Source organism: Nelumbo lutea, chromosome 3 (assembly GCF_056320005.1).
Source record: "Nelumbo lutea isolate HS-2025 chromosome 3, American lotus-T2T, whole genome shotgun sequence".
Lineage (NCBI taxonomy): Eukaryota > Viridiplantae > Streptophyta > Magnoliopsida > Proteales > Nelumbonaceae > Nelumbo > Nelumbo lutea.
Window position 1 is genome coordinate 20,690,980 of NC_142686.1, and position 121,896 is coordinate 20,812,875.

Sequence of the window (121,896 nt, forward strand, 5' to 3'; positions counted from 1 at the left end):
TCTGATGGATAAGGCATCCAATGCTGCCCAATCCGCCAAGGAGTCATGCCAAGAGGTTTACATCGGCTAACTGATAACTGAGTTAAAGGGGGGAAATTTTTGTTAGATACACATTCTTACTGGACCTACCCAGATGATGATCACTCGGCCCATAACCCAAAAACCGCACAGTGATTTTAACCCAAAGGGCTGGTTGAACATAGGGGTGTCAATGGTGTCAATGGATCTATTTTTGGGTTGGATCCATCCAAATCAAAATCAATTTAGACGGATTGGATGAACCAATAAAACATATTGAATCGGACCAATCAAGACTTAATGGTCCAAAATATTTATTGGATTGGATTGGCCTAGCCCGCCCATAATCAATTAGATTTATATTGGATTGGGTTGGATTGAATCAATATCCAGTCCATTAATAGAAGATAAGAATAGAAGTGTCAATTGACCAGGTTTGGATTGGACCCGATTTAAATTTAAACCAATTTGAACAGATTGAATGGTCCAGATATTGAATTGAACTGGTTCAAAATGGTCCAGAGTATTCATTAGATTGGTTTGGACCTGATTCATCTGTAATGAATTCATATTGGACTGGACCAGATTGGACCAAATCCGATCCAATTAACACCCCTACTTGAAGAGTCGAGATTGATGGATGAGATCAGGTGCATCATAAGTGACTCCGGAGTCCGGACCACATCACCAACATCCCAAAAGAAATTAGGATATGCTACTCATAAGACACTCAACCGTGCATCAAGAACATTGCCTTTGATGGGAGATGTTCCATGCACAGGCATAGTTGTCTTGTGGTACATGTGGGTAGCAGATCCAAGTTCATCATAATCTGGGTTGTCTGGAAAATGAAGTTTAAATAAAAATAAAATAAAGGAAAAAAACTTGTAAAAATGTTATTTTAGAGGCTTTCTACAGCATTGCATCATAATCTGGGTTGTCTGGAAAAACCTTGTAAGTGACAATTCCTGAGGTATTTCACATTGCACTTTGTGCTCTTTTTGGTTATATACTAATATGACAGTGTGTAAGGTGCAATTCCAAACAGCACACTGTAGTTTACAATGATTTTTTATTTGATCTGAGAATTAGCGTTTTAAAACATGTAGGTTGGTGAGCAATTGAAGGCCAAGGCACAGGGAGCTGTAGATGCTGTTAAAGATGCAACTGGTATGAACAAATGAAGGTAGCAATTTTTTGACCACCAATATTCCATATGGTGGTGGGGTTTGCTTTTATTCGCTTTTATCCAATTTTAATTTCCGTCGATGCTCTTCTTGGAGAGCTAGTTATGATTTTGTAAGCCTTCTAAAGCAAAGAAGAATGTTTTCTCATGGATATAAACTTGTAGTTACACTTATATCAAAGTTCTTTACACCGTTTGGATAAGCTTTTACTTTTTGAGCTTCGGGCCATGGGAAACAAAACTTGAGTTTAAGTGTTTTTTTGAGTGTTTGCTAATACTATGTTTGGTTTGAAGGAAAACGTAGGAAAATCCCATGCAAGATTTTTATCATTGATTTTACCTTTCAGCAGTATTTTCAAAACCGGATGATCCGACCAGAAAAACCAGGAATTAGTCACCATTTCACCCTAAAATCATTTTTTTGACAAATAACTGTTGATTTAATTAGTGAACCATTGACTCAAGCAATGGAATCATCAACTCACACAACAGTTTTTGGCTATTATTTTTATTATTTTTATTTTTTTATCAAAACAGTCCATTCATTCAGTCCAAACAGTCAAACCATTTGACCTAAGAATCAGACCCCAAAATGGTTCCTTGTTGGGTCCATATTTAAAAACCTTGTTTTCAATAGTCAACAAAATCTCACATCTACATTCCCTTGCTTGAGTTGTTTCCAGTGGCCATATATGAGGCCTACATAATCATGATTGACAAAGCATTATTTTTGGTATTACATGATACATTTTACAAGGGAATCAGAGGAATTCACATCTGCCACCCACAGAACGCCCTCAAAAGCGTCCATACATCCCAACTGTGTACTAGGAACATCTCTCAATATGCTGAGATGTACACGTGGGACTTTTTCGGAACACGCTCTATGGCACACAAATGTGAACTCAAATCAAAAGTGGGGATGAAACGGGGTGCACGTGAAACCTACGCCTAAAGGATATCGATTAACCATGTCAACTACTACGCACATGTCTTTAGTCTATATTTACAGGAATTCACATCTCCACCGTCGTCTAATTACATCCTCGTAGTGTATTAAAAACATCTCTCAATAATAATATCAGAATTGATGCTGTCATCATTGAGAAATATTCCCACTACACAGCCCAAATGTACTCTAAATGGGTGATGGATTATCAAAAATCTACTAAAGATGGTAATCGTCTAATAGAGAGTACAGGGTTGAGCAACCTATCATACAGACTAAACCCCAATACACCCGAAGCTCTTACACAAATTTTTTCGATCCAAAAGCAAATACAATGAGATGCATATAAGAGAAAACCTAACAACCTAACATATATATATGGGTCAAACTCATAAACAGTAAAAGAGGTTGGTTCAGCCTCAGCATCACTCATACCCCTAGCACAAACCTCAGCGAAATTTCCCTGTCGGGTTCTTTTCCACAAAAGTCGGGCCGGGTCATGGAGCGAGGCATAAACAAGACTTAAACTTCAAAGGCACAATTCAACAATATTTTCCATAATTGCATTTCCATTGCATCCTATCAAAATACATGTGATCAGTTACTTAACAACCATTTCATCCAATTAATTGGAATACCTCTAAAATGTGAACTCAGAGGAAGAAACCCACATCTTATTTCCTCTCTCTAAACCACTCTATCATCATGTAAAAGGCAAACCAAAGTACCAAACAGCTTTTATAAGTATATGGATCAATTGAGATATCCAAGCTTTCAGTTCTTTAAATAATATAATTCCACTAATTCTCCAGGCTTCCCTCCTTTCAAAGCATGCAACACACTCGTAAATTTTCTTTTGTAAGATGTTAGAATTTAGGCTGTGTTTGATTGCATTGCAATTTTATTTGCATTAGTACAAATGCAAGGAAGTGCAAATGTAAAACATGCAAATTCTTATTTAATTTTGTTTTGGATTTTACTTTATTCTATTTGATGTCTTAATTTGCTTCATTTGTATTGCAATCAAACAAAATAAAATAAAATTTGAAACAAAAATAGGTCAGAATTTATACTCAGATCATTTGCACTGCCATGGTTTTGCATGAGTGCAAATTTATTTGCATTGCAACCAAACATAGCCTAAATGATTAACAATATGTATAGTGTAAATACATACAGAATAAGGTTTTTCACTCTACATATTTGTATTTGCACTCCTTCCAAACAGAGCCTTAGGTTTGGTTTGGAAATAGTATAAATAGAAATATGTACACTGCAAGTACATAAAAAAATAATACAAAATACAGGGTTTTGCTCCTACATATTTGTATTTTTACTACTTCCAAACTGAGCCTTAACTTAAACACGTTCATAACAAAACTGACATATTGTAAAGTTTCTGGTATGTCAGTTATTTGGACAAAGCACTCTACACGAAGAATGTATTTTTACTGTATTCAAGTTCTTAAGAAGTGATCAAATTAAGAATAATTTATCAATAAACTTTTAATTGTACTTTCATTCTCGTTTGTTTAGGCTCAGTTTGGAAAGAGTATAAAGGCAAATATGTATAGTACATATATATATAAAATAATACAAAATACAAGAGTTTGCACTCTACTTATTTGTATTTGTACTCCTTCCAAACAGAGCCTTAAAAAAATATGGTCACTTGATTATCCCTAGTATGCCCTTGATGACATGAATCCTATTTCACCATTGTATTCTGTTTAGTGGTATAGCCATTGTTAAATTATGAGCACATAAATCATTTCTTACAATTTCCACCCAAGTCCTTTTCAGTCTGCCCCTAGATCTTTTATCCCCTTCAACTTGTAACATATCACTTTTCTAAAGTGTTGTATATTGTGTTTTTGGCATGAGATCAAACCATCTTAGTCTACTTTTTCTTGTTTTATCATCTATTAGAGTTTCTCCCAAGTTCATTCATAGGACTTTATTCCACATTGTCATTTCTAGTTTTACCACTCATCCATTTGAGAATTCAAAATTCTGCCATATGCAATTTTTGGATATTGGATATGTTACTTCTTTAACTACCCAACTCTGCTTCATATAGGATGGTTGGCCTTAAAATGTACTGTCATTGAAGAAATATAGAACCCCTTTCAATTGGAATCAGCACATGGTACATCATGTCACACCACATAACATGGTTTTGAAAACCAGACCAGACCAGTTGCTTGGGAACCGTCTAGGCAATCAGTTTTGTTTCACCCTAAAATCATTATTGGGCAAAAAACTATTGACTTGGTTAGGGACTCACTGATCTGAGCAGTCAAACCGTCAACCTGGACAACAGTGGCCAACCCTGTCCGTTCAAACTGGGTGATCGGACCATTTGACCCAGGAACTGATGGCCAAAATGGTTCCATGTCTAGTCTGGTTTTTAAAACCTTCCTTCACATAGAATCTCGGTCTTTACATTTAACAAACAGTTCAGAGAAACTTGGTTGGTTCTTAGACAATAAAAAAAAAAAAGATATAAACAAAGTGAATCTAACTAATATGAAAGATCTTAACTGAAGTATCAAAGGGGAAGCAACACTAACTTCATTAAGAGACTCTTGTACCCATATGACATTGTGAAGATATGAGACTCCTCCCATATGAGCATCAACTTCATACTCACTTAGACACAGCTAATTGGCCTTTCTGGGATTGATGCACATATTCCATGCATTGACATACCACCGAGGAAGGAACTTGCTTTACACAGAATCTTGTGGATTTTGAGAATCCCGTTGCCATTTGTGCTGACAAGTGCAATGAAAAGAAGGCTCTAATTGAGTCCAATTAGGATAAAATCTAGCCACATTGAATTCCAATCCAATTATTAACCCTAATCCAAAATTGATAAGATCTAGGGGATCATAAATAGAGGTGCAAGTCAATACCTGATTTGATAGATGAGACTTGAACTTCTGATTTTCTAAATCAATACAAGTCTATTTCATCATCTTTGAAATAAATAATAAAATTAAGGGTAAATCTCTTAAACTATCTATATTGTTCACGAAATTGACAAACTGTACCCTTATTGTTTACTTATTGTCTTAAGCTATCCTTAAGTTTTCTGGCAATTGACACGCCGGTAAACACTAACGGGAAAAATGAAATATTGAATTTGCCCTTCACTATTCATCAAATTTTCAAAATAAAACCCAATTGATGAAAAAATAAACCCAAAATCATATCATGGTGGCAGCGATATTTTCCGACCAAAAGTGGACTCCCTCTACTATGGACTTCATCTCCAGTTCACAGCATCATCAGCACTGAAGTCATGGTTGTCGGATACCATAACCTAGCCTACTCTGTTGTGGACTTCATCTCCAATTCCTGTCTCAATAGACATCTATGGTTGTGGTGGACAATGATGGTAAATTGTCTCAGACGTCGGACACCCGATTGGAGGATGAAACCGATGTTGAGACGACTACACAACCACAAGAACGCAGAGCTAGAAGTGAAAGTGAGACAAGTGATGATCGAGAATTAGATCTGGTTCATTTTCACCAAGATAAAGTGAAAACATGTGCACTCTGAACTAGTTGGCAATAGACCTTCGTACGACCTTCGTCTATTCAAGAATAACAGGCATGGCCATTAAGTCTAGACAAATGATCGAATACGGAGGATGGTTTGGTTCATAGAAGTAGAATATCTGAATCCAAGGTGGTTTCAAGGTTTGGTTCACGAATTCGATTTTGAAGTCTCACTTCACGACGAGGATACCACGTCATGTATAACAGCAATCTATGGTTGTTAGAGTTCCCAGTATTTATGTGACTCTTGCATGAGTTATCTCTTGTAATCTAGTTAGATCAGGATTATCCTCATGGAGTTAATGTATATATCAAACTCTATCTCAAATAAAGTTATCCTTTGATCTCTATCCTAACCGATAGAGTTATCATGTAACTTGTATTTAAACCCCTAATGATCAGTGATAAATCAATCAACCATTCTATTGAATCCATTAGTTTTCACTTGGTATCAGATCCATGGCCGACAACCCATCTTCTTTCTCCCCCCCTTTTCCTTCACCCTTCGACAATCTTGCCAATCTCATTTCCATCAAATTAGACAAACACAATTATTTATTGTGGAAAGCTCAATATTAATCCATGCTTGAAGGTCTCTACTTGTTCGGCTATCTCTATGGCTCAAACAAATGTCTTTCACAGTACACCAATGATACAACAGATATCTTCAGTATCAAAACTGTGAATCTCGCATTCACCTCTTGGCAGATCCAGGAAAAGTTGCTGCTCAACTGGTTGCTTCCGACTTTAACAGAAGGTGCGTTGGCTCAAGTCGTCGGTTGTCGTACTTCACACAAGGCTTGGACAACTCTGACTCGAGTATATAATTCTCCCTCTCAAGCCAAGATCATGCAACTAAAGAATGACCTTCATCACCTCCACAAAGGTTCGAACTCAGGCTCTTCTCAGATGACATAATTCTCTATACCACGGGAGGTTTGGGGCCAGATTACGACCCGTTGGTCACAGCCATTACCACCAAACATGACCCCTTATCTCTCAAGGAACTTCACAGCCTTCTACTTTAGTTCAAACTCAGGCTCAACTGCCAACATTCTGCTATCTCTAACATGCAGCTCTCTACCAATGTAGCAGTCTACAAACTTGACGTTCGATCACCCAACTCCTATCATGGCAGTCGTAGCAACAACCCACCTTCGCGTGGCCGAGGTAAGGGTTGTAACAATGGTACCACCCAGTCTCAACCAAAGGTGACTTGCCAGGTCTGTGGCAAGTTCAGCTACTCTGCTCTTTCCTACTTTCACCATTTTGATCTCAGTTTTCAAGCCTATGGTAATACCTCTTAGTCTAATGATCTTGTTGTTGCTAACACATCTAGTTCCTCTAATGGCAACTGGTACCCAAACATCAGTGCCACAAATCACCTTACAACAAATCTCAGCAGTCTCTCTATTCAGTATGATTACAGTGGCACTAACAAATTAGATGTGGGTAACGAGACTGGTTTGGACATCAAACATATTAGTCATACTTCACTTCACACCCCTTCTCGTATATTGCATTTAAATAATGTTCTTCATGTGCCTGTTATCACAAAAAACCTATTATCCGTTCATCAGGTTTTCCGCGATAATGATATTATTTTTGAGTTTGATGATTATGGTTTTATTGTGAAGGACAAAATTTGGGGGACTCCTCTCCTTTCAGGACTGACTAAGGATGGCCCCTATCAGCTCTCTGTTTCTCCATCTAGTTGCTTGAATAAGGAACTTGTGGCCTTATTGGGGGTACGTACTACTGTTGATGGCTGGCACAGGCATCTTTTGCATCCTCATAAACACGTTGTACAACAAATTCTCCAGTAGCACAACTTACCGATCAACTCCAAGTCCACTTCAATTTTCTACTCTTCTTGTACATGTGGAAAGTCTCATCGCCTACCTCACCCTCCTTCATCAACTAGTGTATCTTCTCCTCTAGATGTTATTTGGATCTGGTCTACATACCATGAGTAGGAGCCAAAGCCGAAGCTGGAGAGGCAACTGAACCTGATGGTGTAGTGGGAGCAGCAGTGTTGGATTGTGTAAAAGAGATGTCTAGGGAATCCGCAGGAGAGTGGGCTGATAGAGAAGGAGAATGGGCCTAATCTTATCTCCTAGTCCTCCAAGAAGCACTCCACCATCTCCAGATCAAGTAGGGAAGCGGAATATAGGTCCCTTGCCATCCTTGCAGCTGAGGTCATTTGGATGCAAATGCTCATTCGTGAAATGGGCCTCTCACCTACATCCTCTTCAGTCATGTGGTGTGACAACATCGTTGCTACTTACCTAGCCTCCAATCCCATTCATCACTCCTGCAGCAAACATGTTGAGCTAGGCTTTCATTTTATTCGGGATAAGGTTCAACGTCACAGATCCGTTTTCTCAACACAATTGATCAGATAGTTGATATCTTCACCAAACCCCTTCATGTTCGGCGCTTCACTACCTTACATGACAAGTTCTCCCTTTCTAATATTTATGTGACTCTTGCATGAGTTATCACTTGTAATCCAGTTAGATCAGGATTATCCTCATAGAGTTGTTGTATATCTCAAACTTTATGTTAGATAGAGCTATCCTTTGATCTCTATCCTAACCGATAGAGTTATCCTGTAACTTTTATTTAAACCCCTGATGATCAGTGATAAATCAATCAACCATTCTATTGAATTCATTAGTTTTCAATACGGCCAACAACGAAGTAGCTATTGGAATCATGGAAGAATACAAACATTTGTAGAGACCCATGAGCCACTTTCTTGTTCAGGTGCTTTGTTTGATTGCTACCACTGGGTTCTACACCATGCCATTTCGTGTGGTGTTGGCCTTGTGGGGTTGTGTGCTTTGATGCCACCCAGGTTCAGGAGTAAGCTGCCCTCTCTAGCACCCTATCCTTCCCCGACCCTCCTTCAGAACCCAAAATGGTGTGTGATTTAATTTCTTATCACAGTACCCTGTATTTTTTTCAAATGGAATCTTTTGCCATTTCACGGTGATACAAAAGAACAACAGCACTCCTTGCATCTCTAAATTACGTTGCTCTGTTTTGTTGTGCAATAGAATCTATTCGATGCTTGATCTCAGGGTGGAGATGATGGCTTCGTTTTTCCTGGTGAGATTGAACCAGATTCGCAGGATAAAGCCAAAACATGTACTTTCTGAACTGGTTGGCAGAAGCCAAATCTTGTAAAGACATTCTTGCTCTGTACTAACTTTGTATTGTAAAGGCATTCTTGCTTTGGTTCCTGCCCTCGCTCCTCGCTAGTCATGGCCGACCTTCAAACTCGAAGGACAAAGGTCCTTGAATCCGTCCGTATAAACGAAAATCAAAGGAGAAAAAAAAGATAAGCACGGAAGATTTTAATTTTCCCAAGGCGTTGGAAATCCAAACCGGTGTTCAGATCTGTTGCAGTGAATGGGTGGGTATTGATCAGTGTTGTGTGATCGTCAAACTTTTGTCGTTCGAAAGTTGTAATGGCGCTGTAGCTTGCAACAACAATACCAATATCACCGCCACCATTGCAACTTCCAACAGCAGTGAACAATGAGGATATTTTAGAAATTTTAAAATAATTATCACTCACGTGATATCACATATGAATGGAATGCGACGGAAAGTTAACAGTAATAAGAGTTTTAGACAATTGTCAAAAAATTAAAGGTACTTTAAGACAATATATAAACAATAAGGGTATAGTTCGTCAATTTTGTGAACAATAGGAATAGTTTAAAAGATCTACCCTAAAATTAATAACTCTCATCTTATACATAGTATGTGTATGTATATGTATACATGCATTCATACAATTTAATTAGACTTTTTTTATTGCGTCGACAGCCCCATGACAATTGACAAACTTCCTGATTCGATCTGGGGGTCCAAGTATAAGAAACCGGAAAAATATACTGCACCACACTGCATAATTCTTAATTCTACTATAACCTTATACAATTCACAAATGACAAACACCCCTACCCTAAAACATCAATATCGCATCAATTTTGAGCTGTAACCTACCCAACTGTACTATAAAACTAAAAATTCTTAGGGTGTACTGAACGGTCATTCTCCCAACCTTTAACATTTTATCTCGTTTGTGGAAGATACAAACAAACAAAGAGAAACTTGTCAAATTCCCCTTGAAATTTGGAACAACAATTGAACGCTGCATTGTAAGAGTTTTTATAACAAAGGGCCACTTGTCAAAAAAAGGCTGAAACTTCTGCTAGATGTTTAAGACAGTGCCACTTGTCATGGTTTGATAGCTATTCATGACACGTGTCCATCAAAGGGCCTGGAAGTACAACCTATAAAGCCTCCTGCCATTTGCTTGGTTTTGCATCGTCGAAGGAAATAGCTAACTTGGTGTCTACCGTTGCCCAGGAATTAAGCCAAAAGGAAGGAGAAAACATAGATGTCTGACGCATCTCAAAACCTCAGCTACCAAGCTGGTGAGGCCACGGGCCAAGCTCAGGTAAGCGTTTGCCTTTTCCTGAAGGATGCATGATGGATGATAATCTTCTCATTTTCTTTAGGATCACATCTGCTATATAGTTGATTAATGATGATAGTGATGGGTTTGATTTTGATGACCCTGTCCCTGCCAAACAGGTCAAGAAGGATGGGTTGATGGACAAAGCAGCCAATGCTGCCCAATCTGCCAAGGAATCATGCCAAGAGGTTATTCTCATAAACTGAATTTGATGGGGGAAAATCCCTAGCTAGACACCTTTCTTAGTTACATATCCCAGTGCATAAGGTGCAACACCAAACAGCACTGCACAAATATGTAGAGTACTGAGGATGTTCGTCTGTATCATTCATGCTTTTTCTCTGGTTTGATGTTGCTAATATCTATCCCTTTTAAATATGTAGGCTGGTGAGCAATTGAACGCCAAGGCACAGGGAGCTGCTGATGCTGTCAAAGATGCAACCGGGATGAACAAATGAAAGCAACACTTATGTGACCATCATTCATTCATGATGTTGGTTTTTGCTGCTTCATTGATCACTTCTCTCTCATTTTAATTTTCCTGGATTCTTTTCTTAGAGAACCAGTCATGACTCTGCTTGCCTTCTTCCAAGAAGAGTTTTCCTTCATGGATGGAGTTAATCTCAAAATTCACAAGCTAAGGCTCGAGTTCAAAAAGATTTTACGCTCTTTGATTTGTTTCCATGATGATAATTTTTTGTCACTTGTAATTGGGTTTCAACTTTCAAACTCAACATCATCAGTTTTTGCAGCCCCTGTAAATGAACCGAACTTGTCATATTAATATAACCTGGACAGAAACATCACCATCCATTTATAATCAGATGGTGAAGCTCTTAAAAAGGGAGAATTCATACTCTGGATCGATCTAGGACGTTATGCATCATAGACCCTTTGACCCCTTCACCCTTCAAAAGCAAATTTCTGTTTTCATAGTTCATGGAGAACCATTTTTTTCTCAGTATTCATTTAATCTTATTAGAATTTAGAATATTATATTAACCTAACAGAATTCAAGGCACGACTCAACAATAGTTTATATGCCTTTTCCATGTTTCCGTAGTCTCCATTTGAAAAGAGTGCAAATACAAATATCTTCAGTGCAAAATGTTGTATGCAATTCACATGTATTATTCTAAACCTTGTATTTGTATTTGCATTTTCCCAAACAGAGCCATAATTCCATTTCTAATGCATCCTATCAAAATCCATGTATGTGAATTACTTGCCAACCATTTCATCCAATCAACCGCAATGACTCTAAAATTTATTTTTTTCATGCTTTCAAGCTATATATATAATAATGCTAGATGAGATATGTGAACTCAGATGAAGAAACCCACCAAACCCACTATAATTTTCTCTCTCCAAACTTCTCTATCCTGAGGTAAAAGCAAACAAAACGAATTTTATAAGCGCATATGGATCAAGTTGAGATATCCGAGCTTTTAGCGCCCATTTGGTTCACGGGAATAGGGGTCTGGAATCTGAATAGGAAGGGGCATTCCGATTCCAGCTGTTTGGTTGGGTGGAATCAGAATCCTATTCTTATTCCTGCTGAAATGGCATTCTCCAATTTGAGGTCCTCCCCTCCTTGGTAATGAAATCCCATTTCAGCTTATTTCAATTCCGATCCTATTTTCTGTCTAAACCGAACAGATTATAAGAATAGATCATTCCAATTCGATTGCAAAGGATTTTGGTTCTGATTCTGACTATAAACCAAACGGTCCCTTAATATCTTTTAAAAAAAATGTTCTCTAAATAATATAAATCCATTGTTTCCTCAGGCTGCTCTCATTTCAAACAAAAGTTAAAACAATTAAGGGGGTATTTGGTATAACGGCATTGCATTGTTGTTGCCTTTTGGGTTAATCATACAAATTTGTGAGAAATATGTATTGCCACATCATATATAAGTGTCATTTCAACTAAAAAATATGTATGAGAAATATCAAATTTAACAGTTTCAAAAGCATTTTAAGTAGAAAATTTTCTTTACAATTGTATTGATCAACTCAAAACACAATGGAAACATGACACCATTATACCAAATACCTCCTTTAAGTGATTAACGACTCATTTGATTCTTAACTGAAATATGTACGTAACAAAATATACGTATTGTGAAGTTTCTAATATGCCAGTTATTTGGACAAGCACTCTATATAAAACTGAAGCATGTATTTTTTTAGTGCACTCAATTTCTTAAGAAATGAAGAATAATTTATCAACTCTGAAGTGTACTTTCATTGTCCTTTGTTTTTAATAAAATTTCTTGTCACTTTATTATCCCAATCATATGTGGTCGCTACATGGATCCTGTTTCGCCAATGTATTCTAGTAAGGTTGCTTTTGGTTGCAATACAAATTTATTTGCACTGGTGCAAAATCATGATAGTATAAATAATTTTAGTGTAAATTATGATTTATTTTTATTTCAAAGTTTACTTTATCTTGTTTGATTGCAACACAAATGAAGTAAATTAAGACCTGAAGCAGAATAAAATACAACCCAAAACAAAATTAAATCAGAACTTGCATTTTTCTTTTTTATTTGCACTCTCATGCATTTATATTAATGCAAATAAAATTACACTGCAACCAAACACAGATTCAGTGTCATAACTATTGTTAAGTTTTGAACATGTAAATCATTTCTTGCGATTTCCATTCAAGTACTTTTCAGTCTGTGCCTGGCCCTTCAAACACTTCGACTTATAATAGATCACTTCTCTAAACAGGTATTGTATATTGTTTTAATGTATAAGACCAAACCATCTCAATCTACTTTTTCTTCTCATTTTATCACTCATTCATTTGAGCATTCAAAATTCTGCCACATACATTTTTTTTTGGATATATTACTTCTTACCCAACTCTACTTCATACAGCATGGCTAGACTTAAAATGTACTGTCATTGAGGAGAAGGAATAGAACCCCTTTCACTTGAAATCAACACATGGTTCATCATGTCAAACCATATAAACCCTCAGTCCTTACATTTAACAGATCAGAGCAAGCAACTTGCTTGGTTCTTTGATAACAGTTAAGCCTCTTCTGAGAAGTATGGACAGAAATAGAACAAACATAAAAATAAACGAAATGAATCTAACTAATACCAAACATCTCAGATTCAGCATGAAAGGGAGTTGCCATTATGTAGCTGGAATTTGAGCACTAACCTCATTATGACGAGAGTCCTGTATGTCACTATGAGAGTATGGTTATGAGACTCCTCACCTGTGAGCATCAACTTCATCTACAGTGTCCGGTCTTCCCCGCTTAGATAAAGCTAATTGGCCATTATGGAATTGATATTCATCATCATCCATGTCTTATCCCAATCAATTACGAATCCCTTCAATCTATTTTATTTAAAGCTATATCCACTGTTGAATTATTGATGCTTAAATCATCTATTCTTCGACTGATGCGCATAAATTAAGTTGCTAGCTCAATAAAAACTACAATTTTCATGATCAAAAGAAGCAGGTAGCATATATAGTGGTTAAATTCAATACTTAATTAATGGGACAAGAAGAAAAGTGCATAATCTTCTTGTTTTTTAGAATCCCGTTGTCATTTATGCTGACAAGTGCAATGAGAAAGGGTTCTAATTGAGTCCCATTAGGATAAAACCTAGTAACCTCGAAACCTAATCTGAATTTGATCAGAATTCGATCACAACCAGGGGGTCATGAATAGGGGTGCAAGTCAATATCCGATCCGAAGAATTTACGTTCAAATTTTAGCAAATGCACAATCCTTACCAAGGATTTAAATTTTTATAAGTATCGGACCGTGTTATCCAATATGTATATGGTCCGATACGTATCATATTGGAAGCCTCCCCATATGCCCTTACAGGGGATCTTTCGGGGTTTAACCCAGTTGATGGGGTAGAAGTAGGGGTGAGCAAAAAAAAAAACTGAAAAATCGAACCAACCAAAACTGAATCAAAAAAATCGGTTAATCGAACCAGTTAGTTCGGTTTCAGTTCAGTGTTCTTAAAAAACTGGGTTTTTTAATCGAAGCTACTAATTTGGTTTCAGTTAACCAATATAAAAAAACTTGCAGTTAACCGAACCGACCAGTATACATATATATATATATATATATATATATTATTTTTTATATTATAAATTAATAAATATGCATTATATATAAATATATATTTATGATATACAATAAATTATTTATTATTTAAAATAAATATATTTATTTATTTATTTATTTATTTATTTATAATTTTTATTATATATTTATATATATTGTAAAAACTTAAAAACCAATTAACCAACTGGATTCAGTTCACTTTCGGTTACCAGTTTTCTAAAAACCAATAATACTGATTTGATTCAAAAAAGAAAAAAAGAAAACCCACGACAACAGCACCCCTAGGTAGAAGGGCCTTACACCGATCCCTCTTAACCAGGTTCATTAAAAAAAAGGGGGAGTGAGGGCTGATAAAGCTTGATACACCCCTACCAAGTACCCTAATCATGAATATGACTTGAACTTCTGATTTTCTGATTCAATCCAAATCTGTCCCATCATTTTTATAAAACATATATAAAAAATTAATCACTTTTGTCATATAGATTAAAAAAAAAAAAACATGCATGCATACGTATACACACATACGCACACACTTACATTTTGATCCCGTTAAATAAGGTTTAATTAAACCTGGATCTTGAATTAAATAAGTTAAATCTCCATCTAATCTGATTATTAATAATTAGATGTAATTTTTAAATTCCAACCCAATCTCCTTATAAAAACACATCATCCAAATCCAAAATAATCGAACCAGAGTCTCGAACCTCTTTTACTCAGTCGAAAGCATCATTAGAATTGACAAACTACCTGATTCAACAGGTTGTTTGGGGCCCAAGCGCAACGAAAATGTCAAATTTCCCTTGAAACTTGGAACTGCATTTGAAGGTTGAATTGTAAGAATTTTTTCTAACAAATCCTTGTCAAAGGACTGAAATTTCTGCTAGATGTTTAAGGCAGTGCCACTTGTCATGGTTTGATTACATATCCATGACGTGTCCATTAAAGGGCCTGGAGATACAACCTATAAAGCCTTCTGCCATTGCTTGGTTTTGCATCGATCGTCGAATGAGATAGCTAATTTGGTGTCTATTGTTGCCCAGGAAGCCAAAAGGAAGGAGAAAACAAAGATGTCTGACGCATCTCAAAACCTTAGCTACCAAGCTGGTGAGGCCAAGGGCCAAGCTCAGGTCAGCAAGCCCCACCTTGCCTATTTCCTGAATGATGCATGATAGATGATGTTGTCATCTTTTTAGGGTGATTTCTTCTATTTCTATATAATCGATTGATGATGTTAGTGATTGGTTTGATGATCCTTGCCAAACAGGTCCAGAAGGATGGATTGATGGACAAAGCAGCCAATGCTGCCCAATCTGCCAAGGAATCATGCCAAGAGGTTATTCTCATTATTGAATTTACTGGGGGAAATCCCTGGACACCCTTCTTATTGGACCACTCAATTGATGACCACCCATAAGGCCATAAAGCCCATAACCCAGAAACAGCATTGCTTGGGTGAACAGTCTAGATTGATGGGATGGGAGGAGGCTGAGGTGCTTCTAACTGGCAACCGAAAAATCCTGAGCTCTACGATGTTGCACCTTGTGCTCTTCTTCGTTACAAAATATTGCACAAGGTGCAATACCAAACAGTACTGCACAAATATGTAGAGTGCAGCTTACAGGTTACAGCCTAACACTAGGTGTATTGCTGTATTACTGTACTGTGTACAATCAACAGCAAGGATGTATCATTCAAGTTTTTTTTTTTCTTTAGTTTGATTTTGCTAAGAATTAGCGTTTTTAAACATGTAGGCTGGTGAGCAATTGAAGGCCAAGGCACAGGGAGCTGTGGATGCTGTTAAAGATGCAACTGGGATGAACAAATGAAAGTTAACACTTTCGTAACCCCGTCCATGAAATTTTTTTGCTGCTTCATTCACTTTTTCCTCATTTTAATTTTCCCGGATTCTCTTAGAGAATCAGTCATTGACATTGTAAGCCTTCTTCCAGGAAGAGCTTTCTCTCATTGATGTAGTTGTCTCAAAATTCACAAATATCAAGTTCAAATAAATTTTACGCTCTGACTTGTTTCCACTTTCCATGATTAATTTGTTGCCAGTTGCCAATTGCCATTGAGTTTCTTAAACTCAACGTCGTCAGCTTTTACAGCCCCTGTAAATGAACAGAACCTGTCGTGTAACCTGGACAGGTAAACATCACCATTCATTTATGAACAGATGGTGAAGCTCTTAAATTTACAGGTACAATCTAGCAGAAAGAAAGAATTCATACCCTGAATCTAGCATGTTATGCATCGAACACACAATCAAATTAATGAATTATATTGGACTCTTTTGACCTCTTCAACCTTTGAAAGCAATTTTCTGTTATCGAAGTTCATGGAAAACCAATTTTTATTTCAGTACTCAATTGAAATTAATAAAAATGTAGAAGATTAACAGATTTGATTCATTTCTTCTCGACACACACAACTTGAACTAAAGCACAATATACATGTGGTTAGCTGAAATTGAAACGTAACTTAGCATACGTCTTGTCTTTAAATGTTCAAGTCAGCTGCAAACTCCTGAAGATCTTCCAACTTGGCATTGCATAGACCTACAAAACCAAAATAAAATTTTCTTAACACGGGAACACATGCTTATTGATTTTGTCCCCTAGCAAATATCCTCAAAAACCAGAAAAGGTTTTTACTGAAGTATATATTACCGTTGATATGATCCATCAAAGACTCATCTCTCTCTGGATTGTATATCCTCCCTGTTCTGTAGCGTCCAATCTCCTCCATTCTTTTGATCTTCAACTTCTCCATTTTCACATGGAGTTCAGATGCAGTTCTTGCCATTTCTGCAGGACATAATGGTCTATATTAAGATTGATTTCTAGAAATTTCTGAACATTGAATTCTGTTGCATAAAGCCAAAAACTTTCAGTTAGATGCCAACATTTCATCATATGGAAGAACCATCATATTTAGTTTTAAACTTAGAATTGAAATAGTAAACAAAATGCAATTCCATTGACTTGGTGGAATGAAAGGTCAAAAGCAGGGCCAAAAGTGGAAGATGCTGAAGAAAGACCGACACCTCAGACTAGAGTACAAAACTAAGGGTATCTTAGCAAACAGTTGAATCTGCATAAAATTCAGTCAATCTCAATTTGGGTTGGGACCGGGGGATTAAACAATGAAACAATTGAACAACCTACTTGCTTCATCCATTACAAACTCCATCTGAATGAATTGCCAAGAGCACCAAGTAATACCAGTTCCATAAAGCAGATTAGCTCTGTGTCTTGCATAAAGGGTTCAATAAACTCTCAGCTTTTGGCAAAAGATTTAACCATGTAACTCAGGAGATGTGAACAATCAACTCATCCAACTGGCAAACATAACCTCCTAAGAAAGTAAAGGATTACAAGGATTAATGAAAAATGTACCTCATCTTAGACATCCATAGAATGTTTTGTTGATTTATGCAACCTCCAGAGCAATCGAATTTTCAAAACCATAACAGATGAGTATAAAGTTCATAATGGAACTAGTAAAGCTTATGCAGTTGCTCATTCCAAGTCTCTGTCTTAGAAGAAGCATAGACTTTTCTGCTATTTGATTGTAATGCGTGCATAAGGAACTCATTACTATGAGCTATTACCAAGAGAAGCTCATGTCATAGCCAGACTCATTACTATGAGTTGTTACCAAGAGAAGTCCATGTCCTAGCCAGTACCATCATAAAATTGCAAGGAAGATTACCACAAGAAAAGGTAATTTCACAAAATGAATAATGTAAACTACCAAGTTCCATATACTTAATCTGGAGTATTTTATAAGTCATAAGCCACATGAGAAGAAGATCCATTTATAATGGCACTCTTCAAGTTAAAGTTTACAAGTCTTACTTCATTCTAGGTTTTTTTAATTTTTATTGAAATATTGTCAATATTTCAATCTTCTTAAAAAAAATAGGGGAAAACAAATAGGAAATATTTTATTTGACATTCTATTTTTGTTCTCCCTATTTTGCCTATTTTATCTCTACTTTCTTATGTTTCCTATTTTTTCACTTCTCTCTCTCTTATTTTGTCCCATTTGTTTACCAAGGTTTGACTATGATACTGGAAACACATCATATCGGAAAAAACTTATAGCCAATCAACCGGTGTAATAAAAGAGGTGACCAATCAGGTGGTATTCATCAAACTCACGGGGGTGCTTTGATTGGTCATCTCTTCCAGTACCATGCCTTCCCGGTATCATAGATTTTCCCTTGTTACCAAAATACATGGATTTTTTTTAAAAAAGGAAAAGTATTCAGTAAAATGAGAACAAGGGGAGAGTCATAAAACTAAGCTTCTCCCAAACACTATACATTGAGTGACTGCACATCCAAAAAAAGATCTGTCAAACAAATAAACAAAAATACAGGCTCCTCCCTTATCCAAGTGAAGTATTAACCAAAAGAAAATTCTGAAAAGCAATATTCCTGGACAGAACTGCCACTGGCAACCATAAGACATAGGTAAGCGTTTTCTTAACATTTCATCTTCCTGGTAAGCATCATTCTCAAGTAAATTTGAATTGCATTCTGTCCAAATTGCCCAAAAAATTGCAACTGGAACTCCCCGTGTTTTCTTGCCTTCTCTATTCAAATCCTCTAGACACCAGCTCTCTAGACATTCCTCGCCATACTGGGGGAAAACAGCTTAAATTTAGTGCCCTGAAGAAATAATCCTAAACCCCATGAAATTTTCTTATATGTTTGTGACCCTCAGAACTGGAATGAAATCCAAATTTTTCAACAATTCTGTTAAAATTTTACAGTTTTACACTGCTTCAAGGCCTACTATAAGTGGAAAAGATATTACAGGATCTCAGAATATTTCCTATGGACAAGTTATTTTGTCCATCATTTTCCTAAAACCTAATCTTGTTGCTTAGCAGAGAAATATTTTCTCAATAATTTAACTAAAAAGCAGGCCTCATATAGCAGTTTAAGTTCAGCATAAATACTGTATACCTTTAACTGTATCATTCACAGAATTTTGTTCAAATAGCTGTGATGCCTCCTTAAGGGACATAACACAGCTTTTGCTTAGAACAGACTGCGTTTCAAGTTCCTGAAGCTCTCTGTACAGCTCAGCACCTTCATTTCCCACCTGAACAGCCACTTGTCATTGAAAGAAAAATTGCAGATGATAAAAGAAAAGGAAAAACCATAAAGTAATGCCAATTACTAAGATTATATGGTGTTCATTACCACAAAAAGCTTTTCTCTTAAGGATTGTAATTGAGAATCAAGATCTCCATCACATTGAGAATCTTGGCCCATGGTACTTTCCCCAGCAGACTCTTGCTAAAAAATGACATTTAGAGAAACAACCTTTAGCTATAAAATATACACAGAAAACATACATAAAGGGAAGTTCCTTAGTATATTGCAACAGGGGCCACTACTTGGTGTAATGGTAAAAGCTTGGGCTGACAAGCGTGAGAACATAGGTTTGAGTCTGAGGGTGTCCACTTTATGCAAAAAAAGAAAATGCCAAAGTCAGGTGACCGACATTGATTAATGGCCTTTTGGGTGTTAGTTGGTGCAAATAACTAAAATATTGAATATCGTCTACAATCTTCTCAAGCTGTCATATACCTCATGAAATCATCTATATCCATTATAGGCAATCCAAAATTAACCAAGCACCATATAAAATGTTATTAACTTCATTCTATAGACTGTTTATCCTTGATAACTATTTAGAGAAGTGTTAAGTTAGGTTTATCTCTTTATATCTTGGACTGGAAGCTAGTCAAACATGTCTCTGCTTCACTTGAAGGGCATATACTGCCATATATCCCTGTGGAAGAGAAAATATAGTGCATATCCTTTCATGAATAGGGAAGGGAATCTATTCCTCCTAACAACTTGTTTTCAAAAACTCTGAAAATTATCGGGGATGTTGATGTCTTCCAGAGAGTAACAGCCAGAGATGAATACAAGGTAACCTTAATTTTTCAACTTACCAAAGTTCACAACATACATCTGATGACCATTGCTTCAGATATTTTGGTAAGTTGTGCAAGATAGAAAATTTGTGAAGTTTGGTAAATTGTTCAAGAGAGAAATATAAAACTCTTAAATCCCCTTGATTTTCAAAATAAATTCAGTTACTGACAAAAAATCACGAGTTTTATTGGAAAAAAAGTAGAATATGTCCAATACATCAAATGTTGAAATACAGAAAGCATCACTTACATTTTTCCTTTTATCTTTTTCCTCGATTTCTTTCCCATGCATTTTTAATATCGGAAAATGTTCAAAATATCCGTAAATAGTAACCAAGTGGCCAAACAGACAACCTTTAAAAGGATCACTTCTAATTGTTTTTATGTGTAATCAGTTTCCCCTTTATGTGAAGGAACTAGTAGTAAACTGGATGAAAGAGTTCGGATCTTGTGACAAGTATGACAAATATATATGGCATGAATGAATGCAAATTTTGGGGAGAGTATGACCAAATGTCTGACTTATTGCAATTCCTCTTTTCTATATGTATTACAGGTTTGAGTAAAGGTTGCACAACTTAAAGATGCTAGTAGTACTTGCAGCAGAACATCACTTCCCACAAATAGTTTTAGCAAGTAGGAAACCATTTCAGACTTTTGCTGTTAGGTAGCTGCAGAAAGCTGAGATCAACCCCTCCAAACCAAAACCAATATTATAGATCCAGCAACATTTGTATCCAAAGTCTATCTCATCATGGTGATATAGAGTATGAAAAATGCCACAAAGTGAGGCAGTGTTTTAAGATATGGACTGTATTCAAAGAACTATCAGAAAACTTCCAACAGAAATTTTACTTCAAAAAGTTTTTAAAGGTGATTTTTCTTTCATGGCACCATAAGCTATCACAAATATTTTCTTGGTACTTGCCTCAAATGAGGAAAGATGATCTTATGAGTAAATTATAAGCCTAAAAGAATACAACTAGACATGGCCATGGTAGCCTTTCAAGAAATGTGAACATACAAGTTTTGGTAGTGAGAATCCCTCAGGAACAACAAAACAGTGTCGGAGGCAGTATTTTTCCCACATATCCAGTCGCTTGTCCAGCCCTGATTGAATAATATTCTGGATATAGGAAATACCCTACACAGAAAAATCATGTGTCAAAAGAAAGCAAATAGAATACATCTTATAAAAACTTTAAAACAAGGCAGATATTAGCTTAGAAAAAGTTTAAAATTCTCAGGGATCAGTGCTTGAAGAAGAAAAGCATATAAATGTTGTTTTGGAAATGGGTCCCTGGTAGATCTATAGAGAAATATTTGCACTTGTTTTTCTTTTCCTAAAAAATTGGGCATGCAAATATCTAAGTTATGAGCTTAACTCTCTATCTTAGGTGCTGCCAAAAGTAGTAGAAAAAATTTCTGAATTTTTTATAGAATAATAGCTCCAGAAGTAGAACATGGCTTTGTTCTCTTATTGACTAAATGGCTAATTCCTCAACTAAATTAATAGCTCCAATTTTCACCTAATTACCTCTAATTTTACATAAACCTAGGAATAGAAGAGAGAAAGACATATAGGCTGAAGTTATCAGACTGAAGTTTGCAGTCTCCCATTTGAGAAGGACGCATATGCACCAATCATGTCTGAGGCTTAAAAACCTAGACTAACATAAATTCAGTAGAAGCTTCATCTAAATTTGACAACTTGAAATCTAATCAGATCTATCCAAGTTGATTGACTAGTTCTGGAGACTACATCCAAATGGAGTATTTTCTTTTTAAGCTAGCTTGCTCCTTATATTGTGGGATATTTTTCATTGAACTAGATAGTACAGTAACCAGGAAGTTACTTCTATGCCAGTGAGAGAACCGTTACGAATTTCCAATTCCATTAAACTATACAAAATTCTAGAATATGTCTATTGGCAGCATATATTTAGAGATCAGTGTAAGTACCTGGTCATGACTTTGCCCAAGGTAACCGATACAAGTGTGACACTATGACTCCTTGGTACAGATGTGAATTAGCGTCAGTTATAATATATATCCCATCAAGATGAAAGAGCAACACAAACTCATCCAACAACCTAAATGGGAGCGAAGCTGCTCCACGCCGTCTGAAATTTTAACTATTTATCTTTAATCGAAAACCTCTTCCTCATGACTAATGTAACTCGTTTCTTTTGCAAGCATGTTAGATAACCTGCTATTTCACATTATTTATGCACAGGTGTTCAAAGTAATTACTACAAAACCTGAACAAAAATATCGCGATTATTCTCAGAAACACGTTTCCAATTTAACACCTAAAAAGTGGCGCATTCAAATTTACAAGTTAAAGCAACAAAAATGGAACAGTTTTTTAATTGAATAGCATAAAGCCACAGAAGCTACCTTCTTCAACTCGACCGACTTATCCTCACCCGCATTGCCCAAAAATGTTAATGCCTGCCTGTAGAAACGCGAAGTCGAATGACAGAGAATTTCAACTCCGGCAGTCCAGAAATAAATCGAGAAACAGAAAGAATTCAATTTAAAAAAAAAAAAAAAAGTTAACAGCTTGAAATGAAGAAGGAAAAGAAGATGAACTGTTCGTAGAATTCAAAAGCCCCATCAACCATGTCATCAACCGTATTCAAAACTTCATTGATGAAGAGCTGGGGGTTCAGATTCAAGGAGTCGAAGATCGCCTCGCTCTTACTTCCTTCCATTAACGATTCTTGTTGATGAAGAAGAGCTGGTTCGTGTTCTCTCTTTTGCAAATCCTTCTGAATCAAGAAGCAAGTAAAGATGAAATTCACTTCAGCGACTGGAAAACGAATTAACCAACGAAAAAGGAAAAAGATCTTCAGGGAAGAACAAAAGTACAAAGGCCTTCGATTCGATTTGATTCGATTCAGGACTGGTTTCGAGTCTTTCGACTTTGGATGGTGAGCTTTCTTATTTCCCGCCGAGGGTCCTGTTTGTTTGTTGCCTCGCTCGACTCCCGAATTTGAAAAGCCTATCATTATCATTTATAAAACATCAACCACTCCACATCATATGGTTCCCCTATAAAAGAAAGGGTAAATTACATATAACCACCCTCTACTTAGGTAAATTACATGAAATATTCTCACGTGAGTGTCATGTGCAGGTTTATACATCTGTAAAACTCCAAACTACTATTTTAAGACCATTTTGCCCTTTTGATTTTGAAATCCCCCCTAAGGCCTTAACGTATCTGTCTATGAAATACTAGACTGACTGAACATGTTAAAAAAAAAAATGAATATTGCCCTTTGGAAACTCATCATATGCACGCTGAAAGAATATCGCGATCAATACTTCGAAGTTCGAACCATGCCTGAAACCCTAGCTCTCAATGCTTCCTCTCAAGGAGGGACACAAGTTATTCATCTTCTATGCTTTAAAAGAAATGGTTCATATACAACTTCATTGTTAACCCCATTAGCTAATTAGGAGTGAGTAAAGTGCTAGAGAGTCTCTATTCATCAACGTCGTCATTCAAGCATTATATCTCAACTACATGTGGTGGATTGAATTATGTTTCGTCATTCTATTTTGTTTAATGTTAAATCAATTGTACAAGTTATGAGTGTTAAAATCATTTTGTAATAATTTGACTTTTATTATTTTTTGCTTACCGTTGGTCTTTTATATCTAGGGATGCAAATGGATGGGATCATATTCGAAATAGGATATATCCGAATCCGATCCAACACTATTAAGGAGATATTCGATTCAAAAGCATGGATTTGAATTCGAATCTGGTAAGAGTGTCATATATTCGGATTTGATTCGATTAGTTCTGATTTTTTAAATAAATAAATTGTTAAAATAAAATAAAATATAACAATTTAAATAAAAAATACAAATATATATCTTTCAAGCTATTTTGATCATATATATACATGTTTTTATAAAAAAAATAATATAATAAAAAATACAATATAAATACTGTATTTATAAATATCTTCGATTAGATAGGATGATCCAAATCCAATCCGATTTTTTTTTCAGATCTTATTATTCGATCTGATCCAATCTGACCCAATGATCTGAACTGGGAGATCTAAATTCAACAAAATGTGATCGGATTTCGGATTGGATCATACCCAATCCATTTGCACTCCTATTTAGCCCCTTCAACTTGCAAATTGCAATATGGCTTTTTTTTATACATGCCACCAATAGTCTCCTATACATGTAACGAAACTAACTTAGTATCTTTTCTGACTTTATCACATATAGGAACTCCTCATAGGTTGCTTCCAATGACTCTTAGTCATTGTTTTAAACATGGTTTTCAAAATTGGATCGGACCGGAAAAAGCGGGAACCGATCACCTGATCAGTTCTATTTTTTTCTAAAATCGTTGATTTTGGTCAATAAATTGTTGAACCGGCCGATTAATCATTCGAACGGTTTTGACCATTTTTCATTTTTTTTATCTTTTATTTTTTTTGTCGGGATCATTCAGATCAAACAATCGAAATGTTCGAATCAATAACCGAACCCCTAACCGGTTCAGTTTTAAAAACCATGGTTTTAAATCCCAGCCCAACGTTCAACCAATGCAGATTGAACCATCAAACAAATAAATAAATGATTCAAACAAAAAAAATCTCTAACAACAAGCAAAATATTTATACTGCATAAACCATATGCTTGTATTGGGTTTCATGCGGGTTATAAAAAGTAAATCCAAATACCAGATATCACGTATGAATAATACTTATTTGCAAGTGCTCTTTAGAAATGCAATTTGGACGCCTCGGGTTTGGGAAATCATAGACAATATGCATATATAATATAAACTTGTTCAGGCTTGCAAGCCTGCCTCATAAGCGAAGCTTGCTAAATTAGCAAACTATCCTACATATTAGACTTGAGATTGATTCAAAGCTTCGTTTAAAACTTTAAATTGAGCCATATCGAGCTTTCAACAAGTAATCCGTGTCCATTCCTAATTATAATAATAGTGATGGTAAGTGATCTGGTCACTCATACTAGAAGTGGCTCTATTCCTAACTGGCGACGGACGAGAGGCATCTGAGAGGAAGAAGATGAAGGATCCCGGGGGGGTTCACCCGGCGGGAATACTCCGACGATCAAGTTAGTAAATTGGGAGAGCAAAAAAGAGAATGCAGAGAAATGAAAGAGGTAAGAGTGATGATCATGTAATACCTTCACCCCTAGGGGTCGGGGTCTTTATATACTAGGATTCTGACCTGTCAGGTGTAACTGCATCCAAATCTCGGTCGCGGCAATCTGTTGTCAAATAACGGCTTAGAGTGGTTGGTCGTTGTTTGTCAGAGCTGAGCTGTCGGGCAAAGGTGGCTGCTGCAGAGTATGATCCTAACAGCCTCCAGGGTTGGCAGGCACGACGCCGCCATACGAGAGATGTGGGTGCAATCTCCAAGTTTGGCAAGTACGGTTGTCAGACAGAAAATCTTCCATGATACGCCGAACTGCCCCGCAGCAAGCTACCTTACGCTGAACTGCTTTGCAGCAAGCAACCTTACACCGAGCTGTTGGTGATGCGCTGAGGTGCTTCTCCGAGGCGGGTCCCTAAGGCAGCCTTAGGCAGGAGTGAGCTTATGTTAGGGAGCTGACGGGCTTAACCCGAAGTGTCCTCAGTTCGGGATTCTCCCTAGTGGGAATCTTAGCTCGGGGTGCTTCCTACTTGGGGGAGTCGTAGCTTGGGACAACGGAGTATCATCTTTAGCGAGTTGCCACTTTAGGTGGGCTGTCAAACTAGGTCGACAACTTCGTTACACTGAGTTGTACCGAACTCGTTATGCTGATTTGTCACTTATATCGAGTCATGTCCACGTGTCCTCTTATTATGAGGTCGGGCCAAATCACCCTCCATCAAATAGCTAATTAATTATATATGTCATTTATAATCATGTTAGTTTTGATTAAGTTAATAAATAATTGGTTAATTAGTTATGTTTTAAATCTATTATATAGAACTGATTAATAACTAAAAAAAAATACTACCCACCAATTCCTATGTCAAACAGTCCAACCATTTGGTCCAGATCTCAATTAGACGGTTTTGGGTCCAAAAACCAGACCCAAATCCATGATCTGGTCTTAAGTCAACCGGTCCAATCCAACCATATAATCCGGTCTGGTTTTCAAAATCATGTCAGTAAAATCTATCGTTGTTCAGTGGAATCCAAAGCATGCTTGTGAGTTGGGAAGGCCTTAATGCAATGGCTTTTTCGCATTGTACGGCAGACTGTAGGCCCATGTCATAAATCTATGTTGTGAAAAAAAATTTCACAACATTTGGGATGGTTAACATTGATTGATTTCTTGGCTCACGTAGGCCTATTTTTGGCTTTCCTTACTTTTTACCAAACACGGTTTCACAGTTCCACGGATTTATGTGTGGGGCCTATCTCGCAATGCTAGAAAATATGTTTGATCAAAAGCTTAGAAAGCACAAATACCATTTTATAGAGCCAATAAAGTGACATTCCGATTAAGCTATTTTTAGAAATTTCTTCAGCTTAATCAAAGCTAAAGCCCTCCCAAGCATACTCTTTTGTTTGAAAGGGCTTTCACACAATGGTATATGGCGTTATGTGAGTGGAGAAACCCAGAAAATTGTTAGGTGATGTTTGGCATTGATGTCGTTTTCTAAGAAAACGGTGTCACATCGGAAAAGCGATGCTTCAAGCAATGTCTTCTTGTTTGGTACCGTTTTTTCATAAAAAAAGCATTGTTCTAGACCACGCCTTGGAAATCAGTAAAGTATGGTCTAGAACAACACCAAATTCAATGTTTTTTGAGAAAATGATGCATTGATGCCAACAGTGCAATGATGTGGCATCAATGTGGCACCATTTTGGACTTTAGATAATATAGACCATATTGAAAACGTTGCTACCAACACTAGTACCAAACAAAACCAGTGTTGTTTTCTCATAAAACAACTTATGTGGTAGCACCGGTTTCAAACAAAAAATAAGCATTATTCTATAACTCCACATGTTCAGAATCGTTTTATAACTCCACCGGTTTCAAACACCTACTTAAGCAATTTTTGGTAAAAACCCAAAAAGCCCAAAATAGACATGCATAATCCACAAAATGGATATTTCAATGAAACTACGAGCCCGTTTGGCAGGGTTTCTGAGTTTAAGGTGCATCGTGTTAATTGAGTTACACCATTGTCTTGGAGAAGCTATTCATAATAACTTCGTATTTGAACAGTGGTTTGGGTGTTCATAAAAGCCCATGCTAACTTTTTAGAAATTCACCAAGGCCATTCATGTATGGGCCTAACTCAAAACACCAAGAGCCACACCCCATAAGTCCTCGGAAACTAAGGCTGCAAGTCGGGCTAGGTTAGGTCAGGTCATTGAGGCCAACCCTAAGTTCTAAACACCCAACCCAACCTTCAATTCGACCTACTTAACTCTAACTAAATTCCTTCAACCCTAACCCAACCTTCTTCCCATCCCTTAAAATCTCATAGAATTTCTCAATCTCAGATCTTAATTCAACTTTTACTGCATATATTAATCCTATGTTTTATTAGTATTTGTTTGTTAATGTTTTTTATTATTTCTCTTAGTACAAAATTCAGAAAAAAAAATGTGTTTGAAATTATTAGTTTATTACTAGCAATGATCCATGTTGTACACAGGCTTTGTTAAAATAAATTGAGGCAAAAGGAGCTATGGGTGAAAGTTGAGTGGGCCCAGTCCAAGGCCCAAGCCCAAACATACTCAACCAAAACTTTTGCATAGGTTAGGTTTGAGTTTTTGAACTTCACGCTAAAAAGCTTAGGCCTAATTAAACTCGGAATAGGCTTAGGTTGAGGCCTTGGGTACTGATGCAATCTAAGCCTGCCAAACATTTTATGTTATACATATCTATATATTATCAATCTATTTTACATGGAAATTGAGCTACAAAGATCAATATGCCCAAGTCCAAGCCTAGCCCAAGTAGGGATGGCAATGGAGTGGACTCAAGAAGGGTTTTATAAATTCTAAACTCTACCTACCTCCCTAAACCTCCCAACCCGTACCCACAACAAAACCCATAGTGGGTTGGATCTTGAGAATCCAAACCCTCCTTGCAAATGAAAATGTAAAACCCTTCTCAACTCCACATTCAAGGATGGGTGATAGGGTTTGGAACCCACATCTAATTTCCTATTATTTGTTGACATATATAACTAATAAATAAGTAAAGTAACATAAATAAACAACAAAGTTTATAAATATTTGATTAAGATATAAAAAAACACATAAACTATTAATTATTCTTCACATCAAAATCAAAATATCATTAAATTCAACACCTAGTATAAAAAAGTTTATATATTTGCCAATAATATGTCAGTTGGGATTGGAGGGTTGGGTTTAGCCTAGAACTATACCCTACTCGTAACGTACGGGTTGTAGAATCCCAAAACTTGACTTGCCCCAAAACCCATCCTTCAAGCAAAAAGCCTCCCCATTGGGGTGGGTACCCATCGGGTAGGATAGAAATTGCGCCTAGGTTGGTAAAGTCAAACTTAACCTTGAGTTTGAGACTTAAGATTGGGTCGATCCTTAATCCGACCAAATCCACCCAAGTTGCACCCAAAAAAGAGGATTGTGACATTCCTAATTGTATTAGTTTTTTATTTTTATTACATTGTTTTTAACTTTTACTAAATTTTTATTTAGTATTTTTTTATTATTTTAAATTAATAATAATTGAATGTAAAACTAACAATTTTATTACTTTTAATTTTATAAAAAAATTGTACCATCATTATCAAATTATAAGATTTAATTTTGAAACTAAAATTAAACATTTATTAATTTGTTTTTTAAATAAAAAATCTTGTATTAATAAAAATTATTCAATTATTTTTATTAATTTGTATCATTTTTATATATAATTTTATATGGAAGAAACTTAATTAATAATTTGCCGCTTTAACCAAAAAAAGTAAAACTACTAAATAACTCAGGTTATGCGTACACAAAGTTAACTAACTACTAATTAAGTAGTTTTAACTAATTGACCTAATTTAATTAAACTCATGAAGTAAATTAGTTAAGGTACTCAAGTTAATTTAATTTAACTAACCGTTTTTTTCTCCTAGCATGACCTACCTAAAAAACAGAAGATCATGAAAAAAAAAAAAACTGCTCTTCTAATGGCACTAAGAAAAATTAACCCCAATACTCCCAAATCTTTTGTAAAATTGTGACACAAAACCTTTTAAAAAAGAATAAAATGAAACATATCCTATCTTGTGCTTTGTGCTTCAAAGAACAAAAGAATAAATGACAGAATGCAACAAATAAAATGCAGATGTAGCATCAGCTATGCCGCGTCCTCCCTCCATTGGATTTATTCGATCACATTCTGTCAATCAACCGCTAAACGAGAGCAGGAAAGATAAAGAGAAGGAAAGAGTACAGCAGAGTGAAAAGACGTTATGGGAACGGAACTGAGAGTATCGGAACTGGAGATTAGATAGAGCTGTAACTCAATAGAGAGAAATAGACTGTAGAGTTTCAAATGTGGAAAGATTTTCTACCATATTCAGATATAGGAGAGAGTTTGAAAGGTGGGAAGATTTCCTACTATATAGGGATTGGTTTCCTATTATATTGGGTTGGATTCCTAAAATCATGATATATATTATACATCTAATTACTTGGGTCCAAAGATAAGATTGTTAATTAACTAAATTATTAAATAAATACTATTAATTAATTAATTACTATTTATTAAATAAATACCAAAACGAATAAATATGGTATTTATTTTAAATTTTCAGTAATTATTCTATAATGATTTTAAAATAACTATTTTAAATTTCATTAATTATCTTAAAATAATTATTTTCAGTATTTATTTTAAAATAATTTCAAAATAAAATTTAAGTAATTATTTTAATTTTTAGTGATTTTCAGAATTTTTGTAATGTTCCATAATTTTTAGCAATTTTCAGAAAAATGTATTCAGCATTATATATTAATAAATATGGTATTTATTTTAAAATTTATTAAAAGTTTAAAGCTACTGGAAATATTAGTGAATGGAAAACATAATTACTTTCAACATAGTAAACTTTTTAATTAAATAAATTAATATTTTTAATTAAATAGTTTACTGTAATTATGGTAAACAAACCTAGGTTAAGAAGTTTGCTTGGGACTAAAGTAATTGAACAAAAAATATTTAAAAATTTTATTGAAGAACACAGTAACAAAAATAACACAGTAACATTGTAAATAACCGAAAATGGGTCGGATATGAGACGAACAAAGCAAAGATCCGACCCAGTTGAATAATCTCTATTACCCACTATACATCTACAGTGATCGCTCGAATGGCAATCACGGCAAATGCGTCCCAACTAACACATGTATGTTGAATGTAATAGCAGACCTCTGTAGTAGCTGATGAGGGCAGATTTGGCCCTCTAGTGAAATTGTGACACGTGGCACCTCGTGCCAATTAAGTATGGCCTCCAGGCAGCTCGCCATAGGCAGTTCGCCACAAGTAGCTCACCATAGGCAGCTCGCCACAGGCAGTTCGCCACAGGCAGCTCACCACAGGCAGCTTGCCACAGGCATAGGCAGCAGCTCACCATAGGCAGATTGCCACATGCAGCTTGCCATAGGCAACTCTCCACAGGCAACTGCTAGGGCTTGCCACAGGCAGCTCGCCACAAGCAGCTCACCATAAGCAGCTCGCCACAGGCAGCTCGCCCTAGGCAGCTCGTCACTTGTAGAGAAGCTCAGTACAAGAGTAGTTTGGCGTATCGCAGGAAGATCTCCTGCTTGACGACCTGGCCCAGACATTGACCACCCGACTGACACGGGCGCCGACCTGACAACCTGGCCCAGACACCGACCCGCCGACTGATGCAGGCGCCGCCCTGACAACCTGGCCCAGGCGCCGACCTGGCCGCCTGACGCAAGCGCCAGCCTGACGAACTTGAGGAGATCACCACCGTACCCCGGTTCTAACAGGATGTGACGAGTCTTACCGTTTGGAAGCTTTTCACCCACCTAACCCACAAGGACTCCGGTATATAAAGACCTCACCCCCCAAAGGGGAGGAGAGGGGAAAAAAGGTGGAGGTAATCCCTACTCTCTAGCTCTCTCGTTTCTCCAATATTATCTTCAAAGCTCTCTACAATCAGAGTGATAACTTAAGCGTCGGAGAGCCCACACCGGGAAAATACCCCTGGGTCCTCTGATTCAGTTCTCGTAGGTCCCTCAGCTTCCGCCACCTACAAAGAGGAGGAAATGATGGAGTTCCTGCGGGTCCCTCAGCTCTCGCCGCCTACAAAGAGGAGGAAAGGATGGAGTTCCCGCGGGTCCCTCAGCTCCCGCCGCCTACAAAGAGGAGGAAAAGATGGAGTTCTCATAGGTCCCTCAGCTTTCACTACCTGCAAAGGAAAGAAGACCACCTCATGCAGAGGGCAGTCGGGTTGCGCTTCACCAGGGAGCTCCACCATTCTCTAAGTCACAGGTCGCCTACAAGGGAGTTCGCCACCAGGTAGCTCCCCGCCAGGCAGTTCACCACCAGTCAGTTCACCACCAGGCAGCTCGCCACCAGGCAGTTCGCCACCAAGTAGCTCATCACTAAGGCACGTCACCACCAGGTCAAATAATGAGGTACTTAGCCAAAAAAATTTTACATCACAAAACATTGGTACGTGCTCGAAAACGATTACATCAATTGGCATCGTCTATGGGTAACGCTACAAAAAGCTAAGTTCTCATCTTACAAAAGCTAAGTCCTCTTCTCCTAGAAAGCTAAATCCTCACTTTTTAGAAATCGAAGCTATCGCTTTATAGTTTACATCTTTTATGAACTCAAAGACTATGCAGGGAGCTAACAAACTAAGTTAGTTTACATCTTTTACTTTCAATTTAGATAATGCCTCATCAGTTCTCTCTACAAGGTCCCCCCTACAAAGATGAGCTCTTCGTTGCTTCCGCGGGAGTTGGCGGCCAACTGACTACATAGGCGTCCTTACCGGTCGAGCCTTCCAAGGCTCCCGTGTGAGTTGGCGACCTAAAGTTGATAGTGCCCCCCCGAAGGTCAAGCTCCTAGTAGCTTCTTGTAGGAGTGGGTGACCGGCATTACGAAGCTGATGCAACACAATCATAGCTTGACAACTCACAGACAAAGCCTACGGGCCACATTACTACTTAAGACCCGGTCGCCTCTCCGGCACGGGCAAAGTAAAAAAAGAGTAGACTACGAGTCACTCCCAAAGCCTACGGGCCACATTACTACTTAAGACCTGGTCGCCTCTCCGGCATGGGCAAAGTCAAAAAGAGTAGACTACGAGTCACTCCCAAAGCCTATGGGCCACATTACTGCTTAAGAACCGATCGCCTTTTCGACACGGGCAAAAGTCAAAGAAGAGTAGACTATGAGTCACTCCCAAAGCCTACGGGCCGCACTAGGAATTGGATCAACACTTACTAGCTCGTCGACTTACGGGCCAAGAGAAATCTACTCCCTTCGCCGAGTTACTCTCAGCTCGGGAGTGGGGGCAATTGATGAGGGCAGATTTGGCCCTCCAGTGAAATTGTGACACGTGGCACCTCGTGCCAACTAAGTATGGCCTCCAGGCAGCTCGCCATAGGCAACTCGCATAGGCAGCAGCTCGCCATAGGCAGCTTGCCACAGGCATAGGCAGCAGCTCGCCACAGCCAGCTCGCCACAGGTAGCTCGCCATAAGCAGCTCGCCATAAGCAGCTCGCCACAGGCAGCTCGCCATAGGCAGCTCGCCACAGGCAGCTCGCCCTAGGTAGCTCGTCACTTGTAAAGAAGCTCGGTACAGGAGTAGTTTGGCATATTGCAGGAAGATCTCCTGCCTGATGACCTGACCTAGACACTGACCCGCCGGTTGACGCGGGCGCCAACCTGACAACCTGGCCCAGACACCAACCCACCGACTGACGCAAGCGTCGCCCTGACAACCAGACCCAGGTGCCGACCTGGCCGCCTGACATAAGCGCTAGCCTGACGACCTCGAGGAGTTCACCACCGTACCCCAGTTCTGACAGGATGTGACGAGTCTTACTGTTTGGAAGTTTTTCACCCACCTAACCCACGAGGACTCTGGTATATAAAGACCTCACCCTCCAAAGGGGAGGAGAGGAGAAAAAAGGTGGAGGTAATCCCTACTCTCTAGTTCTCTCATTTCTCCAATATTATCTTCAAAGCTCTCTACAATCAGAGTGCTAACTTAAGCGTCGGAGAGCCCCCGCCGGGAAAATACCCCCGGGTCCTCTGATTCAGTTCTCGTAGGTCCCTCAGCTTTCGCCACCTACAAAGAGGAGGAAAGGATGGAGTTCCTGCGGGTCCCTCAGCTCCCACCGCCTACATAGAGGAGGAAATGATGGAGTTCCCGCGGGTCCCTCAGCTCCCGTCGCCTACAAAGAGGAGGAAAAGATGGAGTTCTCGAGGTCCCTCAGCTTTCACTGCCTACAAAGGAAAGAAGACCACCTCATGCAGAGGGCAGTCGGATTGCGCTTCACTAGGGAGCTCCACCATTCTCTAAGTCATAGGCCGCCTACAAGGGAGTTCGCCACAAGGTAGCTCCCCGCTAGGCAGTTTGCCACCAAGCAATTCGCCACCAGGCAGTTCGCCACTAGGGAGCTCACCACCGGACAGTTCACCACCAGGCAGTTCATCACCAGGCAGTTCGCCCCTAGGCAGTTCTCCACTAGGCAGTTTGCCACCAAGTAGCTCATCACTAAGGCACGTCACCACCGGGTCAAATAACGAGGTACTTAGCCAAAAAAATTTTACATCACAAAACATTGGTACGTGGCCAAAAGCGGTTACATCAGTAGCAAAATGCCAAAACTGGTGCAATGAACACAACCCTTCTTCCACTTCTACTATGAGTCTGTGATCACCTAAATCAATTGAATGTAACAATAACAATGGAGGTATGTTGGAGAAGAACTAAATGATTTAAAGTAGCGGTGAAATGTAATAATAACTGAATGATTAACAAAGTGACTCACCTGTGGGGGAGGTTTTAACTGGTAGAAGTATGTTGGCAGTGATTTCCAACTGAACTTCATGAGAACCAAAGGACGATTGAACTACAATGGGAGAAGATGATAGTTTAGAAACACGATGGGGCAGAGCCACTTTTTTGCTACTTAGAAGAAGAAAGACGATTCCCCTGTTTTGGCAATAAGTTTTTCTTACCTATAGAGCACAATGGGATGGACTTTGTAGTGCCACTGGTATAGCTTTTAATCCAATTATGGTTGAACCGCAGTAGGAGAAGACTATAGGTTGGAAACACAATAGGGCGGACCCCCTGTTTCGTGGCTTAGAAGGAGAAAAATGAAGAAACAATTCTTACCTTACCTGCACAATGGGTTCTCTTGATTGAATTGTTGTCTGAGCTTGAGAAAAGGGAAGATGTCGGTGTTTCACTTGGAAGAGAGAGACTGTGAGATGCGGTAGGAGTTCGATTTTGGGTTGAATGAAAATCATGATTTAGAATCTTGATTGATTCTAACTCTATTAAATCACGAACCTTAATTGATATTTTCCATTACTGATTTGCCACATGGCCTAATGAAGATTTATGAGTGGATTAATTAGAAGAGTAGAAAACTAAGAGGCGTATTGGCCCTGTTTTCATACCCTATCGCGTCTCCTCTCACGATTTGCAGTTGGGGAATGTGAGGTAGTGGGTTAGGCATGATGATGTGGCTTCGTGAGAGAGGGAGAAGACATTGATGACATGGTTTCATGACTCATGAGGAAGAAAGAAAGGTTAAAATGAGAGGAAAAACTTTGGCTGTTGGGGTATAATAGCCTTTCCCGTTGAGAGAATTTCTGGGTTGGGCACGTGTGGGCAAATTAGTAATTGCCTTCTGATTTATTTTGAATAAAAACAAAGGCATGCCCTGAATCGGTGAACATGCCCTACCCAGAAACTTTGGCCCCTAACAGCCAATTTTTTGTTGGGGCTCAGGCCACCTACGTGGCACCTTCTACTTTAGTATATATATAGATGAATTATGTTTTATGATAGATCTTTTATGGGCTGCAAGCTTACAAACTATGGGCTTCAAATAGTAGAAAGGAAATGAAGAATAAAATTTTCAAAAGACATAAAATATGTTATTAAGGTTTTAATCATTCTGGTTGGGATTAAGTGAAGTGATTATTAAAAGATATATGATAATATACGATGGGGGCTATACAACTTTCAGGCATCTAAATAAAACAATGTATGCTATATAACAAATATTTATATATACTATGTATTATAGAGTCGGGTTTGGATTGGGTCAAATTGCCCCAAGGGTAACCCTAACCAAACCCAAAATGAAGTTAGGTTCATGAATTTCAATCCTAACCATAACCCGAGCATCAACCTGAATCCCAATCCTTGAGTTGGGTTAGGGTTGGATTCGGACCAATCCGGCCCAAGTTGCAGCCTTATCTGAAACGGGCACCATAGCTTCTCTAAAGCGGCTCAATCAACGCAGAAGCCCTCCAAAACGGATCCTAGAGTTTTGTTTGCTTATTCGAAGCGGCTCATAAGTCACAACGAAGCTCAATGGACGCTGAAGCCAGCCCTCGCAATGGACACTGGAGACAAGGCTCAGCTTTATAAAGCTCCTACGTGCGCGGTGCGCCTGATAGCTGCAGAAGAATCAATGGTGCTCTTCAGCTGAACCATAACGACGATCTATTTGTTGCAAGACGTGCGTGCGTCAGCGTCACATCCATGGTTCAGTTTATCAGAGTAGCTTATGATTAAGGAGATCCGCAAAAAACCCATTAACATGATCAAGTGAAATGATGAACTTGACTTGACAGTCTACCTGATCAACGACTGACATCACTTCGTCTCGGGGAACCGTAAGCAAAGATCCTATGGCCTCCCGTCTGTAAACGTTCCCAAACGCATAATCCTTTACAAATTTTGTTCGAAACTTTCCTATGGGCCAGAAACAAGTTTCCTTGCTTATTTACTCTGATTGTCGTTTTCATCGAGCAATCCAGGAAATCGCTTTGAAGTGAGCAGGAGTTATCAGCATCTCTCGACTCTCGAGTGGGTAAGTTGAGTTGCAAGCACATAATAGGTACGTTAGCATGACGAAAAACTCTTCTGTTCAGGCTATCTATGACTTGTGTAAAAAGACGTTTACGTCTTCGGGAATTCCGGCTTCTCCTCAATCAATCCAAAAGCTTTCATCTCTTTTGGGTATATACAGACATCTTTTCTCTTTTTTTTTTCCCCTCATCCTTTTATAAATTATAAGTGTGATTTAGCACTGTTTGAGTTTTATTGATAATTTGTAATTGAATCCTGGTTTGGCCTTACATTTGCTTCTTTATGTTAAGAATCGGCATCTTCTTTCTTTTTCTTCTTATCTCCCCTAATCTACATTTAAGAATATTCTTTTCTTTTCTTTCTCTATTCTGTTCGTGTGATTCAATTCTGTTTATGGGTTTATTGATATTATGTAACTGAATCCTGTGTCGGCCTCATATTTATTCTTTATGTTAATATTGGGAATCTTCTATCTAATTTCTTTTTGTGTGTGGGTGTGTCATATACCATAGATTTTGAGAGCTTTATGTTTAAAATTCTCTTTTGATTTCCCCCTCTATGTGGCTGTGTCTCTGTAGTGTTCTTTTTGCCAAAATAAACATACACGGTTTTATTGATAAAAAAATACACACGGTTCCCTTTTTTATTTTCTATCTATTTTATTGATATTGTTTCGTTAATTTTATTTGCTCGTAACTTAACAATGGATGTGGTGGCACTGAACAGAACGGAATGGTGAAACAAGATTCATGTAGCCGACCCTATATAGTTGGGACAAGGCTTTGACGTTGATGATAATTCCTTAATGTTAGAATCTAAGTACGAAAACATTGTAAATATTTTGAGAAAGTGATCAAGCTTAATGTTAGAGCAAAATCATGAATGGATTAGGTTTGCATTTGTTAGACAGATTTCATGTTATTATCTTCTCTCATACTGTTAGCATGGAAATTGTGGTTGAAACAAATTAGAGTCATGAAACCAGCTTAGATTCAGATGATATGCAATTTCCAAGCAATTAGCTTGAGGTTAAGTTGAGATGTCGAAGTTCCATAGCATTTTGGTGGTGATATCATTTGTTGTGATTTGTGAAGAATGGTGTTACAACTTGCATGTTTATCAAGAAGGGGGTTTGTGCCAGGGGGAGGGAGATTCTAGGTTGTGGGTAGTGGGCTTGCAAGAAGAGAACCCACTAAAGATTGGGGCCATGAATAGTAAGGATATGGATATGGTTGGGCTTGTGGCCCAAATATTTAACTTCTACTCAATATACTCATTATGTATAAATTCTCTTTTGGTTAGGGAAAACTTTATCTTGAGTTTGAAATGACGAGTGGGCATATATCATCACTATTGCATCCTAGTTCTTCCTTTATTCTATTTCCAATATCATGACACTTGGTGACATTGAGATGGCTTCAATGTGTAGAGTTGGTCCTACTCGGTTGCTTGGAGGAAGATACCTGCAGGCTACAGCCACGATTAATGATAATCACTCAGAAGAGCTTAGGTGCATGTCCAAATGATCATAACCTGATAAAATGATACAAGACAAAATACCTTGCTCAGCTTGGGGGAACAATTAAAGTGCCCAAGTCCTCATTTAATCTTGTTTCTAGGATCACTGATCATTGGATGCTAGACAAGGCAACATTCTCATTGTAGCATGGACAATCTGCCATGTCCCATACTTGAAATTTTGTCCAATGAGAGAATACTTAACATTGTGCAAAACTATTGGCATCCATTTGAATGGGCTGTTCAATTTAGTAGCCAAAGCTCTTATTCCATCATAGAATGAGAACATAGACCAAGCCCTTTTTCCTAGAGTTGTCTACTCAAAGACAGAAAAGGAAGCTCCCCCAACCCTCTTCTTCACTTCTAGGAAACGACAAAAATTGGTCCCTGGAGAAAGTGATATTCTCTTATACAGGAACATCCTCTTTGTGATTCACAGAATACAAAAACTGTAGCACCAAAACTATCCAAAAGGGGCTGCTCAGTGCACGAGGCTCCCGCCAATGAAGGGTCTGGGGAGTGACAGATGTACACAGCCTTACCCCTGCAGATACATAGAAAAGCTGTTTCCAAGATTTAAACCATGGCCACCCAGGTCGCAATCTAGCAACAGAAACACAACCATTGCCAAGGCCCACCCTCTAGCACCAAAGCTATCTCTGAATTCTTTTCTAATATTGGAAGGTCCTGATCTGCAACCTACAAGAAGTCTCGTAAAATGCTCTATCAATGGAAAAACCTCTTTAGTTATCTAATGAGTTTCCTCATATGGCAGAAATCTGACCAATTTCCACAATTGAGTGATGCTTCTAAGTGCACCTGATTTTCATATGATAAATTTCTACATAATTTTAATGGCCTCTTGAGGTGTTCTCTCAACACTGCTTTCTCTTTACACTCAGTTTCTTTGCAGTGCAAGCTTTGTTTGCACTTGCATAAATACATGGATATGCAAATAGGCTGAGTGTAAATTCTTATTTACTTTTGCTTCAGATTTGACTTTGTCTTGTTTGTTTGCAAGAACTAAGATAGGAAGTAAAATAATGTGATCCCCTCATATGAAATAGAATGGAGGTAGGAAGATGGTTATTTGTTTGGGAGTGAGATAAGAAGCAAGATGATGTGGTCCCAAAAACATGCTCAACATATTTTAACTAGTCAACCAATTCTGTTAAGATAAACATGGTACACTAAATAATTATTAACAACTCAGAACTCTCATATTTTCTACATCTATTTCTGTTTTATACTTGCTTTTTTTTATTCTCTTTTTGGGATTTTTAATTTTTGTCTAAAATCCAAATTAAGATCACGTAAACAGACTATGTTAATATTTAAGTGAAGAAAAACTATGTCAAAACTAATCCTTCTCAGGGGCTGTTCAGTGCGGGTGTACTTATAATATTCATTAATTATTTATAGTATGTTAATGTTTTAAATTTATTGAATTATTATTATCATTTAAAATATTCATTAATTTTTTTAATGTGGTGACTTAAGAAGTGGTCAGCCATATTGAATGGACCCTCAGTGGACTAAGGTCTTACCTCAGTTTGCTGCCATAGGGGTTGAAGACTTTAAGGATGGATGGTGCTCCATTATTTTTTGACCGATAGATATGCATTTTTTGTAAATGCTATACTGAATTTCTGATACATCTGAGCTGTATAGCTTTTTGTACAGTTTTGGGGGGCTCCTGGTCCCCCTTCATATCTATATTAATATAATACTTTTTTACCACTTATCAAAACAAAAAATATCTATCTTCCTGTGAATACAATGATTTTCTATGTTTTGATATGAAATCTATATAGTTATTTGATGATTGTTGGCTTACTATGCAAAATAAGAAATCAACTTAAGATTTAGTTTTTGTTTTGTTTTTTTTACTTGCAAAATTCATCACCTGGCACCTACACATGTAGGCATTCCCTGGTTACCTAGCTTTGCCTTGGTTCCTTGGAAACTATGGTGGAGAGGTGATGTTGCCAGTCCATAGGGAAGCCTCTAGACTGGCCATATGTTTACTTCCCCAGTCCAAACGAACTGTAGACTTAACCATTCTTTAACCTTTTCCCCAAATAATGCTAGCCATTGAGGACTTAATTTTTTTTTTTCAAATTACACAAAACAGGGCTTATTTTTGCCATGTGGCACTCATGTGTGCATGTGTGTGCATCAAACACAATATTACTACTTAAAAGATAACTGGTGTGGATAGTATTTGCAAGATGTCAAACACACTTAAAAGATAAATGTGTGTGTGCATCAAACACACTTTTAAAAAGCGTTTCAGACAAATTTGTTTCAAGGTGGGTAAAGGCAATAGAGTTTGCTTTGGGAATACAAATGATGTGGTAGGAATCTTGCACACATGTACTTTCCAAAACTTTATAGGCTGGCTATTAAAAGGTATGCTGATTAGTGACCACTGCATGTTCTTCTATTCAAATGGTGATGGCGTGATTTGGTACCTTCACCTTGGAATGATTAGGAAGCATATGGGCTGTTTATATAATATAACATATCAAGATTCTTCACTATCAAAAAATATATCCAGATTTGGCATATCTCCCTGTAAAGAGAATAAATGAATCTGGACTCCAAATTGTTTGGCTTTTTTTTCCCATCAAATCCTTCATTATAACTATGGCAAAGTGTGAAGGGTTTGAGCTTTTATGGAGATTTAGTTTTTTCTTTTTTTCCTGCGAAACTAAGCCTTCAGACAAGAGGGCTTCTCCTTCAAACAAGTGGCATCCTATTTTCTTGGAAAAGAGTCTCAAAGAGAGCAGTTCTTTCCACTCTCAAAGAGAAGTATTCTTTCTGAGACACGTGTCTACCCACTCTCCAAAAAGAATATGAACTTCAAATGGTTGTTACCTCCACTTTTAAAAAGATCAGTGGTAGTTACCTCCATTCAAAAAAAAAAAGTGAAAGAAAAAACCTTATTTCAAATTGTGTAGAACCCATAAACTGGCTTATTGTTTACATATAAAACTGGATTTAATCTCTGAAGTTAGATACTACATGTTTATACCAAAAAATAAATTAAAATAAAAAAGCAAACCTAAATTTACAGTAAAAATATTGGGTCAAATAGAATTCGTCAGAAGAATGGCTACAGGGTGGTCATTATCTAGTTTATAATTTAAATAAGTGGAGAGAGATATTTGGGTTTTTTCATCTTCCTTTGAAAGCTTCTATTTTATTGTAGACTATTTTCCTTAATAAAATCTTGATTTTTTTTTTTTTTGGAATAAGGTAAGGTAATTTATTCAATACAGAAAATGAGAAATAATACAACAAAACCCAGGTCAATAAGACTGCCTGGGTACAAGTCAGATTACAAACTCATCCAGGACTGAGAACAAAACAAATGAGTCAGATTCTGATGTTTGAACTCCTCAGTAACCGACACCCAAGAGATTAACTTGCCCACAGCTCTCTGCACCAATTCATCCAGACTTTTAATTTTACTACAGAAAGTTCTGTTGTTTCTTTTAGCCCAAATGGACCACAACAGAGCTGCAGGAATGGTTTTCCATACTAGATTTCCCTTCTTGTTGAGGCCTTCTACTCTCCAACAGCACAACAGCTCCTTCACTGATCTTGGCATAACCCAACTAATATTCAGAGCTTTCAGGAAGTGCCCCCATACCATGGAGGAAATTGGGCAGTGAATGCACGGGTGCTCTGTAGTTTCTGAGAGAGATCCACACAAACCACAAGAAGCATCCAGAATCTGGATGCCATGCCTCTCCAGATTAGCTTTAGTCAAACATTTATTAAGAGCCATTGTCCAAACCAGAAAGTTAACCTTGGAGGGACTAATTGGATTCCAAATCTGGTTGGCAGGGAAATCCAACTGACCTGAACTATTCAGCTTAAGGACCAGGGACTTAACAGAGAAGCAACCATCTGAATTCCAATTCCACCTCCATTCATCCTCCAGATTCATATCTATCTTATGATTTTGAAGTAGCCCCAACAGCTCCACATACTCATCCAGTTCCCAGTCAAACAAATTTCTCCTACAAAGAGGGGTCCAAACATTGGAACCTCCAGAAAGATTATATTTCTCAGCCACTAATGATTCTTGATTAGCAGAAATTTGGAAAAGGAGAGGGAAAGCATCTGCCATAGAGCCCTCCAAACACCAGGGGTCCTTCCAAAACTTAATTCTATCCCCTTTACCCACCTTAAGTCTGATCCCTTCCAAGAGGATAGGAAGGTTCTTCAATATGCATGCCCAAAGAGATCTGCCCCAGCTTGGATGAGGGTCCCTAGATCTCCAATCACCCCACTCCACCCCATGCTTCGCAGCAACAAGATTTCTCCACCATGCATTCCTTTCAGAAGCAAATCTCCATAACCACTTACTGAGAAGGGTTGAGTTAAAATTTGCAGGTTTCTTATTCCCAGCCCCCCAACTTCCTTAGGGAGACACACTTGCTCCCACTTTACAAGGTGAATTTACTTTTCATCTTCCCATCCCCTCCACAAAAAATTCCTCTGAATTTTCTCTAACCTATTTGCTATTTTGTTTGGGATGGGGAAAAAGAGAGAGAAAGTAAGTGGGGAGGTTGAAGGGTGAGTTAAAAGCCAGATTGACAGCCCAAATTGAGGATTTAGATTTAAAGGAACATCAAAGGACCATGGGTGCACAAGAAAGAGAATTGAGATGGAAGTTGAAGGAGGATTTGGAAGAGGTCCTATTGAGGGAAGAGATATCTTGGAGGCAAAAATCTAGGCATCAATGGATCAAAGAAGGGGATGGGAATACCAAGTTCTTTCATGCAATGGCCAATGGGAGAATGAGAAAAAATTTTGTGACCAAGATTGAGGTTGAAGGGGTAGAAATTGAGTCACTGGAGGAGATAGCCAATTGCTTTGTAACTCACTTCAGATCCATTTTGAGTAGGCCGCTGGAGAGAAGGGTGAGAGTGGAAGATCTAGATTGGCTAGGTCTATCAGTCGGTGAGGCAGCTTGGTTGGAAAGAAACTTTGAAGAGGAAGAGATATGACAACCTATCTTCTCTATGGACAGGTCAAAGGCTCCTGGACCAGATGGTTTTACCATTGGCTTTCTATCAAGAGTGTTGGGACATTATTAAAGAAGATTTGTTTGAGGTGTTTAAGGAGTTTGAAAACAACCATGTGATTGGTTGCAGAGTTAATGCCACGTTCTTAGCTCTCATCCCAAAGAGATCAGATGCCAAACACCCTAAAGATTTCAGGCCGATTAGTTTGGTGACCAACATTTATAAGATTGTGGCAAAAGTGCTTTCTTTAAGGATTAAAAAGGTCCTTCCGTCTCTCATTACTCAAACCCAGGGTGCTTTTGTCCAAGATAGGCAAATTATAGATCGAATTCTTATAGCAAATGAATGTGTGGTGGAAATGAGGAGATCCGACAATCAAGGTTTTATTTGTAAGCTAGACATTGAGAAGGCCTATGACTCAGTGGATTGGGATTTTCTATTAGAAGTGCTAAGGAAATGTGGATTTGGGGATATGTGGTATAGGTGGATGAGCGGATACATAACATCTTGCCAATTTTCAGTTCTAGTTAATGGAGGGGTCAAGGACTTCTTCCTAGCATGTAGAGGGCTCAGGCAAGGAGATCCTCTTTCCTCCTTTTTGTTCACACTTGTGGCAGATGTGCTCAGTAGAATGATTTTTAAAGCAAATAGGGACGGGCTAATAAGAGGTTGGAGGATAGGCAGGAATAATGTCACAGTGACTCATTTTTAGTTTGCTGATGATATCACCATCTTTTGTGAAGGGGGAGATTTAGGGAGAGTGAGGAACCTAAAAGATCTTATTAAATTCTTTGAGTCTGCTTCAAACCTATCGATTAATTTTGACAAAAGTTGTGTGGTGGGAATCAATTTGGAAGATCGGGAGGTAGAGGCTACAACAGGTTCTCTACAGTGTTCCATATCTGATTGGCCTTTAACCTACTTGGGCCTTCCGTTAGGAGCTAACCCAAAAGAAAGTCGGTTCTAGTATCCAATTGTGGAAAAGTTTGAAAAAAGACCTTTTTTGGGAAGACATAGAATTCTACCCCATTTTCTCAATCTGGTCAGATATGATGTTAATTCTGGACACAATGTTCTTTTTTGAGAAGACATTTGGGTGGGCAACCAACCTCTTAAAGACCTTTTTCCCTCTCTTTACTCTCTTTCCCTTTATAAGGAAGAGCCGGTTTCCAGTTTTATTTCCTACTCAGATTCTTCTGTGGCCTTAAACTGGGATTTTGGTTCTTGTAGAGGGTTACGTGATGATGAAAGTGCTTGTGTTTCAGATTTATTGTCTTCACTTGAGTCTATTTGTTTAGATCCCCTCAAACCTGATACAAGAATTTGGACCCCTAACCCGAAAGGTTTGTTCGCTTTCTCTTCTTTCTTCAAGTTCCTTTGTTCCACTTCTACACCTCAGAATTTCCCAGTTAAAAAATTTTGGACTAGGCCCATTCCCCCAAAGATTGTTGTTTTTTGTTGGGAAGTTTATTATGGTAAGATTAACACCTTTGAAAACCTACAAAAGAGAATACCAAATTGGTGCCTATCTCCTAATTGGTGTGTTCTTTGTAAATCTCAGAATGAAAACTGTCACCACTTACTGATCTCTTGCTCCTTTGCTATAGCTTTATGGAATTGGATTCTTACGTTGTTTGAGTGTAGGTGGAACCTGCCATCTGATACTAGTTTGTTGTTTAGCCCGTCTATTTTTTAATGGCACACAAAGAGAGGGAGAATTATGTGGAAGTGCATAAGAGCAACTTTGTTGTGGACAGTTTGGGAAGAAAGGAACACCAGAATCTTTTGTGAAAAAGAAAGGAGCTTCTTAGAAGTTAGAGAATGTATTTTGACAAGGGCAATTCAGTGGCTAAATCTCTAAAGATCTTTGATGCATACTCTTTTGATGACCTATGGAGAAACTGGTTAGCAGTGGCTAATACTTCTACCAGAAAGGACAGACATGGGGTTGAATGGATGCCACCAGGGGAGGAGTTTATCAAGCTGAACTTTGATGGAAGTAGCCGAGGAAATCCTGGACCTCCAGGCATAGGAGGAGCGCTGAGAAACAAAGATAGTAATGCGATATCTTTGTACTCAGGTCCAGTGGGTGTGGGAGACTCTATAAGGGCCGAATTACTGGCTGTTGTACAAGCAATCCAGCTTGCAAATCAGCTAGGCATAGAGCATCTGATTATTGAAGGGGATTCCCAGGTGATAGTGGGTTGGCCGAAGGATCCAGACACTATGATTTGGGGTTTTAGAGATCTTCTCAAAAAGGTTAAATGGTTAACAAGGAATATGACAATCAGAGTTCAGTGGGTAGGCAGATCGGCCAACTCATTTGTTGATTCACTTGCAAAACAAGGGGTTTCCCGGGATACTTTATTTTGGGCTTCAGTGTAATTTCTTTTGTACTTATAATTCTGTAATTAGCTTTAAAGGAAATGTCTCATCTTGTGCCTTTCCACGGGTTGCATGTAACTCTTATTTGTTGGTTTAATAAAATTTCACTCATTTATCAAGAAAAAAAGCAAGTGGGGAAGTTAGAAAGAGAAAGTAATTGGTGTGGGTCTCTTCCTTTCTTCTCTCGGGTGACTTCTCTGATAGACTAAGTAGCCTGACTCAAGAGAGGGGGAGGGGATTGGGTTCTACAAGTTTTTCTTTCCCAAATGCCTTTTTAAAACTTATTGTACTAAACAAAGATAAATAGAGAGAAATATAGTATGGAGTGCTTGTGTGATAAACAAAAGTGGTATGAAGTAAGTATCCACAAAAACAAGCATTAACTATAAACAATAAAAGCACACACAAGGATTTATAGAGGTTTGGTTTGTGCCTACATCCTTTCTCCAAGCACACCACCTGAGAGTTTCCACTCAAAGCATCTAGACTTCACAATGCTAGCAAAACCTTTACAACTAGTTTGACTTTCGGGTGCCAACAAGACCTTCACAACAGTTGGGCTTACGGGTGCGAACCAGACCTTTAATGGTGTTCAATCCCTGAACACTCAGGTACAACATGGTAATAACAATGTAAGCACATGCAATGTAATGCCTCTCAATAGGTTGATAAAAACAATTACAAACAAACTGTTCAGATGCAAGAAAATGCTAAACAACAATGTGCTACTGCATTGAAGAGGTTCATAAACTCTTGGAGATGATCAATGAATCACAAAATAAAAAACTTATAGCAAGAAGCATGCTTAGAAAGCATATAATAGTTATAGATCCATCGGGAAAAGATTAATTCTTTCTAGGAAATGTTTAGAACTTATTTCCAACAAGATTGAAAACCTACTAGAAGAGGAAAGAGCCGTTGAGCCTTCAAACGATAAAAAACTTCTTTCTTTTTCGTGAAATAGTTGATTGGCTCGAACTGGTAGTCGACCGCTTCAACCTTGTCAGGAGTTGGCGGTCGATTGATATCTTTTGGTAGTCAACTACTACTTGCAAGGGAGAATCTTTCTCTCTGGTAGTCGACTTCTATATCTTGTTAGTCAACTAATTAGGTTCTTGGTTGTCAAGGATAGTAGCACATCCCATCTCATTAGTCAACTACTGGCCAAGGTCTATGTGACACCGGGCTCGATTGTTACAGGTAGTCACTATTGCTTAATGGGTAGTCAACTAAGTGACACCAGTTCTGCTGTCATGTAGTTGACTACTGCCTTGTAGGCAGTCAACTATAGGATATGACAAAAAAACTTTAGTTGGTGACACCTAGAGTTAAGAAAGTGACTCCTTAGGCTTCCTTAGAAATTTCACATTTGAGCTTAGATAAAGTCTAGGGAGAGCCTAGCCACCTAAAACTAATTTAACCATTGGTCTTTTTGTCTTGGTAATGCTAAGGTTAGTCACAGTTAAGTCCAACGTTGTGCATATTGCAAATGAATGCATCAAGTCCTAGAAAGAATGAAACACGTAATAACCACTAGAGCTTGATGTCACCTCCTTCTTTCTCATGTTGTCATGGAGCATCATTTTTTTTTTTTTTTTTACTTTTCTTGGCTTGGGGAGAATTCAGTCCATCATTTGAGTTAGCTGTTCCTTTGTGCCTTAGATCATCATTTACTTCATCAAATCTCTTGAGTTCAACTTAGGAATTGTTTGCTGCAGCTGCACACTTTTCTTGCTTTTCTTGGCTTGGGGAGAATTCTGTCCATCATTTGAATCAATTGCTCCTTTGTGCCTCAAATCATCATTGGCTTCATCTAGTCTCTTGAGTTCAACCAGGAATCATTTGCTATAGCTGTATACTTATCCTTTCACATTGTTAGTACTCTCAATGAGTTTATTATCATCAAAATACTTAGGGTCAACATTCTGGTCACCTTTCTTGTAATTTCTCTTTTTATTTTAATGAAAATCTTTTACCTTCAAAAAGTATATTGTACATGGCAGTGGTGTAGGACTTTGACCAGCCCAGACAGTTGGATCGTGAAAACTAGGAAGGAGTGACCTTTTCAAGTCTTGGTTAGATGATGGTTTTCACAGGTTGAACAGGCTAACCATCCAGTTAACCGATAAAACTGTGACCCAATGAGCATTCCCGTTTTTAGTCCGATCTGAGTCTTACAACATTGGTACATGAGTCTCATCTTGTAAATGTTGTGTAGATGTGTGGCCCTTCATTTCCTTCTCAACAAATAATACAATCTTTCCTTAACTCAACAATAATTGGAAAGATGATAAATGATTATGTTTTCTATGTTTTCCTTTTACTCTTCAAGAAAAAAATACTATTTTTGTCTTAAATGCTAAATCATGTTTTGCAGATAAAATAGGTCCTTCTGATGTTGGTCTCAAAGAGGATAACACAGAGGATGACCGAGGGCATGGTGTCTTTGGACTCAATCATTATGACAGAGCAGTTCGATGGACTCAACCAATAACCTACTTAGACATATATCAAAGTGATAGTTTTACGGTTAGTTCATTAGCTTATTGATAATCTTCACAGTTGTAACTCTTGATGATCTTTCAAACTTTTTTGAACCTCTCTAGAGTTTAGACAGCCTGCTATAATAGGAATATGTTGGTGTAATTAATATTTGGATTTGTAACTTGTGCAGTTGCACACCTTTACGTGTGTGAGCATGTGCATGTGCAACTAAGCAAACATTCTTTTTATAAGAAACTGAGATTCATGAAATTGTAGATTCTGCTATTGCTATTAAGCATAATCTCATATTAACTGCAAAATCACTTTTTCTGTTACTTAGGCTGTGTTTGCTTTTATAAAAAATAAGATAGACAGAAAATTTAGGGGAAGTTCTTAAGAAATTTCACAAAAAATTATTAAAAGCCTTCCCTCAGATTTTTGTTTCTCTCTTATTTTCTATCAAATCAAACATGGCCGAAGTAACAGAAAAAGAGATTATTCAGTTAATATGGGATTATGAATAATAGCAATAGCAGAACTGCGGTGACTCAACATTATTTTACATTGACACTTCAAAATGCTTGTCTTACTCCTGTCAGACACATACTGATGCTAAATTTAGGCCCTGTTCGCATTTCGGTAAGTTATTTACCTGGGTAAATTTACTTACCCAGGTAATTGTTTCCCAGGAAAGATTTACCCGGATAAGTGCATTTACCCATGTTCTTTTGTTTTCCATGTAAATAAGGCAATGGCCATTTTATCTATAAAAATCCATTATTACAAGGGGCATTTTTGTCCCTTTCTAGTGTTGGCAACTTTCCCTCAAGGTGGGAAAGTTATTTACCCACCTAGGAGATGGGTATCACTTACCTGGGTAAGTGATACCCAGGAAAATAAACTTTCCCTGGTCCCCACATAAATCTGAAAAAAGAACATGGGATTTTTGGCCAATGGGATTCAAAATCCCATTGACCAACTTTCCCCCCTCTCAAAATCCAGAAAAAGAACGCCCCCTTAATACTTGATGAAACTCTTCTCTTTGCTCAATATGTGACTAAAGAATCTTATTAAATTATTAAGATGAAATTTGGGTATGGATGTGTAATACTTGAAAATTAGTGCAATCAACTATAAATTATTCTAATTTTGCAGTGGTATGTATGCTTCTATATTTAATTTGTTTTATTATTATATTTGTTGTAAAAATGCCAAAGGTTACACCCTTATCCAGATAGCGGGGACCAACAAAACATATAGTACATATTGTTAATTCCAACAATTGTACCAGTGTCCATGTAACATATGCCACTGCATGTTATACTTGTACACTTAGAAAATGGTAATTTGACTTTCAAAGGACCCACCCTCTCTCTCTCCCTCTCATTAATATAGTAAATTAGTTTCCTAGGCATTTGTAGTAGTTGCTCCAGGAAGGTGATTAGAAACCCCAATAGTTTGGAAATCTCTCTCTCTCTCTCTCTCGTTCTTTATATTGCATTTGGACTAATGAAAAATGCATGGAGAGATTCTAACAACATTGTAAAGTACAACTGATAAAAAATAAAACATTGTAAAGTACAGTTTTGGAAGGGAGCTCATCCTGATATCGTCACCACTACCACCACCACAACCACCACCACCATCATCATCCATGCCTTATCCCAACTATATGGGGTCGGATACATGAATCCTGCTATGCCAATCCATTCTATTTAAAGCCATATCTACTGTTAAATTATGAGTGTTTAAATCATTTCTTACTACTTCTACTCATGTCCTTTTTGGTCCATCCTGATATATCATAAGAAAACAAAGTTCCCATAAAAAGCGTTAAATAATAATGATGGATCACATTTATAAAAAAAAAATAATAATAATGATGGATCACAGGGTCCTATGCCATGCATTAAACAAAAGCCATATGGAAAGATTTCCAAACTTATCAATTAACTAAATCTTTTATATTTTCAGATGTGTATATTTTGCTTGCCAACTTCATCAGTCATTCCGCTCCATGACCATCCCGGCATGACTGTGTTGAGCAAAGTACTTTATGGTTCCATGCATGTGAAAGCCTATGACTGGGTTGAACCTGCCTATGTGCTGAAAAGCAGGGGACCAGGTTATCCCCCAGGTAGGATTCTAAAACTTGGTGACTCAAGTTTCTAGAGCTTCATATAATTTCAGACTATTTTTTCTGGCTAGACTACAATTCTTAGCTCGATATTTTTAGGATTTATCTGAAAATGAGATATGTATTGTATCAATAATAACAGGATAATAGTACCAGAGATCTCTACATGAAGCTGTGTTTGGTAAGAGTGCAAATGAAAATATGTTCAGTTCATGAAAATACAAACTTGATTTGCATTGATACACTTTGTGTCATGTTTGGTTGTGATGCGTACAAACACAAATTTGAAGACTGGAACCTACCTTTTTTACATTGACCAACTTCGAGTGCAAAGTTTGGAAGCAATCTTTTCTCCCATTTTGAATGCAAAAAAGATGCCAGAAAAAAAAAAACAAATTTACATTCAATTTTCAGTACAAAAACGTATTCTTACCAAAGCCTGTAAAACCAAAGTCCAAATTTCTTTGGTTCAGCATTTGCACTCTTACCAAAAGCAGCCTATGGTTCACACTACAAATGAGACCTTTCGTATTCTAGGTACAATATGGCAAACTCTGTCATACCTCCTCTCACCATGCTATGATAAAGAATGATGGCTTAAGGAACAAAAACAATGATGGGCAGCATGGACTTGCTTCTCTGGGAACTGGTATCTCTAGGCGCATGGGCCATATTCCAAACATATCATGAAGTTCAGGATCCTTAAGGTCAACTGATCAGTCTAGTTCACCTGTGCAAAATGTTCTAGTATTGCTGCCTAAAGGAGGGGATTGTGGTGGAGCATTTAATATTTAACCAGTAATCGTCATAATCAACATGATTTTACATATGGACCAGAAAAAGCCTTGTTCTACACTGATGCCATAATGCCGTTGGTGACCATGTTCCAGTAGGGAGATGAACGCTTCAGTGTTCAAAAGAGACAAAATGCAGATACTGAAATCTGTTCTCAGTTGCACTAAGTTTTCATACCATTCTTGCTGATTTTCACAGATAAATGTTCTTGGGAACTTTGACAGAGCTTCCCTCTTCTTTGGCAGTTAGATTGGCAAAGTTGACCATTGACAAAGTTATAGCAGCACCATGTGGGATTTCAATCTTGTACCCTAAAAGTGGGGGTAATCTGCATTGCTTCACAGGAGTTACCCCATGTGCTGTGTTTGACATTCTCACTCCTCCTTACCGAGAAGCTGCTGGCAGGAAATGTACTTACTATCATGATTATCCTTTCTCGTGCTTCTGTAAGTTTTATTTAAGCGGAATAAAAAACTTTCAAATTCCAATGTCTACTAAATAGCGGTAAGATGATTTTGAACTTTGGAATTAATCGAATCAAATATACTATTGCAGCAATGGAAAATGGATTCAGGATAAGCGATGGAAAAGAAGAAGAATATGCATGGCTCGAGGAGATAGACACACCAAATGATCTATATATGCGCCAGGGAGAATACAAGGGCCCCACTCTTCAGCCGTAGTGTTCATAGTTTTGGTTCAATGATGGGATTTTTTTTTTTTTTGGAAGATTGACGGTTCAGCCCAGGGTCAGAATTTGTAGGCTCAAAAGTATATTTGGGGTATGGGTGGATAGAGTGTGGGTTTTTGACCTTTAAAATGTTTATAGCTCTGTATTGGAAATTAGATATCTGCATTAGGCCTGTCTGTACTTCTCTTTTTTATTATATTTTTTATGACATTTGGACTTAATTTTGTATATATGGTTCATTTTGTTTTGTTTTTCCTTTCTTTTTATTTATAACTTGATGGTGCGCGATTCGTGTACTCCTAACAGGAAGATTGTTCGAACACCAGTTGCGTGGCGAACTGGATTAAGTTGCAAGATAATAGATCAGAGAATCCGGGTGCTCTGATGCTTAAGTCAGTACTATATTATGGATGCGAGTTGAATACTTGAATGCTCGAATGTTAGTGAGTAATTAATCACGCGTACCTTTGCCTTGGGGTTTGATGTTCTTATATAGTGGAGTAGTTGTGGATCTTACGAAAAAGTTCTGGGATCTCCGGGCTGCGTAGATAAGACATGTTCTGTTTTTGAAGGAGAGCAATGCGTTAGTTGATGATGTTTATCATTTTCCTCCGATTCAGGTGGAGTGAGGATGAGTCTCGTCGTGATTCCGAAAAATTCAGGGTTTATTGGGGAGGCTTCCGGAGTCGATTATGTGGTGGATCAGCTCTTTAGCTCTGAACTGATACTTCGGTTCTTTAGCCCTGAACTGGATTAGGTGTCGAGGTGCCTTTACGCTGAGGTGGTTTTGGGCCAAGGTGACTGAACACCCGAGCTTTAATTGTTGCGGAATGGGTTCCTTTGTCTGAGTTGCCACTCATCGAGCAGATCGTGTCCACGTGACCTCTTCTTACTAGGTCGTGCCAAATCACCCATTATCAATTGCCCCCACTCCTCGTGCTAGGGGTCTTGACTCAGTTTGGGGAGTTCATGACGAGTCCAAGTGGATTTGGCACAGCCTAGGTGACTTGGAGGGCGGACCGTTGGTCGGACCTGTTCAATCATATGGCTCAACCAGGAAATGACCCAAATCGCGTCTCGGTTATGCACGGACATCACACTATTTATAAATTCCACGGACGTCAAAGGGCACACTCAACTGATGGCATCATCGAGTAGTGTGCAACCGGTTTTCATGGGAGTCGTCGAATCACATATATCTCAACCATTGATTTCCGAATGTGGTGGATTATAAATAGGGGCCGAAGGGCCCATTATCCTCGCCATAAATCGTATAATTGAGCTTTCTTGAGATCGCATTGAAGTCCTTCAGCTCGCCGTTCTCTCTCCTTGTGTTCGAGGTCGTTATCGCCTTCTTTGGTGAGTTCGTCTTCTTTCACTAGTTGTTCCCTTTTCCTTTTCCTGTCCAATATGTCTAGTGCTAGCATAGATAAGTTACTTAGTGATTCTAGTGAGCTCGGGGGTGCCGAGGTGCGATCCTCAGCTCCCGTCAATGAGGCTAGCTCTTCGCTAGAGAGCTCCTCTTTGAACCTTTTAGGAAAAATGCCTTTACCTGACGTCGGGCCATCTCAGTTTGAGGGAGCTGAACCTCAGGTAGAGCGGCTGACCTTTAGAGAGGGGGTCTCGTCTTTTACTCGAGGTTGGGATCCCGACAACTTCGGCCCTTCCACGATGACCTCGGACAGGTTGCTGTCCTTAATAGCTCGTTACCGTCTCCCCAGTACTCTCGTTTTTAGTATTCCTTTTGGTTAGTACCCTTGGGTCTACGACCATTATGAACTCACGGTTTTTCAGGTGCAGCTTGTAGCTGCGCTGCGCTTCCCGCTCCACCCTTTCCACGTAGAAATTATTAAGTTTTTTAACATCACTATCGATCAGCTACACCCGAACTCCATCCGTACTATTATTGGTACGACATCACTCTTCCACGAGTATAACCGACCTCTCACTCTAGACATCTTTAACTCAATTTGTTCCATTAAGAAAAATTCTTCTTGCCTGTTCGGTGACACTCGACAGAGCTACTATATCTCACATCGCCTTGGGTTCAAGGTCCTATTCGGTAACCCGAACAAGGTATCAGCTTGGAAGAGAATGTACTTTTTTGTTCGGAACCCCGAATGATGGCCATTCCCGACTCACTGGTGAGTGGCAATTAAGGACCCCGGGGTGAGGCTGGATGCTGAGATCAGGGCAGCCATCAATTCTTGGAGGGACCTTGGCATTGAGATGGAAGATTTTTTGGCCGAGGAGAAGCTTGTGCAAGCTGGGTTGAGTCCCCCTGGTAGACCTCTACCTCAACACACACATTACTTCTCCATTTTTTCTTTTTACACTTACTTCAATTCGTAGCTGACTGGAAAAAAATCTCTTTTTCTTCTCTTTTGCAGGAGCTATGATGGGTGTTGACGTCGCTAACCTCTTAAAGAGTGTTTAGAAGGGAAGAAGATAAAGGCCTCGAAAAGGTCCCGTTGAGAGGAGGCTACCTCTTCGGTTCCTGTCGAGCTTGAGGTCGTAGCACCAGAGCCAACCTCTGCCAAGCTCCCAGGGGAGGAAGTTCGTCCCCAACCTCCGGTTGTTGAACTGGAAGAAGATCAGGATGAGGAAACCCCACCTTGCGAGCCCAAAGGTACTTCAGTGCATGAGCCACAACCCCCCCCCCCCCCCCACAGCAAAGGAAAGCATAATGATTTCGAAGCTCGGGATCCTTAAGAGCAAAGATGCAGTGTTTCCTGCGGAAGTCGCGGAGTGGGCTGACATGCCAACAAGCTAGCTCGGAGGAAGTGCAGCTACCTACTGTATGGTGGTAAGTAACCTGCCTCTTCATTTATTTTCTTATCCATTTGTCAATGATACTTACGCTTGCTTTCTTTTTTAGGTGAACTCTGCTATCCATTCGCTAGTCTATCAATCTGAGATCCGTTTGAAGCAAACTCGGGAGGCTGAAGAGAACACTCAGAATCTTTACTACGAGATGGACTTATCTCGGGGTGAAATTCTTAGGGCAAAAAAGGGAGCTTGGAGCCAGGAGGAGCTAATTCTATTGCTAATGGAGGAAAAGAAGAAGGTCAAGGGGGAGAAGGAATCTCTCTACCAGGAGAATGAAAACCTTGAGGCAATGATCAAGGAGTGCACCGAAATCTTCGACACCGCAATTCAGGATAGAGATTATGCTATCATAAAGTCCCCCGAGTTTCACGACCCCCAGGTCGAGTACGGTTCTGGCTCGACCTCGGATCCATCTCCATGTCTTCCGTTACTCCAAAGATGGTGAAGGAGGCTGACGGGGAACCTGACTCCTCCGAGGGAGAAAGTGATGACAAACTTCTCGAATCAAGACCATCAGAGGAGGCAAGTCGAGATGACGTGGAGGATAACATGGAGACCGACCTACTTACTGGAGGAGATTCTAGAAAATTTGATGTTTGAACATGCCTCTTTTCCTGGACCCCCCCTATATAGAGTGTATGTCCTGGGCCTCCGAGCTTGGTTATAGTAATTGTTGCCATGTACTCGAAACTTTTTGTTAATGAAGCATAATGATTCAAAAAGTCTTATGTGTGCAAAAAATCTTGTGCAAAAATCTTTCTAAGTAAAAATTTTTCTAAGTGTCAGTTATCCTGAAGTGCCAAGCTGGCGAGCTGGACTCTATATAGGAATAACCTTGTATTGTTGTACGCCGAGGTGGATAGACATTGTAAGGTATATACCCGACTTGTCTATTTACAGACTAGTTACTTGCCCAAGCCGAAGAGGCGATTGGGAGTCGTTGCGCCTATGCCGAGGAGGCGACTAAGACTTATATGCAGATACCGAGGAGGCGAATAGGACTTATTGTAGTGCCGGGATCTTTTGTCAGCTCGGCACCATAGCCCTTAGGTTTTTGGGAGTGACTAATAGTCCTCTCTCCAGTTCGTCGCCTTTTTTGACCAATTCGGTGGTCCCATGGACTTAGAGGAATTTTACCTTGGAGTCATGTGCTCATAAGTAGTACCTTCTTAGGTTATCGATGTTCCATGCTCGAGGTACCTACTTTCCTTTCAAAGTATCAAGCTCATATGTGCCTTTCCCGAACATCCGCTTTACACGATACAAACCTTCCCAGTTCGGTCCTAGCTTACCTACGCCAGGATTAGGTACCATAACTTTCCAGAGAACCAGGTTGCCGACAAGGAACTATCGTTTCCTGACCCAAGCGTTATAGTACCGAGCTACTCTCTGCTAGTAGGCCGCGGTCCAAATATAGGAAGGTCTCACACCTCCTCTACCAGGTCCAAGTTGATACGTAGCTCGTCATCGTTTGTTTCCTCATCATAGGCCTCAAATTGCAATGTGGGTACCTTGATCTCTGCCAAGATCACCACCTATGTTCCATACGTGAGGTTGAAGGGGGGTCTCACCCATCTCAGCCTTGATAGTACTTTGGTAGGCCCAAAGGACACTGGGTAGTTCATTCACCCACAATCCCTTTGCTTGAGCTAAGCGAGCTTTCAATCCGTGAAGTATCGCCCTGTTAGTTACTTTTGCTTGACCGCTCGCTTGGGGGTGTGCCACCGAAGTGATGTTTTGCTAAATCCCCATCTTGACACACTAGTTTTGAAACATAACATCTTCGAACTACCTCTCATTGTTGGATATCAGTACCCGGGGTAGTCCGAAGCTGCATACTATGCTTTTCTAGAAGAAATTCTATAAGTTACGGGTTTTGATTGTTACCAGGGGTTCGGCTTCCACCCGCTTCGTAAAATAATCTACTACTACAACCAAGAACCTCCTCTGCCTTGTTGCTGGCGGGAAATGACCAAGGATATCGATTCCCCACTACGCGAAGGGCCACGGGCTGGTGAGGTATTTTAAATCAACAGCAGGTTGGTGGTGGATATTGGCATTCATCTGACATTTGCCACACTTTTTGACGAGCTCGAGTGCATCTGCCTTCGTTGTAGGCCAATAATAGCTTGGCCTTAACACTTTATGTGCAAGGGCTATGCCCCCCAAGAGTCCACTGCACAAACCTTCATGGGTGTCCCGAAGTAAGTGCTTAGCTTCTGAGGGTCGCAGGCAGCGCAAGTAAGGGAGTGTGAAGGAAATTCTGTACAGATGTCCATCTATGAGGACGTACTTGGCCGACTGATGCTCTACCCTTCGAGCCACATTGCGTTCTGCAAGTAGGGTCCCGTGGAGCAGATAACCAGTGAGCGGGTCGATCCAGCTTGGCTCCTCTTGCGACACGGGAGCGACTTCTTCTGCCCCCCTGAGAATGCTGGGCCGAGGTAAGTCCTTTATGTACATAGTTCGCATAGTGTTGTCGCTCGTGCTCGCTAGATGTGACAAGGCAACGACCTCATCGTTCTCAGACCTCAGAATTTCCTTGATAAAGCAGGAGATGAAGCTATGTAGGATCTCTTTAACTCTGGCCAGGTAAGCTTCCATAGTTGGGTCGCGGGCTTTGTACTCGCCAGTGACTTGGTTGACCACTAGTTGTGAATTGCTGCATACGATGAGATGTTTTGCTTTCATTTCCCTTGCTAAGGTCTGCCCGACGATTAGCGTTTCATACTCTGCCTCGTTGTTTGATGCCTCAAATCTGAACAAGAGAGCATACTCCAGCTTCACCTCGCTTGGGCTGTACAGTATCAGTCCTGCACTGCTTCCCCGCTGGTTGGATGATCCATAATGTGGAGGATCCAGGGCTCCACGTTCCAAGTCGATACCACTCTGACTGGGCCTGGTGCCACACTGATTGACGCTCCCATCGTGTGAGCGAGTTCGGTCAATTCGGGGGTCGCTGCGCCGGACGTGCACTCTGCTACGAAGTCTGCCAAGACCTGGGCTTTGAATGATGGTCGTGGCTCATACCGGATATCGTATTCGCTCAACTCGATGGACCACTTCGTTAATCTTCTAGACACCTCGGGCTTAAGCAGAATCTGCCTCAGGGCTTTATTGGTGAGAACAACGATAGTGTGGGCCTGGAAGTATGGGCGGAGTTTCTGGGCTGCTATGACCAACATGTACGCTAGTTTCTCGATCTTTGGATACCTAGTCTCTGCATCCTGCAAAACTTTACTAACATAGTAGAAGGGTCGTTAAACCCGTTCTACTTCTTTGATCAGTACCAAACTAACTACTTTGTCGCTTACGGGGAGGTACAACTTTAACATGTCCCCTTCTTCAACTCGTCAAATGCGAGCTGGCACTCTTTGATCCATTCAAAGTTTTTGCTCTTTTTTATAGCTTTATAAAGGGTAGGCATCGGTCAACCAATTTAGACATGAAGCGGCTCAAGGCAGTTATCCAGCCAATCAGCCTCTGGACTTCTTCTATTTTTTGGAGTGGTCTCATATCTAGGATCGCCTTTACTTTTTCTAGGTTGGCCTCGATGCCACGTCGGTTGACTATATAGCCTAAGAATTTACCCGAAGTGACTCCAAAGACGCATTTATTCGGATTTAATTTCATGTTATATCTTCTTAAATTTTGAAAAACATCATTTAAATCATTCAACAAAGAGTTTGAAAACTGGGTCTTCACAACCATGTCATCAACATAATATTCCACTTTATTGCCAATCTACGACTCAAAAACTTTGTTTACAAGGCACTAGAATGTTGCCCCAGCATTTTTCAATCCAAAGGGCATGACCTTGTAACAATATAGCCCAAGCTTAGTTATGAAAGCGGTCTTGTCTTCGTCAGCAGGATCCATCCTAATTTGGTTGTAACTGGAATAGGCATCCAGGAAACTCATCAGCTCGTGCCCTGAGGTCGTGTCTACTAGCAGTCAATCTTGGGCAACGGGAAGCAGTTTTTCGGGCAGGCTCTGTTCAAGTCGGTGTAGTCAACGCACATGCACCACTTGCCATGGCCTTCTTCACCAGAACTAGGTTGGCCACCCAGCTCGGGTAATGGACTTCCCTGATGAAGTCTGCTGCAAGGAGCTTTCTGACCTATCGACTATCCTCAAACGTTCCAGGGCGATGTTGCGTTTCTTTTATCTTACTAGCCTGACTAAAGGGACGACATTAAGCTTGTGAGTTATAATTTTTGGATCAACCTCGAGCATCTCTGTCGTAGACCAAGCAAAAATATCTAAATTTTCAAGTAAGAAACTTACTAGCTGGATTCGAAGTGGTTCGTTGATCGAGGCACCGATTTGAAGAGTTTTGGCTAGTTCGGCAGCAGAGACTGGTATGTGGACCATTTCTTCTTTCAGGGCAGCTCGTTTGTCGGTATACTCTATCGGTTGCTCGAGTTCAACGGCCTCTGCTAGCTTTGATTTTTCTTTCAAAGCGGACACGTAGCACTTGCGGGATTCAAGCTGGTCACCTTGAACGACTCCCACACCATTGTCAATCGGGAACTTCATCGCTAAGTAGTAAGTGGACACTATTGCACACAAAACGTGCGTGATAGGCCGACCTACTATCACATTGTAGGGGGAGGGAGTCGTGACTACCAAGAACGTGTGCTCAAATCGTACAATGTTTGGCCACATGCCGACTTCCATGGGTACTGTGATTCAACCAAGAGGCCTGACCTCCTTGCCGCTGAACCCTATCAAAGGTGTATCTGTCGGTTTCAGGTTGCTCTGCTATAACTGTAATTTGTCGAAAGTCTCCTTGAAGAGTATGTCTGCTGAACTTTCTAAGTCTACTAAGATGTGTTTCACCTCGAAGTTGTTGATCCTTAGCTTCACTACTAAAGCTTCATCGTGCGGGTACTGGATCCCGGGCACATCGTCTTTTGTGAAGTAGATCGGTTCTTTAAGCCGAGGTCGCTTTGGCGGGTTTTAGCCTTTGTTCTCTAATTCACGGACCGAGGAACACCCAACTGTTGATGTACATCAGACAATGATGGACCCGTCGGTGATCATATTGATCACTCCACAGACTGGCCTTTCCTCTAGCATCTATCGATGTGGCTGCTCATTCTTCCTGCTGGTCTCAAGGCCATTCCTCCTTTGGTCCCCCTGTTGGTTTGCTTGCCCCCTCTCTTCTCATAGTATGTAATTCTTTAGGTACCCACGACAGATAAGTTCCTCGATCTCATCGTGAAGATTCCTACAATTCTTCGTACTGTGTCCATGATCTTGGTGGAAATGGTAGTAAACATTCGGTTTTCTTGTTGTTGGGTCTCCCCTTAACCTAGGATGCCATTTAACGAAGGAGGAATCTTTAATAGACATTAAGATCTCTCCTCGCTTAGCATTCAAAGGTGTATAATTTGTTCTTTCCACAGGTGGGGTCCTGGAACGCCGACCTAGCTTGTGCCCGCGCGAAGGGGATCGACTTCTTGACTTGCTTCTTCCCCTGCTTGGGGACTTGCTCTTCTTTCTTTTCTACCCACCATTGCTCGTCCCATCATTCTCTCTCTTCCTCTTTTCCGCCGGTGGATTGTCAATCTTTTGGTTGATCTCTTCCTTGGTACCGATGAACTGATCTGCCAACTTAAGGAACTCGATGATATCTTTTGGTTTGTTGGCTACCATGTGCCACTTGAACTCTTTATGGGTGATTCCTTTATTTGTCGCAGTGTCATACCGCTGGGTCGAGGTCCAGTATCTACAAGCAGGTATCGTTGAAGCGCTTTATGTAGCTTTTGATTGATTCTCCTTCCCTCTGAACCACGTTCAGAAGGCTTTCTTACGACTTCGGGCATTTCTTGCTGGTAATGAAATGCACAGTAAACAAATCAAAAAATTGTGACCAACTTTTGATGGAGCCTGATGCGAAGTTCTGATACTAGGTTTGGACTACCCCCATGAACATAGTAGAGAAGGCCACACACATGCAAGATTCATCAGCCCCAGATAGGTGCATCTAAGACTGGAAAGAATCCACATGATCGTTGGGGGTTAAACGACCCGTTATACTTATCTAACGGGGGTACCTTGAAGTCTTTCAGCATCGGGGTTGCTAGAGGCTCGGGAGACAAAGGAGATGATCGGCAAAGCAAGTGAGGCGCAGTCTTTGTTACCACCGAGCTCACTTCTTCCTTTTCTTTAGCTTGCTCTGCTTATTGGCTTGGCTTTGCTAGCAGACTATTTCTGGCCGAGGAGTGACGTATCTTGTGGCGTCGCCGTTGCAAATTCTTCAACGGCTCAACATTGGTGCTGCTAACTTCGGTCTGATCTGGTATCTTGGCATCATTACGGACATTGTCGCGAGGTGGATCCTAGTTCCTTCTTGCCGTGTTCTCCAAGTTGTAGAGTTCGCACTGGCTATCACGAGGCACCGAGGGGTCCTGCCTCGAGTTTGCACCTCAAACTTCGGGCTAGTTGTTATATCCTCACAATTCGTTGTTTTCCTGTTGGGAGTGCCACGCTGGATTGGCCCGTTGAGATGACTATCCTCGGGCCTGTTTCTAAAAGTTCCTTGTGAGATTGGAGGAATGTGCTAACCGTCTCTCCTCCCATGGGGTGAAACCTGACCCCTGGGAGGAACCAGCACCTGCGAGGTCCCCTCACCCCAATGGGGGGATCGGTGGACATTCTAGCTAGTTTCAAGCCGGTTCTGGTTCTGGCCCTGGCACAACCCTAGGTGCCGGGGTGGAATTGATTGTTGGTTCGGCTGCAGTGGTGGGAACTGCTACTGATACTACTCGTATAGGTAGTACTGCTGAAACTATTGGAACTGTTGGACCTGCTTCATTTGGATCTGTATTGTCTGGATGCACTAAACGAGGTCATGGAATTGGGAGTGCTCAATTCCAGGGGGACAATAGATGGCTCAGAGAAAGTTATGCCCACTGGGGGAAGCGGGACGCTCACTTGCGTAGTGCCCTACGGTACGGACAGTGACGGGACCCTGAAGCTGTAAGGAGAATAGTAAACTGGCTAATGCATACCGTGGGACCTTGGGGGAAGGTTGATTGCTGATCTTGCCCCCCAGTGACGTTCATCTCGATGCTTTTCCTGGTGTTGATATAAGAATCCATTGAGATAAATTGGAAGCTAGAATTGCAAATGAAATTGGGATGACCTTTTGATCGGTTCCCACAGACAGTGCCAATTGACGGTGCGTGGTCTGGGTATTCCTAGCTGGAAGATGATTTGAACACCAGTTGTGTGGCGAGCTGGACCAAGCTGCAAGATAATAGATCAGAGAACTCAAAGTGGCTAACCTGGTGAGGTCGCTCTGATGCTTAAGTCAGTATTATATTACGGATGTGAGCTGAATACTTGAATGCTTGAGTGCTATTGAGTAAATAACCGCGCGTACCTTTGCCTTGGGGTTTGATGTCCTTATATAGTGTAGTAGTCGTGGATCTTACGAAAAAGATTCGGGATCTTTAGGCTGCATAGATAAGATCTGTTCCATTTTTGAAGGAGAGCAATGTGTCAGTTGATAAGGTTTATTGTTTTCCTCCGATTCGGGTAGAGTGAGGATGAGTCCCGTTGTGATCCCGAGAAATTCAGGGCCTGTTGGGGAGGCTTCTGGAGTTGATTATGTGGCGTTTCGGCTCTTTAGCTCCGAACTGGTACTTCAGTTCTTTAGCCCCAAACTAAATTGGGTGTCATGGTACCTTTACGCCAAGGTGGTTTTGGGCTGAGGTGACTGAATATCCAAGCTCTAATTGTTGCGGATTGGGTTCCTTTGGCTAAGTTATCGCCCCTCTAGAAAATTGCGTCCACGTGACCTCTTCTTACTAAGTTGTGCCAAATCACCCTTCATCATAACTCAAGTTCGATAGAAAGCCAAGAGAGACATACCAAGATACAGAGAGAGAGAGAGAGAGAGCAGTTCAATCACATGGATCAACGACGGTTGTTCATCCAAAAACAAATCAGTAATAGGTTGCCACTTGCCACGATAGGTATAAACTGATCCCAAAACGTTGATTTTAATTAGGGAAAATCTATGATGCGGAAGAGATATGGTATGGGAAGAGTTTTGACCAATCAAAACTCACCCATCAATTTTGATAAATAATACCTGATTGACTACCACATTTATGATTCGAACTGACTGGTCATAAGTTTTTCAGATATCATATATATTTTCATATCATAGTCGAACACTTTTAATTATTTATTGTCATCATTTTGGAAACAATGAGTGTTTGGCATTGGCTGAATTTCTAGTTTTTAGTGTTAATACTTAATTTGGAGATTGAGCTGTTTTGGCAAACGATACATATTGTTTTGAATATATAGAAGCCACTGGATTCCAATAGGCACCACATAAGACACTCAAAGTAGAAACACCCTTGTTGGGAAAACTACTTTTTGAATCTTCCTCCAACACCTCTGAGCACATAATTCTATGTAAATGATAGAGCAAACACTTAAAAATTGATATTGCCCAACAAAACGGATCTTTGGAAGGCAAAGCCAAAATGCCTATGTATTGCCTAACTAGACTTCAAGTACAAATACAACCCAGCCAAACACCATCTAGGCTACGTTCGGTTGTGTTTATTGGAAAAAAATTGTCACATCTTGCAAGGTTCAAAGTATCGATACGTATCAGTCTGTACATATCATGCCGATGGCTTACCGATACGTCCCTCCAGTTCAGAGGGTAGCCAGGCCTTAAACCGATCCCTCTGAACCGGTTTCGAAAAAAATAAATAAAACTAAAAAAAATGTACCAACTCAAGCCAATACGCCGGTAAACATTGTTTGGTTTATTGTGCATGAAACTATTGTTTGGTTTCAACATTTGTCAAATGAACATTAAAAAACAGAAACACATGGATTTTATGTGTATGAGGTGTTGGGGGAAACTTTAAATTCTGGTTTCTCCCAATGCCTCAATTTATATTGAAATGAAATGTTTACCTGGAGCATTATAAGCTGAGGTGGAAGATAGCTTTATATGATATTATATCAAATGCCTAACAACCAAGCAATAAAACTAATAAGACTCTGTTTGGAAAGAATACAAATATAAATATGTACAGTGCAAATACATAGAAAATAATACAAAATATAAGGTTTTGCACTCTACAATCTACACATTTGCATTTGTACTCCTTCCAAACTAAGCCTAAATGTTTAAAGTAACGCTTTTCAATTAAATTTTTATCTAAGAAACGCTCACAAAACCAAACGCATACCTAGTTGTATTTGATAGCATTGCTGTTTTTACCTGAAACTTTTTGCGTATATGGAATACAAATCAGTGAGACATATGTGTTGTTACAAATCTCTCAGCCCAGTCCAACTTTCAGGTATTGCGTATATGGAATACAAATCAGTGAGACATATGTGTTGTTACAAATCTCTCAGCCCAGTCCAACTTTCAGGTAGAATGATTAGATTTCACCCCTGGAAGCAAGAAATTATGTTTTTTTTTTTTTGATAGAATAACAAAGGTGCTACATAAGTCTGGGGTAGCACGTTCCCAAAAATCACAAAAACAAATAAACTCCAAGTCCCAAGAAAGAGACATACATTCAAGAAAAACACAATCTGAATTCGAAGAGATAGCCAAATTTGCAACCCTATTAGCTGCCTCGTTGGCTTCCCTATAAACATGTCTGTATCTTAATCCACTACTAAGCTTATCCTTGCACAACAGACAATCAGCCACAATGTTTCTCCGGTTACAAGGAGGAGAAGTAGTCCCTTTGAGGCAGACAATCAACCACAAATTATGTTCCGTTTCAACTATAAACATCATCAAATAACAGTTGTATGCCAATTTGTGCTGATCAACAAAAAAAAATAATCATGTAGAAACATCAATAATACCAAACACGCCGAGTCCAACTTGTATGGGTTGTGGATTGGGCCGACCAACACTGCAACCCACTAGACTACCACTAGTAGCTCATTTGCAGCCCAAGAGGGGATGGACAATGACTGCACTAGAATAAGGATCGAGAGTTGCTTTTGAAGAAACAATTAGGGCCCGTTTGGTTTACAGGAACAGGGATCTGGAATCAGAATTAGAATGCCAATTCTTTGGTTGGGCGGAATCGGATTTCCTCTCTCTCTCTTGAGAATGAAATCTCATTCCATCTGATTCATATTTTCATTCTGATTCCTGTTTGAATCAAACAGACTATGAAAAAGGATCATTCCATTTCCAATCTCAAAGGATTTTAATTTCAATTTCAATTCCAATTACGAACCAAACGGACCCTTTGTGTTGCCGACTTCCTACCTACCTTGATCGGCCTTTGTCTTCTAAAATCTCAAATTCGAATGAAATCCTACAACGAATCGAAGACAGCTTCTCTCTCAGAATGGTCCATAATACGTCAATGATATAAGGCATTTTATGTCTAGTTCCAACAAATCACGTGGTGAAGTGATTAGTCGTTGAATTTAAGTAGCAAGTAGCAACGAATCCATAAAATGAATCTTTCTTAGAACAGACAATGACAACTGACATAACTAGTTTACCGGAAAGATCTAAGCCGGAGCCTGGGTGAGCAGCCCGTGTTAACGTTCTGTCTTCGACAACATAAAACGAGGGTCTATTATATTACTACAGAGCTTTAAGGAAATAGTGAAATATTTCTCTTTTGATTTTCCATTTTTTAGGTTCATGAGGTTAAGCAACGGGGCTAGCCCATCCCCATACCTATAAGTCTATATAATTCTATAACTAGGGGTGACCATTTTTACCAGCCCAAAAAAATGGACTTTGGCTTAGATTGTAAAAGGATTGAATAAAGTCGGATATGGGTAAATTTCAATTTGATTTGTTTATTTTTTGGTTAGAATTAAATCTCACCTTTGGAATTATACTGGAATCAATTCTAGTCGGACTGCAATCAAATATTGAATATTATGGAACAAAATGAAACTTGCTTGAACTTGAATATATGACTCTGTTCAAAAAGTGTAGCATTCTAACCATTTTTACTAATAAGTAGAATATAAATCTTATGTATACATAAGCATACATATTTAAATTGAATTTTGAATCAGATAAGGATTGATCCACATTTGATTCAATTATAATTAGATCAAATTGGAATTTAACTTAGAACAAAGTGACACTATTTGCAGGCCTAGTTTCATTATCTTATTTTAGGTATCAACTATCAAGGATGATACCGTATAATCTAATTGAGCAATATTATTTAGAGCTTCATCATCTAAGCCTTATCCCAACCATATGGAGTTGGATACATGAATCCCATTTCACTATTTCGTTCTACCTAATGCCACATGCATTATTAAATCAAAATTGCAGAGAATTTGATTCATAAATTACCAATAATTTTTAGAACAAAAGTACTATTTCCCTTGGGCTCTATTTGTTTGCAGTGTGCAAATTTCATTTGCACCGACATAAATTCATGAGAGTGTAAATTCTGGTTTATTTTTGTTTTATTTTTGGCTTTGTCTTGTTTTCTTGTTAGAAGTAACATAGTAAGTCAAATGTTGTGATCCCTACCCTCTATGATAAATAATTGAAGTAGGAGGAAGGTGATACTCACCAATTTTTGTGATGCAAAATTTCCATTGTCAATGACTGCATACAACTATACAAGGATAACGCAAAGTAAAGGTAGGACACAAGTAAATAGATGCAAAACTGAACCTATTACAAAATTTTTTTTATCACATTACAAACAAATAGAGACTTATGATTTAAATTCTTTTGAAGTTACCTGATTTGCTTCCCCGTGGATTTTCAAAAAGAAATTCCTTATCGGCATGGAGCAATGAGCTTCATCATTACCGCATGCTTTGGATTCTTAAAGCATCGCCAACTATAGGGAGAGCGTCATATCATGGTCCTTTATCTAATAAATTATCAATATCTGTTTCTGTTCTACCGTAAATTAAAAAATATATAAAAAAGTGGATACTTTTTGTTACATTTAAAAAATGGTTTGATAAGGCAAGATGGGAGTGATTTGATTAGAATATCAACAAATTTTTAAATTTTTAAAATTAAATATAAAAGTATAACAAAAATATGTACAATAAATAGGAATTTCTAATTTAATTCTAAGAATTTTAATACTAAAATGTTAGAAAGAATGATCATTGAGCTTAAGGTTAGAATTTATAAGCTCCAAGTACAATTGGGGTAGGTGACAACTTGGAATTGATGTCAATTTAGGAACGGGTATAGATGCATAAAATCTGTACTTTTTCTAGAATGATACTTTATATAGGTATGTACACGTATGTATACTGGATTGGGTCAAGCAAAATCCGAATTCAATCAAATCGTGGATTCATTGCTAAACATATATCCAAATCTAAGTTAAATAAATGAAACTTGAATAAGAATTTGCTCCATTTAAGAGCCATGATACACAGACTCTCCGTGGTGTGCTCCATTTAAGAGCCATGCTCTGCCCCACGCCTTATTCCTCTATATCAGAAGTTAGAAATTCAATAGATTAAGTGGAAAGTGCTCACCATCAAGGTGTACAGTTCAACTTTGGTGCATAAATAAAAAAGGGTAAGTGGGTAGTAGCACAAACCACAATATTATCTCTATTGGCAAAACATTTGATGGCGTAATTATAAATGTCAAATATAAATCCATTGACAACCATGGACTACAATTGAGACCCACCTTGTGACGAAAGTGATAGTAGACCAGAATGTTCGGATTGAAGGAGACTCTAAAAATAATATTGATTGCGTAAAGTACAAAATTACCCTTCCGTGAAATATAATCAACACAAGTCGGCACTTGTATACAAGAGTCTGACTGATGATGATAGTTGTTGAGATGGTCATTTGACATTTTTTTTTTCGAGTTCAAATTAGCCTCCATAAGAGTGCGCCCCTCGACGTTTCACACCACATTCCTGCTGTGTATTAGAAACATCTCTAGTTTTTTGCTGTAAATCATTTTTAGTATTATCATCCCGAGATGTTGCAAATACAATAGGAGGTGCTGTGGGGTGCAGTCTTGTCAGGGCTGATTTGATCTTTTTTTTTTTTTTTTTCTCTCAAACTTTTAAATAGGGCGTTGAACTATTAATCTGTTCAATCAGAATAATAAATTTTAATTAATTATTATTATTTTTAATTTACATTAAATCATCCATTTAGATCAGACAATTAAACGGGAGAATGATGGTTCAGTTTAAATTCAAAATTTTTAGGCCCAAAATACAATTAGAGTAGATATTAAATCAGAATTAATGTCAATTCACGAACGGCCATTGATGTATACAATGGAGGGTTTTCACATTTTGAATACTTATAGATCCGTTGTAGAATTAGAAATCTGCATTGCACATGTTCATACTTATCCGACAATCAAACCATGTTTAGTGTCATAATAGAGAAATAAAAAGTTAGAGAGAAAATTGCAGGGAGAATTTTGGCAACTCTCACTTTAAACCTCAAATTAACTTGCCACGTAAGAATTCTTGCTTTTTTTTGGGGGGGGGGGGGTAGAGGTAAGAATTCTTGCTTTTTTTTTGGGTAGAGGTAAGAATTCTTGCTTTTAGGAAGCTGAACAAACAACCCCACCCCACCCCGGCACCCCCAAAGAAAAAATAAATAAATCCTCGTAGGACTGGACGAGGCTATTTTTGTCTTTTCAAAATATGTTGGGCTGCCCACGAAGAATATGACCAACCCAGGAAATAATACCCATTGAGATTAGGTCGCGTGCATGCTCGTCATGCGCGAGCGCGTGAGGCCCATACATGATGGACCAGGAAACGTGTTCATATATAGATTGATTCCAAATGCATGCGAAGTGACTGACATACCCCTGTCTTTGGGAAAGATTGACATGCCTTGCCGTTTTTCTCTTCTTCTTCCATTTCCATGAAAACATTGAAAAGAAGGACATGACAAAGAATCAGTGAATCACTAATTCACTGCAACACGTTAGTAGTTTCCATCACTACGTGTCACATGTAAACATCACCTTACCTTTTGCTGAGCGCATGATGTACGACTGTGGTCCCACGATCAAAGGCTCCCCCCCTCACCCTGAATGATCTGGACCATCCAAAAGAAAAGAGAAGGGCATGATCCAAGTATAATGACGCATTAAAGAAGGGGGTGGCCCACCAACAATACAAAGGATTAAAAATCTAGGTGTCAGTGCACCTAGGCAGCCCATGATCTGAAGGAAAATGACCTTAGATCTTCCGTGATGCAAATGGAGATGTGGACAAATTAACGTGGTTATATCAATGGTCAGCGGGTGGCTTGGTGAGGGGCGTCACTGACATTGATAGAACTTGGGAGAGGATTAATAAAACAAGGGGGCAAGGGGAAGGAAGCATGGGTATGGGAGAATTTATGTCAAAGTTGCTCGATGAAATGCCAGACCGTGGGATTGTGTTGTTTGATTTTACTTGAGAAGAGATGAAATAAATAGGTGGTGGTGGTGGGTGGTAGCAAAAATAGGTGCAGAGGCCGGTCACCGGTGGAGAAAAGAATCTAGGGTTGTCTCATAAAATACGCAATTGCATCCGACCCGGATTGAACAGTTGGACGTTTATCTGGAGACCCTTTTCCCCTTAGCTTTCTTGTTTTGATGGAGATGAAAGGTTTGTTGCCTTGTTGGTCCCATCTGGGACGTCAGTTTGAGAACAAAATGCCCAATTTGGGTACAGCCCAGGACCTAATTTACTTCAATTCTAACCCTAAGGTTTCAATCCTGACCCAGTCCAGCCATGAGATTAGGATAATTAGATTGGGTCCTAAATCCCTAATTGGAATCAGGGCTACCAAATTCGCAAACTCATGCATGATATAAATATAGTTATATACATTATGATGTTCAAGTAATCATATATATTCATGATGCATAAACATTTTATCTACATAATTGACTCGTATTCCCCATGGCATAAACCCTAATTCACTCTGATTTTATATGGGTAGCATTTTTCAACCGAAACCCAATCTTCAAACTCAACTGACCCAACCCGCCAAGTTTGCACTATCTCCCGACTCCCATAGTCCCATGCGAGAGGTCTCGTATTTCCATACCTGTTCGGGTTTGGGAATTGGGCAGAGCCCCGACTTAAGCGTTGGGACTGTATCAATCAATTTGACAGCGTATATTACTTTCAGTCGTCAGTGTCTTTCATCACTCCACAATCTTCAGAAGTTACGAACTCTCTCACTCTTTCGTAAATGAAAACGTAAAGTAGACGCCTCTCAGTCTCTCTCTCTCTCTCTCTCTCTCTCTCTCTCTCTCTCTATACTAAAGTTCTTTAGTAACCTCTCAGCTTCAAAAATCAACAGTTATTTCTTCTTTGGTTGTCTTGGGCTCTTGGCTTCAAAGTTGTTTGCAAATTCCCGCTCCCCAAAAGTGAGGAAGAATTAAGAAGCGAAGCCATGAAAGGAAGAGGTAGAGCTGCGGAAACCTCTTCCGGTACCTGGTTGCCAGACTACTACTCTTCGTCAGATGCTCCGTGCAGGAAACACCCATCTTCCTCTTCAGTCGGAATCTGTGCTTACTGCCTGAAAGACAGATTGGTTAAGCTCGTATGCTCTGACTGTGGAGAGCAACGCCTCTCGTCCTGCTCCTGCTCCGAAGTCTCCTCCTACCCCAATTCATATTCTGTCGAGGTGGGCAGCGTGGGTAGAATCTCATTCCTCATTGAAAATGAGAAGGCTGAATTCCCACGTTCATATTCAAAGCCTAGTAGTGACGATAAATCAGAAGCTATTGTGCTTCTTAACAGGAGCCGAAGCATCAACTGTGTTGATGTCAAGAGAAACGGGTTTTGGAGGTTTGGAAGGTGTTTCAGGAAGAAGAGAGAAAAGGGTTGTTGCTCTTCAAGGAGAAACATTCGTGGGTTTGATGAGAAAGGTGAGATGTGGGTTTTCGATTATAAGATGGGTGTTTCTAGGTCCGAGACTGTTAGCGGTTTAAGGGCTGGTTTTGATGAATGTGTAGACGGTGCTAGCTTAAGCTCTACTTTCTCAGGCAGAGGAGTCTCTGATGTCAGTGAGAGTAAAGCAGTTTTGGTGTCTGAGAGCAGAAGTGGTGTTAAGGACGTAAAGTCTATAAAAGATAGTTTTAATGGTGATGTGAAGAAAGGTAGCTCATTAGTGTTGTCAGAAGCGGATTTCGATGGTCTTGATGACTCGGGTTTCATTGATTTAAATCTCGGTTGCTCTTCAGAATCAAGGCTTAAGTTCTCTGATCTGAATATGAGTGATGGTAATTTACAGTCAGAGTCCGGGTTCAGCGATTTAAGAGGTTGTGAATTCTTGAAGCACGGATGCAGTTCTTCTAGAGGAGAAGAAACTTCAAGTAACGGGAGCTCTTGCAGGATCACAGTAAATGATAAAGGAACCGAGAATGGTAAGAAAAGATTGAAGGCGTGGAGATGGGTTTTCAGGCATTAATTCAAAGGAGAACGGTTCATGACTTCAAGGTAGAAAGTAAAGAACACAGTCTCACTGCAGATATACGACAAGGTAAAATGGGTTTTCTCTATTGGTGGAAGGAATCTCTGGTTAATCATTAATGTTGCTTAGTTGCAGTGTTCATTGCTTTCTCTTTGATTTTCTTTTATGAAGATGATGAAGCATTATGGCTTGTATAATATAATGGTCTGGACAAGTAATGTAGTTTCATCGTCATCGTTCCATGAACTTCAGAGCTGTAGCCTGTAGGAATCCAAATTGATCCAGCCGATCCATCTCCTCTCGATCTCTGATCTGTTGTGAATGCGTCTCCCCCTTTACTCTCTATTTCTGATTTTACACTGTTAGGCCTTCTGGGGGCTTTTCTTTGTAGCTTCGATGGAACTTTGCTCGATCATTGCAAATGAATATAATAATAAAAAAAATACATGGTTGTGATGATGAGCTCGATTTGCAGGCCTAGTTAATTTTTTTTAGGTTCTTGAGCGAAAAATAAAACACTTTTACGTTGTAGTGTACCCATTAAAGGAGAAAGAATGATGAATCCAGCCTTCTTTTTGTCTGTTTTTAGCAAAGCAGAATCGAAATGTCTGAATGCTCAACTCGATAAAAGATTGAAAATTTTTTGGAGCATGCGATTGCGATGGAGCTGCACATTTATGTACAATTTCAAAACTGATATAACGTTGCAACAACCTTATATGTAATAATAAGGGCTTAAGCAGGTGCATTTTTGCATGCAAAAATACTTTCTTGCTTTGCCTCTCTGCAAAACAAAGCTCGATGGTATTCTGGAAGTAGATTTATCTGTAATCAAGAGCAAGCTGGGTTCACTGAGTGGGGAACAAATAACATTTAAAGACAATGTCTTTCAGACGTTTGTCTCATCTATTTGTGTTATATATTGCTGTACCAACTGAGACGATCATTTCTTTAGATGGATGATTCTGGTTTGTCTAAATCCCTCCCCCAAGATCCTGTACTCTATTGCCTTCTTCTTTAAAGGGAGCTCTTGCTGCTAGCTACTTTGCTATGAGAAACATCTGTGTGGTCCATTCCTCCTCCAAAACTTGCTCAGAGATAGCTGTTTGAAAAGCACAACCCCAAGACAGTTTTGAAGCTTTGTGGGCTATAAAATGAGAGGTTATATTGTCATTCCTGCCTTAGCGTTTAAGCTCTTGGTTCAGTTAGTGGTTTGGGCTTGATTAGGTCCCACAATGGGATGGTTCTCATCTAAAAGTGCCTGCATAGAACACCCTATGGGATGGTTCAGTTGGTGGCTTGGTTTGTGGTCCATATCCATGGTGGGTATTGATCCTCCCGAGAACATGTCATGATGCATGATCCAAGCCTTACACTGTTCTAAGGGTTCTGCTGCTTCTGTATCCCCAGAGACAAGCTTTTGATGTGGATGATCAATGGATGAACAGGAGTTGGGCTTGGGCAAGTGGGTATGTGCAGTGTACTATAGTACAGGACCAACAGTTCTATGGGTTCCATTTCAAGTTTTCAACCAACAACTATTCTTTGTAGTTAAAAGCTAGATTGATCATCACAATGATCTCTGGAAATGGAATAGAATGGACTTATCCTTGAATCTAACCTAGCTACTGCCAGGTTCTGTTTACAGCAAAGTCTGGGTTAAGTACCCAGCTGCCGAATACCAGGTTCCACCTAAAGGATCTCCTGTGCTAAAAATGATTGCCACTTTGGAGTGAGGGATCTGGACCCTTCTCTCTTTGATACATCTCTAGTTCTGATGAATGGATTATCAAACAACTTTTTCAACTAAAAGAAAAGATGCAGATAGGATTAGTTACCACCACATTTGATGCAGTATGTACGATTTCTGCAGCTTAAGAAAAACAATCAAAATGATTTCGTCGCAAAGAATTGATGATGACAAAAGAAAGCCTGCCAAAAGTATTAGATAAAAAAAAGTTATAGGGATCTACTCTGAGTTCTTGTGATCAGATCCTCCTCCACACAACTTCGACGTTGCATACTAGTCCTCTTCCACTAGTTTGAGGAAATAGACTGTTAGGGCTTAGACTTAGTAGATCAACCAGTTGTACTGAATATGGAGGAAATATTTGACAAGTCCAAAACACAGAAAGCAATGGGCAACCATGGAGAGCAGCAAATAACAATGAAAGAAGATGAAGTCAACTAGTTGTTAAGTTCAATTAGCCTCATTGGGAGTGGCTTCTGAAGTTGGCCCCGATTACAGGGCACCAAGAACCAGATTCAACTTCAAATGGGCCCAATAAAAACAGAGTTTCGGCCCATTCCCATAAAATTGGGATTTGGGAGTAAGATTCGTTTTAGATTATTTTTCCTACCACGGCTGAAGTGAATGATTTATTACTTTGTCTTTTATAAATTTTTAGGGAGATTCTGAGCTTCTTAATGGCTGAGTGGTGAAGCGGGGTTGATTACCATACACTTAGTTGGGATTTGGTCAGTGCAAAACCCGTTCGAACAGTCTTTACAGCCTTGCATTGGGAATATCTCTGTACTTATGTGCTTTATTTTATGGGAAGATATTCCCAATGCAAGGTTGCAAGAGGCTATTCCAACGGTGTGAGCATGAATTTGCACTGACCAAAGCCAAACTCCATACACTTGCATATTTTATTATTTAATTGTTTATCCACCAACATAGAAAAACAATAAGTCATCACGTTCAGAGACTTCAGCCATTATAAAATGGCAAGAAATATAATGGCTGAAGAAAGTCCAAACCAAATGTAATGGCATTGCATTGTTGTTGCATTTTAGATTGATCAAATACAATTTTGTGAGAAATATGTATTATCACGTCAGTGTCATTTGATCATTTCAATTAGAAAAATGCATGTGTGAGAAACATCAAATAAGACGTTTAAGTAGAAACATTAATTTGTGTCATTCAACTCAAAATGTTTTCAAAACATATCTATATATCACGTAAAAACAATGTACCACACAAATTTATTTTAATCAATCCAAAGCAAAAATGCAATACAACACCCCTTAGTTGTGACAACGTAGTTGGACTCTCTAGATGTTGCAACTGGGAACTGCCAAATCTTACTTGTATTAAGAATGAAACAAGCTTAAGCACAGCTAACCTGATCAACGCCAGGGGTAGCTCAGCTATTAGACAACCCTTCATCCTACCGTATCTAGTACGGCTGTACTGAAATCTGATTCATTATTATTTGTATTCATATAAAATTTTATTTTTAAATTAGGGGGACGTTTGGCAAGTCTTTCAACAGAAGATCTTCTAATAGCTAAAGAACCATAAGACCACAAGAACTTTCATAGGTAGATATAGGAAGCCCGAAAATCGTTTGGTTGCAGTAATTGTAATAGATATTATAGAAAGCTAGGAAGACATGAAGATCGTTTGAAGTCCTTAACAGTGATGAATAAACGTGTGCTTAAGACAAGTGAAATATCAAGTGTGAAACCCAATAACACATACAAATATGCAAATAGTACTCATGGGTCCCATTTATATAATTATTTAGACAAAATATTAAAATGGACCCATTAATGCATTCACCATAACAAAAAAAAAAAAATCAATGTAGGCCCCACTCTCATCTTTGGCTTACACATACATCACCTTCTTAACCCCACTCATGTGTTTACCTATACAAAATATTGAAGTGGGACCAACCCATGCATTCACCTATACAAATAAAACAATGTGGGCCCAACTCTCATTTTGAGCTATCACATATATTATCTATTGGCCTCGTGGCTGTTATAGTGTTCAATATCCTTGATGAATGAAGATTTGGCCCGACCTCACAGTTATACGACACGTGGCAGAAACAACAGCTCGGCAAAAGGGCCGAGCCTAAGGCGTGAACAAGGGGACACCAGCGGACTGAACTCCCTACGGGGGGCCCAAACTCACCCTTGGCCCAAAACCAGAGTAATCCGAACTGGCCAACCTTGTAACAGCTCGGGATATACCTCGCCGAACTGGCCGACCTTGTAACAGCTCGGGATAAACCTCGTCGAACTGGCCAACCTTGTAACAGCTCGGGATAAACCTCGCCGAACTGGCCGACCTTGTAACAGATCGGGATATACCTCACCGAACTAGCCAACCTTGTAACAGCTCGGGATATACCTCGTCGAACTGGCCAACCTTGTAACAGCTCGGGATATACGTCGCCGAACTGGCCAACCTTGTAACAGTTCGGGATACACATCGCCAAACTGACCAACCCTATAGATACCTCCGAACTCAAGACTTCGCCTCGCTCACCACTCTGCATCATCTTCTGGGCACCAAAAAACCAAACAAGTCGTACAATGCCTGACACTGAGGAAGTCCGTGCCCGAGGGCGACGCACCTGACTGACTTGGGATCTGACGCTTGGCGGCCACACTCTAAACGGCCACCTGCCACCGCCACTGACACCGCCATCTCCAGTTAGAGAGATAGTTAGGCAGTGACGGTTCTGTCCCTGCAGAAAGTACGATGGCCAAATTGACAAGCGCAAGGGTAATCATACCCGACCTGACAAGGGCCTCTGAGCGAGTGCGGGAAGTGATTATAAGAGCCCCCTGCCCCCCAACAAAGAAGGTATGCAAACTTTGCGCTATCTAGTATTATCTTGTTTTTGAAGGATTCTAACTTGAGCTTCGGAGCCGCTATACCGGGTTCCCCCCCGGAGCTTCCTCATCTCCTCCGTTTCAGGTTCCCTGCTACCCCGTTCAGAAGCAAGGTCGTTGACAGCTAAGACCGGCCGGATCGCGCTCCATCAATTGGCGCCGTCTGTGGCAACGCTTCAAAAAGCCTCCCTCCAAACTTCCATAACCCCTTTTCTTCAGAAAACCCAACACTCATGGCCTCCTCCAGTAACGCCGGACGTGGCATGGAGACAAACACCACCGGGGAACAACTTCAAGTCCCCATGGTGTGCGTTGGACAGTTCACCATCCCTCTTTCGGTGGATGGGATCCCCAGCTTGAACGCACCACAAGCAATGGCGCCCGTAAACCTTCCTACCACAAGCATCCCCTTTCCTCTCCCCATTGAGACAACCTTTACTGGATCGACTGCCGCCCCCCTGGCAGCCAGCCAAAACCGGTTGGACGACCTGATGCAGTGCATGCGTGCAATGCAAGCCCAAAAGTAACAGTTCCAGTAGCACCAGCTTCATCAGCACCAAGTATTGCACAACATCTCCCAGTATCACTATCAACAGCAGTTCCCCCAACTGCCACTGAACCAACCACTACTTCCACCTCGCCACCCCGCTCTGAGGCCGGTCAAGGCCTCCCCGCAGGATGGACGCCCCCACCAGGAGAAGGCCTCCCGGCCCCAGAACTCCCCTAACAGCCAGGCCTCGTCCCCAGGCCGAAGAGAGAAAAATACCATCCCCGCCTCGCAACTCGCAAGCGGGTCGGGAACCTCGCCAGCGAGGTCGGCACCCCGGCACTCCAAGCCCGAGTTCCCGCTCACGGAAAATCGATTCGGTGCCCTGGCGGCAGACTACCAGCATTCCGGGCCCATCGAGCTCGGTAACATGGAGGCCAGCAGCGCCAGTACAAGGCCCACTCAACAACGAAGGCGCCAGCGAAGTCGCCGAACCGCCACCCGTCTCTTGTCAGAACTCAGAGGCAAAGAGACGAGCTCGAACGAGGTAGGAGCTGCTCCGATTCTCTCGGTTCCTTCCCCCCTCGCATCAAAACTCCTGGCGGTCCCCTTACCTAGAAATTTCAAGCTCCCACCTCTGGACAAGTACGACGGGTCCTTCGACCCCAACGACCACGTTGAAGCCTTTCAGTCCCAAATGCACCTCGCCAGGGCCAGCGAATCGTGCATGTGCGTGGCCTTTACCACCACTCTCAGGGGGGTAGCCCGCACTTGGTACAGGAACCTGCCCCCCGGGTCGATAAAGTGTTGGGCCTAGTTCGTGCAGGTCTTCACTGCACACTTTGTCACCATCCAACGGTGCCCCAGAACAGAGGAAAGCATCTTCGGAGTAGTCCAGAGAGAAGGAGAATCCATCCGGGGCTACATCGAGCGATTCAACGAAGCATGCTTGCAGATACCGCGGTTGGACCTCGTAGTGCAGCTCGCGACGGCCAAAAGAGGGGTGACGCACAAAAAATTCAAATGGCACATGGTGGCTAACCAGCCCGCAACCGTGGCCGAATTCCTCAAGCTCGCGGATAAGTTCATGAGGACAAAGGAAGAAATCAACCAACGAACCGAAAGCGGGAACAAGAAAAGAAAGAGGGAAGGCGAGCTCTCCAACCCGGTCGACAGAAAAAACCCGGCCCGAGAGCTGAAGTCGAACCAGTCATTCCGAGCTCCCCTAGCAGTTCGAACGGACTACACGCCGTTAAACACAAGGCGGACCGAGATCCTAATGACGATCAAAGACGTCCCGTACGTGAAGTGGCCACCTCGCCTAAAGGGAAATCCGAATGAGAGAAATAAGAATTTGTATTGTAGTTTCCATAGAGACCATGGTCATAGTACCGAGCAGTGTAATAACCTCCGGGACGAGATAGAGGGGCTCATCCGTCACGGATACTTGAGAAACTTTGTACAGCACAACAATAATAACAATAAGGCAGGTCGACAAGGGGAGCACAAAAAGGATGCCCCCGAGTCTAGCAGCAGACCTGCCGAACCGTTGCAGCGACAGCCTCCAGAAGAGAGGCCAGTTCGGGGAACCATCCATGTAATTGTGGGAGATTCGGTGGTAGCGGGGTGTACCTTGGCAGCGGCCCGAACTTCTGTTCGCGAAGCGGCCCTCGAAGAACGGAACCCCCCAAAGAGACCAAAGACCGAAGAACCAATCTTCTTCATGGAGGACGACGCGCGAGGGGTCTACTACCCCCATGATGACGCGCTTGTCATTAAACTAAGGATCAGCGACTTCGAGGTCAGACGCGTACTCGTAGATTCGGGCAGCTCAGCGAACATCTTCTTTAAATCAGCATTTGACCAGCTACAGTTACAGAGGAGCGAGCTGAAGCCCGCGAACACTCCCCTGGTGGGTTTCAGCGAAGAGGAAGTCAGGCCCCTCGGAAAAATAACAGTACCTGTGGAAGTCGGCACATGGTCTTGTGCGGTCAGACTCAACCATGATTTCCTGGTGGTCGCGACCCCCTCCCCATACAATGCCCTAATAGGGCGGCCAATCACGCATATCCTACGGGCGGTGGTCTCCACCTACTATTTGGCAATGAAGTTCCCTACGGACTTCGGTGTGGGGGTAGCGCGGGGCGACCATCTCGAGTCCCGCAAGTGTTATGTTGCCGCCCTAAAGGTAAAAACCAAGGCGGCCGACGACCTCGAACAAGAGCGGCCTGTGGAGCAAGGTGAGGAACGAGCTTCGCCCACGGAGGAAACGGTCGCAATCCCGACTTTGGCTACGGACCCAGCTCGCACACTTCAGATCGGAGATTCCGTCGAGGAACCCCTACGAACCGAACTGGTGAGTTTTTTACTTCAAAATTTAGATATTTTCGCCTGGTCCGCGGCTGACATGCCCGACATTAGCCCCGGCCTGATAACTCACAAACTTAATATTGACCTTGTAGTCAGACCCGTTAGACAGAAGAAACGCAACTTAGCCCCAGAACGCTGGAGGGCGGTCGACGAGGAGGTCGAGAAGCTCCTCGCAGCAAAATTCATAAGGGAAGTCCATTACCCGAGCTGGGTGGCGAACCCGGTGTTGGTAAAAAAGGCAAATGGCAAGTGGCGCATGTGCATCGACTACACTGACCTGAACTGAGCTTGCCCGAAAGATTGCTTCCCCCTCCCCAGAATTGACTGCCTAGTGGAAGCGACCTCGGGAAATGAGTTGCTAAGCTTCCCGGATGCCTACTCAGGCTACAACCGAATCCGGATGGACCCATCCGATGAGGAAAAAACCAGCTTCATAACCGAGTTCGGCCTATATTGCTACAAGGTCATGCCCTTTGGACTAAAAAATGCCGGGGCGACTTTCCAAAGACTTGTAAATAGGCTGTTTCGGCCCCTGATTGGCACGAAGATAGAGTGCTATGTAGACGACATGGTCGTCAAGACTCAGCTTTCACAGGAATTAATACAAGACTTGGATTCTGTCTTCCAAATCCTGCATCAATTTAGCATGAAATTGAACCCCAACAAATGTGTCTTCGGCGTCACCTCGGGCAAATTCCTAGGGTACATTGTCAATCGGCGCGGTATTGAGGCCAACCCAGACAAGATAAAATCCATTCTAGATATGAGACCTCCTCGGAAAGTAAAAGAGGTTCAAAGGCTAAACGGCCGCATAGCCGCTCTAAGCCGCTTCATGTCCAAATCGGCAGACCGCTGCCTACCTTTCTTCAAAGCAATCAAAGGCAAAGGGTTCGAGTGGATCCAGGATTGCCAGCTCGCGTTCGACGAGCTAAAAGGTTACCTCGCTAGTGTGCCAACCTTAGCCTGGCCCGAGGAGGGCGAGGTCTTAGAACTGTACCTCTCGGCAAGCGACGAGGTGGTCAATTCGGTACTAATAAAAGAAACAGACTAGGTCCAGCAACCCATCTATTATGTTAATAAAATTTTGCAGGGAGCAGAGACAAGGTACCCGCAGATAGAAAAGCTAGCATACGCCCTAGTGACAGCAGCTCGGAAACTCCGCCCATACTTCCAGGCTCACACCGTCATCGTCCTGACTGACAAACCTCTGAGACAAGTTTACTCAAACCCGAGGTTTCCGGTCGACTGATGAAATGGGCCATCGAACTCAGCGAGTACGACCTCCAGTACAAACCAAAGACCGCTATTAAGGCCCAAGCTTTGGCAGATTTTATCGCCGAGTGCACTTTCAGCCACGAAGCCCCACAGGTCGTGTTCCCAAGGAAAACTACCCGAAGGAATAAAATATGTATACCCCCCAGGAAGGTTGTAAGACATAAGTATGGATTGAAGCCCCTCAGGCATCATGGTCGAGGGACCAAACCTGTCTAGCACCCGACCTTGGCGAGAGGTAGACGCCAAACTGCCCGAGGCGGCTCGGCCTACTGGTTCATAATCCTCGAGTTCCACCTCAGGATCACTGAGGCAGTCGGGGGACACGGCTCGGTTAGTAGCACCTACGTCGGCCCTACTTGAAGAGTCGTTTGATCTATCAAAGCTAGACATTGAGGAAAAGGTGGATTCAGAAAGGTACTCACCGGAAGAAAGTTTTGAAGGCTCTGGAAATGGGAACAAGCCAAAGAACCTTGAAGGCTATGTAACCAGCCTTGATGTGAGCTGGAAAAAACTTGGACGCGAGCTGAAAAGTTGGATGCGAGCTCAGTAGACAAACCGCAGAAGTGACAAATCGACTAGGGTCCCCCACTATTTATAGCTACAGTAACCAAGAATCGACCGTGCAGATCAAAGACGATCCAACAGCCCACGTTTTTGCTGACCGCACATCCCATAAGGTCGAGACGTGATTGGTGCGCGTCTTTCCTAAAAGAGCGAAACGTCAGCGCATGCCTTCTTGAAACCGACGTCGCGCGGACACGCGTCTTTCCGAAACTGACCGCGCCGCACGTCTCCCTGACAGCCGCCCGCGCACGTACAGCAGTGGCGTGCCTTTTTGAATGACCCGCTATCACGTCCCAGCAGCGTGAATTTTTGAAATTTAAAACGCGCGCTGTTGCAAACATCAGCATTTATGAGTAGGCACGTTTCCAGCCTTCACGGAAACCGAAGAACCCTGGCAAAAGCAACTCGCGCAGTCAAGATCCGAAGGACGGGGCAAATCCACCTACTACCTTGCGAAACTCCCCGCACCAGGGCAAGACCCTTGGCGCGAGGAGTGGGGGGCAATTGATGAAGGAAGATTTGGCCCGACCTCACAGTTATGCGATACGTGGCAGAAACAACAGCTCGGCAAAAGGGCCAAGCCTAAGGCGTGAACAAGGGGACACCAGCAGACCGAACTCCCTACGGGGGGCCCGAACTCACCCTTGATCCCAAAACTAGAGTAATCCGAACTGGCCAACCATGTAACAGCTTGGGATATACCTTGCCGAACTGGCTAACCTTGTAACAGCTCGGGATATACCTCGCCGAACTGGCCAACCTTGTAACAGCTCGGGATATACCTCGCTGAACTGGCTGACCTTGTAACAGCTCAGGATATACCTCATCGAACTAGCCAACCTTCTAACAGCTCGGGATATACCTCACCGAACTGGCCAACCTTGTAACAGCTCGGGATATACCTCGTCGAACTGGCCAACCTTGTAACAGCTCGGGATATACGTCGCCGAACTGGCCAACCTTGTAACAGTTCGGGATACACCTCGCCGAACTGACCAACCCTATAGATACCTCCGAACTTAAGACTTCACCTCGCTCACCACTCTACATCACCTTCTGGGCACCAAAAAACCAAACAAGTCGTACCATGCCTGACACTGAGGAAGTTCATGCCCGAGGGCGCCGCACCTGACTGACTTGGGATCTGACGCTTGGCGGCCGCACTCTAAACGGCCACTTGCCACCGCCACTGACACTGCCATCTCCAGTTAGAGAGACAGTTAGGCAATGACGGTTCTTTCCCAGCAGAAAGGACAACGGCCGAATTGACAAACGCAAGGGTAATCATACCCGACCTGACAAGGGCCTCGGAGCGAGTGCGCGAAGTGATTATAAGAGCCCCCTGCCCCCCAACAAAGAAGGTATGCAAACTTTGCGCTATCTGGTATTATCTTGCTTTTGAAGGATTCTAACTTGAGCTTCGAAGCCGCTACACCGGGTTCCCCCCGGAGCTTCCTCATCTCCTCCGTTTCAGGTTCCCTGCTACCCCGTTCAGAAGCAAGATCGTTGACAACTAAGACCAGCTGGATCGCGCTCCATCAATCCTGTTTAGTATAAAATTGTTAATGGATTTCTTTCAACCATGGCTGTTACAGTGTTCAATATCCTCTTTAGTATGAAATAATTCAAAGAAGAACCATCAGATGTTCCAAGATAATTTGTTATAGCAATTCTAGCAGATAAGAAGAAAATTAGAGAATTAATAGTTGTGTGTAACAGAAATAATTTTCCAATAAATAGCTAATCTTCATCAACAAGAAAGAGAACTAAGCATTATAATTTGGCAATTGGGAAAAGTCATAAATGAATTAATAATCCATTGTAGCAGAAATAACTCTTCAATAAATAGTAATATAGGATTTGAGGCAATTTTGTGATATGCCCCCAAGGAGGTTCTTGCTTAGCTCTAGAACAGCTAGAACTAGTAAATCAGTGAAAAAATCTACACTGCATTGAGTTTCTGAAAAAAAACCATCGTCCCACCTTCACAGTAATAGTAATTAATATGATATTATAAGTATTTTTAATAATTTCCCTCTCCCTCTATCCCCATTGTTGGTTCACGTTAGCAAACAACCCTTTAAATTGATCTTGGGAGGGAGTTTGACCATAAAAGGGAAAATTCAATTCCAAGACATTGCAGCAATTTAATGAACATGGGAAAGTAAACAATAGAAACTTCAATTAAAACAAAGAAAGCATATGGGTTTTAATAAATTAAATGGAAATTCTTCAAATTTAAGCGCTCTAATTCTAAGCACTCGGGCTGGTCGTCTCTGATCTCTCAACTCATCCTCGAAAAACACACTGCAATTTTGATCAAACAAGCCTCCCCGCAGTTGAATTCCTATTGGTATCAGCAGATCATCCAAAGACAAGAAAACCTAGAAGGCAAACCACAAGAAATAGCCTAGATTGGAAGGCCAAAGAACCTAGCATGAAGGGAACAGGAAGTAGAAGCGAATGTAAGCAAATTGGATATGACATAAAGAGGCGAAGAGATACCTAGAAGGAAACCAAGATAGAAAAAGAAGAATTTAAAACCAATGAAATTAGGAAAAAAAATTAAAACCCAGATCATATAAATAGCGAAAGAATCAAAAGGTGAAAGCCAGATGGCAGATGAATAAAGAAAAGGATCCCCCCCAAAAAAAAAATTAAACAAATAAATAAAGCAGACCCAAGTGGAAAAGCAAGTAAAGAAAAAGAAGGCGTACAAGGTAATCCATGTTGAGGTGAAAAATGAAAAATATTTGCAGATTTGAAAAATAAAATGCCTTCACCGGGAGAGGTGTTGTAGTTTTTGTCCACATTGATTTATCACCATCACCTACGTTGATTCATTAATTACTATTTATGTCCCTTCGAAATCTTTAGACGCGGTTTGGGGAGACCCAGAATTTTTAATAATCAATTGTAGCAGAAATAACTCTTCAATAAACAGTAATATAGGATTTGAGGCAATTTTGTGATATACCAGCAAGGAGGTTTTTGCTTAGCTCTAGACTAGCTAGAACTAGCAAATCAGTGAAAGAATCTACACTGCATTGAGTTTCTAAAAAGAAAAACCATCGTCCCTCATTTACAGTAATGGTAATTAATAATTCCTCTCTCCCTCTGTCCCCATTGATGGTTCACGTTAGAGCAGGAAAATACCTTCTACAATGGAGGGTTTTACATGCACATTGAAGAATGGGTGGTTTTGTTCGAAGAACCCCAACTATTTTCTCAATCGTGCGCTTCTTGGCACACGCATGATAAAGCTTAGAAGGCCCGGAATTTGTATAAGCTCAGGTTGGAGCTTCTCAATTTTGGGCATTGAGAAGCTTAGAAGACACCATTAAAAGACTTGCCAAACGCAGCCTAGATTAAAGAGGATGAAAACATTATATATTATTAATGAAATGAATTAAGAATCATTTTAATATTATACATTCATGGACAAATTGAATTGAAAATAACTTTATGAGACTTTTCTTTGATGCTTAAACTTTACAAGATTTGAATCTCTAACTTTTTAAGTAAGTAGGCAAGGATCAAATCTTATTTGCGGCCCTATCACCTGCGGCAAGAGCAGAAAAAACAGATAGGGATACTGACAGTGCAGCCAACCTTAAAATTCTTAATCCCACTGTACGAATGGAATGAATCCTGACAGTAAATTGACACTAAATTCATGGGCAAAATGCGATTTATAGAGGTGCGCTGCAGTATACTTCTCCGAAACAGGAAACAAATAATCATGAGTGTTGATTGATTGTTCTTTTATGTCTAATCATCATAACTTGGCAATTGTATACTTTGACTAATCTATATTATTTCAAAATATTTTCTAACTAAATGATACATCATCATGCCCTCTAGAAGTAAGGATTTTTTTCTAAATAGATATTGTAGGAATTAAGATAGGTCATAGGAGGTTAGAGGTGTGATAGATAAAATGTATATTGTTACTCTCTCTTGACTTAAAAAAGGGGATTCGAGCTCTCTTTCCTTATGGACCTTACCTCCCCAAAACCAATGGACCCAATTCATGATAATTAATCTAGGATCCATTGTAGAGACTTGTTTTTCTTGGATTGTCTAACGGCTCGGAGATTGAAGGTTTGCCATTTTCACTAAACAAGATCATGGGCACGGAGCACTAGAGTACCATAGAACTAGGATATGTTACTCACAGCCATATCCTACTATATACAAAACATCTCCCATGAATAATAATATACAAGTATCAGAGATGTTTCTAATGCATGACTAGAACATGTTGTTGTTAGATTATTATGCCCTTAGCTCCAATGAGATTGATATACTTGTTGACATTTATTGTAAATAAATAAAGTGCATAATTGATTCATGTTATTTTGGTGTGTTTCTGTATAATACCCTTAAACTGGACACTTATAATACTTGTGTTAGTTTAGAATCTTCACAGCCATTGAATAGATGTGCGAAGATTTATCCTGCCAAAGCTGACACTGATGTATCGCCAAGTGGATTGGAGTGGCTTGTCTCAGCTACCAGGGTGAGACCTAAGGTACATGCAGTGTGGATTTTCTTGAAACCCTGAACTGGACCAAATTCCAGTATTGTCTTGGACCTTGGAGACAAATGGGCAAAACTGGAATGTTACACCTGACCCCTAGACTCAACTATGGTACTGCACTAGGTGTCAGATTGGACTGTCTTTGATATGCCAATCAGTGAAATCCTTAGAAGGGGTCAAAACCTGGGTATGTTGGGACAGTTTGAGAATTCACTTGAGTGGGTGATCATAGTGACAGAATCAGCCCCTTTGTCAAACAATGTGAATGATCGGGGAATGCACTCTCTCTAATGGAAACCTAAACTGGTGGTCGTTGATTTCAAGTTGTTAAGATTTGTTTCGCAAAATATATTTATATAGAGATATACATATATATTACGGTTTCACAAATTTTTTTCAAAAGGTTTTAATTCCCCGGGTCCATGTGAGTAGAGAGTGCAACACTGTATCTTGCAACCGAGGGAGAAGTCCTCTCTTGTTGGGCAGTGTTTGATAATTATGGGCTGAGAGGTTAAGTGTAAGACCATTGAGGATAATACCTGATGGGTTAATCTTATATCTGCCCATAGCCCTTGGGCCTTCATAAGGTGGCTGGACCCAATGACCGTTTAATGTAAATGTTGGGCCCATTAAGAGCCCAAACTAATGGGCTCAGGGGTTCATTATGTTCTGCAATGAATTCGGCCAGGCCTTGTAACAAAAGTTGGATTGAACCCATGTGGCTAATGTGTAAATCAATGCTACGGTCCCACACCATACAAAAAGAACCAAGCTAGCCAGCATTTAAAGGGAAAGTGAGCTATGTGACTAAATGGGCCTAAAGCCCATTTCGAACTGGGCTTAAGTGAGTTAATTAAAAGGGGACAATTTCTGATTTATAATCTGATCAGGATTAGCTAAAGGATAAGATAAGTCTTATCCATTTAAGAGTCTAGATCCAAATATCAAATTTAAATAAAGAAACTCTTCCTAATTGGATTAAGAAGCTGATCCAAAGAATGCTATAAATAGGGGGCGAATTCACCAGTTTTACACACTCAGCAATCTGTAAAATTCTTCCCCAATTCTTGTCGCCCCTACCCAATTCGATCTCCACTCTTGGATCTGATCAATAATAGTTCTTGATATTGTTTCTTGCTAGAAGAAAACAATCTAAAGTCATGCTCTCTAGCCACTTGCATGATTCTTGCTGAAGAATTAGGGTTCTTGCTGAAGAACCACTTTGTTGATCCTGCCTCATCATACGCTATGTCTTCAGTGAAGGCGGGTTTTGGTCACCTCTTTGGGCGTAAACACCTACGTTGGGAGTTACTATTATTCTGTATCAGGTACATCCCTCCTTGCTTCCTTTTGGTTTCAGACTTGGTCCAACTTGTTTTAAGAACAAACATTGAAAATGCGGTTTTCTAAATTAGGGAATAGGATTCCCGGATGGGAGAAAAAAAATTTTGAAGTTTCGCCCAGCCACCCTACATGGTTCAGCCATCCATATGAGGGATCTCCCATCCCTTCAGTTGTGAAGCTAATGTGAGGAGAAGATTTGGACTCAATACCATGGTGCAGTAGATGAAGCAACAAATTGGGGCTGGCTTAAATGCAGACCCATTAGATCAGATTGTGCTAGATACCGAACCATTCTACAATTCGATTGTCTAGTTCGAACAAATGACCCATTCTGATTTTAAAATAATTAAAATAAAAAACGGTAAAGTAACATTGTCCATGTCAACATGTCAATGGTTCGAGTGCCTGAGTCAATGAATCGTTGATCTAATCAACGATGTTTTACCCAAGAGCAGTTTTAAGGTGAAACAGAACTAGTTACTTGGCCGATTCCCGGGTCAACCTCTCCAACTATCTGATCCAGTCCAATTTTCAAAACCATGACCCTGAGCATTCTTTTATATTAGGAAATTGGAATTGGAGTCATGGATAACTTAAGTCAGTTGAGAATTGGGATCTCCAACCAATAAAACACTTCTAACACTGGATGTTCGAATCATCGAATGTATTTTTTTGTGTCGGGGAGATACCAGACTCGGCTTAAGTGCATTGGAAATTTGATGCAAGTTACATATGCAGGATTAGAAGTGTAATGGGTCATTCCCATTTTTTCGGGCCGCTCACACTGTAGTGTGCCGTGTCATGCCAGCACTTAGCTTTGACAGACCGTGCCTACTAAGCACAAATCCCTTAAGAGCTGAGCCTAGCACTGCCTGAGGCCCAAGCCCCATTGGCCATGGGTTGGCACAATTCTTTTAATAAAATTTGAAAGAAAAATAGTGAAATTTCAAAATAAATTAACAAAATAAATAAATAATTGAAATAAAAATCTTAAAATTTTATTTTGTATAAATTTTGATATATACAATTGTTTATATATGATATAATAAAATAAAATTAGAATATTATTATATACAGACATAGCCTTGGGCAGCACAGCCCATTTTACATCTCTATATAAGGACTAGACCAATGAACACTCATTCCCAATTAACGGTAAGTTGGGCTTGGGCTTCATCCTTCAACCCATAGTTAAGTCTTGCTCTGGGCAACAAGTTTCCACAAGAGACTTTTCTTTAGAGAGCAAACTGTGGTTTTAATTTCAAACTGCGTTTTGTTTTGACCAGTTAACTTCCATGGTGGTGGGTCCCCATTGCTTTTACCAAAGTAAAGTCTTTACCGCCATTGTTGTTCAATTTGTTTTTTCTAGAGAATTCATTGTTGTTCAATTGATTTCTCGATCACCCCAGACTAGTTTATAGATCTCAGAAACAAAAATCCCAGTGACTTGCAATAAGCGAATTAACAAAGACCGATTCCAAAGTGAAGTAAAATTCTCTTAGCGCCGTTCGCTTATTGGGAACGGGAAGTTATTTTTTGGGGTAAATGCACTTATTCAAATAAGTGTTTTTTGGAAAATATTTATCTGGGATAAATGTATTTATTAATGTTCTTTTATTTATTATGTAAATAAGACAATGACCATTTTAATCATAAAAATCTGTTATTAAAAGGGATAATTTTGTCCCATCCAAGTGTTGATAATTTTCTTTTCAAGGGCAATTTTGCCCACATGGGAGATGGGTATTAAGTGATGCATAGGGAAAATAAATTTTCCATGAACCACATAAATTTGAAAAAGGAATATGGATATTTTGGTCAATGTGAACCAAAATCCCGTTAACCAACTTTTTCCCTTATTAAAATCCAAAAAACAGATGGAACCCTCAAAGTGAAATAAAATTTCTGGTAACCAATGCTCTTCTAGGGTGGGTAAGTTGCTTACCCATCCGTTGAAAATGTTAAAACCCCCTGCCTCCGTCTTTACCCAAATAGGTTGAAACATGATCAAACACATGCACTCTGTAAGCACGTTACCCAGGTCCCAGTAAACAAATGGAGACTTTAAATATATATTTGGCATCGATGTTGTAGTTGCAACACAAAATGGTGCTGCTAATGTGTGGCTTGGAGCACCGTTTTCTCATAAAACGGTGCCTTTTATTTTTGTTTGGAATCATTGCCGTCAAGTAGGACATCTCTTGGAGCAACAGTAACTTTTTTATTTGGTACCATTGCTCCAGGAAACATTTTCAGCACTAGTACCCATTATCCAGTGCCACATCACTACCCTGTTGGCAACAACGAGCTGCAGCTCCAAGAAACACCAAATTTGGCATTGCTCCAAGCCATGGCTTCCCAATTTCCGAGGCGTGGCTTGGAGCACCATTTTCTATGGAAAAATGGTTCCAAACAAATGCTCATTTCCTGGAGCACCATTTTTTCGATGTGGTGTTGTTGCTCTAGGAAACAACAACGATGCCAAACAGCCCCTAAGGGGGTGTTTGTTTTTGGGATTTTGAGAGGGGGAAAGTTGGTCAATGGGATTCACCAAGAAACCTATGTTCTTTTTTTAGATTTATGTGGAGACCAGGGAAAGTTTATTTTCTTGGGCATTACTTACTCAGGTAAGGGATACCCATCTCCTAGGTGGGTAAATTAATTTTCCCATTTGGGGAAAGTTATCAACATTTGGATGGGACAAAAATGCCCCCTTTGATAATGACATTTTTATGGCTAAAATGGTCATTATCTTATTTACTTGGGAAATAAAAGAACATGGAAAAATGCACTTACTCAGATAAATATTTCCCAGGAAACACATACCTGGGTAAGTACATTTACCCAGATAAATAACTTGTAGAAAAGCAAACAGGCCCTAAAAAAATGATTTTCACCATTTCACAACCATTTCCATCTTGAAATGTGAAAATCGTTTAGGCAAATGGGCTACACAGTGTGGTAGTCCTCCCTCTGGTGAAGGCTGGATTCAATCCTAGGCTCCCATCTCTCAGCTACAACAACCAGGCAGAGACTATCATCAAGCTAAATTATAGCACCTTTTTGTGTTGACAGTTGGGACTTGATACTTGACAGAACCCTTTATTCTATTCTTTCAAGGAAACCTTCTTGAAACTTTTCAAAATATCAAATTTGTTTTCTTTGTGATTGAGTATCGTGTAGAGTCCCTTATTAATTCTCTATGGGGAAGTAAGAACTAGAAATATACCACCAAATCAAGTTCCAAAGGAAAACATCAATCATCCCTTGTTTCCACATCTAATATGTTGAAATCAAGTCTATAAGAGCCTAGCTAATTACTTGTCAGAGATGCAGTGTTCATTTCATGGCTTCACTCGATTTCTTATAGATTAGAGAATTAAGAGATAAAATCTTCCAAGAGATTAATTAGTGTACTAGAAGCGGAAACAGCTGTGTCCGTCCTATTCCGCATCCATATTTGAAGATACATGCGCAAAAGACACCATTTTTTATATTGAGCTGGTTGGCCTTGTTCATGGGTTTCATAGCATTGATCGTATTCAACTATTCAAAGGGTGAAATCATTCAACCAGCATTGTGGCCATCAGACGCAGATATCTACGAGGATACGTCAGGTAACATGTGACTGACCGACGTTGAGACACTTCCGAGAGTGGCCAAGCAAGCAGTCAATTTCCCAGCTTCTTATTCTTGTCTGAGGGAGCAAGTTCTAGAACACCCTTTCATTTCCCACCTAACTCCTGAAATTTGTATCTGAAAGATTGTAAGGATATGTTTTGAAATGAGATTTTCTTATCAACCTATCCAAAAGCAGTTCAGAATTAGAATTTGAATATGCAACACGCAAGAATTGCAACCTCCAAATGTGCACGGTAATGCTTTCTTCTTGATTCTTGTCAAACTAATTACCTCTTTCTTCATGTATAAAGACAGAATGGTGTCAAGGATTGATCTTACAGTGTTGAGACAACAAATAATAAGAAGGGCGAGGTGGGGGGAGAGAGAGAGAGAGAGAGGAGAGGTGTTTGAGATACAAAATGTATGTGACAAGGCCTCTCTCACTGTACAGGCAGTTCCCCAACATCCTCTCATTACCTCCACCTGAAGGTCCGAATTCAGGTTATCTCGTAATTCAAGATGAAGACTCAGTTGATACCTACTGCTTTGGGCTGTACAGAGACCCTGTCATTAGAGATCTACCATTCCCCCAAGACAAAATCCTTAGCGTCTCGACCACTGAAGAGGAGGCCTACTTCATTCCAGTTCCGAATCAGCCGCTGTCTTCCCATCGTTACTATGTCATAAAAGCTCATGGAAAACGAAAAGGGTACGCGTTATTCCATTAAAACAGCAACTATTTCAACATTGCTGCATGAGTTGTTTTAATTTTGACTGTGTTTCGATTGAATATGTAGGGAATCACGCACCAGTTCAAGGAAGGAGGACATGGGTAGTTGTTTTTGCAGCTTCATTAAACCAAGAGCTTTTGATCACCAAGATATGATGTATCAACAGGTTGAAATCATTCGTTTGGACACTTCATGCTGCAGGGGAAGTAGCGGCTTTGTTGCCAAGTCTGTTATGCCTGAAGCATCTCCTCCAAAGTTCTTAAGAACAGAAGGGTGGCAGGTTACTGCCTCAACCCCAAGGCACTACAGACTAGGAGAGGCCCAGGGACTTGATTTCTCTCTTCAGCAACGCCTACCAGAATTCGACTTTCCACTATCTGAGAAGAGCCCTGGGACGGTGGTCATAGGGAAGTGGTATTGCCCTTTCATGTTTGTAAAGGAAGAAGGAAGACTAAAAGACCAGATGAAGCGATCAATATTTTACGAGATGACACTCGAGCAGCAGTGGGAACAGATCTACACATGCGAGAATAATCTTGGCCAGAGCAATAGTGTGGTTGTGAACGTGTTTGTTGAAAGTGAATTGGCATTGATCTGGGGCAAGGAACCTGCGCAGCATGACACAGATGTTGTTGATGGGGTAATGTGGTTTAGAACTGTAGAAGGAGAAGAGAGTGTTGGGTTGAGTTTGTCAATCATGGAAAGAATGAAATGGGAGCAAGAAAGAGTAGGGTGGACTAGTGGGAGTAACAGACAGGTGAGAGGAGTTTGGAGGGGAGAATGGTGGATGGAGCAAGTTTGGTTGTTATATTCTGGTCGAGAGATTTGTATTGAAAAGATTGGATGGAAGCTTGTTGCTCACTTATGAGTTCAGGCATACCCATCAGATTCAATCCAAATGGGAACGAGCTCTAGCTTTGACTCCATTGGAATAGTAGTATCGGTGCATAAAATGAATAAAAATGAGACTAGTGTTCTGATTTTGTGAGGCTTCAGCTTACCATGCATTTTACGGTTAGATTTCCTTCAGCCCATAAGGTGGCGTTTGATAGCACTCCTTTGGAACGTTTCTTGTGTTCTAGTGAGCCAAAAATTGCCGTTTTTCTGTTTCTGTTTCAGAAACGTTTCCTGGGGAATGCCTTCTCCTAAATTTCAAAGGATCATGAATCAGCACTAACTATACAACCTTAAATTGACTAAATAAATTAATCGAAACCACAAAATGCATATGACTTAAGAAATTGACCAAGTCTGAAAATTTTCGGAAGCCTTTGATCCTCAATTTTCATTGATATCTTATGATATATATATAAATATACAAATTCGATCCTGCCTTTCCTAATCTAAAAAGGAAATACAAAGCTTTCTAAAACTTCTAAATCCTAACTGTACATGTAATATACAAATCCGGGATGAGGATGAGGATGAGCTTTCAAATCCGGGATGAAAGCGATGAAAGCCTTATCTTCGTCCAATACTCCCCCTCAAGGTGGTGCATGAGGATTACGAATGCCCAGCTTGAGAAGGAAAAAATCAAACTATTTTTGTCCGAGAACCTTTGTGAAAATGTAGGCAATTTGTTCACCAATACGGACATAGGAAGGCGCAATGGTGTCGGCTTGCAGCTCATTGCGAATGAAATGACAATCAACTTCAATATGTTTGGTTCACTCATGGAATACAGAGTTTGCAGCAATGTATAGAGCAGCTTGATTGTCACAAAACAAGCGTATAGGTTGAGGATGAGATATACCCAAAGACAACAGGAGACCTTTTAGCCACTTCAACTCACAACTGGCAGTAGCCATTGACCGGCATTCAGCCTCGGCAGAAGAACGGGAGACAGTATGTTGTTTCTTAGTCTTCCAGGAGATAGGGGAATGTCCGAACATGACAAAATACCCAGTAAGAGAGTAACGAGTTAGAGGACAACTCGCCCAGTCAGAATCACAATAGGCATACAATTGCATATCACTATCAGAGCGCAAAAATATTCCTTGACCAGGACGTCCTTTTAGATAACGAATCACACGTAATGTCGCATCCCAATGATCAACACGAGGACACTGCATAAATTGAGCCAAGACATGAATGCAATAACTGAGCTATGGCCGTGTAATGGTTAAATAAATCAAATGGCCCACAAGACGTCGATATCGTTCAGGGTCATCCAGGAGTGCTCTGTCAGCAAGGGCAAGTTTATGATTCTAAGTAATAGGAAGGTGAGCAGGTTTGGATCCCAATAAGCCAGTTTCTGTAATAATATCAAGTGCATATTTTCTTTGGCAAAGAAATACCCCTGATGATCCGCGAGTCACTTCGATGCCCAAAAAATATTTAAGAATACCCAAGTCCTTCATGCGAAAACACCGGTTCATATACTATTTAAATTTGCGTATGAACTCCGGGTTATTCCCACCAACGATTAATTCATCAACATAAACCAAGACGTGCAAGACAACCCCATTCTTGCGATATGTAAATAAGGAATAATCGAAATAGGACTATTCAAAACCAAAAGTTTCAAGGCATCAAAACCAAAAGTTTCAAGGCAGCACCTAACTTAGAGAACCAGTTTCGGGGGGCTTACCGCAGACCATACAACGATTTCTAGAGTTTGCATACATTTCCAGTTTCGGAGGCCAAAAAACCTGGAGGAGGTTTCATATAGACCTCCTCATGGAGATCACCGTGCATAAAAGTATTGTGAACATCCATCTGATACAATTCCCAATGTTGGGCCACAGCAACTGCTAAGAAGGTTCAAGCTGTGACCATTTTAGCCACACGGGCAAAGGTCTCGTTGTAATCAAGACCTTCAACTTGAGTGTTGCCCAGGACTATCAATCGTGCTTTAAATCTTTCAATGGATCCATCAGAGTTGTACTTGATTTTGTAGACCCATTTACACCCAATTGCCTTTTTTCCAAGTGGGAGGTCTTCTAAGGTCCATATCCCATTGTCTTCCAAAGCCTGTATCTCTTGGCGCATAGCCTCGTGCCACCGAGCATCAGTCATTGCCTCAGAGAAACAAGTAGGTTCTCAGCCTACAGTAACAGTTGCCAAGAAATGTTTGTGTTTCACAAAAAAAATTATCATACATCATATAATGAGTTATGGGATAAGGAGTACCTGATGACTGAGATGATGCAGGAGACACAACGGAGGGGTCTAAGCGATGAGCTGAGTGTGTGACAAAGTCCTGTAAATAGTTGGGAGTTCACTTTTCTCGATGTTTGCGGCCTAATACCTCCGTGGTGGGCTGAGGAGCAGTTGGAGTTTCATTATTTCTGTAATTTGTATGGTTCCTTGTCTCATCAAGGGAACATGCCTCATCATCATTACCCATGTTCAGATGTCCTTCTTCATCAATCGTGTCGCTCCCCCTGACTTCTATATGAGGTGACTCAGATACCATATCAGGAGGAGTGGCCCAAGGCAACCCAATATTTTCTTTGGCTACGGGAGGACTGGTTACAGATGGTTGATATTCCGGAGTGGCAAAGGGAAACTCGACCTCACTAAACACCACGTCTCGTGAGACGAAGTAATCACCAGACTCAAGGTCGTACAATTTTCACCCCTTTTTCCCAAAAGGGTACCCAACAAAGACACATTTCCTACTCCTAGCGGTAGACTTGTCACAGTCCCTAGTATGCGAGAAACATAAGCAACCAAAAACTCTGAGATGTTTGTAAGAAGGACTTTGTCCAAATAGCATCTCGTAAGGTATTTTACCACCAAGAAGGGTCGAAGGTGCCCGGTTAATCAAGTATCCTGCGGTCAAAACACACTCACCCCAGAATCTGATCGAAAGATGTGCTTGAAACCTGAGTGCTCTGGATACATTCAAAATATAATGATGCTTTCTCTCCACACGACCATTTTGTTGTGGTGTCCCATCGCAGGAAGTTTGAAATAAAATTCCTTGCTCGTTAAAATATGACTTCAAGGATTTAAACTCTGTTCCATTATCACTTTTTACCACCTTAACCTTCTTATTAAATTGTCGTTCAATCATGACACATAAATTTTTTAATGTTCCACCAACTTCACTTTTTTCAACCAACAAATAAATCTAAATCGCTCGAGAATAATCATCAACAATTGTCAGAAAATATACCGCACCACAAAATGCAGGTACTCTATGAGCACCCCATAGGTCACAATGAATTAATGCAAAACAGTCAATCACCTTATTGCTGGTTTGAATAAAAACATCTCTAGTTTGTTTTGCCTTCAAACAAACATCACAGGTTTTGTTCTTAGTATTACTGAGATTAAGAAGTAAGCTAAGTGTTTGATAAGAAGGGTGTCACAATCTTCGATGCCACAAATCGCATGACCCAATTCCATCTATCTTGTAAGCTCAAACCGATGCCACACCCTTGAAGACATAGACCCATCAAGCTGTTCACCTACACCAATTAGAGTCCTCGAAATGCAGTCCTATATCACACAACTTATTAGTAAACGTCACAATATAATCTTTGTCACGAAGTAACTGACAATTAAGTTTTGGGACATATAATACATGCAACAATTTAAAATTATTTCCAAGTTCAACGGTGTCTTCTTTCATGGCCTCGGTGTGCGCACTAACCTAATAGAACAAGGTGCAACATCATAGGTATCGACGAGCACATCTAAATTCACTATCATGTGATGTGATGCCCTAAATTCAACAATCCATTCAGTGGAATAAGTCTTACCAGAGAGTTTTTCATTAATCCTGATTTTGTAAGCATCAATCATGCTCAAGAGTGTGCCATTGCTCGTCATTAAGGTCATTCACTTCAACAATCCATTCAGTGGAATAAGTCTTATCAGAGAGTTTTTCATTAGTCCTGATTTTGTAAGCATCAATCATGCTCAAGAGTCTGCCATTGCTCATCGTTAAGGTCATTCAGTTCGATCCTGTCTCCCTCAGTTATGGCTGTATTAGCAGCCACTTCACGCCCCGTCGATGCTGAGTAGCATGAGTTTTTGTTGAACCTGCTCCATGCCTGCCAACCTCGATCACGTCCACCAGAGGGTCCACTTCCTTTTCCTCGACCTACTCCATGCCTGATCAACGTACCGCGGGGTCTGTCTCCCCACTATTCACACTTAACTCTCACCGTTACTTTCGTTGTTGGCAGCCATGGTAACCAATATTCATCCGAGTTGCTTGATTATTGCAAGAAACACGTAGATGGACGATCCTAATAAAACTCACGAAGAAATCAGAACAACAGAACAAGTGAGCCCGCCGACTCCGAATCAAACCCGAGCTCCTGCCTGGTTTCCTCCGATCCCGCAACGCCGAGCGAAAACCAGGCGTCGTCGAAGCGGAAGGACCGAGAAGCTTCCTTACGATGGCAGCGGGAGTTCGAGCGAACACAGTAGATTGAAACCTGAATAAACTATGGAAAGATAGCAGCGGGAGTTCGAGCGACTTAAAACAAACGAAGAAAAATCACAGAAGATGCCAGAGTCAATCAGCGAAGCAGGCAGAGAACGAAAACCAAGAAGATGGGAATAAGCCATCAGAGTCAATCAGCGAAGTAGCAGAGAACGAAAACCAAGAAGATGGGAAGAAGCCTACTCTGTGGAGAGTAAAAAAAACGAAATAAATAACAGAACACTCCCCTGCCTTACTCGCACTTTAGTGCTGGTATCAGAAATCGTCGTCTTTTCTTTATCCATCGACTCAAGGATGCCGAGCAGATTTCCTGGAGCCCTTACTCAGGACTGGGAACCAGTCGTCCTGCACAAATCCAAGCCCAATGCCCAGGCCCTCCGAGATCCCAAAGCCGTGAACCAGGCCTTGCGTTCCGGGGCAGCGGTTTAGACGGTGAAGAAGTTCGACGCGAGCTCGAATAAGAAACCGGCGACGGTGGTGAACGCGAGGAAACTCGACGAGGGAACAGAGCCTGCGGCGCTGGACAAGGTGTCGACGGAGGTGAGACAGTCGATACAAAAAGCGAGGGGGAAGATAAATGCTTCGGATGGAGCTCCTCCAGGAACTGGGACTCAGAGTCGTCGATAATAGGTTGCCTAGCGCGCGCATTCAGTACTTTTGAACGAGCGCTTCATCATGCTGCTAGCGCGCTCTCCTTCTCGCTTGTTGCTCCGGCTCCTTGAGCGCTGACGCGCGGCGCTAACGCGCAGCCGTTTTGAAGCTGGGCGCGCTAGCGCACTCCGGCTTTCTCCGCATGCTGGGATGAGACGCCCGCGCAAGGACCTCAATTCTCATTAGGAGGTCGAACCAAGGACCTATGGAAGTCGGGGCTACCCCGTCCCCATGGCAACGCAACAGTGTCCTGAGGGAGGAGTTTAGAGGCCTTATAGTAGCACGGACTTCTTTTTCTTTCTAGGTCATGCGAAGGGGGCCAGTCCAAGATCATACTGTTCCTCTACAAAGACAACAGACGCTGTCAACGGAGGCGCCACTCTCTTTCTGAGTTATTCCAGCTTCTTCATGATTTCGTGTCGCGGTGAACGAACAAAACCAAAAAGAGGGCCGTCTCAGCGGAAGGAGAAGGACCTGCAACGGCAGAGACTACTGACCCTCTTCTTGTTCCTAACCGTCTGTTACGAGTCCGGGAAGCCTGGAATCATCAATATGAGGGATCCCTCAAAATAGAGAAGGGCGGGCAGGGCTTCCGCAAGAGCCTCCCCCCTCTTCCGGGTCAAGATAGATGGGAAGGAGACGGACATAACCAGCCTCTTTATTTATGTACGTACACTTTTGTTTCAGGGTGGGGCCAAAATATGAAGAAATAGATATGCCTATGTACTATATTATATGGATAAAGGATTTAATTGATAGAGGAAGCACCGTAAAGATCAATTAGCGAGGTTTTGGGCCGGTACAATAAGAACTGCTTACTTATGTAATGATAAAAGATAAAAAGTAAGGAATCCACTTATGTAATAGAGTCGATCCACTAAGGTATTGAGCAGCGGTGTAACATCAGATCCCAAAGAAACTGTCTATCTTATTGAGGAAAGTCTTTTTCAAAGATTCTATATGAATTTCTGTTGATGGATATAAAATAATTGACTGCTGAGCCTATATGAGGTAGGAAACTCTCTTGTACGGTTTTAAGGGAAGGAATTGACCCATGGCTCGTGATGCCTTTTGGGCGCCCCCAAACCTTCATGAGATGATGAATCAGGTACTTCATCCTCTTCTCGGAAAGTGAGTTTTTGTTTATTTTGATGAATCAGATACTCCATGGCTCGTGAATTTCTGCAGAACGTATCCTAACAGGAAATATACAAATCCGGGATGAGGATGAGTATTCAAATTCGGGGTGAAAGCGATGAAAGCCTTATCTTCGTCCAATAAAGTCCGTGCTCAATGACTCAATTAAGGACCAAAGCCGCAGAGAAGGGGCTGTTACAATGAATGACGTCTGCTTCCTTCATTCTCAATATATATATATATATATATATATATATATATATATATTCGATCCTGCCTTTCGTTTTCTAAAATTTTAAATCCTAACTGTACAAGAAACATCCTCGTCCGGGTGTGAAAGCGATGAAAGCCTTATCTTCGTCCAATAAAGTCCGTGCTCAATGACTCAATTAAGGACCAAAGCCGCAGAGCAGGGGCTGTTACAATGAATGAGGTCTGCTTGCTTCATTCTCAATGACTCATTCACGTTGTTGAGCGTTGACACTTCCCACAACCCTTATCCCGTTCTTTCAAGGAAACCTCCTGGAAACTTCAACAAAGCATTATTAGGTTGGGAGCTTGATATGCAATTAGACTTTCTTATCCAGAAAGATACAGATTGGCTAGGAGCTAATGGGTTACTTGTCAAATTTGCTATCATTCATTTGATCAGCTTGCCTAGACTTTCTTATCCAGAAAGATACAGATTGGCTAGGAGCTAATGGGTTACTTGTCAAATTTGCTGTCATTCATTTGATCAGCTTGCCTTATCCTCTACCTCTCCTTATATATGCCAAGTACTCCCTTGAGACAATTCCGAAAGGACTAGAAGGAGATCACTGAATTGAAGACATAATGTATGTGACAAGGCCTCTTTCACTATACAGACAGTCTCCCAGTTCCCTCTCTTTGCCTCCACCTGAAGGACCCAATTCGGGTTACATTGTTATTCAAGATGAGGAGTCTGTGGATACATGTTGTTTCGGATTGTGTAAGGACTACAAATTTCGAGATCTGCCATTCCCTCAGAACAAGATGCTTACAGTCCGATATACAACAGGGGCTGGGGAGAACAGGTCGGAGAGTCGTGATGATGCCGACTTCATCCCAGTTCTTAACCAGCCGCTGTCTTCAAATCTATACTATGTCATAAAAGCACACCGGAGGCACAAAGGGTTTGGCCTTTTATCCCTTACTACTTGTTATATAATTATATCTTCCTTTTTAGGGTTCTAAAGGATTTAAATTTGTTCATCTTGGACCAGTACTGCTTTTTTTTCTCTTTTTTTTATTTGTGCTTCAGTTATTTATGAATAGCTAATGTTTGTCTTTCCAAACTCCATCACCCATTGCCTTGGCTGATTGTGACACCATTTCCCTACTCACATCAATGCTTCGGATTCCAGTGCTTTTAAGTGTATTTGCAGCTGATTAGTTTAGAAGAAAATTCACAATTCAGATTTAGAGAAAAGCCATAGAATTTTGGGGGCTATTTATATGTTAGAAGACAGTTGCTTTTATAATGGACAAAGATGAAGATAAATCAAAAATTAACTGTTCGATATGCTATTTTTTCCTTTTTCTTTTTTTGATAATGATTGCCTAATTTTGTTTCAAACATCCAATTGAATTTGCAGGGAAGCATACAGAAGTTCAACACAAGAGGACATGGCAACTTGTTGTTTCTGTAGGTGCGTTAGTGATGTAAAACCAAAAGCTTTGGATCATCAAGACATATACCAACAATTCGAGATTAAACCTTGGCAGGGTTTCTGTGGCCCCAGTAGAGGTGATTTTACTGCCAAACCTGTAGCTCCAGATGGGATTCCTCCACAATTCCTGAGGAGAAAAGGGTGGGAGATTTATGCCTCAACTCCAAAGCATTACCAGTTAGGTGAAGCTCAAGGCCCTGATGCATCTCTTCGAGCGCATCTTCCAGATTTGGACTTCACACCAGAGACTAAGATTTCTAGGACTGTGGTTGTAGGGAAGTGGTATAGTCCTTTCATGTTCATAAAAGAAGGAGATAATCTGAAAGATCAAATGAAGAGATCAATGTTTTACGAGGTAACACTTGAGCAACAGTGGGAACAGATTTATGCTTGTGAGAATACTCTTAGTGAAAGCAATACAGTGGCTATCGATGTATACGTTCAGAAGGAAGTGGTTTTGATCTCTGGCACGGTGGTGGCACAGAATGACACCAACATTGTTGATGGAGTGATATGGTTCAGAGCTCCTGAAAGTCCAGAAGGAGAAATGAGTGTGGGTTTGAGTTTAGTAGTTGCGGAGAGAATGAGATGGGAGCAAGAAAGAGTGGGTTGGAATGGTGGAAAAGACAGGCAGGTGAGGGTTGAGAGGGTAGAGGAGTTTGGTGGGGAGAAGAGTAGATGGAGGAAGTTTGGCTGTTATGTGTTGATAGAAAGATTTGTTTTCAAAAGAATGGATGGAAGCATTCTGCTAAGTTATGAGTTTAGGCATACCCATCAGATTCAGAGCAAATGGGATTGAACACAGCAACCCTGTTCTTATTTGTTCTATTGAATGAAGTAGCATATGAGTTGACTTTGTATCTAAGCACTAGGAATGAGACATTTGTACCTGTATGGCTGTGTGGTATGTATATTTATATGCATTTCTTTTTGTGTCCTATGAACAGATGATTTGTAGGGTATTGGAGGTCAATGAAGGAAATTGGATAAACTACTGGCGTAGGAATCTCTCTAGTTGCTGCTACTGGGAAATCCAAGCCGACTTCAACTAAAGCCGATTCAGGCTTTCCTGATAAGAATTCAAAGTGGATGCTTTATCTCGAAAGATGGGCCAATAGCCAAGACAAGATGAGCCCATAGAATACTCAAAAGTAATAAAGCTCCAGTTTCTTCAAAAATACATGACACCGACAGAGCTGTTATTGATCATGGAGATGGAGGGATGTGTTTTAGATTCTCTTAATGGAGTAGAAGGAGAAGCAAGCGTCAGGTTGAGTTTGGCAATGGTGGAGACTGGAGAGAACCAAAATGGGACCAAGAAAGAGCAGGGTATAGACCAGCAGAGAGGGAACTACCAGTAAGCGTTAAGAGGGTAGAGGAGTTTGGAGGAGAGGAGTGGATGCAGCAAGTATGGATGTTAACTTGTTATGTGTTGGTGAAGAGATTTTTACCGAAAAAAAAAAGTATATATTGGATGATTAGCACACACAGAATTAAAAGGAAGCGAGAACGAGCATCACCTTCCTGATTTTCATCTTTCATTCTTTTGTTTATTGCTTGTTCAGTTGTGCTGTTGATAAAATAGAATATGAGATCGGATGTTTTTTGTTGTGTTGTATTTGCAATAATAAATAATTCATCCATTGTATATCTGGAATTAACAAGCCTGAATGAACGAATAAGGTAGCTGTATAATTGCCTATACATACTCTTTTGGCTTTCTAGGGAGAATGACTGTTCAGCCTATCTCAGAATTTTAATCCTGACTGGATTGATGTCAAATTCTTAGATAGGAAGCGGTTTATAGGGGGCTACTCGTACACTGGGGGCTGTAATTTTAAAATTCTACATTGAATTGCAACCTGCAATATACAAATTGAAATCAACCCCCAACAAGATAGTTTCCCACAATATCCAGTGTACTTCGGGTTTTCTATGAATCAACATATATTTTATTGGGTTATGAAGATCCAAATCCAACCATAAAATCAGATCATTTCAGGCCGGCTGCTCAAAGTGGAGCCTAATGACGACACCCACCTATTATTTCTTCATTACTAAGGAACCCTTATCGAGTAATAAAATACAATTATTAGAAACAGACATTAGATGGTGTTGAGATGGGCCCTACCCACTATTCTCCAAATCAAGTAATCAACCAAAGGCAACACTGCATTAATATAATATCAGAAGTTATGTGACCCATCAGAATTCAGAAGTGGCTACTTAAGAGACGTAGAGAGATGAACAAAGTAGAGAAAAGGAAAGATGTATGTGGCAAGGCCTCTTTCGATGTACAGAATGCAACCCAGCGCTCTGTCAGTACCTACGCCGGAGGCTCCTTATTCAGGCTATCTCGTAATCACAGATGAAGAATCAGAAGCTCAAGATAGGTGTTGTTGGGGTATGTACAAGAACAAGCAGGTTAGAGAGCTCCCATTTCCTCAGAACAAGATACTGACCATTGTTCATCATTCATCGGGAAGTGAAGACCATGGGTCGTCGTCAGTTGATCGTCATAAGCTCTGGTTCGTTCCGGTTCTTGACCAGCCCTTGTCTTCCAACCGCTACTATGTTATTAGAGCAAAAGGCAAGCACAAAGGGTATATATCTCCTTACCTCATCACACATCACTCACTGAAGTATCAAGAGTTTGATGGATAATTTTCGCCTAGGGAGTAGGGACCCAGAAACCCACCCATTCCGGTTGAGAATTCTTAAGTCTTAATAAAATTCTAACCGGAAAAGGTTCTAAGACATCTGAATACTGATAAATTTTTTGTGTGGGTCATCTCTCTTGGGCCGGGCCCAGCCAACAGTTGGGAGTTGGGTTCTCATCTTTGTATATATCAAAATTAATATAAAATAAAATTTTAACTATTTTTTTCAATTTTTTTAAATAGATCTTTCATAACTTGGCTGAATCCATAGTTTGGCTTATTCATGATATGATATGGGTCCATATGGACTCAGGCCATAGGCCATGCCAAACCAACCCCCCAATTATCCCAGGGAAAAAGGATAGCCTGGGACAACCACACTTCACACAGGCCACACGTGAGCCGTGCCAGCCTGATTTACACTTCTTAACTAGCATTTCTGTGCCAGACCGTAGAAGTTTTCATCATTGTCCAAACAGTGTTTAAGGCTAGGAGAAATTTACGAAATGTTTGTACAAAACTACATCATAGATTGTCATATGAGCCTCATTATTTTCTTAAAATAAAAGCATAGCATAATTTTTTTATTGTAGTGTTTTATTAGACGTTTGGCTTATCCAAAAAAAAAAAGTTTTTTGATTGTAATGTTTTACTTTGGGTAAATTATGGACCGCCACCTTGTTTTTGCGGCAGTGGCACACTGATATTTGGCCCTAGAATTCATTTGAGACAAATATCCACCCTGAACTTTCAGATTCCCCGCCATTAGTATTACATCAAGGCCTCATTTGTTAGTACTTAGCGGATTAAGTTGGTAAACTGGCAAATTGACCACAATATCTAAATTCGTATGCCGCTATATTGGGTTCTTTAGTAATCAAGGATATAGAGACCATCAGTTATCCAAATAATTGATACCCTCCTACAAGGTGGATGAATAATTTATCCGCATGCCAAAAAGCAATCTCTCCCTGCTACCACTCTAATTACATGAGTAACTTATAACGTGACGGAATCTGCTCCTTACAAATGAGCGCCTCATAGGCACATTTATCGTGCATTGAAAACATTTTCAGTGAATAATAATTAAAAATATGAAAAATGTTACTAATGTATAATAGGATGTACAAGTGAGGCGCCAGATGTGAGGAGCAGATTCGATCTCACTTATAAGAAGAAACAAGAATACTGGAATTTCATATTCCGGAGCAAGTTTTGTTTTGAAAACACTTGCCCGGATAAACATGCTTACCGAAGTAAGTAAAACAAGCGGGGCCTACTTAATTTCAGAAAAGATTATCATGTGCCACCATGTGCAAGTATAATTATTTGTAAAACCTCAAATTGCCCTTATATCACATTACGGGATCATGTTGCATAAAATTGGTAAGGTACAACAAAAATGAGAAAATAGGAAATTGTAGATATGATAGATAAGGTTCAAAATATTGATATGTCGGATACGTTGATACACATTTTGGTGTTTTTTTTATTTTCTTCGCAACCAGTTTAGGTCTCCTCTACCCCTAAACTGGTCAGACCTCCGATACACCCACTGTAGGGGTGTATCAGTAGGGTCCTGGAACGATACGCATCAGTTGACACGTATCGATTCTTTAAACCTTGATGACAGGAAGTATAACAAAAAATTAAGAAAAATAGGAAAATACAACAAAATACAGAGAAGTAGAAATTTCAGGAAAAAATACAACAAAGAAAAGGAGAAAAACAGAAAAAAAAATGGAAAACACTAGAAATTGCAAAAATTATAAAACTAAAAATACAAGAGATATCGTACTTTAACATGCCTATTTTCGTTATTTCGATATCTTCTCCTCTTAGTTTATTGAACTTCAAATGGCAATTTTTAATAATTTTACCTTTACAGTCAAGATTATTAACGAGGCAGGGGCAAAGCGTTGGAATACAAAAGTTTAGGGAGTGGGTGTTTATTATAAATGAAAGTTCAGGGGGCAAGGTGTCACTACCCCCCAAAGTACAGGGTGGTAATCTGTGAAGACTGTGACTTACCCTTTTCATTTTTTTTTAGAAATGAAACTAGAAACGTATTTCCTTCTTTTTTTTTTGGAGGGGGTTTCATGGGCTACAAAAGGGGTAGCCCATATGCTTTCATAAAATATGCAATATCAAATAGAGATTCCAACCAATGGATATGGTTTACCATTCTCCATTGGGGAAAGCCTGTCACTTGTGGAGAAGAATGTAAGAACGTTTTTGGGGGACAAGCACACAGATCAATCAAAATAATGTAGTTTTACAGTGGCCTTAATGATGTACCAATTCAGAATTTCAGATGACATTGATCATTGATGGAGTGACTGCTGAACTGAAACCGTTTCCAAACTGAGTTTTCCAATGAATTTGCAGGCAAGCATGTAGATGCTCAAGAGAAGCATATGTCAACACCTGTTGTTTCTGCAACTTCGAGAAGGATGTGAAACCAAGAATTTTGAATTACAGAAACATCTATCAGCAAGTAGAAATCCATAGGCGTCATGGACCTGATGGTGGTTTCGTCGCAAAGTCTGTATCTCCAGACGGTTATCCGCCATTTTTCCTGAAGAGAAAAGGGTGGGAGGCTTATGCCTCTAGCATCCATCATTGCCAATTAAGCGAAGCTCTAGGCCTCAACATCTCCCTCCGCATGCGCCTCCCAGAATTTGATTTCCCAATGTCTAGTAAGCGCTCAGGGACTGTTGTAGTGGGAAAATGGTACTGCCCTTTTGTGTTCATAAGGGAGAAACTGAAACTGAAAGCTCAGATGAAAAAATCCATGTTTTATCAGATGACCCTTGAGCAGTTTTGGGAAGAGATTTATACATGTGAGAATGATAAGAATGAAGTCAATGTTGTGAAGGTAAATGTGAGTGTACAAAAGGAAGTTGCTATGATATTTGGCATGGAAGCGATGAAGGATGATACATGTGGAGTAGATGAGGTTATGTGGTTCAGACTTCTTGACCATAACAAAAGAGGACTGAGTGTAGGGTTGAGTTCAGCAATTGCTGGCAAAATGAGATGGCTGCAAGAAACAGTAGGATGGGTTGATGGGGTGGAAACAGATGTAGGAGTGGAGAAGGTAGAAGAGTTTAGAGGAGACGGTGTGTGGAACAAGCTTGGCTGTTACATGTTGGTGGAAAGATTTGCTTTAAGGAGGATGGATGGAAGTTTGTTGCTAACGTATGATTTTAGGCATACACATCATATCCAAAGCAGATGGGAATGAGCTATGTGCAATTCTAAAAAGATGCAACATTAAATGCATATCACTGTATTGATGATGCATAAGGTTAACTGAAAATTGTTCGAGTTATATAGGTATTATCAGCTTGGCAGGATATAAGTGCATCTCCTTTGGAACCTTCAACTATTGCAGCCAAGTATCAGACCTTCCATTCCATGTCGACTGCTGACAATCCTCCATCCCATGTATAAATCTGAAAATCTGTAAATTTGAAAATTATATCTGCCCTCTTCAAACCTCCCGTTCATGTGTATTATGGTATTAAAGAGGCATTGGGACTTTGTATTGTCTAATAGTGTGTCAGTGTGAAGTGCAGAGTATGGTATCTCAGACCCTCCAATGATCCGAATGCTGATTAAACACAACTATAAATGCATATGTTAGTATTTTATTTTTACAAGTGTAGATGTATATGTTGGTATTTTGTTTTTGTTTATATATTACAGGTTTCATGGCATAAAATATTTCAATGAGGTGATACTGATAAATCTATAAAAAACTTCTCTGCACTAAATATTGTTGACTTGATGCTAATGTCAAAGCTCAACTGTTTGAGCATAGATATATGGATGACAATTCAGAGGTCTACTATATTTTCCATGGTAAAATTTATCACTACAGAGTAATCAAGCACCTCTGCCATGTTTGGAGTTTGTATTTTAAGGCCATGTTGCAAACAGGGTTCAATGCGAATAAGCCTTTCATGTAATAGAATTCAAATAACAACTATAGGGGAAAATAATAATAGAGATGGTCGTGATACTATGGTCAAGTAATGTTCTGCATCACTCAACTCAGCTTTGTTACAGAATAGTGCACTACAAAGCTGAAAAGCAGCTCCAAGTAGGGTATTATACAAAAAATCAACAATTAGATATTAGTAATGGGATCTCTCAGAAAAGGGAAGAAAGGAAAAAACACAGCAACAGAATAATAACACATGCGGACTGCTGAGCATTAATAGATTTCAACTTTTCCTTGGATTTGACAAAGATAATTTCAATTGAAGACGATTGAAACATAAATGGGACCAGAAAGAAATGGTGAAGAATCAATTTCAACTTGATACAGAGTCCAAAAACATTGAAACAAACCAAAACTTTCTATATTCAGTGAATAATAAATTGTTTCAGCAAGCAAAACTCACTTTCTAACCCTCCAAATACTGATATCCATTAGAAATACCATCTAAACCAAATGGTCCTACCAAGAAACATCTCTAGTTCTTGCTGAACCTTAATCTGCATGATCTGCCATCCTCCAATCATGGCAGATCTGCTCTTATTTTCTAACATTGGATGAATTTGATCCAGGACTTAATTTCCAACAAAAATATTTCCTAAGGAGATCTAAAAGACTCTCCAGCATAACGCACATTTCCAAGTTCCTCTTCAATACGCAGTAGCTGCATTGAGATTGAGAAAAAAATAGAATTATTGTGATATTAAGTAAGGTAAACAGAACGATGAAAATATTCTGAAAATTCTTTATTTTACTCAAGAATATTGGTACCATTAAAGACTTAATTGTGTGTGTGTGTGTGTGTGTGTGTGGGTGGGGGGGGGGGGGGATCAAATGGAAGTGGAAACCCTTATGATAGGCAAGCATAATTCTACTGGTCTATACCAAAACAGCTGTTGAGTTTGGTAATGATGATGACATAAGAAAAGGCTATTCTTCACATCATTATTTCAGTCACCATCATTTAAGCAATATTATATTTACTCATACCACAACATAAAAGAACCATCCTAGTCATCTAAGAACAAGCTTGTATTATATAAATTGCTGTCCCTCTTCTTGACAAACCAATAAAATGCAACTAACAAAAAATACGTAAATTGCAATGTCCCCTGATTATATCAGATGTTGTCTTGGCAGTTTTGACCAAAAAAAAAAGTCATGCATCTATTACATCCTTTGAAGAGACGCAGGTTTCATTTCCAAGGTTTCGTAAACCTCAATGATTTAAGAGATGGTTCACATTTTTTTCTCAAGAAGCCAAAAGAGCAGCCAGAAAAAGAAAGAAGCCATCTTACCTGATTGTATTTGGCTAACCGCTCGCTTCGGCAAGGAGCTCCTGTTTTGATCTGTAAGGTGGAAGGATAAAAAATAAATTCAAGCATGTAAACAAATGAACATTACACAAATTTTTTAAGGGGATTCCACAAACCTGTCCACTCGCCAAGCCAACAGAGAGATCTGCTATGAAGTTATCCTCCGTCTCACCACTCCTATGACTGACCATCACACCCCAGCCTGCAGCTTTTGAGTCAAGAGCTGCTTGAATGGATTCTGTGACTGTCCCAATTTGATTAACCTGAAGAAAAAAGTAGGCACAACAGGTTCCTCAACACAGCATGTACAAAGAAATAAAAATGGCCATTGATAATACAGCTGACATTTCAAATTATTAATGTATGGATATGGATTCGTTATTTGGTACCAACTAGGATAAAAGATCCCATAAGATGCATTATATCATATTTAGTGGTTAACTCTCTTGGAAATAATAGCTCTCTTGCCCTTCTAGTTATCCTAACCATCTAAAAGTATTCAACATGTAATTCAGAGAGAAGTGGTTGGTAAGAAACCAACACATAACAAGGAAACTCCAGTTTGGAAAACGTGCCCATGTTCAGATGGTACACTGACAACTGGCCACAAAATTCATGTATCATCTTATCAGGCACTTAAACTAGAGAGAATTATTTATAGCTGCATGTTTGTCGTTTTCATTTATATAAGCATGCATGATATATTTCACAACCATTGTGATATACACAGATGAAGTCAGGTTGGGTTCTCTCAAGACTGCTGTATCCTGATATTTAGATTGACTGCATGATTGTACCCATATAGAAATGCAAAACCCAATTTTCATTCTGGACTCAAGCTAATTTGGTTGTCTTTTTTTTCCTTTCGTGGTCAGTATATCTTTTGTTATTGGTAACTGTCCGTTTTGTGATCAGTAAATCAGAATATACACATCCCTTTTTTGTTAAGCTAGCAAGAGTGCTACCTTACCTCATCTTATTATTACCTTCTTACAATACAAAGCAATTCCCCAAAACAGTTGTTCCCCATTCAAACCTTGCTTAGCCAAAGCCAACATGTCAGCCAAACTATTGGCTGATCTCCAATCCCAATCATGGCTAGTTTCCACTTCTCACCAGCAAGTTTATTTCTCTCATGACATACCCATGCTGCCATGAAACTTGGCTAATTTCTTAGCCAGTCCACGACCACCCTGGAATCCCCTTCCACCATTATATTTCTCAAACCCAGCTGTCTATCCAATCTTAGGCCTTGTAGCATTGTCGTTAATTAAGGCCTTGTTGAATCCCCAACTCTTGTTGGTTCACAAAGATGGCCATTAAGAGTTAGAATTTTACACTGTTCAGGTTCCTGCCTTCAGGCTGGGCCCATTCAAATTTTGACAAAATCCTAACTCAAGCCCGCCCAAGTTGCATTCCTACCTATACCAGACAAGCCAGGGTTGCTATACTACAACCATCAAAAAAATAGTTTGATTTTGCTGTTTGGTTGACCATATATTCTTATTCAACCAACCATCATTGAAATTGTGTTTGGATGATTTGATCCTTATCCATATATCTAAATTCCCATAGTAACTGCCCGATCTTTCTTATAGCAGGTTGAAGTGGATCCTTATCCACCATTATGGGGCACCTTATGATGGTCTAAAGGTGATTTACTAGATTGATCTGAAGGGTGACTGGTACTTCAACTAAGCCAGGCTAGTCCTTGTTTTAGGTTGAAGGGACAATCTTATTTCTTCTTATCCACATTAGCAATATTCCCTGAGAAGGCAGTCTAATTTGCAATCATTCATGGCAGAAATGATCCCCCCCCCCCGAATCCAGATACAAGATCCAAGGCATCACCAATCTACACAGACCATTATGTCCTCTTGCTGGATTGCCCTTGTAAACCCTAAGTATACCTATTTGGCGATCTTAGATTCCAAATTAATCACATCCCTTGGACGATTAATCATCATAGGGCAAAAGAACATGATTTCTTGGATCTTTAGCATAGACTGGAGTATTGGACAATCTAAAGGATGGCCTATTGCAAATGAATGGTAGATATTTTGCTATCAAAAACCGGGAAAAAAAAAACAGAATAGCTGAATAGTAGATAGATGCAAGTTTTTGAATAAAAATAAACACCACTATGGAAGTTTAAGGACGGATCCTGAAAAGTCTCAGGCAGCTGGTATTGGGGGAGTCATTTTGTGTCCTAACAGCAGTCTGCAATGGGCTTTCAGTGGCCCTGTTAATGCTGCTGATGCTTCTGAAGTTGAGGTGAAAGCTCTTCTAAGGGTCTTCAGCTGGATAGGCTCTCCAAAATAGACTCTATTCTGGTTGAAGGTGATTTCAGGACTGTCATTAGTTGGGTTACCTCAAAGGTGAAGGAGACTTGGAAATTATCTCATTTTTGTCCACGAGATTTCAGACATTTCAGCATCTATGAACAGTAGATTTAGGTGGATTCCAAGAGTTCTCAATCAGCTTGCTGCTTCTATAGCTAATTCTGGGTTGGGAAGGGAGCTTTTGTACAGTGCAAATAGCCCTTCTGTACATCATCTAATGTGCACCCCCCCCCCCAATGAAAGTCTCCCTTTATCTCAAAGTAGTAGTAGTAGTAATAATAATAATAATAATAATAATAATAATAATAATAATAATAATAATAATAATAGTAATAATAGTAATAATAATAAACACCATGGGATATGGCCTCTTTCTTCCAAGATGTCTCAATCCGATACAAAATTTCAGACTTTAGCATGCATAAAAGGTTAACTTGTCCTTCAAACTGCAGAGCAAGGGAAGAAAGTATTTATACAACAAAGAGATGAAAAAATGGAAATTAACAGAATGGCTCAGTAGATCAAATATTTGATGATAACGCTTGGATACTTGCCTTCAGTAACAAAGCATTGCAAGCCTTCTTCTGAATAGCTTCAGCAATTCTCTTTGGATTAGTGACCAACAAGTCATCTCCTACAAGTTGGATATTAACCGAAGACTCTAGTGAAGCCCATGAGCTCCAATCATCTTGGTCAAAGGGATCTTCTATGGACACAATGGGGAATTCTCTGACAAACTCTTTGTACAGTTCACAGAGGCTCTGAGCTGTGTGTATATGAGCTCCATCATTTGGCTGCTTTTTAAAGTTCAGATCGTATTTCCCATCTTTGGTGAAGAACTCCGAAGCTGCAACATCCATCCCTATTTTGATCTGCATAATCCACTTTGAGGTTATTTCTTAAACACTACAGGCAAGATGTCTTATCAAAGAATAAAGAATAGGATTTTTTTTTTTTTTGATAAATGAATAAAGAATAGGATTTCAGCATTCCACATTCTTACCTTGCCTGTGTAACCAGCTTTTTCAATCCCATCAATGAGCAAAACCAGTCCCTCTCTATTATCTTGTACATTGGGAGCAAATCCTCCTTCATCTCCAACATTGCATGCATCTTGCCCATATTTTGCCTTGACGATGCCCTTCAAAATATGATAAACTGTTCTTTCCAGAAACATAATTTACAATGGCTATTTTAGTTTTTGTTCTCTTCTCATAGATTAATGCAGTAGAAAAGATACCAAACTACAATGACCTATATTAGTCATAGCCCTAAGGTTGCCCAATGATCACAACCATCTGATAAGTTACTTGAGACAGTTAATAGTAGTCCGCATTTTCTTAAGCATTCTAAGAAATTCAAGTGATCTGTTGTAATGTTCGTGAGGAGGTGCAGTTTTGGGGCTATGACCAAGAGGTGGCATGAAGCAGATTGCCCAAATTAAGAGATTTCCATGACACTTTATTGGGGTGGAAACATGGGACATTTGTCCCTTTTCAATAGGGAACACTGAGCAAGCAGAGAAAATCCAATGGTACTGAACAAAGACATGAAAGTACTAACCTTCACTGCCCATACGCAAAGCCTCAGCAAATGAAGCAGCACCTACCGGTAGTATCATGAATTCTTGCATGGCCAGATTATTGCCAGCATGGCTTCCCCCATTAATTACATTGAAAGCTGGAACTGGCATAACAAGTTCCTTGGTTCCAGCTAATTCCTGAATGTGCTTGTATAGAGGCACTCCTTTTGCTCCTGCACCAGCCCTGCAGACGCTCAATGATACCCCTAGAATCGCATTAGCTCCCAATTTTGATTTATTAGGTGTTCCATCAAACTCTAGCATGATGGCATCAACATCAGCTTGATTCCTGATCAACAAAACAAAAGAAAAAAGAAAAAGAAACTCACAAACATCAAAACTGAAGCTCCACAAATAAAAGAAATGATATATATATATATTCAAGTCCTGAAAGTGCAATGACAGTGCAATATGGTTATAATATCAGGAAAATAGAGTATTAGAAAAAGATATCCAGTGCTCAGGTACACCACTAAAGTTGGATTCACTGGGTTAAGTTGGATTATTTTCTTTACAGTCTAGGAGCTTCATTTTCTTCCAAAATATCTCCATGCCTACAAATAGACAAACTCACCAACTCATTCCATGAATCACTTCTGGTATCATAGACACACGATCACCAACTTTCCCAATTCAAAATCATGTTAGTTCTGACCATACAAGCAATGTCACCATAAGTTCTTTAGTGGGAGTAGTGGGTGGACAACTTAGTCAAGATTTGCTTCACAATCTTATTCAATCCCGCATACAACGATGCTTTTTCTAAGAATGTCTGAAATCTAGGAATTAAATCCAGCTACTGTAATGTGGTTTGGACAACACTTGAGTTGGTAACAAATTAACTGTGCCAGATATAAGCACATAGCGACAAATTGCATTACCATCTATAAACACAAAACTGAGATGGCACGGGATCACGGATAAATCAGCATAGATTGAACTGAAATTTTGAATTCCTATGACTACATGCTGGCCAAAAGTAACTACTCTAACACGAACAGCAAGTGAACGACAAATTATAAATCAAAAAGTCACGTTTCGAGTTAAATCACAAAGATCAGAGTAGGAAGCAAGCTACAAGAGTATAAACTCATCTGACGGATCAAAAAAGTAAATGCTTTTTATGAAAAAATAATAAATAATGTTCATGGCAAACTTCTACGGAGATTTCCGGCTGACCTCACATCGACGCCAATCAGCTTGGGGGCCAAAACCTCGTTAATATTCTTAACCGCCTTGAGAACGCCTTTCCCACCGTAGACGCTCTTGTCCCCATCTCTGAGCTCCAATGCCTCGTAGATCCCAGTTGAAGCTCCACTGGGGACGGCAGATCGGTAAAGCTCATCAGTTACTAGATCAACCTCAACCGTCGGATTCCCACGGCTATCTATAATTTGCCTCGCCTTGATTGATTTCACGATGGATTCTTTGGTGGCTTTCGCCGGAGAAGGAGCAACGGCGACAGAGCTTCGGACGGATAGGGGCCGAGACTTGCGAGAAGAGGGAGGTGAAATGGAAATGGAAGGGGAGGAGAGAGATGGAATTTTGGAGGAAAGGAAGGGCTTTTGGAAGAGGTTGTTGGGTTTGGTCGAGGAAAGCGGATGGAACGTTAGAGCCATTTGGGCGGTAAGAAAACTGAAGACTGTCTTCGGGAAGGGACGTCGGAAGGACCGAAGGAGAGACGAGAGAGAGAGAGAGAGATAGAGGTTCGTTGAGAAGTCCGTCAATGGGCAACGAAGAAAGCGGAGAAAGGTTAGTTTGGCCCCTGGGAGACGTTAAGAGACGAGAGAAATCGGGGAAGGGAGGAAGTAGGTATGCATGTGTTTAATTGGAAACAGGATCTGCTCCTTAGAAATGGGCGCCTCACAGAAACATCGAACTGTTTTTGGAAGTTGACCCCACTTCATTACTATGTGAATTCTTTCTGCATGCAAGGAGCGAGGGATGTCGCGATCGTATCGGACCGGGTTCGGGTCTTAATTGACTATCGAAAAATAGGACAAGCAGGTTCGGCTTTGGTAACCTGTCCCAACTCTTAACTGGTCAGAAAGTTCGGGTTTGGATTGAATCGGGCGTGCACAGAAGCTGATCCATTGATATTACTGTCTCCATGTTCCCGTATAGATAATATCCTTGTAGCTCTCTCTATTATTTTCATGGTGTGGACGCATGAGGAAGTCGACAGTTTTATTTTGGCTTCTCTGACGAAGGAACCAAAGAGAGAACAAAATTGAACTCAAAGTCGACAAACATTAGAAGGATCGAAGGTAGAAAAAGCAGATCCATTAAGAAGTGGGTAGTTTATGCAAAATTTATTTGGGAGAAGCGCAACAAGCTAATATTAAACGGTGAATCCATCAACCTTGTCACTTCACCCACAACCAAACAACACAAATAGGATGCAACACCAAAATCATATTAATGTTGATCCTGGTTTCTTATGTTATATTCACTGATGGATCATTTGTAAATCATCTTGTAGCCTAAATATGTTATTATATTTATATCTTCTCACAACTCCTTTGTTGCAGCAGTAGGATGCAAACTAAAGCTCGGCAAGTAGTACATGTAGAATGGCGCGATTATACATGCTATGCACAAAGCTCATCAACTGGAGTTGAATAAGCTAGTGAAATGTAGAGATGCACAAAACATTCTAAATAGTATGCACACTTAGCAGGGTAAACTGAAATGGGAAAAACAGACTATGTGGGAACAGGTTTACTTTTGGGTAAATTTCTTAAATTATCCTTATGTTTTAGGTAATTGATTAAGAGTATTTTACTGTTTGAAAATTGATTAACGCTATCCCTATTGTTACCGACAATTGACTAATATTTTCCTTATGGTTAATATCCGTTAATAAAAAGATAAAAGGACTATTTTACCCTTCATTCTTCTTCGAATTTCAAAATAAAATAGAGTAATTAAAAATATAAAAGATATGACAATCTGCTACCAATCTCCATCAGCCCCAACAATTCAGATATGACAATTTGAATCCACCACCTTTCATATATACAAAAAAAAATTTCAGTTACTCATGCTGAACCTGCTGCAATTAGGGCAACCAAACAAACCCATAAGCGGTTTTGAATGAAGGATATTTAATTAGAAAACAGAGAATGCAAAGACAAAATAGTGGAGCTCGTCTTGGAACAGTTCCGATGACAAAACACACAACTCGTCTCCGAATAAAGCGCTAGAAGACAAATAAGTGAATTAAATCAAGAAGAGAGTAGATCTAGACGGCAACGTTCTCCAACGAGAGTATATCTAGACGACAGCGTTCTCCATCGCATCTCGCAGGGTTACACGGGTTCGGGAAAGGGTAGATGGAAGTGTTTCTAATCAGCAGCAGCAACACCCTCTCCTCTTTGACGCAACGGCAAAATACAGGCACCTCATTCCTCATATGACCTCTCTCCATCTTCCCAAGCACTGGTTGTCGACTGGTTTAGCAGCGACAAAGATGAAGCTACATTCTATTCCAAGAAATTCCACCATAAACCAGCACTTAAAAATCATAAAACCTTAAAATGAATAAGCACTTAAAAATCACGAGACCCAAATCACGAAAAACATAACTTTTGCTAACCATGTGCTTGAACTTCAGCCTCGTATTTGGTTTTACAGGTGATGAATGAAGATTTGGCTCGACCTCGCAAATCATGCCACGTGGCAAAAAATAAGTAGCTCGGCACTTAAAACAGTGTATCGAGGATACAAACACCAAAGAAAAGAGACCAGTGGTCCGAACTCCCTACAAGGTGCCCGAACTCCCTATTTAGAGTTCGAACTCCCTACGAGGAGCCCGAACTCCCTACTTAGTACAAGGAGCCCGAACTCCCTGCAAGGTGCCCGAACTCCCTACTTAGAGTTCAAACTCCCTACAAGGAGACCAAACTCTCCCTTTGGCCCCGTCACACAAAGCAGAGACCCGAACTGGCCCGTCTTATGACAGTTCGGAACCCCCCTTATCCGAACTCAAGACTTTGCCTCACGCATCGCTCCAGGCACTTCGGTTCCAAAGCATTGAACTAGACGAACCACATCGTACCTGACACCGAAGGAGTCCGTATCCAGGGCGGCGCACCTGACTGACTTGGGATCTGACGCTTGACGGCCGCACTACAAACGGCCACCTACCACCGTCACCTGTCACCGCTACCTCCAGTTACAGAGACGGCTCCGACAAAAAGAGCAGTGACGGTTCTTCCCCAGTAGAGGCACTCTAGGAGTGAGTGCGCAAGGTGGTTATAAAAGGCTTTCCACTCCCCAAAAGAGGAGGTATGCAAAACTTTGCGCTATCTGGTTTTATCTTGCCTTTGAAGGATTCTAGCTTAAGCTTCGGAGCCTTTACACCAGGTTCCCCCCGGAGCTTCCTCATCTCCTCCGTTTCAGGTTCCCTGCTACTCAGTTCAGAAGCAAGGTCGTTGACAGCTAAGGTCGATCGGATCGCGTATCATCAATTGGCGCCATCTGTGGGAACGCTTCAAAAAGCCTCCCTCCAAACTCACATAACCCCTTTTCTTCAAAAAACCCAACACTCATGGCCTCCTCCAGCAACGTCGGACGTGGCACGGAGACAAACACCACCGGGGAACAACTTCAAGTCCCCGTGGTGTGCATTGGACAATTCACCATCCCCCTTTCAGTGGATGGGATCCCCAGCTTGAATGCGCCACAAGCAGTGGCGCCCGTAAACCTTCCTACCACAAGCATCCCCTTTCCTCCCCCTATTGAGACAACATTTACTGAACCGACTGCCGTCACCCTAGCAGCCAGCCAAAACCGATTGGACGACCTGATGCAGTGCATGCGGGCGATGCAATCCCAAATGCAACAGTTCCAGCAGCACCAGCTTCACCAGCACCAAGTGTTGCACAACATCTCCGAGTATCACTATCAACAGCAGTTCCCCCAACTGCCACTGAACCAACCACTACTTCCACCTCGCCACCCCGCTCTGAGGCCGGTCAAGGCCTCCTCGCATGATGGACGCCCCCACCAAGGAAAGGCCTCTCGGCCCCAGAACCCCCCTAACAGCCAGGCCTCGTCCCTAGGCCGAAGAGAGAAAAAAATCATCCCCGCCTCGCAGCTCGCAGGTGGGTCGGGAACCTCGCCCGTAGGATCGGCACCTCGGCGCTCCAAGCCCGAGTTCCCGCTCATGGAAAACCGATTCGACGCCCTGGCAGCAGACTACCAGCATTTCGGGCCCGTCGAGCTCAGCAACACGGAGGCCAGTAGTGCCACTACAAGGCCCACGCAACGAAGGTGTCGGCGAAGTCGCCGAACCGCCACCCGTGTCTTGTCAGAGCTCAGAGGCAAAGAAGAGACGAGCTTGGACGAGGCAGGAGCTGCCCCGATTCTCTCGGTTCCTTCCCCCCTCGCATCAGAACTCCTGGCGGTCCCCTTACCCAGAAATTTCAAACTCCCACCTTTGGACAAGTACGACGGGTCCTTCGACCCCATCGACCACATTGACGCTTTCCAGTCCCAAATGCACCTCGCCAGGGCCAGCGAATCGTGCATGTGTGTGGCCTTCACCACCACCTTCAGGGGGGTAGCCCGCACTTGGTATAGGAACCTGGCCCCCGGGTCGATAAAATGCTAGGCCCAATTTGTGCAGGTCTTCACCGCACACTTTGTCACCAGCAAACGGTGCCCCATAACAGAGGAAAGCATCTTCGGAGTAGTCCAAAGGGAAGGAGAATCCATCCGATGCTACATCAAGCGATTCAATGAAGCATGCTTGCAGATACCGCGGTTGGACCCCACGGTGCAGCTCGCAGCGGCAAAAAGAGGGGTAACGCACAAAGAATTCAAATGGCACATGGTAGCTAACCAGCCCGCAACCGTGGCCGAATTCCTCAAGCTCGTGGACAAGTTCATGAGGACAGAGGAAGAAATTAACCAACGAACCAAAGGCGGGAACGAGAAAAGAAAGAGGGAAGGTGAGCCCTTCAACCCAGTCGACAGGAAAAACCCAGCCCGGGAGTCGAAGCCGAACCAGTCGTTCCGAGCTCCCCTAACAGTTCGGACGGATTACACGCCGTTAAACACAAGGCGAACTGAGATCTTAATGATGATCAAGGACGCCCCATACGTGAAGTGGCCACTTCGCCTAAAGGGAAATCCGAACGAGAGAAATAAGAATTTGTATTGTAGTTTCCATAGAGACCATGGTCATAGCACCGAACAGTGTAATAATCTCCGGGACGAGATAGAGGGACTCATCCGTCACGGATACTTGAGAAACTTTGTACAGACAACAATAATAACAATAAGGCAGGTCGGCAAGGGGAGCATGCAAAGGATGCCCCCGAATCTAGCAGACCTGCCGAACTGTTGCAGCGACAGCCTCCGGAAGAGAGGCCAGTTCGGGGAACCATCCATGTAATTGCGGGAGGTTTGGTGGTAGCAGGGTGTACCTCGGCAGCGGCCCGGACTTCAGTTCGTGAAGCGGCCCTCGAGGAACGGAACCCCCCAAAGAGACCAAAGACCAAAGAACCAATCTTCTTCACGGAGGACGACGCGCGAGGGGTCCACTACCCCCACGATGATGCGCTTGTCATTAAACTAAGGATTAGCGACTTCGAGGTCAGACGCGTACTCGTAGATTCGGGCAACTCAGCGGACATCCTCTTTAAATCAGCATTTGACCAGCTACAGTTACAGAGGAGTGAGCTGAAACCCGCGAACACTCCCCTGGTGGGTTTCAGTGGAGAGGAAGTCAGGCCCCTCGGAAAAATAGCAGTACCTGTGAAAATCGGCACATGGCCTTATGCGGTCAGACTCAACCATGATTTCCTGGTGGTCGCGACCCCCTCTCCATACAATGCAATAATAGGGCGACCGATCACGCATATCCTACGGGCGGTGGTCTCCACCTACTATTTGGCAATGAAGTTCCCTACGGACTTCGGTGTGGGGGTAGCGTGGGGCGACCAGCTCGAGTCCCGCAAGTGTTATGTTGCCGCCCTAAAGGGAAAAACCAAGGCGGTCGACGACCTCGAACTAGAGCGGCATGCGGAGCAAGGTGAGGAATGAGCTTCGCCCACAGAGGAAACGGTCGCAATCCCGACATCGGCTACGGACCCAGCTCGCACACTTCAGATCGGTGCTTCCGTCGAGGAACCCCTACGAACCGAACTGGTGAGTTTTTTACTTCAAAATTTAGATATTTTTGCCTGGTCCGCGGCTGACATGCCCGGCATTAGCCCCGGCCTGATAACTCACAAACTTAATACTGACCCTGTAGTCAGACCCGTTAGACAGAAGAAACGCAACTTAGCCCCAGAACGCTGGAGGGCGGTCGACGAGGAGGTCGAGAAGCTCCTCGCAGCAAAATTCATAAGGGAAGTCCATTACCCGAGCTGGGTGGCCAACCCGGTGCTGGTAAAAAAGGCGAACGGCAAGTGGCGCATGTGCGTCGACTACACCGACCTGAATTGAGCTTGCTTGAAAGATTGCTTCCCCTCCCCAGAATTGACCGCCTAGTGGACGAGACCTCGAGACATGAGTTGCTAAGCTTCCTGGACGCCTACTCGAGCTACAACCAAATCCGGATGGACCAGTCCGATGAGGAAAAAACCTGCTTCATAACCGAGTTTGGCCTATATTGCTACAAGGTCATGCCCTTCGGATTAAAAAATGCCAGGGCGACCTTCCAAAGACTTGTAAATAGGCTGTTTCGACCCCTGATTGGCACGAAGATAGAGTGTTATGTAGACGACATGGTCGTCAAGACTCAGTTTTCACAATAATTAATACAAGACTTAGATTCTGTCATCCAAATCCTGCGTCAGTTTAGCATGAAATTGAACCCCAACAAATGTGTCTTCGGCATCACCTCGGGCAAATTCCTAGGCTACATTGTCAATCAACGTGGTATTGAGGCCAACCCGGACAAGATAAAAGCCATTCTAGATATGAGACCACATCGGAAAGTAAAAGAAGTTCAGAGGCTAAACGGTTGCATAGCCGCCCTAAGCCTCTTCATGTCCAAATCAGCAGACCGCTGCCTACCTTTCTTCAAAGCAATCAAAGGCAAAGGGTTCGAGTAGACCCAAGACTGCCAGCTCGCGTTTGACGAGCTAAAAGGTTACCTCGCTAGTGTGCCAACCTTATCCCGGCCTGAGGAGGGCGAGGTCTTAGAATTGTACCTCTCGGCAAACGACGTGGTGGTCAGTTCGGTACTAATAAAAGAAACAGACCTGGTCCAGTGACCCATCTATTATGTTAGTAAAATTTTGTAGGGAGCAGAGGCAAGGTACCCGCAGATAGAAAAGCTAGCATACGCACTGGTGACAGCAGCTCGGAAACTCCACCCGTACTTCCAGGCTCACGCCATCACTGTCCCGACTGACAAACCTCTGAGACAAGTTTTACTCAAACCCGAGGTTTCTGGTCGACTGACGAAATGGGCCATCGAACTCAGCAAGTACGACCTCCAGTACAAGCCAAGAACTGCTATTAAGGCCCAAGCCTTGGCAGATTTCATCGCCGAGTGCACGTTTAGCCTCAAAGCCCCTGTGCCGGTCGAGTCCGAGATCCCCAGTTCGGGTGAGCTCGAAGCTCCCAAGCCAATAGAGTCTGAACCCTGTGAAGTAGCAGCCAGTGTAGCATCTCTCCTAGTTAGACCAAGCGCGAACTGGGATGAGACGCCCTGGATCCTTCATGTAGATGGCTCCTCGAATCAGCAGGGCAGCGGGGCTGGAATAGTGCTACGTGACCCGAGTGGAACAAAGTTGGAATACGCACTACGCTTTGAGTTCGCGGCATCCAACAACGCGGCGGAGTATGAGGCACTGATAGTCGGGCTGAACCTAGCACACAAGGTCGGAGCAAAGCACGTAGTTATCTGTAGTGATTCCCAGCTCGTGGTCAACCAAGTTACAGGCGAGTACGAAGCACGCGAGCTCACTATGATTGCATACTTGGAAAAAGTAAAGGAGGCTTTGCTCAACTTCCAGTCACACTTCATCAAGCAAATCCCGAGGTCAGAGAACACTGAGGCTGACGCCCTGTCCCGAGTAGCCAGCACGAGTCACAACGCCATGAGAACCGTGTACATAGAGGACTTACCTCGGCCCAGTATTTCGGTGGGGCAGAAGAGGTCACTCCCGTCTCTGAAGCAGAGCCGAGCTGGATCGACCCACTCGCGAGCTTCCTGCTAGACGGAACCCTCCCTGCGGACCGCAATGCAGCCAAGAGGGTGCAGCACCAGGCAGCCAAATACGTCATTATAAACGAACGGTTGTACTGACGATCCTACATGCTCCCCTACCTGTGATGCTTGCGACCGGCCAAAGCCGAGCTCATACTCCGCGACACTCGTGAAGGCTTGTGCGGAAGACACATGGGGGGCAGAGCCCTCGCTCAAAAGTCACTTCGACAAGGATACTACTGGCCAACGATGAAGACAGAGGCCGTCGAGCTCGTCAGAAAATGCGACAAGTGTCAGAAGCATGCCAATATCCACAATCAGCTTGCTTCCGAACTCAAGTACCTCACCAGTCCATGGCCCATTGCACAATGGGGCATCGACCTTCTGGGGACATTCCCACCAGCGAAAAGTGGGAGAAAATTCCTAGTGGTGAAAGTAGATTACTTCACAAAGTGGATAGAAGCTGAACCTCTGGCAACGGTTACAGCCTGAAACATACAGAACTTCTTTTGGAAGAACATAGTATGTCGCTTCGGGTTACCTCGGGTACTGATCTCCAACAACGGCAAACAGTTCGAGGATATCAAGTTCCAAGAATGGTGCCAAAGTATGGGAATTAGTCAGAACTTCACGTCGATCGCACACCCGCAGGCAAACGGCCAAACAGAAGTAATGAACAGAGCCATCCTCCACGGACTGAAAGCACGACTAGACCGAGCTAAAGGGTTGTGGGCGGACGAACTACCAAGTGTTCTATGGGCTCACTGAACCACGAAAAAACCGCCACAGGGGAGACCCCCTTTAACCTCACCTACGGCACCGAAGCGGTAATCCCGGCGGAAATCGAGGTACCTACGTTGCGACTAGAAGCATACGACGAGCAGACAAACGAAGACGAGTTACGCACCAACCTCAACCTACTGAACGAGGTGAGAAACCTCGCACGCATCCGAACTGCGGCCAACCAACAAAAGGTAGCTCGGTACTATAACGCCAGGGTAAAGAAGAGGAACTTCTGTGTCGGCGACCTGGTTCTCCGTAAGGTCATGGTACTCGAACCCGGCGTAGGAAAACTCCGACCAAATTGGAAATGACCCTACAGAGTAAAGAAAGCATTCGGGGGGGGCATACGAGCTCGAAACCCTAGAGGGAAAATAAGTACCCCGAGCATGGAACATTGTCAACCTAAGGCGATACTACCTATAGACCGCCAAGCAAAGTGGATAAAATCACCACCAAAGCCTACGGGCTAGGATGCCGAACAAACGAAGAAACCTCGGCACAAGCAAGCAAAGAAGAGAGCCAAAGGCGAAACGGAGACAACGAACTAATAGGGACATCGGCATCTCCGAGCACCAAAACAGGTTGCGCGAGTGCGGTAACCCGGGAAGAAAAGACCGGACGTATAGTCAGTTCGGCAAATACGTTCAGTTCGGCAAATATGCTCAGTTCGGGAGAAAGAATAACCAGCACTTGAACAAAAGTCATTCCATTTCAAAAGTAAGGTAGTACATAAAAAAAATTTACAAGCCCGAAGCTATTTCTTCATCATCAGAAGGCACTTCAACAAAACTCGAAGGCCCCGCCTCGTCCTCGGAGTCTGGCTCGGCGTCAGCAGCATTAGCCATCTCC

At 40.8% G+C, this 121,896-nt stretch overlaps 9 protein-coding genes across 11 annotated transcripts in view; 7 read left to right on the forward strand and 2 right to left on the reverse strand.

Moving 5' to 3' along the window:
- The window catches only part of LOC148863452 (stress-induced protein KIN2-like), a 1,665-nt gene extending 258 nt beyond the window's left edge, over positions 1 to 1,407 (forward strand). Inside the window, exons 2-3 of the mRNA XM_088979572.1 lie at positions 1 to 55; positions 1,128 to 1,407. The exon at positions 1 to 55 is cut by the window's left edge and continues 14 nt beyond it. Coding sequence (XP_088835698.1) covers positions 1 to 55; positions 1,128 to 1,202 — 130 coding nt within the window. The 3' untranslated portion in view covers positions 1,203 to 1,407. The remainder of the gene's footprint in view (positions 56 to 1,127) is intronic.
- Positions 1,408 to 16,662: 15,255 nt separating this feature from the next.
- MIS12 (minichromosome instability 12 (mis12)-like protein) lies at positions 16,663 to 23,340 on the reverse strand. Of its 2 annotated transcripts, XM_088979573.1 has the most exons (8): positions 23,179 to 23,340; positions 22,900 to 23,078; positions 22,705 to 22,762; positions 21,329 to 21,448; positions 19,562 to 19,657; positions 19,322 to 19,460; positions 17,013 to 17,150; positions 16,663 to 16,901 (listed from the first exon to the last, which is right to left on the reverse strand). In XM_088979573.1, the coding sequence occupies exons 2-8, from the start codon at positions 23,019 to 23,021 to the stop codon at positions 16,843 to 16,845; spliced, it is 732 nt and encodes a 243-aa protein (XP_088835699.1). In that variant the 5' UTR covers positions 23,022 to 23,078; positions 23,179 to 23,340; the 3' UTR covers positions 16,663 to 16,842. The 2 variants fall into 2 exon arrangements, with proteins under 2 accessions (XP_088835699.1, XP_088835700.1); XM_088979574.1 differs by lacking the exon at positions 19,562 to 19,657.
- Positions 23,341 to 35,877: 12,537 nt separating this feature from the next.
- On the forward strand, positions 35,878 to 51,692 carry LOC148863454 (2-aminoethanethiol dioxygenase, putative (DUF1637)). The gene is made up of 6 exons (XM_088979575.1): positions 35,878 to 36,216; positions 36,361 to 36,562; positions 47,735 to 47,886; positions 49,816 to 49,978; positions 51,019 to 51,219; positions 51,329 to 51,692. Exons 2-6 carry the CDS (start codon positions 36,451 to 36,453, stop codon positions 51,454 to 51,456), a joined length of 756 nt encoding a protein of 251 aa, XP_088835701.1. The 5' UTR covers positions 35,878 to 36,216; positions 36,361 to 36,450; the 3' UTR covers positions 51,457 to 51,692.
- A 17,002-nt stretch (positions 51,693 to 68,694) lies between these two features.
- On the forward strand, positions 68,695 to 71,187 carry LOC148863455 (micronuclear linker histone polyprotein-like protein). The gene has a single exon (XM_088979588.1). It carries the CDS (start codon positions 69,708 to 69,710, stop codon positions 70,725 to 70,727), a length of 1,020 nt encoding a protein of 339 aa, XP_088835714.1. The 5' UTR covers positions 68,695 to 69,707; the 3' UTR covers positions 70,728 to 71,187.
- Positions 71,188 to 89,909: 18,722 nt separating this feature from the next.
- On the forward strand, positions 89,910 to 91,292 carry LOC148863456 (uncharacterized). The gene is made up of 2 exons (XM_088980948.1): positions 89,910 to 90,281; positions 90,370 to 91,292. The coding sequence occupies exons 1-2, from the start codon at positions 89,992 to 89,994 to the stop codon at positions 91,169 to 91,171; spliced, it is 1,092 nt and encodes a 363-aa protein (XP_088837074.1). The 5' UTR covers positions 89,910 to 89,991; the 3' UTR covers positions 91,172 to 91,292.
- Positions 91,293 to 96,001: 4,709 nt separating this feature from the next.
- MBF1C (multiprotein bridging factor 1C) lies at positions 96,002 to 96,334 on the forward strand. Its single transcript, XM_088976267.1, is given in 1 exon segment — positions 96,002 to 96,334. A coding segment is annotated over 1 exon segment (333 nt).
- Positions 96,335 to 96,705: 371 nt separating this feature from the next.
- Positions 96,706 to 100,843, forward strand: LOC148863458 (uncharacterized). 2 transcript variants are annotated; one of them, XM_088980460.1, is made up of 3 exons: positions 96,935 to 97,466; positions 97,547 to 98,649; positions 99,112 to 100,843. In XM_088980460.1, the coding sequence occupies exons 2-3, from the start codon at positions 98,330 to 98,332 to the stop codon at positions 99,983 to 99,985; spliced, it is 1,194 nt and encodes a 397-aa protein (XP_088836586.1). In that variant the 5' UTR covers positions 96,935 to 97,466; positions 97,547 to 98,329; the 3' UTR covers positions 99,986 to 100,843. The 2 variants fall into 2 exon arrangements, with proteins under 2 accessions (XP_088836585.1, XP_088836586.1); XM_088980459.1 differs by having other exon boundaries at positions 96,706 to 98,649.
- Positions 100,844 to 101,321: 478 nt separating this feature from the next.
- LOC148863459 (uncharacterized) lies at positions 101,322 to 105,511 on the forward strand. The gene is made up of 2 exons (XM_088980461.1): positions 101,322 to 101,789; positions 104,235 to 105,511. Exons 1-2 carry the CDS (start codon positions 101,455 to 101,457, stop codon positions 105,091 to 105,093), a joined length of 1,194 nt encoding a protein of 397 aa, XP_088836587.1. The 5' UTR covers positions 101,322 to 101,454; the 3' UTR covers positions 105,094 to 105,511.
- Positions 105,512 to 106,152: 641 nt separating this feature from the next.
- Positions 106,153 to 112,973, reverse strand: LOC148863460 (enolase 1, chloroplastic-like). The gene is made up of 7 exons (XM_088977887.1): positions 112,272 to 112,973; positions 111,074 to 111,381; positions 110,514 to 110,668; positions 110,065 to 110,382; positions 107,285 to 107,431; positions 107,151 to 107,201; positions 106,153 to 106,516 (listed from the first exon to the last, which is right to left on the reverse strand). Exons 1-7 carry the CDS (start codon positions 112,709 to 112,711, stop codon positions 106,451 to 106,453), a joined length of 1,485 nt encoding a protein of 494 aa, XP_088834013.1. The 5' UTR covers positions 112,712 to 112,973; the 3' UTR covers positions 106,153 to 106,450.
- Between the last annotated feature and the right edge of the window lie 8,923 nt (positions 112,974 to 121,896).

Excerpts from the sequence above, each read along its gene's own strand:
- MIS12 (XM_088979573.1), bottom strand. The coding sequence starts at position 23,021 with ATGGAAGGAAGTAAGAGCGAGGCGATCTTCGACTCCTTGAATCTGAAC. Across the intron at positions 21,449-22,704 it reads AGTCGGTCGAGTTGAAGAAG|GGTATTTCCTATATCCAGAA; the intron begins GTAGCTTCTGTG and ends TTTTCTGTGTAG. Across the intron at positions 17,151-19,321 it reads TGTGAATGATACAGTTAAAG|AAATGGCAAGAACTGCATCT; the intron begins GTATACAGTATT and ends TATGTCCTGCAG.
- LOC148863454 (XM_088979575.1), top strand. The coding sequence starts at position 36,451 with ATGACGAAAAACTCTTCTGTTCAGGCTATCTATGACTTGTGTAAAAAG. Across the intron at positions 36,563-47,734 it reads AAAGCTTTCATCTCTTTTGG|ATAAAATAGGTCCTTCTGAT; the intron begins GTATATACAGAC and ends CATGTTTTGCAG. Across the intron at positions 47,887-49,815 it reads ATCAAAGTGATAGTTTTACG|ATGTGTATATTTTGCTTGCC; the intron begins GTTAGTTCATTA and ends TTATATTTTCAG.
- LOC148863455 (XM_088979588.1), top strand. The coding sequence starts at position 69,708 with ATGAAAGGAAGAGGTAGAGCTGCGGAAACCTCTTCCGGTACCTGGTTG.
- LOC148863456 (XM_088980948.1), top strand. The coding sequence starts at position 89,992 with ATGTATGTGACAAGGCCTCTCTCACTGTACAGGCAGTTCCCCAACATC. Across the intron at positions 90,282-90,369 it reads GCTCATGGAAAACGAAAAGG|GGAATCACGCACCAGTTCAA; the intron begins GTACGCGTTATT and ends TTGAATATGTAG.
- LOC148863458 (XM_088980459.1), top strand. The coding sequence starts at position 98,330 with ATGTATGTGACAAGGCCTCTTTCACTATACAGACAGTCTCCCAGTTCC. Across the intron at positions 98,650-99,111 it reads GCACACCGGAGGCACAAAGG|GGAAGCATACAGAAGTTCAA; the intron begins GTTTGGCCTTTT and ends TTGAATTTGCAG.
- LOC148863459 (XM_088980461.1), top strand. The coding sequence starts at position 101,455 with ATGTATGTGGCAAGGCCTCTTTCGATGTACAGAATGCAACCCAGCGCT. Across the intron at positions 101,790-104,234 it reads GCAAAAGGCAAGCACAAAGG|GCAAGCATGTAGATGCTCAA; the intron begins GTATATATCTCC and ends ATGAATTTGCAG.
- LOC148863460 (XM_088977887.1), bottom strand. The coding sequence starts at position 112,711 with ATGGCTCTAACGTTCCATCCGCTTTCCTCGACCAAACCCAACAACCTC. Across the intron at positions 110,383-110,513 it reads AAGCTGGTTACACAGGCAAG|ATCAAAATAGGGATGGATGT; the intron begins GTAAGAATGTGG and ends TGGATTATGCAG. Across the intron at positions 107,432-110,064 it reads GCAATGCTTTGTTACTGAAG|GTTAATCAAATTGGGACAGT; the intron begins GCAAGTATCCAA and ends TTTTTTCTTCAG.